Raw genomic sequence first — 118,118 nt, forward strand, 5'->3', positions numbered from 1 at the left:
CAAATATATATAACCATATATACCCAGCGTTCACTTTTTGTTTTCTAAGAAACATATAGAATGGATCGAATCAAACGGAGGAGATTGACGGCAATGGGGATGAACCGAAGGGTTTCGACGGCGACGAGGATGCAGAATGACGGAGATGAATCGAACGAAATCGGAGATTGATCGACGGCGACGAGGATGTGAAACAAAGGTGAACAACTATGACGAGAATTTGACGACGATGGAGAAACAAAGCCGAACAACTGCGACGAGCGCGACGGCGTCCGATCGAAACGAAGGGCAATAACGGCGACTATTGGTGAACGAGATCGACTGTTGGTGGACGACGGAGATCGTTTGAAGACGACGACAAAGAACGCCGACGACAACAGACGATGAACGGAAGAGCAAATCGTCTCCATTTTTTTCCTCTCAGCCTGGTTTGTTTTGGAAACGGGGGGGAGGGGGGGAAAGGGGGGAAGGGGGAGGGGTTTTATAATGGGGACTGAATTTTTTGGATAGAATTTTTTTGAAATGGCTAAAAAAATGGGGCAAAATATTTTTGAAAAGCAGGGGTATATTAGACTAATTGGGGTTATTATATCTTTACTAATAGGCTAGTGGACTTAGGAGGTTATAGAATTTAGAAATGGACTTATGGGGTTTGGAAAGTGGTATAGTGGACTTATGAAAAATTCTCCCTTGATCCAATTGTCTAAATTTCAATAAAATTCATTCAAAATTCAGGATCCTAAATTTTGAATGAAAGATTTGATCTAGTATATAGAGTTTTCTAATTGAACTAATTTTTTACAAAACAACTACAAAAATATTTTACAGTTAATGAACGACTCAAATCATTTTTATAAAACTCCAAAGTGGGTCTTATACACCCATCTATGCGAATTGATTTATTGCAAAAATATTTTACTTTACTTGTGTCCCATTAGATGAGAGACATATCAACTATACTATGAAGAAAGATGAGATATGGAGTGTGTCGTTAACCACAATATTAATATATGACTGTATTAGTATATCAAATGTGATGTGATCTCAATAGTTAGAACGATATACTAATTTGATACGACCTCAATTGTTAAAGTGATATACTAATATCGTGGTTTTTTTTTTTTTTTTTGATCATTTTTTTTTTTTTTTGATCAGAATACTAATATCGTGGTTAACGTAACACTTCATACCTTATCTCTCTTCATCAATCTCCTTTTTATTTAAATTAAAAGTCAATAAATTGTTACTCCAAGTCTCCAATGAGATGATTAGATAGGCCCACATGAAAGAGATGGGTAGAGAGAGAGAGGGAGGGAGGGAGAAAGCGCATGAGTTACCAACCCAGCTTGATATGACCGTTTCCTATCGGCCAATCTCGTTCTACATGGTGTGTATCTTTAACATTGTACTTACGCTGACCAATTGAATTCAATGGGGTCTGTTTGGTTGTACTAGGAAACCACACATTCAATGTGTGTGTGGTACTCATTTTTATTGCAGAAAGTGTAAGGATCCCGACCGAATTCCTGACGTCTCGCCGAGCTCATTTTGGCCACTGGACAGCTGATCGGAGCAGACCAAAAATTCTATAAAAAAAATCGAGTGTGGGCGCGCGGCCCCGGAAATTTCTAATTTGTGAAAATCGGGTGCGGCGCTTTTTGTTAGAAAAAGCGCGGCGAAACGCCTCGATTCGGAGTCGCCACTCGGGTTTTAGCGGTAAGAACACCCAAGGAACCGAACTTGAAAACGTTTGCCACGTTTGTTTGAGTTTGAAAAAGGCATAGACAGGTCCGTCGTCACCTTTGATATCTGAGGTTCGGGAGCCAGGTTACGAGAGGAGAAGGGTTTTATAGCACCCCTCTCGCCCAATCCGGAGATCGGTCTCTACTTGGGCATTTTGTAAAAGCGCTTGCATTTTTCTCTCATTTGATCATTTTTTAGCCAGTTAGGGCGGGGGAACAGTTAATGGGGATTAAAACTTTAACAAGTAGTGATTTATGTGACAAAAATGCTTATGGATGGCTTGATTGCAATGCTAAAATATAGATTGAGAACAAGCACTGAGCAAACTGGACAAATTGCAGTACGCTGCCCCGCAAGGGCGTGAGCAAGTTCTACCAGCATGCACTGGACGAGCCACTGCATGTTGATACGACCTGCGCACGCCACAGGGAGACTGGCGTACTCCACTCATCTGGTTTCACAGTCCTTGTTTGCAACCCTCTGGGCTCTGGAAAAGGACCAGCGCACTCCCAGGACAAACCATGCAGTTAAATAAGCAGGATATATACATTTACAGACAGATGAGATGACTTGAAGCCATAAAAACAGACAAGAAACCCCCTAAATAATGTGGGGACAGAAAGGAGGCCAAGACTGAACTAAGATGCAAAGGCCAGCCACTGGATCCTAGCTTTAACTGCCGTACGCCAGTCATGGACTGTCGTACGCACGTTAAACCCTGTTCCAGTACTTGGCTTTTGCATCATCTGGGCTCTGGAGCATGACCAGAAGGATCCCAGGGGCCTTTTAAGCAGATAAGAAGCGAGTATTAACTACTACATCTAAACAGTTCTAAATATACAGAAAGCGGTAAACTGGTTATTTAGCATGCAAGGGTGACTGACAGAAAGATAAAACGACAGAAATGGTAGTCCATGATCCCCACGCCAGTAGTGCTCGTTCTACCATGACTGGCGTACGGCATATGCTTACTGGCGTGCGCCATGTATCACCTCATACGTTTGTCGTATTTTGCCAGCTTGAGGCCAGGACTAGTATTACTTACTAGCCTGGGCCTCACTAGTTCCCCTCAGGGGTCGAAAACAGAAAAGAACGTAAAGGTGGTATACCTCTTGGTATTGAGGTTTGGTGGTTGTGTTGAGCTTTAGAGATTGAAGATGGAGGCTGTATGGTGACTGAACATCAGTGGGTGTATGGAAGTGGACTTCCTTCCTTTCTCTTTCAATAGAAGAAGAAAAGCAAGAAGAGAGGAGAAGGGAGCTCTATGCTTCTTAAAGAGACTAACCCCTTGCAAATGAATGCAAGGGGGGTATTTATAGAGGGGGAGTGACTGAGATCAGTCTGGTGCTAAGGCCTGTTTGGCTGGTTAAGGCAAGGTTGGAGCCTCCCATGCATTAAATGCATGGGACTTGCCTTGATGGGGGGTGTAGGAGAGAGAGGGAACGTCTCTGCCGAAAATAATCATCAGGGACGCTGTAGCCGACGTCAGGGTGGCACAAAAGTCCCGCCCAAGTTGCTGCATAAAGTTGATTTGACTGGGTTTGACTGGCGTGCGCCATTATTAACTGGCGTGCGCCAGTAAAAGATGGGCCACTGGTCGATGACTGACACGTGGCAGATGACTGGCGTACGCCTTCAGGACGCTGGCGTATGCCAATTGGGTTTTGCTGGGGCTGTTTGGCTCTGGTTTGAAGGGTTTGAAAGGGGTTTTGAGAGAGGTTCTGGACGCTCAAAGCTCAACCACACCTTTGTCCTTAAACTGTTTTCGACTAAGATCATCATTGGGGAAATAAAAGATCGACAAATAACGTTATCTGGACAGTCCAGAATGGGGTGTCTACATCGAGTGGGTCTTCGCGATAATCAACGGCATCCGATGTGTGTAGGTGGTCGATCCAAACACTCCATTTTTTTGTAAATAGTGTTTGGATCGACCACCTACACACATCGGATGCCGTTGATTCCCACGCAAACCCACTCGATTTTTTTATTTTAGAATTTTTGGTCGGCTCCAATCAGCCGTCCGGTGGCCGGAGTGGACCCGACGAGACATCGAGAATTCGGTCGGGAACTGTAGCACCATTGTTTTTATTGTAAGTGTGGGTGTGTGATTAAATGTGTATTTTTGAGAGGAGTTAGAATTTCCGATTGTTTATTTCGTTTGTTAATTTTGTGGATGAATGCAGATGCAAAATAAACAAATAAAAATTCAGAGATAAAATAAGTCAATAAGTAAGTTCTATCAAAGGGGATCTTGAAGGCGTATAAAACAAAAATACAAAGGATCAATTTTATCGGTCCGAAAATACATGAAAATAATAAACAAAATACCACAAACAAAATAAAAAATAAAAGTCGTCTAGAGCCAAGACGCTGGAGTCAAACCCGCCAATCACATTTGTGAGGGGGGGTTAGAGTGGAGCAGCCAAGTGTGGAGCGACCATGTATGAACATAGAGCTGAAGCCGCTGCAGATGTCGTCACCATCACCGCTAAACTGGTTTCAAGAAACTAGATCTGGCTCCTGAGTCCAAAAATGATGGGGAGAGTGGGAGGTCTCAGCTCCCTAAGGAGAGAGTCTCAACCACAGGTCTGAAGAGAAAACAGGAGGAGATGAGAAGTCTGGAGATGGAAAATTGAGAGGAATAAGTCTCAATCACCTCACAATCATCTCTCTAGACTGTTTTCTTTCCACCCTCTTTAGTATTAAAATTGGAGTACTGCTATGAGTACCGACTGCCCCCGTAGGAAAATCGTACCGACGGCCGCGCCGGGCCGTTTCCGACCACCGAACGGCTGATCCGAGCCGTCCAAAAATTCTTAAAAAAAAAAATTGAGGGGCCCTTGCAGGAATCAACGACATCCGATGTGTGTAGGGTGTTTAGATCAAGCACTCAACACACATTGGATGTCGTTGATTCTCGCGAGAACCCCTCAGTTTTTTTTTGGATGGCTCGGATCAGCCGTCCGGTGGCCGGAGACGGCCCGGCACAGCCGTCGATACGATTTTCCTACTGGGCGATTGGTACCTAGCTATATCATTTTCGATTAAAACTGCCAAGTTCCCTCACTTTTTTCATACTTTTTGATCCAATTCCGAATCAGAAGAATAATTATTTTGCTCCGACACAAACACTATTCATGTACATCAAATGAAGTCCAAAATCAGTTTGATCGGACTCCATTTTATGTATGAACCAACCGCATATGTGCTCGAAAAAATAAAGCATAATATGGTTTGAAACTTATAAAGTCTATTTTTTATCTCACACAAACACAATTCATTCATACATCAAACGAAAGTTAGATCAAACTCATTTTTGACGTGCATATTCTTTTCGATGAGTTCTACAAAATGAAAATGTACCCAAAATAATTAAAAAATGGAGAGGACTAGACATTTTAATATCAGAGGGGAACTTGGTTTGTGTTTATTATTTTGCCAAACGGTATACATCAGTGGGGTTTATGGGAAAGTTAGTAAGTTAACAATTAAAGGAAATTTGAAGTGTCTCCATAGATTTGAACCCCAAACCCCCCTCTTGAGAGCCAAGAAATATAATCAAATGTGGCTCTGGACCTTTGGTACGTGTTATTGATGCTGTTGCAAGTTTGGTAACTTGCCTTGGCGGTCGACCCCCTTTTCACTAAATTTTGTGCAATACAATTTATTGGCTTTTGTAAAGTTGTTTATACTAAACTCAAACTTTTTGTTAAAAGATGAGTTGTTTTCACTAAATAAAAATATCTAGCACATTTTCTCTCACAAACGCCCTATATATTTTCTACAATTTTTCATTTAGTGGAAACAATTTAACTACTAATAGCTTACCGAAAATGCCTCGGGTGCTGTATGCAGTAGTATTGGCTATAAAAATACTAGGTATGCCTGAAATATGGAAGTTCAATTTTGTTCACCCTTATGAAATATTGAAGGGAGCTGAAACTCTGACAAAATGGGATCCACTAATTTTGTTTCATTTTCACTTTTTTTCATCGGTTGTTTTATTTTAAATTTGGGGCCGCTTCATAGAATCAAGATTTAATTTATCACACGGTTCTCTCTCATGTGGTTCCTTAAAAAGTTGGCCTCGCCATGGTTTCAAGTAACAACAATCCGTTCTTTTGTAGGTCTCAATATGCATTTCATCTAGGCAAATAAATCAGGTTGATCGGGCATCTATAAAAGCTTGGTCGAATTGCATTATATGAAGAGACCAACAAAACTGGTGCATATCATCAAATAAAATCATAGTGAATAACCCCAAGGGTTTGGCTTAATATTCTATTCCATTTTACCAAAATTCTGAAAAGAACGATGGATCCCTCTAAAATATTCACCCATGAAGTACAAAAGGTTGAAGAAAATAGAGAGTAAATTATAAAATCCCTCCTAAATATGAAGATTTGGTCTCCAAAATAGAGATATAAAGCTTAATATAAGATGCTTTGAGGAGTCTCCATATTTGGAGACCCAAGCAAAAATCTCCATTTTCGAGAAATTAATAAGTGTGATTGGATTTTTTTATTTTTTATTTTAACTTTGAGACTTTGATCTCCAAATAGAGATTAGGAAGACGGTTGGAGATTAAACAGAAACTCTAACAGCAGGGGACCCACTTCATGGAGAATCAAGATTTTACTATGACTTTGTGATCTCTCATGTGGTTTCTTTCTGTGATATAAAATTTAAAATTTGGACTCGCCACGGTTTCAATTGATGATGAGCCGTTCATTTTGTAAGTCTCGATTTTTTTTTTCATTTGAGCAAAAAAATCAAGTCGGTTAGACATCAACTAAAACTTGGTTGGATTGCTTGCATTATATAAAGAGACTAGCAAAAACAGTTCAGATCATCACATAAAGTTACTGTGAAAAACCCCAAGGGTTTGGCTTAGTACTGAATGCTTATAGGACTTAGAAGTTTGCTTACTCTTTAGTCTTTAAGGTCTCGGCACCTATTGTCAACACTACCTCACCCGTGCTTAAGCGTGTCAAAACGATCATGAAAGGGACTGTATCGATTAATTCAATACTAATGCTATGGGTGCCGACCAATTGTGCACAGACAATGCACAGTTTGGTGTGGGGGGCTAGCTTCGGGTCTCACACAAATGATTTGAATCGTTCATTAATTTCAAAATAAATTTTTGAATGGCCCTGTTAAAAATTAGTTCAAATAAATACTTACTTGTAAGTGTTTGATCCAATCTTTCAAATTTTCATTCAAAATTTAAGATCCTGGAATCTGAATCAATTTTGAATCAAAATTAAATAATTGGATCAAGCATTTACAAATATTCCATTGAGTTGATGATTTGCTAGGTCACTCAAAATATTATTTTGAAGTTAATGAACGGATCAAATTATTTGTGGACCTACACACTAATCTATGCACTATATATGTACGAACGATATTCATAGTTGAATTTTTAATTCGAAGTGCGTGAAAACTGCCCTCCAAGCACATTTATTATCCAAAAAATACTCCATTAAAAACATTATAAATAATCACACCTCACCTGAATTTTTAATTCGAAGTGCGTAAAAACTGCCCTCCAAGCACATTTATTATCCAAATACTCCATTAAAAACATTATAAAGAATCACATCTCACCTCACCTCAGACGGAACAAACCACATCAAGATTTGTCACATGGGATGGTCCTTTTCTCCTTTCTATATTGTACATTGACTTCCATTTAATTTGTTTATGAAATCTTTTAATGATTTCCAGCTCACTCCATGTACCATTAGAGTTTTATACAACAATTTTGATGTACTATATTATACTGTAAACATAATTATATGTATCTTCCCACAACGAGTCTTATTATATTAGCCAATGTGCATCAGATGGAAACTAGATGTATAGAGATCTGAACAACACAACAGTGTCATACTAGGCTGGCTGTTTCCAGTATTAACTTCTCACTTTTTCTTATAATCCAGGGTGTTCGGGCAACTGACGCGCTCTTCGTGTAATTCACGAGGATCAACTCCATGTATTAGCCTCGTAATTAAGAATTAGCATTTAGGAAGTTTCGAATTTAAAATTTTAGAAAGAGCAGACCACTATAATTTTGAATAAGCAATGCTATATATGGACACAATTGTTTTCAGAGCCATTGAATACACATGGATCTACATACATTAAATGGCTCCGAAATGTCGGGAGTTATGTTACTAAACTTTTTGAACTCTCAATTCACCATCAAGTCAAGCCCTCACGTTGACTAACTTCTCACTTTAATGTTCAAGATGCTAATAAAATATAGTCATTCATATCATGTGATACAAGAAGGCAATTTGGCAACTCTCAGTTCACAAGGAATGAAAATAACTTAAAACGATATTAAGGATGTGTTCCACTAACTAAAATTTAAAGATTATATATTGTGAGAGAATGACTTGTCTCATAAAGCAGAAAATAAGTACTTAAAAATAAAAATCTTAGCAGAACGGAACCTAACTTATGACTACAAAATTGCTATATCAATCAAAGACTTAAATACTATAATAGTGGGCCACGCAACGGCCATAAGAAAAGAAAAAAGAAGAAGAAGAAGAAGCTTTTGGAGTACTTAAATGGGTTGTAGCGGTCAAGTATCGACTATAGCGGTTGTAACACAAAAAAAAAATCTAATATGAAACAATAGACATGCGTGTGATTTTTTAGTCTCACTGTTATATCAAAAACTGTAACGACCCTGATTTTCTGTAAATAAAAATTTCGTTAAATATTTGAATTTCATTTTAATTACTTGGATTGCTTTTGAAATTCCTTTTTAATTTCTAATAATCCGTCATAATTAGATTTGAGACTTATAAAATTATATCTTTTCGCACCAAACAATCTAGTCATTTTCTAAAGACAAGTATGCTTATAGAAGCATTTGTATATTTTCTTAATGAGTAAAATAAAATCTTTAAATTATATTTCTTGGCTAGAAATCCTACTTGGCAAGTAGAATTAGCTTCCAACCGATTAGTTAGAGAAACTGAACTACCAATTCATTTAGTTACAATTTCCTAACCGTAGATGGACCTTTTTAACCATCTTTAAGCCTTATGAACCATTAGGCCATTAGAGGTAATCATTATACTAATGACTAGTCATTTCAAGGCCATACCTATCATCATTACCTCATTACCCATTGGTTAATAATTGTTAGGTAAATTTTTATCCCTTGGACAATGAACATTAGATTGCCAATGAATAGGTGATTTGACTAGACAAATCATGGACCATAGGAAGCCATCATTTTGCTTCCAAAAGAAGCAAACTTAGCATTGTCATGCATGCCAACCTAAGACTAATAGCCCTAAACCTATTAACTACCCTCCAAGGCTTACTTTCCTAGATTTTCTATAGGTATATATATACATACCTACATACATAGTACAAAAGGGAGAGAGAGAGAGAGGGAGGTTGAGAGAGGGAAAAAGAGGAGTGAGGTGTGTGCTTGTGTAATGTGCACTCCAAGCTACCCCTTTAGCCTTAAGCTTATTTATGACTTGACAACCCATTTCTAGTCACTTTCAAGCACACCACCTAGCCTTTAATTATCCTAGAAATTGACTACAACCCAGCCTAGGATTAACTAAACATGGGAAGACTACGCATTAGCCTAGCCATTATTTTCTTCTTACTTACAAGGCTTGCCAACCCAGGGTATAATTACCTAGAATCTTCTTTAAAGGCCTAAAAACCATTCATAATAACCTAGGATATGACCTAGAATGAATTTGACAAGTGAGGGGAAGATTTAGCATACTTAAAAGTGTGATGGGACAAAACAATGAGAGGAAGAGAGAGAGAGGGGTGGCCGACCATATATATATATATATATATATATATATATATATATATATATATATATATATATATATATATAGAGAGAGAGAGAGAGAGAGAGAGAGAGAGAGAGAGAGAGGAGCCCAACATTTTGCTATAAATAGCACCTCATTCTCACCATTCAACTCACACCTTCCATCTTTCAACTTCTCTATCTAGAAATCCTTGTGTTCTTACTTTGTTCTTCTTTGTTCTTAGTGTTCTTGAATTCTTCTTGTGTTCTTCAAGAAACTCATCTAAGACCGCCACTAGACTGTCACTCGACCACCCTCTTGATCCAAAAAAGTTTAGTAGTATAGTCAAGAACTAGTTTCGAGAGAAACCTTTCTCTTTCGAAGCTACCGGAAGCTTTCCGTAAAAAGTTGCTCCGTCCAACGTACTTACTTTTTTCGTAGCCGCCCTACCGCCAAAAAGAACGGTAGAATATCTCTACTTACTATCTCTAGTATAAATAGAAGTTAGATTATTGCTTATAATGTTTGGAATGCATGATAGTTAGTAAACTTATTTTGCTAATGGTGGTATGAACATATTGAATAATTGACTTTTACTCTAATAAACATATGTTGTTTTGAACTTCCCACAAAGGAAGAAAGAACAGCTTTCGAAAAATAAGACTTTATCGTTTGATAGAAGTATTCGTGTTTTAATCTTAGGATAGTTATGAGCATGTATACATGAATTGCATGTATTACTTGTCTTGTTGTAAAGCATAAGTGATTTTCAATCTAAAGGCGTCCGTACATGTAGCGTTATGTTTTAAGTGGTAATTTGAGCATGATTAGTAATATAAAGTTGGATGATCTTGCTAGTTTAGTTTCCAGATTACAATGAATGATTTATGATTACGTATGGGAAAAGTCCTACCGCAGAGTCGCTGCATGAAAACGAGACACAGAAATCGAGAAAGTAGAAACATAACACCTATGGTGTGGTTAATGGTATGATGTGATTTGCAAAAGAGAAATGCTTTGAAAATTGCAATGTGGCCGGACTTGGTAGCCTATGGTGAGTCATGCGTGTGTAAAGTATTTTTAAAAAACCAATGGAAATTCGAAGCGGCAGAACCATTGTGGTATACTCGGGAACCCGGAGCGATGGAACCGAGGGATGAATTGTGATTTGGTTATCCGCGGAGAGGAGCCAACACAATTGGTTTAATGATTTTCAAAAATCCACATGGGAACCTGAAGCGGCGGAACTATTGTGAGGATACTCGGGAACCCAGAGGGGTGAAACCGAGGGTTTTGAATTGTGGATTGGTTATCCGTGGAGAGAAGCTAATGCCAAATTCAATGTTTTTGTGTGCCAATAGGTACCCGGTGCGACGGAACCATTATGAGGATACTCGAGAAACTGGAATGGCAGAACCGAGATTGGGTGTGTAAAAATAATTTTTGAAATGATGATTTGATATATGAAAGGTGGAAAATGGTGACACAGTCTACGACAAATCAAGTTGGAGAAACTCAAAAAATTATGGACACCAATGTTAGTTTGAATAGTGAATGTGGATGTGTCATTGTTAAATTATTTGGTACTATGAGGAATCGTTAACCTTATGATCTAATGTTTGTAAGTTTAAGGGTTAGTGGGTATGAATTATTCTATTGAGCTCATGTAGCTCACGGTGTTACTTTTGGTGACCCTGACATAATATACTGGTGGCGACGCTGGTATAATGTGTCAGATTTTGTAGATGATCAAGGTGAGCTGTACATCTTGGAGGCCTTTGGAGATGAAGAAATGGCTAAGATAGAGGAGCAGGCGAAGTTGTAGTTAGAAACCCTAGTCTTCCTCCATTTTGTAATGAAAATACTCTTAGGAGGTTGTGATGTAATAATGAGCTAGACTCTATTTTGAAGTTTCAATAAAATTGTCTATTTAACGTACCCAAAATTAGGGCCGTTACAGAAACCATGACGGAGCCCGGTGGCCACCCTGCTCAAATTTTATTTTTTCTTATAATTATAACTTAGTGGTCTTTTAGAATCTGTATAATTCTATAAGCCTGTTCACCCGTTTCTTTCTTAAAATATAAATTCCGTCCGTCTAAGATTATTAAAAAATTTAGTACTGGCCCTCCTAATAATTCTCTGCAAAATAATTCACATGATCATATTTTTTGGAAATAGTTTTTTTTTTTTCGCGTGATACACTCGATCTCACTGCATTTAATAATTTATTTCCTCTTACAATTTTTAAGTAACCCCATGTTTCTCGTACTTTATAGTATTCTATTTGTGTGATCCAGGTCAACAGAGGAACGTAATTGATGCAGTATTTTTTTTAATTTTTTGCATTGTACTTAGGGGTGAGCACCGTGTCGTGTCGTGTTCATGTCAGAATTCTGTCAACCCTAATCTGATCTGTTTATCTTTTCGTGTTATTATGTCATGTCATGTCATATTTGTGTTTCGTGTCGAAAATAGCCGATCCTAATTCGCTAACTTCGTGTTGGATTCGTATTGTGTCGGAAATTCCCACCCCTATATGTTGCACTAGCTACGTGTGTGTTTTTGCTCCCACCGTCCCACGTTGTTCCCTTCTGCTCCTTACAAGACGAACTGACGGGGCTAATATTTTACATGAATGGGTGCCAAAAAATAAATTTCGCGTATTGATACAGCTATTGAATTTCCAAAATTTTCTTGCAAATATTTTGAATTCAGGCATAAAAATTTAAATTAAAACCCCCTGTAAAACATCCTCCTCGCGGAAGCAGAAACACTTTGTGTAGAAAAAATAATTATGTTAGGGAGAATACGAAATTCACTTCCTTTAAACTTTTCTCACATTTATTTAATCTCTTAGTCTCTCGTATGGAGAGTGTAAAATACTGAAATAAATTATTTTTTATCGTACAAAGTTTATACTTTAATTATGATAGTTATTTCATTTTTTAGGTTTGGGGGCACCGATGTAATGCATTACTACTCCACTATTTTGATGTACTATGTTTTACATAAAATACACTAATTTTTTATACTACATAGTTAGTTAGTTACATTACATTTTATGTGAGGTCTACTCTAGATGAGACAAAAATTTAGAAAAAAATCTATAAATTTTAAAATATTATTTTATGGAGCCCTGTAAAAAATCAGTTCTAACAAATATCTGGAACTATTATTTTGTGACTAGTATGCATGGATCATGTGCTATGTTCCCATTTCTATTGACATAAGCGGAAGCAAACCAAAGTCGAGATCGACAAAGAAGAAAATTTACACCACTACAAATAAATGACAATGAAAAAAAATCTCGAAAGAGTCGAAAGGCACACAAGAGTTTACATGCATGGTTCAGCCTGCATCCACAGGAGAAGAAATCAGGGCCGGCTCATAGGGTAGGTGAAAGAAGTGACCACTTTCAGCCCCCGAATTTTGGTCCAAAATTGAGGCTCCACTGTAATGTAACTTATATATTAATATTAGAATGTTTCCAAATAAAAATACAATTGTATCTTGTTTTCCTCAAAAACTATTGCAATCATATCCTTTTTGTTTGATTTTTTTTGTTATTTTATCATCTTTTTAAGAAATTCATGAATATGTAAAGGGCTAAATAAAGGAAATCACTTCGAGTATCCAAAATATATGAGTCAGCACTGGAAGAAATGTGCGAGCTAAATTACATAACCCCCATTCCTAGTACACCTACTCTCACCACCCAAAGAACGATTTACAATAGGAGAACAAAGGAGGCGGATTCTCTGCGGTTGGACTGCAAAGAGTCCATGCAGTCCAATCTCAATCATTCATCTTTGCATCTAATGGTCCAAACTTTATAAAAAATTTCAGAAAAAAAGTTTAACTTTTCCCTAGAAATTTTTTTTTAGAATCTCAACCGTTAAAAATATCATCCGACGGTTCATAACCTTCCAACCTCACATCTGCAGAGACAAGCGTAATTCCAGAAGAAACACCCTATTTTGAATAGGAGAGAAGAAACATCCTCTCATTTTCTCTGACCAGGCCATAAGCATACAAAACTTATAGTAATTAAAGTCAAGGATTTCAATATCCAATCCAAACTTGTAATTAAAGTCAAGGATTTCAATAATATCCAATCAAAGATTATATTGATATCTTCCAACTTGCAACTCTATCCTTCAATGACTAACATGAGCCAAAATTCAACAGAAAAGTGATGCAGTCTTTCATATATACAACTATGGTTTGCTTGTGTCTAAAGGCACGAAACAACTCGTTTTGAACACAATTCAAATGAATTTGTATCATTGACTACTATTGACCACCCCACCAACCAAGCCGACTTCTCCTAGAAGTAGTGTTCTCAAATAAGCTTTAAACAAAGTTCATCTAATCAACTAGAAAACTACATTAAATAGTTTACGGCACACATCAATTCATTGCATCTTAAAGAAATGTCTAAAAATAGCACATTTGCTGCAATTCCTTAGAAATACTGAAAGAGATGTGTAAGGAGAATAATTTCATATTGAAGGCTTAACATGAAGTGAGAGACTATCTTCTCATAAATTAATCGTCTTCAAACATGTTCTTCCCAATCTTTTATCTGTCACTTTTGATGTTGAATGTCTTTGACGTTTCTCATATATATCATCACTTTTCAAAATCTCCATGTAACAAGTTGAATAAAATATCTCCATCTTGAAGCATGCAAGACAAATCTAGTGATTAATTATATCAGTACGAATGTTTTATCTGGGCACTTTTGGCCTCAGGTGTATTTCCAACTTTCGGTTGGAACTGATCCCCTCTTCTTTAATAAAATGTTATTTTTGCCGTTCAAAAAAAAAAAAATTTAATACGAAATATTGGAGCACACAAACGGTACATGTGCAACTAAAGTTACATCATTTCCGATGCCATTGAAGGCTTGAAGCAATCTATTCGTGTTAATCCTCCACAACTCCATTGCATTTTCAAACCAATTCGGACGCAAGAGAGAGGGAGAGAGAAAATCGGACGGCGGTTGTCTATGCATAGAAATTGAAGGTTCTAATTTACTGCTAGGCACGTAAAAATAGTTAGAGCCATTCGTCTGTACTAGTAATAGGGTCAAAAAATCAATAGGTTTGCTATCGACTAATAACGCCGAACAATCGCTAAATTTGCATGACTACAAAGAGTAGCAGAATCACAGGCGGGACAGACCAGAATAGTAATGCTGAGAGAGAAAAGAGTAAGAGAAATGAGATGTTAGAAGTGAAGTGACGAAGAAGAATATATTCTAACATATAAAAGGATAGCACCCCTTTAGTGTTTCCCTTCTGTCATGTTTTTTTTTTTTCAAAATGCCCCCTAAAAGAAACCAACACAATACAAAATAGTTAACTATGAGGATGTAATAGACATTTTAACACAAAAAAAACTTCCAAAAACAGTAACAACCCACCACATATCTCCCTACTTCACAAACTACACACATTTCTCTGAAACTCCTTCATTACCCCACCACATATCCCCCTACTTCACAAACTACACGCATTTCTCTGAAACTCCTTCATCACTGATTCACGAAAACAATACCCAGTGTTCTTTTTTATGCTCGGTAAGAGTAGTAGTCATTAAATGTTCATTGAATTGCACTTTTTTAGTCTTTGTTTTCAACTGTTATCTATTCTAATATATAAATGAGGAGCACAAGTTTGGTGTCTCCTCTAAAGAGAGAAAACACACAAAATAAAATAGCTAATTGTGGGAATATATTGGACATTTTAACACATAAAAAAAAAACCTCCCAAAAACAGTTAACACACAAAAAAAAAAAACTCTCAAAAATAGTTACCACCCTACTACATGTCCAGATGTCCTCAAAACACCCCTTTTTCCTTCAATTGCTCCGTCCATTTAACAGTTCAACTTTACCGGTTAGTTTCATAGAAAAAAAGTACCAAATAACGCCTCACATGAGAAAGAGAGAGCCAGAGGGACCATTTTTGTGAAGAAGTTTGCCAAATGTCAAGAACTTTGAATAGGTTTGTACCTTCATCTACAACCCATAGCTCTTTACTGTACTCATTCATTTACCTACTTTTGGATTTATTGTTTTCTATTTTTCTTCGTTCATTTTTTTGGCATGATCATGTAACCTGAAGATGTAGTTTTGTGGGCCATTTTTGAAGATGTAGTTTTGTTGCCATTTGATAATTGGCCGGATGGATACATGCACGAATATATCTATTGTCACGTCTGTTCGATGCACGGGATTACAAAAACAAAAAAAAATGTTTCGTACTCTTTTATATCCTCATCTACATATGCTTATATATGCACAATTTGACTCATCAATCACTCTCTTCTCATGCCTCGACTGTGAGTGGCGAACCAAATTTGACAGAACAAATTGGTCTCCTTTAAAGCCCTATTAGAGGTCGGGGCACACACGATGCATGTGCAAGTTGAATTTTCACAACATTTGTGAAAATATTGTGAAAATGTCGACTTCCACATGCATCGCATGTGTCACGGCCTCTAGTATTAACCTATTGTGATCGATAAATAATAATGTAGGTTGAGGGTTCTGCTGGAATCGCTTACGTGTGAGTATTCGTGAGCTGGAGAGGTGTGATTGGTTGACAATTACCGAAAAGAATAGGGAGGAAAACTTGTGGGGTGAGGGAAGGAGCGGGAGGTACAGACGGAATAGAGGCAGCGTGTCCCTTTTGTTCTCCGCGGGGTATTCGACCTTTTCCGGAATTAAGCAAGTGAGGTCACTCATTTTCTCTGAGAAAGAATGTTCTCCTTCCTCAAATTCAGCGCTCACGTGCTCTCTCCTCGAAAAAAGATCCTCCTTCATCATTGGGAATGTCAGGGGTATTTATAGGGCACCTAGGCCTAGGTCAGGCCCTGGATGGCGCTCCTATTAAATCTTGACACGTGTCCCCTCTGTACCTCCTGGCCTTGGGGAAACTTGCCATTTCTGTGGACATTTGTCCGCGGGGCGGCTCATAGCCCTGTGGCGATACCTCAATCCCAAGCCACCAAGCCACAAGGAATTCCCCTATTCCCGCTGGAGCGTGGTCGTGACCCGCGGCGATCGTACTTTCTCCGCAGGGTCCCTCCCAGACCCTGCCTCTGGGTTAGGACGGGACCCCGAGAACTCTTTAATATCATTTTTTATAGTTACATGGTCCCCCCTTTGATAGGATTATTTCAGGATGCGTCTCATAATTCCGTGGTAACATCGGGGCTCCGCGGTAGCTTCCCCCGGATGACTTCCGCGGGAACTTATATCCTTGTCGCGCGTTCGCGTGCCTTCTTCTCATTGGGTGGTCAACTATCCTTTGTTGGGTAAAGATCTGACCGAGGCTACGTTTCTCCGTGAGTCCCGCTACCACGTGTCTGTAAGCAATTGGAAGGTCAAATAGTCCTGCAACCACGCTACCACGGACGGTGGGTGCGTGTCGTCCGCGTGCACACCTTTTTCTTGATGTAAGCTTCCGCGATCGTCATCAAGAGGTCTCACGGAGTGACGGTTACCTTAGTGTCTTCTCACGATCCGTCGTGACCCTTTGTGTACTGGCGTGACCATTGGTGTATGGCTGCCATAAGGGCTTCATTAACCGACTTACTATATAAGCCCTTCATTCGTCATTTCCTTTTCACCTACCATTCAAACTCTAGTCAAAGCTCTGTCGTTTTTTTTTTTGTCCCATTTGACGAGCAATCTCTTTCTTTTCTACTTTTCGAAATTTCCCTCTCTTTTTTCACATAATGGACTCTGGATGGCTGCATGGGGCATAATCATCGAGGAACCCGTCCCCACAGCGGACCAGTGGAGAAGAGCTGCGTATCTTCAATCCGTGAGGGACCCCTTCTGGACCCTGGCAGAAGTCTACACCGCCAAGGGGCCCTCCACTTCCAATCCCATTTCTTTCACGACTCCTGCTAACCTAGAGGACGTGGAGTTGGTCAATCCGTCTTCTGTTTTGCATCTTTGTATAGAGCGCGGGGACTTCCCCTATTTGACTGCCGCTTTGGAGCCCAGGCTTCGCTACTTTTCGACTGGGCTGAATGGGTCGATGAGGTAGTCAGCAACGCTTCTTTCGAGCAGATCCTTATGACCAACGGTACTTATGACGCCGTGATGCTATCGCGGAGCCTGAACATTCCGCGGCAGGGAGCGGCCATCAGGAACCTGAATCATGCGTGCTCGCGCTGGAGCATTGATACGCACTCTTTTGCATGGGCATGGGGTGAAAGTGGCTTCTCACTAAAGGATGTGGTAATTCTCACCCGTCTTCCTCTTCGTGGGACCATGCTCCTTGACCCCAACAATCTTTCCACCGCGGACCAACAAGACGTCTTGGAACTGCGGAGGCTCGGTAAGCAAGCTCAGTACGGCCCCATATTTACTGCTCAGGGTGTTCATAAAACCAGCGCAGCGAACGCAAAGAAAACTTCTTTCGTGAGTTTGATTCGGTTCTTCTTCAAGGATTTCGAGCCCGTGAGAACGGTGGTTCCGGGTGTCCCGCGGGACTTTGTTACCGACCCACATCATGAGGGGAGACTCCACATGGCTAGTTTCTTTGCCTTCTTCCTTTCTTATTTCGTCTTTCCAGACTACCCTGCGGACAGCTCTTCTCCCGCGGTTTTTCCACTTGCTGTTCTCCTGGCCCGCGGGAGTGCGTTGCATTGGCCCCCTTATTCTTGGGGTCATTTCATTGCCAATTGGATCTGGTTCACGCTGACCTCGCGAGGTCCCTTGGCAGGTGTGACCATCTTTCTGTGGTACACATCAACTTCCTTCTTACTTACTTCTTCGAGCATTTTCCCATCATCGCTCCAGCCCCGCATGAGTTTCTAGTGTCTGTCAGCCGGTCGCAATCAAAGCGATGGTTTGGCACTAGCAGTGACGCCCTTTGGTATGAGGTGTGTGACATCGAGGAAAATTTTGTTCCACACCCGTACGAAACCACCACCCCAGGGGTAGTTGGCCTTGGTCAATGCCTTCTGCCTACCCGCTCTTCTCTCTCCGCTGCAAGCGGCAACAATTCCATGGCCCGGGAGGTTATTAACTCCGTTCTCATCGCCTTCCCGGGGTGGCTCCCTTTTCTCAACAACAAGGCCCACGGGGTGTCGGTCTACCGCCCGGACCGGTTTGTGAGGCAGTTGAGTTTTGACCAAGGGGTCCCCGGGCCTGCTCCGCAGGTATGCAACTTTGCCGACTCCCAGCTTCGTTTTACCCGACCGTACACTTCCGATGTCTTGGCGCGGCTCGGAGATCTGCCAATTCCAAGTCGGGACGACGTCGGAGGCTACACACCAGAGTTTCGTCAGTTCTAAAGGAGGAACTTGGATTCTTTTCTTCTTTTCGTCCGTGGGGAGGCGGAGGCCCCAGAGGTGTCTGAGATTTGTACGTGGGACACCTCACTCTGGGCCATTGCTGAAGTCCGGGGGGCCGACTAGCGCGGCCCCCATAGCATGTGGGTGGTAGCGGACGTCGCCCCTTTGAATGTGGCCTTTCCACTGGGCCTTTCTCCTTCGGCTCCAGCGATCGCAGGGCGTGCCCGTACACGAGGTGCTCGAGGAAGGGCGCTGCACCCGGCTCCGGCGGAGTCGTTGCACCCATCGTCTTCAGGAGCGCCCGCGGCAGGAGATGGTCATGGTCGTAAGTGGCTTCGCACGGTATGCTTCTCTTCGGCTATCATTTTCAAAATTCTGATCTCCTTTTCTGTCGTTTTCCATTCACTAAGAGCATCGTTGTCCTCTTTCAGCGGTGGGACTTAGACCTAAGCACTTTCGTCCCGTTTGAGCCAGAGGCAGCCGCCGCGGCTGTGGTGGCCGAACAGGCCACATTGGAGGATATTGCGGAAGATGAATCGGGTTCCCCTATCAAACAGCGACGTTTCACAGGTAAATTTCAATTTCAATTATTTGTCCATCCTTGGTCGAACTAGTTTCTTATTACTATCATTTTCCATTCATCATTATCATCTCATTTTCTTTTTTTTTTGGGAAATTTTTGAAAATGGTCCCTTTAGTTTGCACGAGTTCTCATTTTCGTCCCTCTACTATTAATTGTATCAATTTTAACCCTATAGTTTTCATTCCATCTCAATTTCGTCCTTCTCCCTGACGACGTCCATGAAACAAACGGAATTGAAGGGCAAAATTGTCATTTTCTCTCACAGAGGGACCAAATTGAAATTTTATGCAAACCAGAGGGATTATTTTTAAAATTTTACATTTTACTTTCGTTTTTTGCAAATAAAATAAAAAAGACCATAAGTAATGTATTTGACAACTAAATTATTTTTTATTGGGTAATCAAACTATATTGAAAAATTTATATTTCATTACACATTACAAAAATATTAGAAAATGCACAAATCAACCCCTTAGCTAATGTCTTTGTATCATGTTTTTATAATCTTCTTATTTTTTCACCCAATAAAAAAAATGTTTAAAATCCGTGTTTATTTGATATATGAGTGATCTTATGAGCAAGTCCCAAAATAAATACACTTATACCCATATTTTAATGTATTTGATCTCTTAATATTTAATAGTGTTTCATTGCTTAATTAAACACAATTACAAGATTTCTAAATACTACTGACCAACTTTTTCTTTTTAATCATGTGACAAAAAAAATAACGATAGTGAAAATTCAATTGAAAAAAAAAATAAAAGACCAAGACAATTAACATAAGGGTTGTTTTTCAAATTTTCTCATATTTTTTGTGATGTATATAATAAAAACTTTACAAAATTTCAACATATTTTTTATTATTCAATATAAAATGAGATGAGAAATATATTATATATGATGTATTTTAAATTTATTTACAAAAACAAAAGTAAAAAAACAAAATTATAGAAATAGTCCCTCTAGTTTACATGAAATCTCAATTTAGTCCCTCTGTGAGGAGAAATGACAATTTTGTCCTCCAATTCCGTTTGTTTCATTAACGCCGTAAGCAAGAGGGACGAAATTGAGACAGAATGCAAATTATAGGACTAAAAGTAACACAATTGATACTAGAGGGACGAAAATGAAAATTCATGCAAACTAGAGGGACCATTTATAAAAATTTCCCTTTTTTTTTTGGAACAATCGCGGAAGATTCTGAAGAGGAGGATCAGTACATGGGCGTAGGCAGTGGCAGTGATGATAATAACGATGATGATGACGATGATGTTGATCACGTTTCACTGAGCCACCGCTTGCAAGACCCGGTAACCCAAACCTTTGTGTCTGCAGAAAGGCTCATTGCGGAGGACGTCAACGTGGTGGAGATTTCTACTTCTCCAGAGGAGGTAGGAGAAGTGTCGCTGGTCCAACCCCGTACCGGGCTAGTTCCCTATCCGCATGTGGAACCCGGTGCTTCCATGGTGGAAGGAGGTACATTACCTGACGAGCCTTCGATCATGGACCTTGGTGGAGACCCAAACACGGTTTCTACTGAGTCGTCTTCTCCTTCCGAAGAGTCTGATCATATCATTGTTTATTCTACTGATTGAGACCCCTCCCCATCCCGTGCAGCAACTTCAGAGCTCCGCGAGCCTCCTCCGCAGATGGGATCTCGAGAATCTGTTGGTCAGGCAGATATCGCCGTGGAGCCTGTGAGACCCAACTCTCTCTTTTAAAAAAAAAAAAAAAACGTAAAGAAGAGTTTTTTTTGTATTTTCTTTGTCCTATTATTTGTGTGTGGGTTTATAAATTGATTTTCCTAAACTACAAGGATGCAATTGTAAAAAAAGAGTTTATTGTGCTGGTGTGCACGTGAAGTCCTCAATGAGGAGTTAGTGTTTTTGGTGATATACATGGGTGAGGAGAGAGAACTAATCAAAACAAAACAAAAAACAAACAAACAAGGGAGATTAGAAACAGAAACGCAGAAGAAGAAGAGGCAACGGAAAAGAGGGGAAAGATAAGAATAGGAAAGAAAAAAAAAAAGAATTAGGTTTGTGGTAAGTGTTCTCTTCTTTTTAATTTGGGTGTGTTATGATTTGTTTACATCTTTCTCTAATTAACTCCAGGGTTTGTGTGAGATTTGAATAAAGAAAAAAAAACATGTATTCTTTTAAGAACTCAAACACAGATTTTTGGTGCTGGGAATAGATTTCTTAGATGTTCTGAACCTGTGGTTTTATAGTTGAAAGGTGTATATTAAGTAAAAGAATTACTTGTTATGTGCTGAAATTTGATTCTATATGCTGCCAATGTTAACCTAGCTGCAGAAATTGGGTACTTTTGGTGTTAAAATTGTGTATAGCTGCTACAAATGGAAATTTGGGTGCTAAAACTGTGAGAATTGGGTGCTGGAATTTTGTATTAGTTGCTGGAAATTCATGTCCTGTGCTGAAAAATGAATTTCAGATTGCTGAAACTGTGTTAGAATGCTGAAAACGGCTATTTAGGAGCAGGAATTGTGTGCTTGACGCTGGAAATTACCTTTATAACTGCTGTAGATAATTGATACTTGCTGAATTTCCTGTTAAACTGTCAAGCTTTGAGACGTGTTACCCAAATTATGCAACCTAGAGGGGGGGTGAATAGGATTGCTAGTAATAATTACCAATAAAAATTTATCTCTAACAATATATGCAAACAATAAGTATGCAATCAAAATAGAGAGATAGAGAGATAGAACCCGTTTATAGTGGTTCGGTCCGGATTTGTCCACGGTCCGGCTCTACTCCACTTCTCCTCAAGCAATTACTTGAAGGTTAGACTAATCTTTAAAAGATTACAACTTGTAAGTCTTGCGGGTGCTTACAAGAACCGAATGCCTCTAGCTTTCCCGAGGAGCTAGCACAACCGCAAGAATTTTCTCCGAAAACTTCTCAAAAACAATAACACCCAAATTCCAACCCGAATTTGGTCTTCTAAGCTTTCAAGTGTTTGACTCAAACACTCACTTAGGAAATACAAGTATGTGAAGAAGGTATGAAAATTATCGCTCACGACTTGTACAAATTTTCTCTCAAGAATAATATGAAAGTGGAAGAACAATGAGAATTTTTGGCTTTGATCTTTTGAGAATTTGCTCTTGCAATAATATGGAATGTTGTAGCTTGTGTATGTACTCATTAATGAGTTCTTGATGCCTTATATAGCCATCCATATGCTTCCTAGCCGTTGGAAACTAGCCGTTTGAAACTAGCCGTTTGAAACTAGCCGTTGGAAACTAGCCGTTGGAAACTAGCCGTTTGAAACTAGCCGTTGGAAACTAGCTGTTGGAAACTAGCCGTTGGAAACTAGCCGTTTGAAACTAGCCGTTGGAAACTAGCCGTTTGATAGAGTGGTCATCCGGGTGGTCGTCCGGTTGTCACAGCTTTCTGTTCAGACAGCCGGCTTGTCAGCCGGTTCGTCAACCTGTGGCTCACAATTTCCTCTAAATAAACCGTTAAAGCATGTATTGAGCTCAATAAAGTCTTTGTAAATATAAATCATGAATCCAAGAGACTTTATGCTATATTTCAAGGTCACGAAAATATTTAATTCGGGAATCGACTTTTCGATAATTTTGTATTTGCCGAATAAAAATATCATTGAATTAATCATCAAAATAATTAATAGAGATGCATATAAATTTTCACAAATTATAATGCATACATTTTTCAACAATCTCCCCCTTTTTGATGATGACACAAAATGATAGTTTTTATTCAAATAGGAGTTATGCCAATCTCCCCCTTAATACATGCACCAAAGCAGTTATCTATGATCAACGAGTAATAGCAATAATCATCAGATCATAGCAAGCAATTTTTTAAATTTGCCCAAAATGGCAAGATAGATCAATTAAAACTTGGCTTTTTCTCCCCCTGTGACATCATAAAAAAAAACTAAAAAGAGAAAAACAATAGGGCCATGGTTCCAGCACCATGCCGCTCTTGCCCTGTAGCACTCTATCTTCGTTCATTGAGAGCTTGGCGTCCTTGATTTTCGTATTCTCGAATAATGGCTGCTACAACGGCAGCTATAATGCCAATCCAATACCACAGAGTATCCACATTTACATTCCATCCGAACCATGGTGGTATTCTCATGGTAAGTAACGCACACAGCAGAATGAAGATAAAGAGTTGCATCCAAATGGTTTGGATAAACAACCTGAACTCTGCTCGTTCGGCATCTCTTTCGTAAAACTCAAACGGTAACCTTTGCGGTATGTTTGCCATTGCTTGATGAGAGATTTAGGCCGAGAGAGAAGGAAAGATAGATAGATGAAGAGATAGAGAGAGTGTTGTTGAATTTATAGAGTATGAGAGAAGTGTTTGAGGATAAGGGATAGAGATGCGGCGCCGAATTGTTTGAAATGGTGCGCCGAATTGTTTGAAATGGTGCGCCGAATTGATTGAATTGCTGCGCCGAAAGAGAGATAATAGGGGATGCGGCACCGAATAGAGATAGGATAGGGGATGCGGCGCCGAATAGGATAGGATAGGGGTGGCGCCGAATAGAGATAGGATAGGGGTGGCGCCGAAAAGAACAAGAATAGGGGAAGAAAATTGTGTTCGGGTGTTTATTGTTGTGTCCCCTTAATACATGCTCCCCCTAAAAGAGAGTTTTTTAAAGAATGCGAGGGGTATTACCGAGAATGATTATCCCTGCAAGCTTAGAGACAAGAAATTCATATCGGCGAAGTATATAAGAGACAATTTAAGCACTAAGCCATGAAGTTCATACAAACTAAGTGTAAGAGACTTAATAAATCAGAGTTAGCAACGCAAAAGCTTGAATAAGTCTCAACCTCACGGTTGTCCGGTTGGACATCCGCTTGGACATCCGACTGACTGTCACGACCCTGACCCGCCCCTTGAGGTCTTAATCATGACAAATGCCAGTGATTTCTAGCAGAGGGCTCCCAAAAGACAGATTTCCAAAACCCACGAAATTATCAGCATATAACAGATTTGTTCAAGACTCAAAATAAATGATCAAACTCGATTCTTGTACATCTAACCAACACTTAAACATGTAAAGAAGGTAGGAGATCCCTACCTCGAGGGTTAGAAGCATGCCCGAACATGGAGGAAACCTCAAAGTGCTCCGATCATGATTCTTCTTCGATCAATAGGAAGATCTCGTCGCGTAGAACAACTTTAGTACTTGGGATTTTTCCGAAATCTCATTCTAAGGCGATGAAATCGAAGAGAGAAGTTTGGAGGAGAGGTGAGAAAGAGAGAGAGTCGGTCGAGGGAGTAGAGAGAGAGAAACGTGTGTGTGTCTGCCCGGAAAAGAAAAGAAATATATGTGGGGGAGAATTATCCCCTACACACACCTTCACTTATACACCCATGCATATTACACTTGCATCCCGAACTTCTAAATTCTAGCACATTCGACATCCGAACTCATTCTCCATTTTATATCACAACTCATGCCTTAATAAAACATAAAGAATTATGGAAATAAAATACGGGTTTCTACACTGACAAATGCAGGTTAAGTCCAGAAAACGTTTAAGAGGAGTAGCATTAAAGACCATAAAACTGTTTTTTTGCATACCAAACACAGGAAAATGAATCATATGATAAAATGTTTGGAGGGTGATTTCTTTATCAAGATCATTTGTACTCTCCATCAAGTATGATATTTACGAATTCAATCAACTCAACATTGAATCCAAAAAAAAACTTTTGACATCAAGAACACAAAACTTTTTCATAAATGATTAGACATGCCGAGTTCTCGTCGAATGAAACAAAATTGTTCTTCACCAAGGGGTTTTGTGAAAATGTCCGCCAATTGCTTGTCGGTACTAATAAAGTTAAGTTCAATATCCCCTTTTTGAACATGATCTCTTATAAAATGATGTCTAATCTCAATATGTTTTGTTCGAGAATGTTGAATTGGATTCTTGGTTAAGCTAATTGCACTAGTATTATCACATTTAATAGGAATATGATCATATTGCAAATTGAAATCCTCCATTTGTTGTTTGATCCACAATATTTGGGCACAACAACTTCCGGCCGCTACATATTCCGCCTCGGCGGTAGATAGAGCTACGGAATTTTGTTTCTTGCTATGCCAAGACACTAGAGAGTGCCCTAGAAATTGGCAAGTCCCACTTGTACTTTTACGATCAACTTTGAAACCTCCAAAATCCGCATCCGAATAACCAATTAAATCAAATGCAACTCCACGTGGATAAAACAATCCTAAGTCATGAGAACCGCCAACATATTTAAAGATACGTTTAATAGCTTTTAAATGCGATTCTTTAGGACATGATTGAAATCTAGCACACATGCAAACACTAAACATTATATCCGGTCTACTTGCAGTGAGATAAAGTAATGAGCCGATCATACCTCGATACATCTTTTCATTGACGGCCTTACCATTCTCATCTTTGTCTAGCTTAGTTGATGTGCTCATTGGTGTGCTCGTTGGCTTTGATCCTTCCATGCCAAACTTCTTAATAAGTTCTTTCGCATACTTGGCTTGGTTGATTAGGATCCCCTCATTAGTTTGCTTGATTTGAAGTCCGAGGAAGAAGTTAAGCTCCCCCATCATACTCATTTCAAACTCACCTTGCATACACTTAGCAAACTCTTTGCACATATTATCATTAGTGGCACCAAAGACAATATCATCAACATATATTTGAATAATGAGCATATCTTTACCTTTGGCTTTAATGAAAAGAGTAGTATCAATTTTTCCACGAGTAAAGCCATTGTCAAGCAAGAATGAGCTAAGTCTATCATACCATGCACGTGGTGCTTGCTTCAAACCATATAGAGCTTTTGAGAGTTTAAAAACATGATCGGGGTATACATGATCTTCAAAGCCGGGAGGTTGTTTGACATAAACTTCCTCATTTATGAACCCATTCAAAAATGCACTTTTCACATCCATTTGATAAAGCTTGAAATTTTTGAAAGATGCAAAGGCAAGTAATATGCGAATAGCCTCTAATCTAGCTACCGGTGCAAAAGTTTCTTCAAAATCAATACCTTCTTCTTGATTATAACCTTGAGCAACAAGTCTAGCTTTATTCCTAACAATATTTCCGGATTCATCTAGCTTGTTACGAAAAACCCATTTAGTACCTATAATAGTGTGATCAAGAGGCTTAGGTACTAATGCCCAAACTTTATTCCTTTCAAATTGATTTAACTCATCTTGCATGGCCAAAATCCAATTTTCATCATCTTGAGCTTCCGGAAAGTTTTTAGGCTCAATTTGAGAAACAAAAGCTTGATTTTCACAAAAATTTCTATGAGACGAGCGAGTGGTTACCCCTTTCGAAACTTCTCCAAGAATCAAGTCCTTTGGATGGTTTTGCACGAATCTCCAATCCTTGGAAAGATCTTGGTTGTCTCCCATGGCATCTTGAGGTTGATTAATAACTTCATCTTCTTTGATTTGAGAGCTTTCTACTTGAGTATCACCATCAACTTTTTCTTGAATTGTCAAGTCATGAATCTTATGTGTAATCTCTAAGTCATCATTATTAACAACATCCTTAGTAGCACAAGGATTAGATTCATCAAAGGAAACGTGAATAGATTCTTCAACAAGATTAGTGCGCTTATTATAAATTCTATATGCTTTGCTAGTAAGAGAGTAACCAATAAAGATGCCTTCATCCGATTTTGAATCAAATTTACCCAAGTTATCTTTTCCATTGTTTAATACATAACATTTACAACCGAAGGCATGAAAGTAATTAATGTTGGGTATTCTACCATTCCAAAGCTCATAAGGAGTTTTCTTGAGGATAGGCCTAATTAAAACTCGATTCAAAATATAGCATGAGGTATTAACGGCTTCCGCCCAAAAATATTTTGGCAAAGAGTTTTCACAAAGCATAGTGCGGGCCATTTCTTCCAGAGTACGATTTTTTCTCTCTACTACTCCATTTTGTTGAGGAGTACGAGGTACGGAAAAGTTATGACCAATACCATGTTCATCACAAAACTTTTCATATAAAGAATTGTCAAGTTCTTTTCCATGATCCGTACGAATGTTAGAAATAACAAAGCCTTTTTCATTTTGAACTCTTCTACAAAGTTTAGTGAAATTAGGATAAGCCTCATTCTTATGAGCTAGGAACATCACCCATGTATATCTAGAGAAATCATCAACAACAACAAGACAATAATAGTTTCCACAAAGACTTGGAGAGCGAGTTGGTCCAAACAAATCCATATGAAGTAATTGCAAAGGTCTAGTAGTTGAAACAACATTTTTGGACTTAAAAGAAACCTTGGTTTGTTTTCCTTGTTGGCAAGGACCACAAAGTCTATCTTTTTCAAATTTGATTTTAGGAAGACCTTTTACCAAATTTTTTCTAGAGAGTTTTGAAATAGCATCCATACTTGCATGTCCTAGGCGCCTATGCCAAAGCCAACTATTTTCACTCAAAGCGGAAAAACATTTTATATCACAATTACTTAAATCATTGAGATTAAAAACATATACATTTTCAAGTCTTTGTCCAACGAAGAGTGTCTTGTTGCTTTTAACATTTTCAATGATACATTTGAATTTTTCAAAGATAACACGATTTCCTCTATCACATAATTGACTTATGCTAAGAAGATTGTGTTTTAAACCATTAACAAGTAAAACATCTTCAATAATAGGAGAATTACCTATATTGCCGATTCCTATGATTTTACCTTTGTTGTTGTCTCCAAATGTGACATGTCCACCATCTTTAGACGAAAGAGAATTGAAAGCCCTCTTGTCACCGGTCATGTGTCTTGAACATCCACTATCAAGGTACCAACTTCCTTCCTTGAGAGAACTTTTGAAGCATACCTACAATAGCACATCAATTCTTGACTTTTGGTACCCAAATCATCTTGGGTCCTTGAAGATTAGCATTGATACGGTTCTTAGGAACCCAAACCTTTTTTGCATTAGAAGATGAGTATCCTTTCATAGGACATGTAGGAGAAATATGACCAATTTTACCACAATAATGACATGTCAATTTAGAATGGCTAGAAGGAGGAACATCTTTTTCAAAAAGATTTTTGTGTTGAGTGGGATTATAACCAATTCCGGCCTTGTGAAAAGAAACCATTTGTTTTCCAAGAAGAATGTCTAAACTTTCTTTTCCATTAGTGAGTTTTGAAAGAGAATTAGTTAAATCATCAATTTGTTTTTCTAAAGATTCGTTTTTGGAAGTATCCTTCAAATACTCTTTTTCTTTTTCCAAAGAGGTTCTTAAACTTTCATTTTCTTCCTCCAAAATATCTTTCTCTTCAATTAAATCATCTATTTCTAGTGAAAGATCTTTAGCAACCTTTTTAAGAAATTTGTTTTTAGAAACAATCTTTTCAAATTCTACTTTCAACTCTTTATAGGCAATAAATAATTCATCAAAGGAATAGGATGAGTCGAGATCTACCTCGTTTTCTTCGATGGCCATGAAACACAAGTTAGCGACCTCTTGTTGCTCATCGTCCTCATCGGAGCTACTATCGTCACTATTGTCCCATGCGGCCATCATAGCTCTCTTTTTGTCCTTCTTTGAATATTTTTTTGCATATGGACATTCACTTTTGATGTGGCCGGGCTTCTTGCACTCGTAGCAAATGATTGGATCCTTTTTACTATTTTCTTCTTTGCCTCCATCTTTTCTTGAAAATCCTCTGCCTTTGTGAGATGCTCTATTTTTGAGGAGTTTCTTGAACGTTTTTGTGATGAGCGCCATTTCATCATCCTCACTTTCGTTGCTTGAATCCTCCTTGCTTTTTGATTTGCTTGTTGTACTTTTGAAGGCAAGATCCTTAACTTTCTTCTCTTTTTCACCCTTGAGGTTGTGATGCATTTCCTCCGTCATGAGAGATCCCATGAGCTTGTCCATCGTGTATGTTGAGAAATCTTTGGATTGTAGGATGATGGAGGTGGTAGTGTCCCAATTGGTTGGCATGGAACGGAGCACCTTCCTTGTCATTTCGGATTGACTGTAAATCTTTCCAAGAGCTTTTAAACCGTTAGTAATACTAGCAAATCTAGCAAACATTTGAGATATAGATTCATCCGGTTTCATTTTGAAGAGCTCATAGCTATGCACAAGAATATCAATTTTGGACTCCTTAACTTGACTATCTCCTTCATGTGACATTTCTAACTTATCCCATATTTCTTTAGCCGATTCACATGCGGAAACACAATCATATTCATTGGGAGTAATAGCACAAAAAAGAAGGTTCATAGCTCTATAGTTCTTTTCTATTGAAGCCTTTTCCAAATGACTCCACTCATAATCTGGTTTAGGCATAGTCTCTTCTCCAACTTTCTTAGTAGGAATAATGGGACCATTTTTGATAATTTTCCATAGATCATAATCCGTGGATTGAATAAAGATCATCATTCTATTTTTCCAATGAGAGTAATTTTCTCCGGTGAACAAGGGAGGTCTATTGGACGATTGACCTTCGATACAAGAAACATTACTAGTGGTTGCCATGGATCTTAACTCTTAGATGGTTAAATCTACAAACAAGAGCCGAGGCTCTGATACCAATTGTTACCCAAATTATGCAACCTAGAGGGGGGGTGAATAGGATTGCTAGTAATAATTACCAATAAAAATTTATCTCTAACAATATATGCAAACAATAAGTATGCAATCAAAATAGAGAGATAGAGAGATAGAACCCGTTTATAGTGGTTCGGTCCGGATTTGTCCACGGTCCGGCCCTACTCCACTTCTCCTCAAGCAATTACTTGAAGGTTAGACTAATCTTTAAAAGATTACAACTTGTAAGTCTTGCGGGTGCTTACAAGAACCGAATGCCTCTAGCTTTCCCGAGGAGCTAGCACAACCGCAAGAATTTTCTCCGAAAACTTCTCAAAAACAATAACACCCAAATTCCAACCCGAATTTGGTCTTCTAAGCTTTCAAGTGTTTGACTCAAACACTCACTTAGGAAATACAAGTATGTGAAGAAGGTATGAAAATTATCGCTCACGACTTGTACAAATTTTCTCTCAAGAATAATATGAAAGTGGAAGAACAATGAGAATTTTTGGCTTTGATCTTTTGAGAATTTGCTCTTGCAATAATATGGAATGTTGTAGCTTGTGTATGTACTCATTAATGAGTTCTTGATGCCTTATATAGCCATCCATATGCTTCCTAGCCGTTGGAAACTAGCCGTTTGAAACTAGCCGTTTGAAACTAGCCGTTGGAAACTAGCCGTTGGAAACTAGCCGTTTGAAACTAGCCGTTGGAAACTAGCCGTTTGAAACTAGCCGTTGGAAACTAGCCGTTTGATAGAGTGGTCATCCGGGTGGTCGTCCGGTTGTCACAGCTTTCTGTTCAGACAGCCGGCTTGTCAGCCGGTTCGTCAACCTGTGGCTCACAATTTCCTCTAAATAAACCGTTAAAGCATGTATTGAGCTCAATAAAGTCTTTGTAAATATAAATCATGAATCCAAGAGACTTTATGCTATATTTCAAGGTCACGAAAATATTTAATTCGGGAATCGACTTTTCGATAATTTTGTATTTGCCGAATAAAAATATCATTGAATTAATCATCAAAATAATTAATAGAGATGCATATAAATTTTCACAAATTATAATGCATACATTTTTCAACAAGACGGAATGCTAAAATTAAATGTAAAAGTGCTGAAACAGCTTATAAGTGTTGAAATATTCATTTATGGTTGTTATAGCTGAAAACGACACTTGACTGTGGGAAGGAGTATTTGAGTTATTGTTTGTTATTTCCTTTTGATTTGAACTCCATATTCACATGTGTGGATTTGTGTGTTCCACGCCAGGTTCGGAAGCGGCAACGAGCACCGCGACTCCACGTAGGGAGTGAGCTCGTGGTGGTACCTTTTTGGCTGGACTCGAGGTGGGTGTTCTTATTTTTAATAGCAGAAGATGAGACATGGTGTAAAGTTGTTTTTCGTATTGAAATGGTTAATATTTGGCTTGAGTTCCTAAGCGAGAATATGATCGTAGCCTTAGTGGCGTTATAATATGGCCTTAGTGGCGTTATTGAATATTGCCTTAGTGGCGTGGATAAATATTGCCTTAGTGGCGTGACGACTCTTGCCTTAGTGGCGTAAAGAGAATTGCCTTAGTGGCGTAGATATGGAAATTGCCTTAGTGGCGTTATGAGTAATACGTAATGGAACGTTATTGTCGAGTTGAATATTCTTGCTTAAATTGTTGGATAGCCCTTGTCTTTATTGCTTCTCTTATTATGGATAAGTACATTCACTGAGCAAGTTGATAGCTCACACCCCCACAGTATTTTCTTTTCAGGTGCGTGACGGCACGCGGGTCCACTGCAGAGTCTAGACAGGAGTTGTGTATATAGAAGTCTAGCTTTTTGACTCTTTTGATTATGTGCCTATTTTTGGTGGTTGTATATGTTGTAAATATATGTGGGCACGTCTTGTATGACAATTATTTCCGTATATATGCAAGTTAAGTTTTTTTTTATGAGCTGGACACCTAGCTGGTGCTTTTATTTACTGTTTGAGCAGGGCCAAGGCGTGGGTTCATCCCATTCGGAAAATAAATTTAGTGTGGTATTTTCCATGATGGGGTGTGACAGAGCCGCTCTCCATGACAGCAGCGTAGCTTCTGGGGGGGGCGGAAGAAGATGACTTCGAGCCTCTTTATGCCGCGAGGGGCTCTTCTGCGGGCCATCATGGGGTTGCGTCCTCTTCTACTCTGTCGGGTTCTCGCCAACAGTCTTCCAGCCGCTGGCTTCGCTCCACCAAAAGCTTTCTGGACAGGGTCGCGGTGGGTTCCCCGGGCGTCTCCAATGCCTCTTTCCTTCAAATTAGCCAGCCAGCCGCGGGGAGGGACACATCTCCTGATGTCACCAGCCCTCATTCCCCAGCGTGCTCAACCTCTCAGATTCACTCTCCCCACCTGTCCTCGAGGCCTACAACGACTCCTCCAGCTCAAATTGTCATAAATGTCGAAGACCGACAGTTGGAGGTAAATGAAGAGTTCCTTGGGGGGCCCACCTCCATTACTGACTCAGATCTGAATTCTCTATTTAAAGACATGTCCTTCTTCCCAACTGACGATGTTTTGGGAGGACAGAGAAGCCAAGCCCCTTGGAGACTTTGCTGCTGATCTGGACGTAGGGATGGGCGAACAACAGAGGGAAGAGGTGGAGTCTAAGGAGCGGTTTCCCCCTAGGCGGAGCCCCGCCGTGGACCCTGGGAAGAGGCCCATGGTCACTAAAACAGAGGTGCCCATGCGCCTTTTCCCCGCGGGCTATCTTGTGGACGAGGCCTACCATCCACTCCTTAATGCGATAGCCCGGTCACACCCGGAGACGTTTGCCCATTTTAATCTGCGGTCGGCCCGCCTTGGGGCGCTGTTCCTCAGAGATCTCCATGAAGTGTTTACTCCTTGGGCACAGCTGCGCTTCGGCGACTTCAATGCTACCACGGAAGCTGCCCTACAGGAGGTCGCAGAGGACATGGCGACCATAGGGTTCGACCTTGGCTGGCTAAGCGCGAGGAGCTCCATGCTCAAGGCTGCTAGAGAAAGGGCGACTTTAAGGCCAGAACTTCAGAGTCTTGCCCCGCAGCTGGAGTCCGCTCAACAGCACTTGGCGAGCCTGGAGGCAAGGCTTGCCCAGATTTCGCAGTACGACGCGGAGCTGGCAGCGGCGGCGTTGAACCTTGAGAACCCTGACCCTGAGGAGCTCGTCTTCGCGGAATGGCTGGCTTAGGACTCCCTTTTTTTTTTCTTTTTGCTTTTTTGAATTATTGTAACACAAGTACTACTATTCCTTCTTCTTTTTTGAATAAAAGGGATCTTTGAATAAAAGTGCCATTACTTACTACCCTCCGCGGACCGTATCTTGGCCATTCTTGGCCATTACTGACTTTCAATCCGCGTGTCGTGTTCGATCGTCTCTTAACATAATCTTTATTTAATGGTTGCCGAGATCACAGCGCGCGGGTCATGTTATGATCCTTCGCGTCTTAATATTACCTCCGTTTGATAGCGCTTTAAAATTAAAGTACGCGGGTCATGTTCTGACCCCTCGTGACTTAGTATTATCTTTGTCTGACAATCATTAAATTCTGAAATGCGCAAGTCATGTTCTGACCCCTTGCGACTTAATATTATCTTTGTCTGATAATCATTAAGTTCTGAAATGCGCGGGTCATGTTCTGACCCCTCGCGACTTAATATTATCTTTGTCTGATAATCATTAAGTTCTGAAATACGCGGGTCATGTTCTGACCACTCGCGACTTAATATTATCTCTGTTTGATAATCATTAAGTTTTGAAACACGCGGGTCATGTTCTGACCACTCGCGACTTAATATTATCTCTGTTTGATAATCGTTAAGTTTTGAAACACATGGGTCATGTTCTGACCACTCGTAGCTTAATGATCGTCCGTCGAGCCTGAAATGATAATTATGAGGTCGGAAGACCGCAGAGATATCCCCGCCATGTGACCAGGTCTTTTGTTGCAATACACGAATTAAGCAGTTAGCATAGGAGAGGAATAATCTTTGAATTTCATTGAACAAACTGATTGAAAGGACTACCAATCCGAACATACAAAGTATTCCTGAGTGGCTCGCGGGACGATCCCACTTCCTCATTTGAACTCCGCCGTATCTTACACGAAAAGAAATACAAGAAAGGAAAACTCCTCAAGATAAAGCAAAAATCCCGTGATCTTTATGGGTAAAATCTCTTGATGTAATGTTTCCAAATAAAAACACAATTGTATCTTATTTTCTTCAAAAACTCTTGCAATCATATCCTTTTAGTTTGATTTTTCTTGTCCTTTTATCATTTTTTTAAGAAATTCATGAATATGTAAAAGGCTTAATAAAGGGAATCACTTCGAGTATCCAAAATATATGAGCCGGAACTGGAAGAAATGTGCGGGCTAAATTACATAACCCCCATTCCTAGTACACCTACTCTCACCACCCAAAGAACGATTTACAATAGGAGAACAAAGGAGGTGGATTCTCTGCGGTTGGACTACAAAGAGTCCATGCAGTCCAATCTCAACCGTTCATCTTCATATCTAATGGTCTAAACCTAATAAAACTTTTTCTTGAAAAAGTTTAACTTTTTTCAGGAAATTTTTTTTTAAAATTTTAACCGTTAAAAACACACCATCCGACGGTTTATAACCTTCCAACCGCACATCTACAGTCCACGTATGGACTGCAGACAAGCCTAATACCAGAAGAAACAACCTCTCTTTTTTTCTGACCAGGCCACAAGCATACAAAACTTATTGCAATTAAAGTCAAGGATTTCAATATCCAATCAAAACTTGTAATTAAAGTCAAGGATTTCAATAATATCCAATCAAAGATTGATATCTTCCAACTTGCAACTTTACCCTTCAATGACTAACATGAGCCAAAATTCAACAAAAAAGTGATGCAGTCTTTCATATATACAATTATTGTTTGCTTGTGTCTAAAGGCACGAAGCAACTCGTTCTGAATACAATTCAAATGACTTTGTATCATTGGTTACTATTGACCACCCCACCAACCAAGCCGACTTCTCCTAGAAGTAGTGTTCTCAAATAAGCTTTAAATAGAGTTCATCTAATCAACTAGACAACTACATTAAATAGTTTACGGCACGCATCAATTCATTGCATCTTAAAGAAATGTCTAAAAATAGCACATTTGCTGCAATACCTTAGAAATACTGAAAGAGATGTGTAAGGAGAACAATTTCATATTGAAGTCTTAACATGAAATGAGAGACTATCTTCTCATAAATTAATCGTCTTCAAAAATGTTCTTCCCAATCTTTTATCTGTCACTTTTGATGTTGAATGTCTTTGAACTTTCTCATATATATGATCATCACGAATGTTTTATCAGTACGAATGTTTTATCAGTACGAATGTTGAAGCACGCAAGACAAATCTAGTGATTAATTATATCAGTACGAATGTTTTATCTGGGCACTTTAGGCCTCAGGTGTATTTCCAACTTTCGGTTGGAACTGATTCCCTCTCCCTTAATAAATGTTATTTTTGCCGTTCAAAAAAAATTATTTTAGTATGAAATATTGGAGCACACAAACGGTACATGTGCAACTTAAGTTACATCATTTCCAATGCCATCGAAGGCTTGAAGCAATCTGTTTGTGTTAATCCTCCTCAACTCCATTGCATTTTCAGACCAATTCGGACACAAGAGAGAAGGAGAGAGAGGTAGCAACCACGCAAGAAAACAAAACTTAAAATCGGACTACGGTTGCCCGTGCATAAAACTTGAAGGCTTATCTAATTTACTGCTAGGCACTTAAAAATAGTTAGAACCATTCGTCTGTACCGGTAATAGGCATGGCTGGCCTTGAGCATAAGCCATCCAGGCAACCGCCTAGGGTCAAATAATTGGGCCCCAAAATAGTGCAAAGAGTATTAAATATTAGGTAAGTGAAATATTTTTCAACCAGGCTAACATAGCATAATGGTTAAGCGCCCTTGTATAGAGCGTGGAAACGTGAGTTCGAATCTTGGCAGCTTTTGTTTTTATCCCAAAATTTTGTAACATTTGTACAAAAAAAGGTTTTGAAAGGAAGTTTGATTAAGTGCCCGTGTATAGAGCATAGAAACGCGAGTTCGATTCTTGACGGCTTTCGTTTTTATCCCAAAATTTTGGAACATTTGTACAAAAAAAGGACCTAAGATTCTAAAAGGCGTTACAAATACTTTGCCACCGAGCTACAACCATTGCTTATCTGTTATCTCGAACAACCTATAAATATAATAAAAAATGAGATGCCCCATTTTCAAATTTTGCATAGGACCTCGGAAATCTCATAATAGGGTAAAAAAATCAATAGGTTTGCTATCAACTAATTATACACTCCGAACAGTCGGTAAAATTGCACGACCACATGGAGTTGCAGAATCGCTGGCGGGACAGACTAGAATAGTAATTAATGCTGGGAGAGAAAGAGTGAGAGAAATGAGATGTTGGAAGTGATGAAGTGACGAAGAAGAAAAAATATTACAGTAAGAGTGATTTTCAAGCAAAACACAAGACACTTGAAGGACCAAATTCCCGAGATCTTATTCAAAATAGTTACTCCCTCCGTCCCAAAATATTTTTTCTATCCGCAAAATGAGAATTCAAAAATAATACGTTTTTTTTAAGAAAAAATTCAAATTCTTTCATAAATTTAAATAACTCATCGATATCTAGTAAATTATTAAAAAAAATTTTGGAGTTTTTCCTGCAAAAATTGTAATTTTTATGTTCTCATTTTGCGGATCAGATAAATATTATAGGACGGAGAGAATATTAAAAGGAGGGATAAAGGATTCATTGGGCAAAACGAAACCTGTTTAGCAACAATTATTATTATTATTATTATTATTATTATTATTTTTGAAGAGTGATTCATTGTATTGAATGATCCAAAACAGATCAAATTACAGAGATCGATTGGGAGATCATCAGGGCCAGTTCATAAGTTTTGGAGGTTGGAAGCAAACCTCTTGAATGAGGCCTCTCTATATTTTTCATACAAAAGTTAGTCTACAAAGAATTTCATAAATAAATAAAAACTATTACAAAAGATTTACCATTAAGAAGTATAAGCATATAGTCATCCCAAAAAAATGCAACCATTACAATATCTCAAAATTTATCCTTTGAAAATTAGTCTTCTTAATTCCATTCGATTGAACCAAACGTATCCTAATGGATTGTGGCCTATGGGAGTTGATAATCAATATATTTCACCGTTGGGCCTATTTTGTATAAAGCAAACTTAGTGTAAAAATATTTTTGGGACATATATAATACATAAGAAAATGACGCCGGTCCTATATTTCAAGTGGAAAATTCTAAAATCAACCCAATAGGCTGACAATAGCAGGTGTGTGAATGTGTATTAAAAGGTGTAAAAAATAAATAAAAATATATATTTTCCTTACCTTCAAGTGTGCTTATCGTCAGCCCACTGGACTGACAATAGCAAGAACGTTTTCAAGTTTATAGTCCACTATCCTGGAAGTAGGGTAATTTTTCATCTTTACCCGGATTAAAGTACTACTACACGCGCGCATGTGACTTCTGTGCACTTTCGCCTCCTCGTCTCCCCTAATGATATACAGTACGTGCAAAGAATCTTCATTTGTATCCAAGAGCTTTAAATGCTTTTTTAGAAAGGCAAATGCTAACGATCGCAATATGGCACCGGTTTGTGTAGCTCACGCGCTAGCTTTGCAGCTTTTTTGCTGTGAAAGTCAAATTCAATGTCAGAGTGTGCAACATCACTTTTACCGTGTGCACTGAAATGACATTTGTACCCTTCTTGTTGTTCCCAATTCTCACCTCATGTACTCGCTCCCACCTCATTACTTTTACAAGTACTACTTTACTCTCTCTCTCTCTCTCTCTCTCTCTCTCTCTCTCCTCTCCTCTCCTCTCCTCTCCGTTTCTCTCTCTTCATCACTTTTCTGTATCTCATTTTTTATTTTCGTTCTAAAAATGTTTATAACTATTACTCCACTATTATACATATTCATTTTTTACACAAATTATATACTCAACTCTACTCGTATAAATGTACTAAATGAGATCTATATTAAATATAAAATTATTTAAAACTAAAATTTTAATTTTTCAATGTGAATTTTATATTATTGTGGCAAAATCATTTCCCATAGTATATCCTTCTGAAACAACCCAAAACAGCCCTTTTAGGAAAAAAATCAAATATAATTTTTTTTTACCTTAACTTCTAACCCCTTAAGGAAAAAAAAGCAAAAAGAAAAGAAAAAGAAAATAAAGAAGTAAGTAACACTTACAGTTGTCAGTTACATAGGAAGAACCGTAAAAACAAGTTCTGCTAGTCGTACCGACCCATTCCATACCGAAACTGTTCCGACGGTCTTGCCGGGAAGTCTCCGGCCACTGGTCGGCCGATCCGAGACGTAAAAAAATTCAAAAAAAAAAAACCAAGGGGTCAGGCAAGAATCAATAGCATCCGATGTGTATGGAGTGCTTGGATCGAGTACCCTATTTTTCGTGTATACGTATATACACGAAAAATAGGGTACTCAATCTAACCACCCTACACAAATCGGATGTCATTAATTCCCGTTTGGGGCCCCCTCGGCTTTTTTTTTTTTTTGAATTTTTTGACGGCTCGAATTGGCCGTCCGGTGGCCATAGAAGGCCCGACACAGCCGTCGATACGGTTTCGGTATGAAATGGGTCGGTACGGCTAGAATTTCTGCATAAAAACTATTTGCCGAGCAAAATTTAGTTTAAAAAGAATCTAGGGGTAGTATTGTCTTTTCATATGTGTTTGCTATACACTCATTTTGGACTGACACTTGCCTTGGTACACACAAAGAAAGAACGTGCCAGCAAAACCAATGGACCCACATAAGAACTAAAATACTACTCTGATTCCGAGGTTAAGGGGTGCAATATAGCACCCATTAGACGGACCGTTTTAGAAAACACAGGAGCATTGAATTCATCAGTTACATTTCCGCATAAAAACGAAAAAAACCTAAATTAATGGGTTCAGTGCCAGAATTTAAGGTGAAACACTCAAAATTTAAAAATATTTATAACTTTATTTTATATATCCATTTTTGAAAAAAATTACGTATTGGAAATCTACTCAATGAGACCTATCCAACAAACTCCAATTGAATATGAAATTTTGGAGAAAAAATAATAATTTTTTGGGTGTAAGTTACTCTTTTCAAATTTAAAATGGTCATAACTTTTGTTTTATGTATCCACTTTAGAAAAAAAATATATATATATATTTGAAATTTACTCAACGAGACCATCCAACAAATCCCATATTGAATATGAAATTTTGTATAAAAAAGAATGATTTTTCTAAGGTATACCTTTTAATTGTTAATTAGAAGTATTTTCAATTTCCAAAATCATAAAATCTTTATTTTAACTGTTAATTAGTGGTAATGTTAATTTTTAGTTGTCTTTTAATTGTTAATTAGCAGTATTTTCAATTCCCAAAATCATAAAATGCTTTTAACCGTTAATTAGCAATAATATTAATTTTTAATTGCCTTATAATTATTAATTAGTAGTGTTTTCAATCCCAAAATCATAAAATTATTATTTTAATTGTTAATTAGCAGTAATGTTAATTTTTAATCATTAATTAACAGTATTTTCAATTCTCAAACCCTAACCTTGGAGTAGATGTGTTCTAACATTGTTAATTATGAATTTAGACAATTAATTATTATTTTTTAAAAAATAAAACAAATAATTCACTTACATAGGACCAACTCGAAAGAACCCAAAAAAGAAGAAGAAAAGAAATGAATATGCACTCCAAATAAAAGTTTCAAATATTTTATTGTACAAACAACGAAAAGAGCCAATGGGGGTTTTAGTGTACTTTTGGTGCACGGGGAAGAACGGGAGACAATGACTACTCGGACTGATGAAAGAGTCCAGACAAGCAAGCAACATATACATACAATGTCATCCATATTTACACACCTTTATATAGTGAGAAAGAGAGAGAGAGAGAGAGCACAAGCGTGTGGTTTGCATTAATGAATAATGACAGAAGAGAGAGGAGAGAGAGAGAGAGGACTGCATTAATGCGCGCGAGAGAGGGGTATTTTTGGACGAAATTGTTGCACGGGACTTGGCGGGCTATGGGCTCCGCGTAAAATTGTTGGACAGGACCTATTGGGACTTAGTGCAGACACATAGGACCGGCCCAGAAGAAGCCCATATATACATACATATATCTATATATATATATATATATATATATATATATATATAGGGGTTCTAAAATTTTTAGGACTCTCATTTCTAGCTTTTTTTGGAGCTCGAAACGCATGCGTCTCTCATCTATCCTCTAAGTCGGCCCTAGAGATCACGCGGGGGGGGGGGGGGGATACAGCCGGTGATTGACTTGAAGAAACCAGTGAACACATCTATCAGCAATTCGGTTAGACCAGGAAAAATGAAAGATCGAGGTAATTGCTTTAGGGGACACTTTCTTGGCGCGTTAATTTCTTCTCAAACAAGAAAAATCCAAAGGCGGTGGACCGGGCAGTTAGTTGCTTATGCAGCTAGCTAGCCAAGGCAGAACCCGCTTTGATTTTTTTTTTTCCGAGAAAAGGTCACATCCTTCAATATCATGATTGGATCGACCAAACCAGATCATGAGTGAATAGAAAATCGAAAATGTACATAGCTGTTCCAGCCGAAGTACTTGGAATAATTCTACCACTTCTACTGGGAGTAGCATTTTTTTTTTATTTTTTTTATTTTTTTTTGATCCGCATTTTTTTTATTTTGTTTGATCACTGAAATTGCCCAAACGGCTACAAACACCCAAAATCTGGAACCCTAGGTTAGGAAAAACAATCCTCAACTTTCGAATTATCCATATGGATCAATGCCAGAGCCCTGAGGCAAAGAACCCAAAACGATTCATTGGCCTTGTTCTCATGGACCCAGGAACATTGGAGAAATGGACTTTGCTAAAATCTCGAACCTAGATGGGCCAGCTAGCTCAGCCCAATTTGATTTTTTTGTTTTGACTAAATCATGAATTTGTGACTAGTGTAGGAAAAGCAGGGGTACAGAAAGACTCAAAAGGGTAGTTAGGTAAACCAACATTTTGTTCTGTTTCTTTATTTTGGTTAATCTCTTCACAAATATGATTGGACTCCATTTTGCTGAATAAAGAAGGGAGGGGGGGTGGGGGAGGAATCAAAATACATGAACTAGCCAATATAAACCACTTCCTCATTTGCAGGACTAAATAAAATGATTGGAACTTTTAGTTGATCCGATTTTATAATTGTCTCATTTGTTAAAACTTATTATAAGTCATAAAATAATTTTTGCTAACTGGAACCAACAAATGGGAACCATTTTAGGAACACTAATTGCTTTGGTAATTACGCATGTCTGAGTACCATATTTTTTATACCATGTAATATGTCACCATTGTATTGAATAACAACTATCAAACCGGCCCTATATCGCCAAATTCAATGGATAACACCTATCAAACATGGTTTTATAGAAATAGTTGATAAACAAACCATGCAATTCATTGTTCAAGCTTGATTTATAAAATATTATTTGATTTAAAAATAAGTTCAAGCTAAGCTTATTTACATAAGAGAAGACAAGTCACTCTCAAATGGGTTTTAATCGACCGATCTCGAGTAGCTTGAATATTTTATACATCATAAGCCGATCGAGTGGAGTTATAGGTTGCCTGAGCGTAATCATTTAAAAGCTGAATGAGCTATATAAATTAAAATACTATACAAGTTTAGTTTTTTTTATGTAACAAGTTAAGCTATATAAATTAAAATACTATACAAGTTTAGTTTTTCCTATGTAACAAATCAATCATAAACGAGATTTTAACAAACAAACATTAACTCGAACTTGAACAATCTAGTTTTTTTTTCTTCCCCCATCCGTCCTAACCGGACCATGATTTCTTTGTAATTCATTTATAGGAACCATGATGATCATGTTGGTCCAAATAGCAACCCCAGGGGGGGGGGGGGGGGGGGGGGGGGGGGGGAATTGGGTATCTCAAATATAATGCGGAATTTAAAAAACTAATTGACTGATTATTCAAGATATTCTACCACAACTTGTTATTCAATAATATATCAATTTACTCATGCGATATAGATATGCAAAACTGAAAGTAAAGAGAGTAGGGAAGAGAAAATCGAACGCAAGGATTTATAGTGGTTCGGTCCGTAACTTCACGGCCTAATCCACTCCCCAAGTGTCCAACTCAGGATTTGCTGCACTATCTCAAATAGTTACAATCTTCTAGCTTCGCGGGTGCTAGACAACCTTTACAACGAGCAATCTATCCCCAATCACTCTGACTAATTTTGACTCCAGTGGTAGTCACACCTAACCCAACTAGTTTTGACTCCGGTGCTAGTAACACCTAACTCTCAAGTGATTTTCTCTCCAAAATCACTCACAAAAATATCAACTCTCACAAGAGTATGAATAAGGGTGTACAATCCCTTTTACAACAAGGTTCAAGAAACAACACTCAAGCTAGTGTAGATATTCAAGATGTAAGCGTAGAGTTTGATAGAGATTTGCAATTGAAAAGCTCACTGAATTATTTCTCCAGAGATCTCACTTATTGTCTTCATTCTTCTACTGTATTTATTCTTGGAGAATAAGACTTCAGACATGTGGAAGCTCCACTAGCCGTTGGAATATTGAACTCCAATCCTTTTCTTTTCCAAACGTTTGCATCTTCCATCTTGAGCAACATCAACTACAATCAAGCCTTCAATTTGCCGAAATAATATAAAGCTCCAAGTAGTATTCAATTGTCCTCCTTGATTAATATTTGCTTTCCATAGAAGTCCTCATAGCCAATCACAAATTAGGAGAAGATTTGTCCTTAATCTTCTTCCTTCTAATTTCAATCTTGACTATTAGAGATAGGAGTTTTGATGTAGAGTCTTTCCTTGTGTAACTCAATCAAGTCCTACAAAATAAATATTATTCAAATCAATAGCAAATAATATTAATTATATTTCTCTTCAATAAAATTTACTTTGTTATCATCAAAATCAATAAGGTTTTCATAGAAATCTTTGGGCTAACAATGATCAAAGGGAAAAGTCATAGAAGCAATTTCAATCACATGATGGAGCAAACCACCGAAAGTTGGAAAGTCTTTTTAGTGTTCTGATGGGGACAGTACTCGTTCAAACTTCATATACTACGGAGTACAATTTTTAAGATGAATGAGTGATCTGCTTTACAGTTCGACGACTGGTATTATATCAAGGTGGTAGCCACCTCTTTAATTAGGCTTAATGCGAGGGGACAGTGGAATTAAACCTTCGGAATTGATCGAGATGTGTGTAAGTTGGCCCGAATGAGTTATCAATCCAGGTGGGTAGCCACTTAGAGAGGTGGAGTTCCTATACACTGTGAGTCTTGTGACCCATTCTAAGTCTTCTCGAATATGATTTTATGATGAGAATCATTTTATTATTTTATTAATCTCGTCGAGTTACCCACAGCTGCACTTGTAATAAAAAAAATTAAATAACTCAAGAATCTATTTTTCTTGCACTTAGAACGGAGGTACCTTCCCGATCAAAGCCTCTAACTAATCATATTTTTTTGGAACACATTACTATTCCCCGTCTAATATTATTGGTCCGGCCGACATATCAAATCAACTACTTAAGTGGACATGAAATTGATGTAGGCATCCTCGCAAAGTCAAAATTAGATTTTTAATTATTACTTGTTACTTTTAAAAATAATTTCTACTTTTTATGAGGGTTAATATATGAAAATCTAAATAATTTCTTTGCCTTTTTGAAGATGAGAAAAGAATCCCATAATGTAGAATATTTTGTTCAAGAAAGTGAAGCTAGTGCAGGATCTACGTTATCAGTGCAGCTTTATTTTATGTTGATTTTCATCTTCTGTAAACTGCTTTTATGATCCCTTGAATTTCCTACTCTTCAAAGGAAAAAAAAAAAAAAACAGGCCAGGCATAGATATCTAAGATATGAATTACGAAAGGAGAGGATCTCGTCTAGTCTTTCGTTCCAACCATTCTAGTTCAGTTTTGAATCATTTTGTCAGCTCTTTTTGGGCCCAGAATAATAATCGAAATTGTTCACTTTTTAGAGTTCGTCAAAAACATTGATTACGCCTAAAAATCACGTTGATCGGATATCATTTGATATGCTATCGAAATGCATTGATATTCAGATGACTGTGTCAAATGGGTTGCAATTCAGTGTTGCACATTTTTTTTTTTTTTACAAACTTAATGCATTTCAAAATCATATCAAACGATATTCAATCAACGTGATTCACGGCATTGTCAATGTTCTCGACGAGCTCTGAAAAGTAAACGGTTCCGATTGTTTTTGTGAACCCAAAAATAACCCACAGATGATTCAAACCTGGACCGGACTGGTTGGAAAGAACCGGAAGGGATCCTCCCCCCAATTACGAAAGTGATCTGACAAACTAGCCAGGAACTCCAAATCCCAAATCCCATCATCTCAAAACCCTAATCGAGAGCCTCATCATTTTACACTCCACAGTCAATCAATAGCACTTTACTTTTACTTTTATTATTGTATACTAGTAGTATTGAGTCATGATTATGGAGTATACTTTTGTTGTGGAGAATATTTTACTAGTGCTTTGCACGACGAAAAAGGAAGGGGACACACCGATGCGTCTTTCCTCAGCAGATTCCAAGGGGAGTAACGCTTTGTAAAATGCCCACTTGTAATGAGTGCATTTTTTTAAAATATTGTTTAAAATTTTATGTTATCATTATACATATTTAAGTCTGCGGTCTCGCTTAGTTCTACCTACTAGGCGAAAGATAATATGCTAATAATTTTAAATAAATTCGGATATCAATGTATGTTTCACAGACGTTAATATATTTTTACAAATATTAATACATATTTCTCGAATATCAGTACATATTTTACCTAATATCCTACATCATTTGGGCAAAACTTAGAATAATCCTTAATTCTAAAGCACTCTACTTTCTTGAAATTGATTGATTTATCCATCGTGCAGCCGATTTGATTAGGTGATAATTTGAACCGTTATTTTTATTTTTCACCGTCAGAACTTGAAGACCGATAACCACTGTTTGTTTAGTGCAGTTCGTCAATCATTGTCTCCTCTTTTGTGAAGGTCTTGGGTTTGAGCCCCACAGGGGCAGGCTTTTTAGGGGCCCAGGGCTATGGATAGCTTCTGGTTTCCCTGTGCTAACTCTAACATCTCCCACTAACCCACGCTGATGTATATCGTTGTGACCAAAAAAAAAAAAAAGAACTTGAAGACCAAAATGGTTTAGGAAATTCGGTGGTGTTGTTACTTTTAAGAGGGTGTGTTGCGAGCTACTCCCTCCGTCTCAGTTTATTTATCCAATTTCGACATACGTGTCTTTCAAAAAATTATCTATATCTCATAATCTATAATGTTATACATAATTTTGAAAACATCATATTTTAGACCTAATTGAGATCTATCAAATAATATCCATATTTCATATAAAAAATATTATAAATTGAAACATATAGACAATTTTGTAGAAGGTCCTAAATAGTGAAAATAGAAAAACAAATCGAGACGGAGGGAGTATGAATTTGCATTTTGCATCGTGCGGACTTGCGTTTTGAGTATTGGGGAATAGTTTTTGAAATGGATTTTACAATAATGCATTATGAAAAATATAACTTGATACTAGAGCTGCAAACGACCTGAGCTACTCGCGAAGAGCTCAAGGCTTGGCTCGTTAGGGCTGCACTCGGCTAGGCTAGACTCGTTAAGTAATCGAGTCGAGCTCGAGTTTTGGGTTCATTTAGTAAATGAGTCGAGCTTAACACTCTAAAGCTTGGCTCGGCTCCAAAAAGCTTGGCTCATAAAGTAGACTCGACTAGTTTATAAAAACTTGTTTGATTAATGAATGAATCATACTCGTTTCGTTAAGAGCTTCGTTTATAGACAAGCCAAACTTGAGCATGAAGTTTTGGCTCGGTTATTAAACAAGTTGCGCTCTAAATACATCAATACTATGCTCAGCCCAGCTCATTTGCAGCCTTACTTGATACTACTCCTTCCGTCCCATTTTTATTGTTCATTTTCGTTTTTCGTGTCGTTTTTTCAACTCTTATATCTTTCAATATAATCTTCAAAAATATGCAATATAGATCTTGTTTGATAGTTATTAATTAAATTTATAATACAAAATTTTTAAAATTATGAAAAATATTGTAGATTGAGATATATAAACGTTGAACGACATGAAAAATGAAAATAGACATTATAAAAATGGGACTGAGTATCCATCTATATATACACCTGTACACACCTGTACGTAGTATCCAATCAGTGAAATCGTGCGGCCTTCATTTTAGGGCTTTAGAGAGAGAGAGAGAGAGAGAGTGTGTGTGTGTGTGCGCGTAAAGTAGTGAGAGGGTAGATGGCGGAGGAGAGCGGCGCCGCTACCGATTTCCCAGTGAAGAGGCAGAGGGAGGACGAAGAATTGAACAACCACCACAACCACAAACACAACGGTGTCGAAATGGAAGGAATCAACGACAATAATAGTATTAGCACCAACAAAGAGTCTGAATATATTTCATCTGTTATACCCGGTTGGTTTTCTGAGATCAGCCCAATGTGGCCAGGTGGGTTTCTGATCATTTACATTTATGTATCTTTTCTGGGTTCAGATTGTTTTTAAATTACTCTGATTTTGGCAAAAAAAGCAATAATTGAGCTTTAGATTTCGTATTAGTCTTTTCTTTCACTGTTGCATGTATTGGTATGGTGGTGGTGTTTTTTTGGGTTCGACGGTTAGGGTGTCCGAGCCAGCTTACGCCCGCCTAAACTAATCCTGGTCCGGTCAGAGACTCAGAGGCATGCAATCCATGTCAGGGAATTCACAAGAAATCACTTTCTTGGGGTTAGACCCCAAGAATCGAACCTGGTCAATTGTATCTTTTCTGGGTTCAGCTTGTTTTTAAATTTCTCTGATTTTGGAACAAAAAAACTGAGCTTTAGATTGTGTATCACCCTTTTCTTTTCTGTTGCAATCTGCATGTACTAGTATGGTGTTGTCTGCTAATCATACGTAGATGTATCTTTTGTGGGCTGGGATTGTTCTTTGATGTCTCTGATTTTGATGAAAACGAAAAAAACTGAGCTTTAAATGTTGTATTACCCTTTTCTTTTCTTTACTGTTACATGTACCGGTATGGTGTTGTTTGTGTGAGAAGAAATATGCTTATTGATTTGTAGTAACAACTTTATAGTCACCTTAGTGTTGTGGAATGAAGGTTCTAAGTATCACAGCTAGTTGGACAGGAATTCTCTAGTCGTATTGCAATTGGTTTTGCAGTAGATGAGAATCAAAGTTAAACTAAGGAGATTTTCACTTAGATTGTGTTCACAACTTCCAGGGCCGGCTCATAAGTTTTGGAGGCTAGAAGCAAACCTCTTGAATAGGCCTCTCTATATTTTTCATACAAAAGTTGGTCTACAAAGAGTTTCATAAAAAAAACCATGACAAAAGATTTACCATTACAAAGCATAAGCATATAGTTATCCCAAAAAAATGCAACCATTACAATATCTCAAAATTCATCCTTTGAAAATTAGTCTTCCCAATTCCATTCCATTCCATTGAACCAAACATATCGTAACGGGTTATGGCCTATGGGAGTTGATAATCAGTGTATTCCACCGTTGCGCCTATTTGTGGCTCCTAAATTTCAATTGGGCCTATTTTGTGTAAAGTAGACTTGGTGCAAAATTATTTTTGGGACATATATATATAGGGGTCCTAGAATTTTGGGGGCCCTCATTGTTAGCCTTTTTTGGGGCCCAAAGCACATGCTTCACTTGCCTATCCTCTAAGCCGGCCCTGACGTCTTCCCCTTTGAACAACCCTATTGGGGCATGTTCACCATTTGGTGTGTCAAATGACATTCCATGGTTCTCATACCTGGTCAGATACAATTGTCGCATCTAGTACTGGCCTGATCTTGCAATTTTTTGCTTGTTGCCATTGCCCTGACCAGTGAGTGATGTGTTTCTGGTAATTTTAGTTCATCCGCTAAATGCTAGTCAGGACTCAGGAGCTTAGTTATGGAAGCAGATGTGGCTATTATTCCTTAAACGTTGTTCTTGCGCACGTGGTTTGAAAAATGTAACTTGGACTTCCGTTGGCCATTCCATTTGTAGATTAGATATATGTTTTACATGCCCACTGTCATGATTCGTGTTAATACCGACTTGTTTTTTTCCATTTCATAAGCTGGGTAGCTTGTTGCTCTGACTAATGTACAACTTGCAGAGCCATGTATTTTATACGGAGTATGTTGCTAATATGCAAATTGTGAAATTAGTTCTTATCGAAAATAATATATGAACATCTTTTATTTTTTATGCCTTTTAAATTCTTGATGCATATGTTTGTGCTGAAGTATTATTTCTTTTGTCCTTGTCTAGAAAAAGTTATTGTTAATTCTGTCTTCTCTTTATAACTTACTATCTCATCCATAAAGTTAATTTTTGGTGAATTCAGGAGAAGCACATTCTTTGAAGGTGGAAAAGATCTTATTTCAAGGAAAATCTGAATACCAGAATGTTATGGTTTTCCAGGTACCTGATGTTCTGGAACCCAAAACATGTAGTTTGCCTCCGGTTTTTTCTTACTATGAGTGGTCTGTTTCTGATTTCTATGTTGCAGTCTTCAACCTATGGAAATGTTCTTGTTTTGGATGGTGTGATTCAACTCACAGAGAGGGATGAATGCGCATATCAAGAAATGATTGTACATCTCCCACTTTGCTCGATTCCCAATCCAAAGAAGGTCTGTTCAACGTATTAAAATTCATTGACGACCAGTATCATTTGGATGTAAAAATGTAGTTTTTGCACTGAATAGTTTCGATACTGGTACTTTTTTGGAGTTAAATGGCCCTTTTTTGTTTGGGTGTGTCTGGTGAATCTCGACTCTAGATTTAGGTTTTTATGGGGGTAAATCTAGGGTAATCGAGAAGTTGCACATAGAGAGAGAAAAAGATGAACCAAGGTGAATGTCTGAAAGGTATCTAAGCTTTGGTGTTTGTACGTAATGTAGTCCAGTCATTCCACTTGCCAGGACACGTGGCTACCCCCTAGACGGCCCCCCACGACAGGCGGCACGTGGACTGTTCTATCATATCTTCACAAACACTGTTCTCTGCCAGGGCCTCTTCAGCCGAAATATGCCTCGGTATCACAAGGTAGAATACTGCCCTCTGTACTCCTCCCCACAACCCGATAACCTCAAGCTTTGGCCTATGAGTAAGGTCCAAGCACCTGGAGGGAGGCTCGTTAAGTTAGGGCTAGTGTCCCCCTTGGGAAGAGTTCTCTCGCCTTAACATCCTCGGAGAGAGACCAAGACAGAAGATGCCAAGAACAGACATCAGTGCCCTTTTACCTGACACAATCACAATGCGGTGAACCGATCTGAGTCAGGTAGTGTAAACGCCTTAGCAACTCAGCGCGACACCTTCATATAGCCATGATCTGTGATCTCTCTAAGTATCAAAGATGCGCCAATGAACTATGAGTTCCAATACTTGTGCCATGGAACGGCCAGCAGCCGGCCATGAACAGACATCAGTGCCCTGTTACCTGTTACCTGACACGATCACAATGCGGTGAACCGATCTGAGTCGTGTAGTGTTAACGCCATAGCGACTCAGCGTGACACCTTCATACAGCCATGAACTGTGATCTCTCTAATCAAAGATGCACCAATGAACTATGAGTTCCAATACTTGTGCCATGGAACGGCCAGCAGCCGGCCATGAACAGACATCAGTGCCCTGTTACCTGTTACCTGACACGATCACAATGCGGTGAACCGATCTGAGTCGTGTAGTGTTAACGCCATAGCGACTCAGCGTGACACCTTCATACAGCCATGAACTGTGATCTCTCTAATCAAAGATGCACCAATGAACTATGAGTTCCAATACTTGTGCCATGGAACGGCCAGCAGCCGGCCATGAACAGACATCAGTGCCCTGTTACCTGTTACCTGACACGATCACAATGCGGTGAGCCGATCTGAGTCGTGTAGTGTTAACGCCATAGCGACTCAGCGTGACACCTTCATACAGCCATGAACTGTGATCTCTCTAATCAAAGATGCACCAATGAACTATGAGTTCCAATACTTGTGCCATGGAACGGCCAGCAGCCGGCCATGAACAGACATCAGTGCCCTGTTACCTGTTACCTGACACGATCACAATGCGGTGAACCAATCTGAGTCGTGTAGTGTTAACGCCATAGCGACTCAGCGTGACACCTTCATACAGCCATGAACTGTGATCTCTCTAATCAAAGATGCACCAATGAACTATGAGTTCCAATACTTGTGCCATGGAACGGCCAGCAGTGTGAGGATGCCACCTGTACTAAACAGAGTAGTCAACTAGCCATGCATATCCAAGGCTACAACCCCAATATTTTATTTTGTTTTTGATAAGTGCAAGGCTACAACCTAATGCAAGATTTAGAAAAGAATAAATTCCAAAACATCTGGTAAGTTCACCTAGCGCCTACCATCTGCCAGTTAGCTCTCACTACATGCATCTACAATGGTTGACAGTGAAAGTGATCAATGGATTCCAATGTGACTAGCCATTCAAACTCCTACTTATTGTGGTTTTTGGCTACTCTAAAACTAGTTGAGTTGTGCAAATTTAGTTGCCAGTTGAGAACAGCATGAATTGAGCAAGGAAACTGGTTTAAAAAGATGGGGAAAAAAATCAAGCCATATATGACAAGCTATTTTAGTTTTTTAATCTGTCTCTGAGAAAACTGCTAAACAAACAAAGTGAAATTAACATTAACTGTATATAGTTCTTCCCTTCTCTTCTATTTTGGTGCTCACAGATTGTTTCATATGTAGGTTTTGGTTATTGGAGGAGGGGATGGCGGTGTCTTACGTGAAGTGTCTCGCCATTCTTCTGTTGAGCAGATAGATATTTGTGAAATTGATAAAATGGTCGTTGATGTGAGTGATAATGATTTGGTTAAGTTTCTGTTTATGTTTTCTGTTGTGTTCAGCTAGCGGTACATTCTTTTCCTACCAGATATGCATTGGATGTTAATCTCTTGCACCAAAGTCTTTGTTTGTATATGTCTTCTTTGGAGTCAAAGAATCAAACACGGATTTGCCTTCCAAATGAGAGCAGATGGTTGCTTTCATAGGTCCTATGATTTGAGTTCTGTTGGTCAATTTGGAAGAGAGAGGAAATTGATAACCTCATTATGTGATTCTATTCAGGTTTCTGAACAATTTTTCCCTCACGTCTCTATCGGATATAAGGATCCCCGTGTAACTCTACATATTGGTGATGGTATAGTCAGCTCTTTTTATTCTCCACTTCTCAACCTCTTCATCCTTTCTGCTTTAAATTGATGCCTTCACTGGTTTTATATCTCTCTCTCTGCAGGCGTTGCTTTTTTGAAAGCTGTTCATGAAGGAACTTATGATGCAATTATAGTAGACTCTTCTGATCCAATAGGTGATTGCATTGTTGCAGTCAATTGCTTCATTTCTTATATTTCATCAGAAGCATGACCTATTGCTTTCTTAGGTATGTTCATCAGAAACCTCTTTCCGTTTTAAGACCTAAGTCCCTTGTTTTATCTTTGATCAGGTCCTGCACAGGAACTTTTTGAAAAGCCATTTTTTGAGTCAGTAGCAAAGGCTCTTCGTCCTGGAGGGGTTATTTGTACTCAAGCAGAAAGCATATGGCTTCACATGCACATAATCGAAGATATTGTTGCAAATTGCCGCCAGATATTCAAAGGCTCTGTCAACTATGCATGGACCTCAGTTCCTACATACCCAAGGTATGTCATATTAAGGACCCCCTTTTCTGATTGTGTTATTTCTACGTCTGCGTATTTGTTTTGTGGGAGCTTCCATCGTTTAAACTCGAGATGGTAGGGTGAAATTCTGTTGTTTTCTTTAATCGGTTTTGCTGAGCACAGCCATTGCAGATAGTACTGGTATAGTACCAAAGAAGTTAAGACTTTCAACAACTTTCATGGAGTCAATACACATTCACGGATTTTAGTACACTTTTTACAGATTCCAATGCACTTTTTACACATTATCCCCTGCCCTTAGGGAGGGTTGGTAGCATGTTCCTTCTTTCTGTTTATAGTTGACGCTTTGCTCTTGTTAATGGAGGAAATTTGTGTATCTCAATGCTATTGGCTTCTTTAATTCCAGTGGGGTGATTGGTTTCATGCTTTGCTCTACCGAGGGGCCGCCCGTGGATTTCAAGCATCCAATCAACCCAATAGAGGGTGATGATAGCCATTGCAAATCAAACGGGCCCTTGAAATTCTACAACAAAGAGGTGTGGTTCTGTCTTTTCTGGTGTATTTCTCCACGCTCAAACATTTTGCCCTCAACTTATGCAGGGTTTGTTCTGTTTCTTTAACAGATGCATGCAGCAGCTTTCTGTTTGCCGTCTTTTGCCAAAAAGGTGATCGAATCGAAAGCTATATGAGCAATTTCTTTTTGAGGCATTCAAGGAGCGAGATGTAGCTATCGGAGGGTTCCCTTCATCCTCAGTGAGGTTTCAAATTTGATGCCCTGAGTGTGCACCATTGTCTAATTGGATAGAGTTTTATGATATTTGCCAGCATAGGGATGAATGTGTTTTTCTTGAGAAGATTACTCTGGTTCTTAGCATCCATTTGCAGTTGACAATAATGACCAGAGTTCACGATTTCAGTAGATGGCACCTATGTGAGGTCACTGGAACAAGAAGATTTTTTTTCATCTTTTTTATCAGTACATGAACCCTAATGATATTGCATCATTGACAAAAATATCGAATTATAAAGTACAAATATGTTGAGTAAGACTTCCAAATGGGAGAAGGAGGCCTGCATGCAGCCAAGAGGCCTTTGGCCTAACTTTATCAGGTGTGCACTTAGTGTCAGAAAAAAGGAGGTTAGGGGTTTAGCACTTCTTTCAAGGCGCTAATCTAACTATTCTAAGCCAATATAAAATATATGAAAAAAAAAAGAGAGGCCTCCATGCAAGGAGAAGAAAGCAAACCATAAACCTCCACGTAAGGAGGACTGGCAGGACTTAAAGCCTCCTCCATGGAGGAGGTATTATTACAACACAAACCAAAAAAATCTCCACACATGAAGAAAAGAATGAAAAAAGGGGAAAGAATTGCTTCCTCTATCTCTGTGGCTTTTGAAGCTCCTCCAAGTCGTCTGGATCTTCAAAAAAGTTCTAGCCTCACTCATGGGTACTGAATGAAAAAAGGGGAAAGAATGTACATTCGTGGTCAATGGTGTTAGGCCACAGTCATGGCCAATACGTCGGGCTACAACCGTAAAGCATATTCGCATGTGGGCAACATGTACATTCGTGGTCAATGGCGTTAGGCTACAGTCATGGCCAATACGTCTGGCTACAACCATAAAGCAGATTTGCGTGCGGGCAACATGTACATTCGCGGTCAATGGCGTTAGGCCACAATCATGGCCAATACATTGGGCTACAACCGTAAAGCAGATTCGCGTGTCGGCAACAATTACATTCGCGGTCAATGGTGTTAGGCTACAGTCATGAGCAATACATCGGGCTACAACCGTAAAGCAGATTTGAGCCGAATCATTTGAGTCGAAATCTGAAAATATGAAAAAAATGGGGACGGAGGAAGGACAGAGGTTAGATGAAGGATCAAGAGGGGGTGGAAGAGAGGGGATGACAAGGGGAAATTTGATTGGAAAAAAAAGGGATGGAAACTACCCCTTCCCAATCAGAGAGATTCAGACTTGAGAGAGAGAGAGAGAGAGAGAGAGAGAGCAGGTAACCAATACTTATTACTATGTCTCATTGGATTTTTGTTTTCCACTTACACTATTGCAAGAGCCAAATACCATGGCTTCCATTTTTCTTTCCCTTCTTTGTGGAGATACTCTATAGTTCCGTTCATTTGTCAAGAATGTTACATGAGAAATAGATTTCAAGAAAAAGTAACGGAGTGAAGCAAAGAAAAGTGAAATTCATTTTCCTGTATGTGTTCTCTTCAAAAGAATCGTACAGAAAAACTAAAATTCCTTCCTCTTGGCAGAACTTAATTTACAAGAAAATGTTTTCCAATAGAAAATTTGAAGCTGCAGCTGCCACAATTTTCATGGTATGACACAAAGTAACAGAAAAGTTAATTTTTCCGTTGCCTATCCTTTTCGTGCAAGCAAATTGGGTAACAGTGCGGGTCCTACAATTGCTTGAGAAAGACTTTGACGTCATTGGTCGATATAGAAAAACAAAATTACGAACAGGAGAAAACAAGAGTAGAAAGAGCTACTACAATGCTTCAAATTATTATAGGGCAATAAGCAAAGCTTCAGGGAGCTGGCGTGCCAAAGCGGCGTCACTGGACATTCCTGATTGTCGTTCTTTTATTTTTCTGGGTTGATGCAATATCGTCGTACTCAAAAGGCGACCACCTAATCTAATTCTTCAAAAACTTCAAACTTCCAATCCTCATAACGGAGTGTCACAAGAAGGCCAGCTATAATATGCCGGGGATTAATCACCTCCAGCACCATCAATGATATACTTAATTTACCGAGTAAAGAACTCCATCAAGTTACATAACAAGTCCACCAACGCAAACAAAACCAAGCCTGCACTGCTACTACTTACCACAATCTTCATGGGTAACTTTCCAAATTTACCAAGGATCAAGCAAAAATGAGCTTTACTACTGAGAAACCAGAGTTATATGCCTGAATATGGGGGGGCCTTTCACAGGAGTTGTTACATGACAGTGACACTGACACCCTCGAATGGACACCTTATGAGCTGAATCCATAAAACTCATCCTCTGAAGGAAATGAGATGGGGGGAAAGGATAAAGAAAAGGAAAAGCACCAGAGCAACGAATATTTGTCCTTTCGAAAATATTTCAGGGTTTTCCAAAGATATTTTGGCAACCTAGTTCCCGGAAAGACAAAGTAGTAGATCAAACATCACAACAAAAAATAGAAAGCTATAAATAGGCACCGCATCTTCAACAGAACAAACTCGGAGCACCATGATTCATGCATAAATTCTTCACATCAAGAATTGTGGTCCACAAGTAAACAAGGTTCCATTGATTACATGGTAAAAATCAAACAAGCACAAGAGAAAGGCCTGTTCAATGATGACCACTGAATCTTTAGTCGCGTTGGAGATGCCACTGGCATGATTTCAAAGCCGACGCGCGGTGGTGTAGCAAACCAGTATCATTTAGTAGAGATTGTGTAATTTACTTTGGGGAAGTACCACAAACAGTTGGCATAGTATGATAATGCCTGTTCAATGATGACCATTGAAGCTATACTCGCATTGGAGATGCCACTGGCATGATTTCAAAGCAGAGGCACGGTGGTGTAGCAAATCGGTATCATTTAGTTGAGGAGCTATTGTGTCATTTTCTTTTGGGAAGTACCACAAACAGTGCGCATAGTATGACTTAACACCGCAGATGAACAGCATCATCTTCGTCAACCAACGTAGATAATAGCAAAGATCTTAAGTAGGAATATCAGAAGCTTTGTTGCAGAAGAATGCAGTTAGAGAAGTATGCAGGCAACCAAGTTTCTGGACATTAGCAGTTTCAATTGCAATTCAAAGCGAGTATGCACAAGGAGCAACAACGAGAAGATGATGTGGTGCAGAGGGGCAGAGGTCGTAAACGATGTGCACAAAGCAGGAGGCAAAATTTGCTGATTTCGCCTAAAATCGAACTCAAAACAAACGACACAGTATTTAGTTCACGGACATCCACGTGAATGCATCGATTCGGTCAAGAAAGTCAACGCAAAAAATATAAGCAGTGATAGTAGACAGTTTAAAGTATAAAAGAAACCTCCAGTACGCTGAGCGGCTGAGGAGAGCAGGGCGACACAAACAGTCCAAAGCACCCCTTTCGGCGGCAAAAACAACTGTAGAAACCATCCAAAGCCAAGTTCAAAACACACCAATTGTCTCGACAAGAATTCATAAAACTCTACTCTCTCTTCTTAACCAATACTATCAGGACTACAGTGTAGCAGAGATCTCATCCTTTCCTTTCCACCTGCATGTTGATTCAAGTCTTCCCCCAGCTTATAGTCTCTGCCAAAATACAACCTGATGTAGTGAAGAACATAGAGGAAAAACGATGTGTAAAGATAATACTCATATAGAGCAAATGCCAGAAAACATATGGTATGGACCGAATGGTATCTTACCAAGTGATTCTATGAAGAAAATAAAGGGCCAGTCTAAGATACCACGACAAAACACTTCAATGACCTAGGACCCCTTGCTTTCCACAATTTCCCACCATTTATTTTTACTTAAAATTCCAGTTTTTCACTTTCTTTTTTAGTAGGCTGCCAGTGCCTGAAAGTTTTCTAGTTCCCTCGTTTCTATCTTTTCCAGTCACATGGTTGTTTTTAATCCAGGTGGGTTCAATTTTAAGAGCTATGGCTTCTGTATTTACTTGTTAGCAGTTGGCAGTTGGCGTAGGATTGGTAGGATATACCAATCACCATGACAACCACCATTCAATATAGGACCAAGTGTTCACGTAATACAAGAATGGTGACCACTATATGCAACTGAATAAACTGAGCAAATCAAAAGAGAACTTACCCAGAAGTGAAAATTAATCACGGTAAGAGCGGCGATAAGGAGGTGACCTGCTGTAGCTAGGTCGGCGTGGGGACCTTCTCCCCACCGGGCTATAACTCCTGCCACAAGAGGGAATTCACAATAAAGAATAAAAAAGGAGCCAATACAATTTCTTCCAATAAGAAAAGGCAAGATGGTTTGAAGAATACGTATAAAAAAAGTGGAATTATTGACCTACGACCAAACAGAACACGACAAACATGAAACACACCTTCGCCCATAAATTGGACTACCGCGGCGTCGAGGACTGGGGCTACGATAACGTCCACCCCCCAAACCCCGTGAACCAAGGCGCGAACGGCATTCTCGTGCAAAATGACCTGGTTCACCACACTCATAACACTTCAAGTCCCCACCCCCTCCACCTCCTCCACGCCTGCCATTGCCTTCTTTAGAATTGTGCGAAAGCTCCACACGCCAGCCATTCTTCCCTGTTAAATGAAACCACATTTTCATAAACAAAGGTTTACAAAACAAAGTAAAGCAAAACAAAAAGAAAGCATCAGTCTTCTGATTTGGAAAAGATGCGATCAAAATGAGAGGATATTAAACAACTTGACACAGCAGTCGTGAAAAAACTTCCGAGGCCACTGAAACGGGTTTAACAATATAATGAAAAAAAGAAAAGAAGATTTGATAATGCAGAGAAGGGTTGATTACCGATCAAGCAGGGAAGATTACAAGATTGTCAAGAAAATTATATATAAATGAAAGAGAAGGTATTGGCTGGAGAAGGTAATTGAATCCTATGCAACTATGTTTATATACCACGCATCTGAAACGGCAGATAGGATTCTTGCTATCTTGCATATTAAGTATTCTAGAGTACTACATCAAAAGGGTATCCGTAGTTAGATGAGATCAAAAAGAAGAGATTGCTAGGCGCTAGCACAAGTAAGAAGTAGCATACAAACTACAGGAAGTTTGTTCAAAACTTTCAACCTTTTTGTACAAGAAAAAATGAAACGAGTCAGATACAACAACTTGCTCAACTGATCTCACCCAGCATTCTTAAGAAATTTTAAGGAACCAGACTAGAAGACTACCTGGAGCCAAAAATAGAAGAAGGAAGCAGCATATTTGGCGAATGAGAGACAAGACGACAAGACAAAAGAAGATCATCTTCGTCTTGACTTAGAGTAGGAAGTGGGAAATACACGTAACAGTCAACTCTTTGACTATGCAAGAACAGATTGGATTAGATCTGGTCGCTAGGGACATACAATCAACTCTTAAGTTTTTCTCTTTCATGGGTGCTCCCGAAGTTTCCAAACCAATTAACTCAATAAGGGGACCCTTCTGAAGTTTCATAATCGTACCTTGATCAAGTGTCAGGAAAATTTATTCCGTTAGAAAAGATAACTGACAAACAGATAGGAGGATTGTTCCCGCATTGTTTTATACAAATCGCATGCAAAAAGACATGACCTACTTCCCACAATATTTATGCCTGTATAATATGCGTCTTGTGCTTGAAATGGTAGGTGAAACAGCAGGAGAGAGGGGTGAGAGAAGCAAAATTTCTACAGAATCCCTGTACTGTTGATTACTTGCGTGCTTCGAGACTACTACTTTATTTGCTCGATTTCTTGACAAGCTTCCCTTTTTGCAACGGACAGATTTCATGTTCAGTCATAGGCTGTGTAGACATGTCTATGGAAGAAGATTGAGAAGAACAATCCAACACTTTAGTAGTCCTTATGAAGGTCATCAAGTTAGATTATTGTATTTTGACAGAGACAATACCTTGATAAACCCATCCTCTATACTTGTGAAACAAAGGATGTGGAAAACTCACCCAACGCACAGTAGAAGTTCCACACAATATTATTACAGTAGGAAACATCAATATGTAGCTCGAAACAGTTACTCTAATGCAAACAATGGGAAAATATACTTGAATAGAAACATTATAAGAAAAGCAACCACGTCTTAATATATTTACCATCAAGATCACGAATTGCATCAAGAGCATCCCTCTTATCATCAAACTCAATAAAGGCATACCCAGGTGGTCTCCGTGCAACCCAAACACTGCATAATTTCATTTACAACAATGAGGGTTAGTAGCAATCAGGAACAATTCCACATATGCCTTCAATTAGGTCATTTCAATCTAGACCTTCAAGCCACACACAGCCATATTGTCAGGCACGGAGCTACTGTGGGACCTGCAGGAGCCCGGCGCACACAAAAAAATTGCGTGCAATCTATATAATTTAGTTACATGTTCATTCAAAAAAAAACCTATAATATCGGCCATTATTCAAAGCTATGAGCAATCTTCACTTCAAGCACACTAAACCATATTGAAGGATATAGTTGGGACGATCATCATCATCATGCTAATTGGATTACTAAGTGTAAATGGATAATCTAATAACAGCAATATCTCGAGACTAATGTTTCAATTTAGAAAGTCATCATGGAAAATTCATCTCACAGTTCACCCCCCTTGGATTCAATTTCTCGGGCCGCCCCTGCATAATGAATAACCTCCCCCGAAATTTTGATAAACTATTATATCATCAGTCTTAGGCATTACGTAATTTTGTTACATATTCCTTGAAGGAACTAAAATTTCAACCATAATTCAAAGGTATGAACAATCATCCCTTTGTGCACACTAAGTTATAGTGAAGGACTGATGTAGGACAATAAGGGATCTTAGGGTTTCCATGGGTAACAGAGAGGTAGGGTGTTGGGGCTGTGATTAGAGAACGCTAATTTAGGTTGTTTAGGGCTGTGAATAGTGATTCGTGAACAGTAACAAGGCTGAAAGTAAACAGAAAACAAGAATAAAAGAGAAGAATACAAGAAGATAGGTCTAGGAATCACTCCTAGAATTGGGCATCAAACCTAGATTCCCAAAGACATCGCACCTAGGGTCACGCCCGCGCAGTATGCGAATTAGGCGTAGACCTACGGCGAAATCTCCATAAACTATAAAATCCTCGGTCTTCAGGCATCAAACACAATTTCAAATCACGCAATCGACTCACATCACCAGGCGTATAAATTCCAGTTCTATAAGATGAGATTTACCTCCTGAGAACGCCGTAGGTGCGGAATTCGTCTTCGAGTTCCCTTTCCGAAACCCGCGGGTCCAAGTTCCCAACGTAAACTCGAGACATTCTCAGTTACCTAAATCATAACACAACAAAAACATCAAAAAAGAAATCACCTTCTTTTCCTCAAAAAACACGAATTCTGTAAAAACAAATCGAAGGAAGGAAGGGAGCGATTAACAAAACCTAGACTTTGGATATGAGAGAGAGAGAGAGAGAGAGAGAGAGAGAGAGAGAATAATGAGTTGGTTGATTTATACCTTAGAGAGAGAGAGAGAGAGAGAGAGAGAGAGAGAGAGAATAATGAGTTGGTTGATTTACCTTTGAGAGATTTCTAGGGTTTTGAGGTTGAGTCGTGACTCGGAGCAAAGGCAGTGGAAGTAACGTACGATTTGGAGACTTTCCCGAGCTTTCAACTCGAGAAGTGGAGGGTGAGTTAATTGGGAATAAGTCCTTGGGTGAAAGTAATACTCAATTGCGAACCTTCTAGTTTTTACCATTTCAGTTCAGTACCACGAATTTAAATGTTTCTTCATAGCTAATCCATTTTCTGAGTATTTGTTCATCCACTTTTTTTATTACTGGTTTTCTTTTCTTCTCAATTTCTCAAACTTCAAAATAAAAGGAATAAAAACCTGCTCTAGAGATAAAATGGAAAGTCATGCTCTGGGACTAGTTTTTTTTTTTTTTTTTTTGGGGTAAGTCTTTTGGGACTTGTTTTCTTGGTCAAATATTTTGTTCAACCATCTTTGGGCTTGTTTAATTAGTTCGCTTGCTTATTTTTTTAATTATTAATATGGTTTACGTTCATGTGACATATTTGGTTCGTTTAATTGCGTATACTAATTGAAACATAGAATAAATTAATGAGCAATAGATAGGCAAAAGAATCTGTTTATTTTTCATCTTTGTAATTGATTATTTCAAATAAATATCTAAGCAATACAGCCCTTCGACCAGGCTGTTTGTATAGTTTAGGCCCGAAAATATGGGTTGCTCATGGGACCAGAGGGCTTCGCTTGGTTTCGTTTGCTACATGAAACTTGATTTTTCCATCAGTTCACGTTCTCTTTCCGTGAAATTGAACAAGGCCTTATTAAAAAGTCTTCAATCCTCTACTTTCCAAAGCACCGGGAAAAAAACATACTAATGAAGAAGTTGTCTTAATAAGGCCGGTCTTCTACATCGGGGAGGTACCGGCGAGGCGGTTGGGTGGTGGCGTCTGCTAGGTGCTGAGGGCTTACGGTGTTTTGTGCGGTGGCAGTTTTGGGGTGGGTTAGGGTTTTGTGGGGTATGGGTTGGCCTGGCGGGTCTTTTATTGGCCTGTTTGTGTTGTTTGGGCTTTATTGTTTTTTTGGATTTCTGGTGGGCTTTGTTGTATTATTTTTGGACTCTTGTTTAGACCTTTGGGCTGGGCTTTGGCCATTGTGTTGTACTATCTAACTTTCTGTTGGATTTTCCATTTCCCTCTCTCCATTTTTAATAAAATTTTGCTATCAAAAAAAAAAAGTCGCCTTAATAATACTATGGCCAGAAATCCAATGGGGAAATGGACTAAAAAGTGTAAGAGGCTACCAACTGGGCCTGCACTCTTTCTGTCATCGAACAATATGCCTTTGGGCTGGATTGCTTCTGAACAATCCAATTAGTTCATACGAGGCTAGACTTACTCCCTAGGGATCTTAAGGGCCCGATTGGATGCAGCCATAGCGAATCCCGGCGGGTGAGGAGCTTATTTGAGAGCTCTGGCTTCCTTTGGCAACCATTTCTTCCCCCTCCATAGCTCATCCCCTCGATTAGTTCTCTCCTCTTATCCGGTTAAGGAGGCATAAATGATGGATGGGTTTTGAGGTGGGAAAAATTAATCCGTGACAATCAACCTCGTTTTGTGACGATTTTGCCCCTCCTCATCCGCCATGAGCTACGCAAGGACAGAAAGGATTAGTGTGTTTCTGGGTTTGTGGATCTGGTGCTATTTCCGATTTGGTTCAGTGTATGGAAGAACCGTTAGTGCTTCCTATTTTTGAACATGCATTCAAACTTTCAACTAATTGGGTGTAAGAGTTAATTTATGTCGTTCCTCGATTATTTTCACTAACAATTGGAGTCAAACTCGCAAATTTGTAACACAAAACTTTTTATTCACTATTATGCTCGCATTCGACCAACACCCTACCCTCGAGGCATACGATTTGAATGGAAGAAGGGTATATTTGACCCCTTTTGTTTTATTTAAGTGTTTTTAATTAAAAGGTTCGGAATAAAAATTCAAATCCAGGAAACTTTGTAGTACATGAAAAGTCAACATATTCGGCTCTAGGCTTTCACACCACTGGAAATCCTACGGTCCACAACTACACTAGTGGAAAGTGCCGGTAATAAATTCGGAATATAATGAACGGTAATAAAACCTATGAAAGTGATAAGGTCAAAATGTTTATAAAAAAAAAAAGAAAGATAAAGAAAAAGAGATAAAGAAAGGGATAAGGTCAAACATTCCGCCATCTGTTCTCGAGTCGACAGACTCGACACCTATAATATGCGTTACGAATTCTTTAGGTTCCGTTGCGTTGAGTTTTTTATTTTTTTAAGTATTTAATTCTTGATTACAAGACAAGTCATTCTCTCACAATATATTATATTTAATTTGAAAAATAAGTGTTTAATTCAAAGATAAGTACTTATTTTAATTATGTTAGAGAAATGGATAATCAAAAGTGCTACACGCACAATGATTGTGCAAAACTCTTTGCACAACCGATCTCTACCCATCCATTATTGTAATGGACGGTTCAGATTTGCTGAGGAAATAAACAAACTATTTGCGAAATTAATTTACTTAAAATCTGAAACGTCAAGTTTGCATACAGGCACAGACAAAAGGGGTGCTGGGAGGGGTAAGGACTGCGCAACTCCAAATATTTTTGTACTAATTTTTCAGGTTAATTTTAAAAAGTTCTATAAAATTGGCCCCCGTAAGTCTCTCGATGAAAATTCTCTTTTAAAATAAATGTATATGCGTGGAAAAACTCCTCATCATGCTAAGTTGTCAACATTTTTTAGCCGTGCGTGTAAAAAATAAAATGGTGGGTACGTATACATACACAAACTTAGCTCTACCAAATAACAATATATAAACGTGAGTCGTAGTTTTTTTATTATCTAAGAAAATACATGGTTTTGGATGCCCACTATGTACAAACTTTTGCGTCCTGGTTGTATAAAAGGGGCGTTTCCACCGAGCTAAATGGACTAAAATTCATGCTTTCAAAGACTTCAAGACAGATCACTCTTCTCGTGTACGTTAACTAAAATTCCATTTAACGGAAACTTGACTATTGTCGTTTGTCTGAAGACAAAAAAAAACTTAGGGTATGTTTGGTTGGATGGAATCAAGGTTGAAATGGAATAGTCATTCCAATGACTTAACTTATTCCAATATTTGGTTCACTATTCATCTTAGTAAAGGAATTGTCATTCCATCCACAAAACTAAGGAATTGTTATTCCATTTCTTTGTCACACCAAAATTACTAGTGTCACTCCAACATTCACTATTGTCACACCAAAAATTACTATTGCCACTCCAAAAAATACTATTGCCACCTCAAAAATTACTATTGTCACTTTAAAAATTGCTATTGCCACACTATTCTATTGAAGACGAGAATAACTATTCCTAAGCGCAACCAAACATGAGAATGATTATTCTATTCTCAATTTCTCAAATTCTATTTCATTCTTAATTTCATTCATATTCACATTCCATTCCATCCAACCAAACGCACCTTTAGTGGAAACGCAGCCAAAGTCACTTTAATGAAAGTCATTTTGCCCCAGCAGAGGTTGGCAAAGCTGTCCCTAATATTAGCTGGATGACCAATTGGGCTCTTTTATTTGGTAGTACAAGTTACCAAAAAGTAGATCTACCCCTACCAACCATATTATTTCTCCTCCATCAACATTGATTTTGTGTGGCAAAAGACTTGGCCAGATTTCAGCCACACTCTTGGGCAATTTTGAGAAAAATAATAACTACTCCGTAATTATATGGGTTGATAACCAAATCCATAAAGTGGTCTATCTTATCTGATTTTGAAATTAATAGAACCAATAAATGTTATTGCATAGGCCTGCATGCATTAATTAGCTGGCCTTTGTATTATAACTATAAAATCTCACATCAATCTCTGCATGCATTTTTTCCATGTGCGTTTTGGGCACCAATCCACGTCCCCCCCTTAATTGTGTGGTTGATTTTTTGGCATCTATTCCCTGTCTTCGTCGGAGTCTGGCCAGTTTACTCGTACATCGACTAATCTAGAGAGATCAATCTCATCGTCCACTTGCGTTCCAATTAAAGCAGAGCTTTGAATGGGCCCAAAAGAATTGATAACTTTTGAGATGTTTCGAACCTGAGACCTTAATAGGAAGCAAACTCCTAAGTTGCAAATCTTAACCATTAAGCCAACTCCTTAAGGTTGATCTTAGATCGAAAATGGGTGTTTGAAACTATCACATTTTTTCACCTAATATTTTGAGTTCAAGTAGGGGGAAAAATCAGCAATGGTTTATTCTTTCCGGATTTTCTTTGGAAGTATATACACAATATTTGAAGAAATCGACTAAAGATAGTAAAAAAAAATTGCCTTTAACGTATTTGCTATAAGAAGTTCTTAGCAAATACCCGGAGTAGAAATTAGCTTTATAGATAATTTTCCTTGGAATGTCAGCTCCTGAGTCTAAGGTTCTGTTTGGAACTTAGGGGAAAAAAATGAAAATAAGAGGAAATTTCAAATTCAAATATAACGAAAATGAAAAATATTTTTTTTTGCACCGTTTTAAAAGATCTTAATGAGATCTATCAAACAAGATCCATATTAGTAGAAAAATTATTTACGTCAACATTTTTGACATTGAAATTGCCTTCTTTTTCCCAAAACCTACTTTTTCTAAAAGTGGAACACCACCTAATTAAGACGGAAATGAGAGGGAAAATTAAAGAGAAATTGGGAAAAAAGTTGAATTGGAAAGGTTTGATTCCCGGACTTCAGGTTTGTGCTGTGCAGTGCAGTGAGGGACACAGCACCGTGCTGCGTACACCACTACATAGCACCATCCCCCAATTCTTAATTCCCACAGGCTCTCATCTAGTCATCTCCCTCCCCAAGTTCCCTAAGATTAGAGTAAATTAGGATTAATGAATGAAAAAAAAAATCCAACAGAAGCTTGTAACGAAATAGGAAGAACGAAAAATTGGCTTCAATGAAATTACAGGGGACAAAAACTGTCTTCAAACCATCCAGACAAAAGTCGGATATTATTTGTTGTACGTGTGTGCTTGGTATTTAGCATCCAACCAAGTCCTAAGCTGTCATGAAGAGGGAGTTTACAATTGAAACTGAAAGCCGAAAATTTTCTTATTTTTGTTAAAAAAAAAAAATCTTATTAGAGTAATTTAATTTAAGACTGCATTATTCTCTGGAGGAAGGTCGGTAATACTAATATGAAAGAAGAAATACTCCAAAAACCAATCTAAAGGGTAGGCCTGGTCGTAAAGACTCAAGACTTAGGGATTGAATTGATTCCATATATTCTAAAGTTTTAGATTCAAAACTGCTATTGTTCTATCAACTTTTGGGAGGGATTAAAAGAAGTTAATCACTTGTATGAAGTTTTGCCAGTTCATATGAGGTTATGCTTCGGCTTCAAATGGGTCTTCCAGTAGTGAACGATGAAATTAATTTTTCAGCAATTAGTCGAAATGCGCATTAGGTAATCTGGAGGATACTCTAAGATATCAAAAAAAGAAGAAAAATACTATGGAGTGTGAACACAATTATGGACCGTGTTCAGATGAGTCCAGATGATGCATTTGAACTCACGTACATTGAACACCTGTTAATTGTTTCTACACACAGTCGTGTTATTAGACTTCTCCAAATCTAAATATGCACATATATATGACCAATTTGAATACTAGAACAACTTAAACCAGATAACACCACCACGGTTGCGATTCTTCTCCTACTACATTTTCTCTTCTGATTTTTAGAGCGTTGTAGTGGATCTTGGCCATCTAGTTGCATGATGTTGTTCTCGACCTGGGGTGCTCGAGTCACTTGATTTGTATCGGTCTATAAGGAATTTTCTTCAATAGTGGAACTACGATGATGACAACTGCTCATTGATATCCTGCGTGCAGTTCTCTGACATCTGACTGCCGAATCAATGAAAGCATATTCTGATTTTAGAATTGGAAACAAGCACCAACATTGTATTCAATGCGAAAAATACGCATTAGCGAGTGGGATTTGCTTCCTATTAAATTAAGATTGTTAAGTTGTCAATTAGTCGACTTCCTTTTTTATTGTCACAATTATTTTAGAGTAATTTATTTCATACTAGTTACCCAAAATAGTATTTGAGATTACTTGTGACGCAAGACTCGTTAACCACTTCATATTATAGGGTTGTCCACTATTAGGATCGGATTACTATAAATTCAATCCTAATTCGCGAGTCATGGTTTTTAGTAAATGCAATCTGTGTCCAGACCAAAAATCTTATGGTCCGGTTTCAATCTAATCCGTGAATCACGATTCGATCCCGGTTTTATCCTACGTTATATAAACACTAGACCCTATTCATTTTAGGATTTTGGATTTGGATTTGTAAGTAATGACTGTAGAGAGAAATAGAGTAATGATTGAAAATAGAGATAATGATTGTAAAGATTTATAGAGAGAAAAATATAATAATTGGCGAGAATATAATGAGTAGGGAAAAAAATAAAATAATAATTAAAAATTCAAAACCAAAACTCTTAAACGAACGGACTCTAAATGGCAAATAAAGTTCATAAAGGAATGTGTTCTTCTTTCTTTATGTCATCTCAATATTTTCTTCGGGGTGTTGGGGAGCTGGTTATTAGTTTTCAGATTTGGATTCTACTTTGTAGGTTATAGTATTATAACTAGAATCTAGGTTTAAGTAGTGATTCCTTAATTCTTTTTTATTTTTCTTGTCGAAACAATCGAACAATTCACAAAGCTTGACGTACAACTAACAAACGCGAAAAAAAAATTATATAAAGACAAAACAAACCGTCAAGTTGGTTTTTTTAGGAAAATTCAGCCTCATTGTTAGTTTGAAGTGGGCAGTGAGATTGGTCCCCCAGAATCAATCGAGGCACGTGAAAACTAGCCCGGATACTTGAATTATAAAAAAGAAGAAGTATAAATCGAGATGTGTGAAAACTAACTCGAACACCTGAATTATATAAAAAAAAAGAGTATCCGTGGCGGAACTGTGTGTAAACTGTAACAGTGGTGGTGCCATACTGCCATGGCATCCCGAGCTTCCCTTTGCAACCCATATTTCCCCGCGGAAACTTGGTCTTCCACTAAAAGCTTTTTGGACTTTTTTGGTTTTTTTTTATTCAAAATCTTTTTGCGTTTGTATAAGTTTTGTGCCTCATTTTTTTGATTTTCCGATTCGTCTCGATGAAACAAGACGAATCGGCAAAGTAAAAAATTATGACTTTTGTCCACATATTTTAGAAAATAAGCACTTTTCAACAAAAAAGAAAAGAAAAGTAAAAAACGTTGGCTTTTTTGGCTTGAAATTGGATATTTTCGAGTAAACGTAAGAAAATATCTGACTCCTCTCGTCTAAAAGAATTAATAATTCACAAAAATTTGACGCAAAATTAACGAACGCGATTTTTTTGAAAATAAAGACAAAACCTCCATAAAATTTGTTTTAAATTTAGATCATTAATTGTTGAAACGAATGGACAAGATCAAGCACTTGCAACGCGCTATAGGGCGCTGCACCTGCTGGGTCCCAAGGTCCACTTTCATTTGCCTGGATTAATGTACGGTTGGGTCCTCGAAATCTTTGTGCCTAGATTTTGTGGTCACCAATTTACATCCAAAACCATATATGGATATTGATGTTTACAAAAAAAATTAAGGCTATTGTCTAACGTCAATGGGACCCACTCACTAAATACGTGAGCCTGACCTATATCCTATAGTTTATACTCACTTTTATCACCAATTTTGTGCGTCAAATGTACTCCATTCCAATCCATAAGTACGATTCCTTATCGCTGTGATGCAAAACGAGATTTACTACGATTTGAATGGATGACCCTTCAAATCATTCATTTCATTAAAGTTTTGACGTGCTTGTCATTTATGCAAAAGACAAAATTGATTGGACATTATTACGCATCTGAATGAAGTATATTCGTTACAAGAAAAATAGACGGTCTCACCATTCACTTTTCTTTTAGTATGATATGATTCGATCACAAGATTTGTGACCTTTATCACCATTTTGTGTGTGTAGTTCCGACCCATAAGTACAATTTACAATTCTTTATCACTGTGACGCAAAACTAGATTTTCTATGGGTTGAGCGGATGATTCAAACTAATCATACAAAGTCTTGATGTGCATATCATGAATGCCAAAGACAAAGATGATTTGCCATGGTTGGGCATCTGAATAAGAATATTTGTCACGAGAGAAACAAGAGAAATAGAATGTCAAACTTTGATCATTCATTTTTCTTCTAATACGATTTGATCAAGCCAGTCTTTATCGATGTTCGATTGATCACTTGATTTTTTGAATGTATGATAAACGCATCAAGACTCGCAAGTCGCAAAGCGAACATGCCGAATAATCGTCAAATGAAATCATGCATGGTGAGTCCGGTTTTGCGTCACATAAAGGAACACATGAAAATTTATCACACGAGAGAATCTTGATTCGTCTGCAATCATAGTATTTTTGTCGGGCTTGCGAAGCCTGATTTGATTTGGTTAATTTATATATGCTTCGCTTACTATTTAGGACCTAGGGGTATTACTGATTTGATTTTATAAATATGAGGTTATAAATATTTGCCATACGCATCTTATGTAAGTTGTATTCCATTTGTCATTTGACATATAATGAAAACTCGTGTGAGCCGTGGCTATATTGGATTTTGTAGTTGGGAAACCACGCAAAAATCTTTGCGTCTTGTATAATTAATTTTTCTTGATTATTCTTCGCACGTTTTTGTGATAGTTTGGCTGATTTAGTTATTTAGTTGTAGACATCAACATCATCCTGTATTGTACGGATTGTCCTGGGTGAAGCATATAAGGCCGGCCAAAATCCAACTTTTCCAAAATTAACATTTTTAAGTGAGTCTACGAGATATGTGTGTGTCAAATTTAACCGACGGGGTTTTTGTCTAAATAAGTTACTTAATTTTTTCTTGTCTTTATTTAAAAAATTTTCGGTGGATTTTTGTCTTTATTCAAAAAATTTAAGTTTGGATCCCTATATTTTTTTTTTCCTAATTCCTCTCGTCGAGAAGAACCAATAATCTACACAAATTTGACGTGAAACTAACAAATGCGAATTTTATTTGAATAAAGGCAAAAAAATAAGTTCAATGACTTATTTAGCCAAAAATTATTCGATTGTCCTAAACCCACTCCGAAAAGACAGAAGTCGTCCCATGAATATCTAAATAAAAATAATTTCGCCCCTTCAGAAAATACCAAGATATCTTTTCGTCTTTTTTTTTTTTAATCTTATGTGATAGAAAAATAACCTAGGAAGATTGTGTAGAGTCATTTTAGTAATCAAAGATGTGTCGGAAATTTTCTGTAAATGAAGTTGGACATTAATTTGGAGGGTCTCTCGAAGCGGAGTTGGGGGAGCTGGTGTCTCTTAAAGGGACAGTAGCCTACTGTCTTTGCCAACGGGGCCGTGCTCCGGTCTCGCTCCAATGATCGAAAATATTCACTTCGTAGAGCTCGTTGAGTTGAACAAGTATGTAAAAAATCAGCTTGATCGGATATTATAAAGTGCCTAATCGAAACTTTTTTGTTTTGAAAAGAATGGATCCGAAACACTGGATCAAATCTACTAGAATCCATTATTGGCAAGTTATATGTGTTTCGATCAGATACTTAATGATATCCGATCAAACTAATTTTTGGTATACTTGTTTAACTCGACGAGCTCTACGTAGTGAACGTTTTCGATCATCAGAGTAAGATCAGGACGGAGTCCCCTTGGCCGGGACAACACGCTGCTGTCCCTTCAAGAGACAGCAGCTCCCCCCCAGTCCGATCGAAGCAACCGAAAGATCCCTTCTTGGTTCATCGAATTTGGACGATGTAATAATTAACGTGAAGTGAATAATATGCCCATGAATGATCAAAAAAATTAATATGCCCATGACGTGAGGTTTACGTATGAATTGATTCCAGCGGGATTGAAGTCTCATGCAGCTTAAAAGTCCCTCTTGTGTATTGATGTGTAAAAGTTGGTAATCCCTGTTTCTCTATATGTTCTACAAACAAATTTGCATTACGTATAGCATTCTTCTGATATTCTCATTTCGTCCCAATTTGTTTGTCCTTTTTTATTATTTGAAACTTTTTACAAAATTATTTATATGTTTCACTTTATAATTTTTTTATATGCAATATGAATCTTGTTTGATAGATATCAATTAGGTCTAAAATATAATGCTTTCGAATGTAAAACATTAACAAATAAACTGGGATGAAAGGAGTACGTTCGGTGGGGCCCATAACAGGTGGCGGAAAACCACGGGATTTCCACCTCAGGCGAGAAGGATTTGAAATTGTCACGACTATTATAGCTTTTACAAGTGGTACCACCTATTAAACTTTTTACGAAAATTTCTTTCTAATTTTCGACACACCTATCTTTATCGTGGTGAGATTCCTTTCAGTTTTCACATGGATTGGCTCCACCGTCCAAATTCAAAAGAGGTACGAGCTATGAAATGACAAAAACAAAAAAAAACGTGAAGATAGACATCTATCCCAAAAATAGAAAACAATTCTAGTACCTTCTTCTGGAACTTAGCTAGGTCCATGTGCATAGCACGTGGCATTCCCCTATGTAAATGTGTTTTTGCTATTTACAGACCAACAATTAAATTAAACAATAAGTCTACGTACATTACCTCCAACCACTACATCATTCACTACATTTTTTGTAGGGCCTACCTCGGGTTTCAAAAAAATATAAAAAAATATTCATAAATTTTTAAATAATATATTATGGGGCCCTGTAAAAAATCGGCTCCAGCAAATATCGGTAAGTATTATTTTTTGATTCGTAGAAGCAAAACTGTACAGTTGAGCAATTTCGCCCCTACAAATCAAGAAATAATACTTACCGATATTCGTTGGAACTGATTTTTTACAGGGCTCCATAAAATATTATTCTAAAATTTATGGACATTTTTCTGTATTTTTTTGGGACCCGGAATGAACCCTACAAAAGATGTAGTGGATGGATGGTGTGTATGTAGCATCTCAAATGCATGCATGCCATCAGAGTCCATATATATCCAATGCTTTGGAACTATAGATAATAGCTTTTTGGATGGAGTATTAAAGGCAAAAAATACAAGGGGATCACGTTGCCATCCATCTCCCATCTCCTCAAACTGACCGAACACGAGAAACAAATGGACTGAGAACATAGAAGAAATTACTACTATGGTACTTTATCCCTACAGCCTCTCCTATAGCCGTTTCACACGTTTACGCCGTTACGCATGGGGTGAGATGGCCAAGAGTTGTTGGCAAGGGAAATCGAACTTAAAACCTTGAGATGGAGGAGCAGTTTGGCACTCTCTTTTTATTTACTTGAACTCTTTTGGTTTTTGTTATTGTAAATTACTACTAGCATGAAGGATAAACTCATCGTTATAGATGAAAAAAGTTACCATGAAAGAAGAGTGCAATTGAATTCCCCGAATTTTGAATTGTCGATTATAGTTCTTAGATTACAACAAAAATCTGTAAAACTGTTTAGATAAAAATTGTTGAATAGTATAAATTTTGCAAAAGGTTGGTGGGTGAATTTGTATTGAATATCTAAATAGATGTCATTTTTTAATCTGCCTTATCCAATTCATTAGCGATTTTAGATAAATCCATCAAGAAAACCCAAAAGGTGATTAAAAATGCAAAATGGAATAAGGGGAGACCAACCCCTCCCTAAAAAGGTTCGATAAAAAAAGAAACACACCCTTAAAATTAGTTCAGAACAAAAATGTATCAAGGTTTGATTAAGTGGGCATAATAAAACAACTACTTGCATGTCATCTATGATTTCGCCTGTTTGAATGACGGGAAAAAGAAAATTGGAGCTACTAGCACATACCATCAACTTCAAGGTTTTAAAAATACTTTAATCGGGATGCGAGAAAACTCATCCGAACATCGGCCTATAAAACAAGAAAAACAAAATGTACCACGGAAAAAAAACTTGGAGCTACTAGAGGGTGTTTTCCGAGCATTAATTTTAGGGTCGCAGATTTCATTAAAATGCATATAAACTCGCCCGGACATCCGCCCACGAAAAAGAAAAACCAAAAATGTACCACGAAATACGAACATTCCGTAAGTGGGGTCCGCAAGCTCCTTGCCCATTCAATTCCAACCGCATTCATCACTCCACACGCCAACTATTTTTCGAGAAGACAGAAGGTGCCGTGAAACGCGGCGAATGGATAAACTCGGGCCCACCCCCGAGCACTAATCCTTAAAAATCGAGATTTGGGACGTCTCACGTGATCGGCACGTGGAAGACCAGAACCTTCAAAGAGTTTTATCCGCGCCGCACTAGGTTGGGGATGACGTGTCAGGTTTCGATTGGGCTGGTTCGGGGAGTGCGGCCCGTTTAAAGCTTCGGTCGTCGCAGGAGATATTATTACACGTGGAACTGTTCCCGTACGGATGAGTGGGTAGACGAGGAAAATTGTAGAGAGAGAGAGAAGGGAAAGGTCAATCAATATCCTTGTCGCCCAGCGATAGTAATCCGCATTGAACGACACGCTGGTTACTTTAAGCCCCGGGTTTTCCTTGGAATTTCGTATATGCCATTGCTTTTTCTTTTCCACTCCGAATTTTGCCGCTTTTATCCGGTCGGTGAAAATGGGGAAATATTATTCGGGAGGAAGGGGGGCTGAGGGACGGCAGGCTGCTGTGCCGGCCAAAACAACATTGTCCCGAGCCCAAAAACTTGATACGAAATGTTCACTTGAAAAATTTCATTGTGTACTATGGCCTTGCAAAAAATCAAGTCAATTGAAAATTGACAACCTAGTTAAAAAATCATCTGTTTACAGTATTATTATCAATGTCCAAAATATTAAGCCAAAAATAAAGTAAAAAGAGTGATTGGTTCACTAGGTTATCGATGCTCGATCGACTCGATTTTTCGCAAGGCCATAGTAAGCAATGAGATCTTTCAAATGAACGTTTCGGATAAAGTGTGCGGATTTCACCTTAATGTATTACGAGTATGAGATACAGGGCACCGCATAGTGGAACCATAGGGACATCGGATAATCTCTCGTGACAATTAGAGGCAATACTGACATTCATCGTCATGTAATGGGTAGGGCTCCTCTCTCTTGCCTAAGCGAGTGTGTAATTATTTATGCAAAAGTAATTTTGCGAGGTGGTTAGAGCACGCGCACTTACACTCACTTATAAAAGACCAATCAATCAACACACAATGCACTTTGTGTGGTGTACATTCCAATTTAGGTTAAATGGACTTATGTTATGGCATCGTAAAGCTGGCTTCTCACAAAATGTGACACTCCGCTTTTCGGTGACCGGCAGTACTGTAGGATAGCAGGCTCCATCCGGACGGAAGGAAGTAAGTCATGGTTTATAAGAAAAAAATGAGAAAATGACGGCCTAGAACGTATTTTGATAATTAATACCCGTCAAGGACAAGCTAAGAACATTTGTTAATGCTGAAAATGTCCTTGGTGGATATTAATAATCAAAATACGTCATTGGCCGTCATTTTCCCGAAAATCCCTCATATTTGTACGAGGCCTTTTAAAGCCGTGAGGGCGAGCCAAAGCGCATAGAAATTTTACAGTTAAGCGTGCTCAGCCTGGAGCAGTCTAGGAATGAGTGACCTACTGAGAAGTTTATGGGCTTTGGGAGTCTAAAACGGACAATATTGTACAAATATGGAGTGGGTCGTTACACAAAATATTTGAGCTTGTTGACTTATAAATGAGCTGAGTTCGAAAACTGTTTAATTGACTTAATTAGTTTGCACCTTACTTACATTAGATCCCGTTCGTTTAAAGATTTTGGATTTTGTATTCTAATTATTACCCTATTTTTCTCAAATTATTACTCTCATTTTTCTCTCTATCTCTCTTTATTTATTATCTCTACTTTCAATAATTACTCTATTTCTTTCTACACTCATTACCTATAAATTCAAAACTCCAAAACGAACGGAGCCTAAGGGATCATCTCTCTCTCTTAATAGATTGGACCGCGTTTTCAATGTTATTTGTGAGTCCTTGTCAACTCATTTTGATAATTCGTCCACATTCTAGACTATTATTCTACACTACTTGTAATCTTTTGCGAAGTTTTTCCCGTATGTTCTAAAACCTTTTAGAATCCTCTCAAATTTTTTGAGCACTTCTAAAAATTGCCAATCATTATGGGAATTCTATAACTATAGAGAGTCAGATCCACTATTTTAAATCTTCAAATGAGGTTCGTGATACTTGGCCATAATACAATAAATAAAAACACAAAAGAAACAAAAGCTCATGTCGTATGTCATTAAATATTTTTTTAACCAACGTCACAAAGTCGATCACAATATATTTTTTTTAATAATGAAATGATTTTACCTAAAATAACCAAAACAAAACATCAACAACTAGCTATGAAACGAAGTCTCAATATAAATTATAACCTGAAAGATTAGAATTAAAACAATATGTATAACGTCATGTCTTGTGTCATTAAATTATAAACTGAAAGATTAGTATTAGAATAGTAGGTGTAACATCATGTTGTGTGTGATTCAGGTTTGTTAATTTTGTGTCAAACTTTTATATATTATTGGTTCATCTTGACGAAAGGAATCAGAAAAATAAATATTATGACTTTTATACAAGTATTTATTTGTAATATCCAAAAAAACCCAAATTTTGGATATTTCTTTTGGAAATTGGGTAAAAGTCATATTTTTTTATTTTTTCAATTTCTTTCGTCGAGACGAATTAATAATACATAAAAGTATATCACAAAACTAAAAAACTCAAAAAAAAAATTGATTATGGACAAAACAAAAAAGTTGTAGCCTATAACTTTTAGTTTAGTGAAAATAAAGTCTTAATTTTCTTGTTGTGTGGTTATCTTATTTTTATGTGTCAAAAAGCAATCGATTCAAAATCTCTAACTTTGTGGTCGGTTTGAATCATGTAACTAGTTGTGTCTAAATTTCCATCCCCAACGTGTGGCAAACCAGTTTGCCATTTATTTATTATAGAGAGAAACTAGTTTGCAATTTGGGATAGTTTTGAAATAATTCTCCTCGTCCCCCAAAGAAAGTTTGCTACGAAAATAGGGGCAATTTTTTAATAAAACAATTATTTTTGTGCTGAATTTTTTGAATTTCTTGACGCTAAATTAAAAATCTAAATATGAGCGAAAGTGTTTTTTTTTACCAAAAATTAAGGGAATTGATATTCACTCTCCCTGTTTTGTTATCCACACTCATTTTGTTTTTTTTTAGCAAAAAAATACATACACTTTTAACACTAAGGCTCCGTTCAGTTGCCAGAAAAGTACAAGAAATGATGGAAAAATCAACTTTCCCATGATTTTTGTAGTGTTCAGTTGGCAGGAAAGTAGTGGGAAACATGTTTTTAAGTTTTCCTGCAGGAATTACTTTCCTGCAAAAGTGATCCTGCAAAAAACACAGGATTTTGCGTCGCGGGAAAAGGAAAATGAGTGAACACTCACAAAATTTTCCCGAAAGTTTCTTTTTCCTGACAAATGAACAACTAAACCTTAATTATTCTTGCAAAATTCTTTTGTCAAATGAACACTCACAAGAAAATAAATTTTTTTTTCTTTTACTTCACTTTACTTGACTTTTTTTGAGAATAACTTTCCCGTACAATATTCCCGGCAACTGAACGGAGCCTAAAAGACAAGAAAAGAAAAGGATGTGGATAGCAAAAAAAAGGGTGTGAATATCAATTTCCAAAATTAATCTACTTAAAATAGGTAGGGCTGGGCATACCCGTAAATAGTTGGAACTCGAGGGGCATTCATTTTTCCGAAGAGTGGGGGTATTTATACCGGAAACTCGAAACGTAATCCGAGTCCTTGGTTAAATTTTAACTCCGGTAAGCTTCTTGTACTCTCTCTCTCTAAGCTAGGACATATCCGATCTCTCTCTCTCTCTCTCTCTCTCTCTCACACACACACTATTTTGCGCATCCGTTTGAAAATCAAAACAAACGCTTCCCGTGCTTCTCCAGAGCATTCCCACCACCGTCAGCCGTTGAAACTCAACTTATTCCCCGTTACGACACCGTTTTCCGCCCGCCGTGTACTCCTCCCAGTAAGTTTGCACCCACAATCTCTCTCTCTCTCTCTCGATCATAGCTTCATTTTTCGGATTAGCGCTGTTGTATACTCTGATGGTCTGTTTGGTTGCTGAGATGACGCTGCAAAATAAGAGAAATGGATGACACTTGAGATTTTTTCTGCCGTTATCGTTTCTTAGGCTCCGTTTGGTAACTCTAGTTGTGTTTTCAGAGTTAATTTCGAGTATTAGAAATATTTATTGTTTTGCAGATTTGATTTTTTTTGAGCCAATTTTTTTGGAAGCATCCAAACAATGAGTTCTTTTCTGAATTTTTCTCATGAAACAAAATTTGACAGCTGTAAAGGCAGTGTGTTTGAAGAATCCCGACTATGGTACCGACCTGCGGGGGCCCAGCCCGAGACCCACATAGATAAAATTCAACACGTTCATTTTGTTCAGAATAAGTTTTAATGTGGTGGTAGGAATTCAGTTCATTTGAATACCGACAAGGGCTTATCTTTTCATTCAATGTTTGATTCAGAATTTGTAGTCTAAGAATCCTGAACAAAAAATTAAACGAATTTATCGAGCTCTTATCAGTACCCGGATGAACCCAATTTTTGATAGACATGTTAAAAAATTATTCTGAACAAAATGAACAGCTTGAATTTATCTATTATGTGGGACCCATGTGGGCCCCCACACAGGAGGTTGGTATCCAATCAGTCCCAACCCATCGGTATCTGTAGCATTTTGGATGTGTTTTGGTAACTGGTTCAGATAATTTTGAGGGTGAGTGGTAAGTTACCTTTGGGGTAGGTTGTGTTTGGTTATTTCATATTTTTTAGGTGAAAGCATTTGATGTTTTCTGGCGAGTTGGTTTTCTGATAGGTTGTTACTGGTTTGAGTTCTTTTTCAGTTTTGATGTACTTATTGGTTATTTTTCTACTAGACACTGCAGTACTGTACACTCTGGTTTAGCTGTTGAGATCTAAGACCTTTCCTTGGGTGTGTATTTCAGTCGATGTTTTATTTAGTGGTAATTGTTTTGAATTCGTCAGCTGCTGGTCCATATATTTAATGAGTTCTTATCTGAAAGATCCTTCATAACAGAACTTGAGTCACTTGACAACTGGCAACCAAACGAGTTTCTTACAACTGTTTTTGAAAACTATTTCAAGACTTTTTATAGTAGAACTGTTAACCTGTTTTTTATTTTGTTTTACCGCAGTATGTTTGATGTGAAAGCATTTGATCTTTTCCGGTGAGTTATTATGCTCTCTTTGGAACTTATGGAAAGCGAGGGAAGGGAAAATGATTAAGGAGGAAAATGTGAGAAAAGAAAGGGGAAAATTCTACTATGTTTAGAACCCTATTTTGCCATTTTCACTTCTCTTGTCTCAAAAACAAAGCAAGTGAAGGGATATTTTTTAAACTTTCCCTTCTTTTCTCTTCCTTTCCCCATGTTCCACTGGAGCTTAGTTTTCTCATAGGTTAATATTTACTGTACTTTTTCAGTTGGGATGTACTTTAAAAAAGAAGAAGAAGATTTCTATCACACTCTGTTCTCTGGTTTAACTTTGGAATCTAGGAAATTGGGTGTGTATTGCAGTCGATGTTTTATTTAATTTGTTTGAACTTTTCAGAGACTTGTCCATCCATATATTTGAGTGTTTGTCAGCAATTTTGTATCTTGCTTGGTTCCAGTATTCCAAACCACACCCCCCCCCCCCCCTCTTTGAAATCTGTAATACTGATGGTGATGGAAACAGTGGTTATGTAAACACAAAAGTAGCAGCTTATGGGGGTTTATAGAAAAAATTTAAAATGTGATTAGAGGTAAAATTACTTGTTAGAAAAAAGAGCTAGAGGTGAAAATCAAGATTCTTTAGGTAGAAGTTCTGAGGTAATGTTAGGGTTTGGAATTTCTCTATGAATAAAATAAATTTGGAACGCCGTGCAAAAATCACACATTTATGGATTGATTTATGGTAAAGAAGGAACAAGGGAATGAAAGTATAAGAAGATGACAGGTGAAAATACTGAATTTATGTTTGGTTTTCCTAGTATTTCTTGTTTTCTTGTTAAATTCCATAAAAATTCCAGGATCCAAACACAGGTTTAAGCAAATGGATAAGTGGGGATAGGGATGAGAAAAAGGTTGATGAGATTCTAGTGTATGGTTTGTGCGGTTACACCGCTGAATGCGACAACAATGCGCTGTAAATTACTGCTGATTTAATGCCCATGAGCTTACCTTGTCTTCATCTGGCTAAGGATCAGTTTATCTGTCATATGGTTTGCGCGGTTACACCGATGAATGCGACAACAATGTGCTGTAAATTACTGCTGATTTAATGCCCACGAGCTTACCTTGTTGTCATCTGGCTATCAGTTTATCTGTCATATTGGGCTGCTTTTTACCATTTTTTCCTCTGTTCAATTTTGGTCCTTATCATTTAATTACGAAATATTTATTTCATTACTTGCTCTACAATAGCACAGGTGGCATCTGACCACATTGCAATCTGGAAGAGGTTTAAATTTATGTCCAGCACTTGACAGCTCGCAAAAGTTTAATTGCCTTTCATGCTTATAATTATGATTTGGTTTGTACACGAAAGTCTCATTTAAATCTCAAACTTTCTCCTTTTACGTTGTCGTGTTTGCTTTTTCCCAATTCTAAACTTCTTCCCTCGTTCTATATATCATTTCGTGTATTACATGCAGAATGCAGCAGAACTTCTCCTTTTAATCTACATTTCACCTTCTCTCCTCTTCCCAAAATATTCGAGCTAGGTTCTTCTATTATTTCTGATGCTAATGTGGGTGCCTAGGCCCCCGTATTGCTCAAGGCTGGTTAAGGCTTGGATAACGTGGCTTATTTTACCCTTTTGTTGGTTTCATGGGTGAGCTCAATCTTCTGTTTGAACAATTTGGATATATTTAGAACTTTTATCCATATTCTTGTGTACGGTTAACAGTGCCTTCCGGCGAGCTATTCTCATTTGCATCTCTATTGAGCAAAGATGCCTCATTTTTTGTCAGGCAAGGTCCCTTGGTTATGGCATTTTCAAGTCTTCAGTCATGTGCCTTTCAGTATGGTCCAGGCTCAAGAAAGGCACACTCTTTCTTGAAATTCAATCTTCATTACTTCTATCTTCATCATTTTAGGTTATGATGTTTTAGTAAGGACAGATAAGGCTTAAGTCATTATTGTTGATAGATTTGGTTTGCTTATTCTAGTTTCATGGGCTGATGCTTGACTATTGAAACGTGATACTGGCTTGATTCTTGCTGTTTATGTAAAGTAATGACTAGCTTTCTATTGTTGCAGTGGACTGATATTCGACTAAGGTGATACATAACGACAATTATAGGTACATATGACAATTATAGATGGAAATGCTGGGGGTAGGGGAATATCTAACTAACATGGGATGCTGTGGTAAAAAGGATATTAATTTGTGGAATCTATGTGGCATTTAACTCTCGACAGAGCATAATCAGAAAAATGGATTCATGTGGCCCAACCCAATTGATTGGGACACAGGCTTGGTTTGGTTTAGTTTAGACATAGTTTCCTCTTCAGATTAGTTAGACAGTTTCCTCTTTGGTTCATATGTTCAAAAGTTCAAATTCCCGAATCTGCATTAATATTGCTTTAAGCTGCATATTAATCACCATATATGCCCATCATACACACGACTTACTTCTCTTAAGTCGATCTTGATGATGTTTCTTTTATTTAAGTTGAGGATCCCTTGGTACTTTAATGTGCCTTGAGTGGACTGGAGAAATTGGGTATGTGCATTACATAGTTAAACTTTCACAATCAAAAGCGGGAAACTACTTGCATTGTTCTTTGAATTGCCTTCTCAAACAAAGAGCCCAACTTTTGTGCCTTTCCTGAGACTCAAAACCTTTCTGCTCTGGCTCACTTATTTGCTGGTCATGAAAGTTCCGCTTTGTGGGGAAACTTGTACTCCACAATAGGAAAGGATTTCACTACTCCTAATGAAAAATTCCTGTGGTGATGTAATCTGCCCTGTAATCTATTAACTCTTCCCCAGGTGGGTGGTGCACGAACTTGCACTGGTATTAATGTGCACGCTATCGTAGGAGCATATTATGAGGATAGACATTAAATTTTGTGCAACTCACTGGGATTTTAACTTGTGTACATTTAATGTTGCCCCTATCTCGTTTGTACCGATATTGATACAGACAGTTTGGAACAGAAATATCGTAATATTTATGTAGCTTCCTTGGAATAGGATTCTCATTCCTTAGAATGTTGTGTGGATAATGGGTCAAAGTGAAAAACATGAAAAACATCTATCGATAAACTGCCAGAGCTGTTTGTTCAGTAGTGATGGTCATTTTGACTTCGTGGCCCATCCATTTGGCAGGATTAGCAAGAAGATGGATCTTGTCCGACTATCCTTGACCTTTTAATGAACGTGATCATTGCTTCTTCTCATTCTTTCGTGGTCTGTCTCCTGTCGTCGATCTTTTTGACAAGTATACATAATCAAAATTAAATGTTTTTGAGCCATTGGAACTGTTGCAGCTACAATTTTTTCTTTTCAAATGGATATGTGGAACTTTGCTTGAATGCAGGATTATGCAGTGCATAGTGAAATACTTATGTGGAGTTATTGTTTTGTACGTTCTTTGAATATTTGTTCAGGATACAGGACACCTGTATGCTGCAAACTGTTTCTAGCAGTGATGGAATCTAGATCAGGTGCAAACTTTTTTGAATTGGCTTCTGGGGACCTACTTGATATCCCTCAAACTCCAAGAGCTCTTCCCAGGGTGATGACTGCACCTGGAATTATATCCGACTTGGATGGGGATTTGGATGTGACCTCACCAGTTTGTCGTGAGAGGCAAATTATAGTCGCAAATATGCTACCTTTGCATGCTCAAAGGGACGTTGAAACTGCCAAATGGTGCTTCAGCTGGGATGAGGATTCACTTCTATTGCAACTGAAGGATGGATTGTCACTTGAGACTGAGGTGGTATATGTGGGTTCTCTCAAGGTTGAAGTGGATGTCAGTGAACAAGAAGAAATTGCCCAGAAACTTCTTGAGAATTTCAATTGTGTCCCCACCTTCGTTCCACATGAACTTCATGAAAAATTCTATCATGGTTTTTGCAAACAGCAACTATGGCCTCTTTTCCATTACATGCTACCTATGTGCTCTGACCACGGTGACCGTTTTGACCGTCTACTTTGGCAGGCTTACGTATCCGTAAACAAAATATTTGCGGATAAAGTTATGGAAGTAATTAATCCGGAAGAAGATTATGTTTGGGTTAATGATTATCACTTCATGGTTCTCCCTACATTCTTGAGGAAGCGCTACTATCGAGTCAAGCTAGGATTCTTTCTCCACAGTCCTTTCCCTTCATCTGAAATATATCGAACTCTTCCAGTTAGAGATGAAATTCTTAGAGGGTTGCTGAACTGTGATCTGATTGGGTTTCACACGTTTGATTATGCGCGCCACTTTCTGTCATGCTGCAGTAGAATGTTGGGTCTGAACTATGAATCAAAGCGTGGATACATTGGGCTTGATTATTTTGGTCGAACTGTGTACATTAAAATTCTGCCCGTGGGTATTCATATGGGTCGACTTCAATCTGTGTTGAATCTTTCCTCTACGGCTGTCCGAGTCAGAGAGATTCAGGAACAGTTTAAGGGGAAAAAGGTGATTCTTGGCATTGATGACATGGACATATTTAAAGGGATCAGTCTGAAACTCCTAGCTTTTGAACAACTCTTGCAACGGTATCCGGATTTGCAGGGTGAATTAGTCTTAATCCAAATAGTAAACCCTGCTAGGAGCTCAGGAAAGGATGTACAAGAAGCGAAGAGAGAGACATATTTGACTTCCGGGAGGATTAACAATATGTATGGCTCCCCTGGATATCAACCAGTCATTCTGATTGATCGTCCTGTTGCCCGTTACGAAAAGACAGCATACTATGGTTTGGCTGAATGTTGTATCGTGAGCGCAGTGAGGGATGGGATGAACTTGGTTCCTTACAAGTATATTGTTTGCCGACAGGGTTCTCCAAGTATGGACAAAGCCATGGGTATCAAAACAGATTCCCCTCGCACAAGCATGCTTGTTGTGTCCGAGTTCATAGGGTGCTCGCCTTCCTTAAGTGGAGCAATAAGGGTTAACCCATGGGATATTGATTCCGTGGCTGAGGCTATGAATCTGGCAATCACAATGCCCGATTCTGAGAAACGCTTGCGGCATGAGAAACATTATCGATATGTTAGTTCTCACGATGTAGCGTATTGGGCTCGCAGTTTTGTGCAAGATTTGGAGAGAGCATGCAAAGATCACTACAGTAAGCGCTGCTGGGGAATTGGTTTAGGTCTGGGGTTTAGAGTTGTTTCGCTCTCTCCAAATTTCAGAAAGTTGTCAATTGATCACATTGTCTCAACGTATAAAAGGACCAATAGAAGGGCTATTTTTCTGGACTATGATGGTACGATTGTCCCCCAGAGTTCTATTGTTAAAAGCCTGAGCCCTGACGTTGTGGCTGTTCTGAATGTTCTGTGCAATGATCCAAAGAACACTGTCTTTATTGTTAGTGGGAGGGGAAGAAGTTCGCTGATTGAGTGGCTTGCTCCCTGTGAGAGGCTGGGAATTGCTGCTGAACATGGGTTCTTCATAAAGTATGTCAGTGAACTGATTTCCTTTTCATTACCGAAATTTTGTGGCTTATAGTAAAAAAAGAGAGGGTTTTCCAGTTTGTCTCGCTTAAAGGAATATTGAAAGTAGATTAGTATGGAAAAAATTTGAAAAAAGTCCACCAAAAAAAACAAAAGAGGGCAAAAAAAAATGCTGGGAAATTTGTGTTTTGATGTTTTTGTCTGAAATTTTCTCGAATTTGGTCTTCATGTTTTTACTTTTCCTATTTCTCTCGTTTAATCACTCGTATGTTCCTGTTTCCTTTTACAGATGGAGTAAGAACACAGACTGGGAATCCAGTCCCTTGACTGCACACCTCGAGTGGAAGCAAATTGTGGAACCGGTTATGAAATCATACAGAGAGGCAACTGATGGCTCTAACATAGAAATTAAAGAGAGCGCTCTAGTATGGCACCATCAGGATGCTGATCCTGACTTCGGATCCTGCCAAGCTAAGGAATTGTTGGATCATTTGGAAAGTGTGCTTTCTAATGAACCTGCAGTTGTCAACAGGGGTCACCATATTGTTGAAGTCAAGCCACAAGTATGACCTCTCTCTCTCTCACACACACACACACACACACCCATGTGCTATGTTACACAACTCTATGTATGGTACCTGTGTTCAGACACTGAAGCTTGGGTAAGGGTCTGGACACTGAAGCTTGGGTAAGGGTCTGGCCGGCACCAATTTAGAAATTTGGATTCTCTATTTCTTTTAGTCGTATATATTTGAAAAATATGTTCATATGTTTCTATAATCCTATTCGTTTTGCAGTACACTACAAAACTATTCTTAATGTATTTTGTGAGAATATTATCCAACCTCATGCAACAGAAAAGTGTTCAGCATGTTTCACCATACTCATATTTAACTTTTGGGTGCATAGTCCAGTATCCTGGGATTTTACTTTGGAAAGGTTCTCTTTAAAAAAAAAAAAAAAACTTTGGAAAGGTCTGACGCTTGGCACTCACCTGCACTTGATACCCGTTCCCAAGTCCATGTTGCGCATTTGGTACCTCAAGCAAATTCATCACCAATTTCTTACAATGTGCAGGGAGTAAGCAAAGGGTTGGTTGCAGAGAAGGTTATCTCAACAATGGTTAAAAATGGGGAACCACCGGATTTTTTGATGTGCATTGGGGACGATAGGTCAGATGAAGACATGTTTGAGAGCATATCAAGCACAGTCTCTTGTCCTTCCTTTCCGGTAGCTCCCGAGATATTTGCTTGCACTGTTGGGAAAAAGCCAAGCAAGGCCAAGTATTATCTTGACGATTCAGCTGATGTAGTTAGACTACTTTGTGGCCTCGCTAATGCTTCTTGTCCGAAACCCACGCGTGTTGCTCATTTCCAAGTTTCAATGGAGAATCCGTTTTGAGATGAATGGAGTGATGGTATCTAGTCGTGTTTGGTTTTGGAGATCTATTTCTCCCGATTGGTAAGTTGGTTTGGCCTTTTCGATCTGAATTCAACTGATGAACCTTTCGGACACAAGAAGGGTAGAAGGGCAAGGTTTTGTGACACCAGAATCGCCGGTGTTTGGAGGCTTATGGGCAAAAATCCCATTTCCCGGAGTACAGTTTTGCGGATGCTTACAATCGCTGCCCTTGATGATTTGAAGGTAGCATTATCTGTATAGGTACAATGATTTTACTTCTCTTACATGACATGTCAGTTTGATTAAAACTTTCTATCGGTCCATGTGAACTTTGCTAATTATATCAGAGTATTATTCCATTCTTCAAACGGATGAAGACCGGCTGTCATCTGTTTATCCGAACGCCTTTGTGTATATTGATTTCCTCCCATTCTTATGCAATGGGTTAAATTCTGGAGAGATGTTTCCTTTTCTCGTGCTTGTTTCTCATTAACCAAACAGCCATAAATGGGAGAGTTTTAGCAAGCACTGTGCTGATAAATGGTCGTGAAAAGAACACCATTTCTCTCTTCATATGCATCTTCTTTTCTCAGAGATTTTCTACCCTTTAATAAAGGGGAGCAGATCACGTCCACTTCACTATGGTCCAGTTCGGTTTGGTTTTGGGCCATTTGTGGGTCCTTTCTAGGCTCACAACAATGCTCGAAACTTTTCACTTTTTAGAGCTCGACCATTGTTCGAGTAAAGTATACGGGCTTTCAAACATAGATATGAACGTACACTTCACAAGCGGGAAAATAAATAAATAAAAAGCATCGGGGGTGGAAAGGTGAGATTAGTTTTAAGCTATTTTCGAGTTTTGGGTTTTTCCCTTGGGTTGGGTAATAATTTTGGCACTCCACTTTCTTATAAATGGACTTCAAATATTGTCTTTTAGTACTTAAAATTACACACAACACAAGTACTAAAAGACAAATTATGGAGTGCATTTATAAGAAAGTGGAGTGCCAAAATCATTTTTCTTTGATAATGAGAAAGTGGAGTGCCAAAATCATTTTTCTTTGATAATGACTGTGGGATCTACGTATCTTATGTGTTGTCAAAACAAACCATGTGGCCGTGCTGTTATTTACGTATTAATTTTTCCAAAATCCCTACGCAAAGTAGAGGCTGGACAAAATTGAAACAATATTCCCTCCCTTTCATTTAGTCAGTTTTTTTTTAAAAATTTGTTATTTTTTTGGATAAAAATTAATTTTAAGATTTTTTTTACTTTTTCATCAATTTAACATAAATTAGTTCTTTAAATTGGTATAAAACATTTTGAAGACAATGCACAACAGTAATTTGTATTTTCTAATCAACAAAACACAATTGTTTAGAAAAACACAAATAACAAGATTCAATTTGTGTAAGGTAATTGATTTTGACACTCCACTTTTGATAATCAAACTCTAAAAATTGTTTTAGTGTTCAAAATACACATGACAAGACCACTAAAAGACAAATATTGAAGTGTGATTATCAAAAAATAGAGTGTCAAAATCATTGCCCTTTGTACAATTGAATATGTAAACATTAAAGTCAATCAACTTCACTTGATTGGCTCTTTTTATCACCCTTGTTACTACATTGAGTTTTTTCTTTTTCTATGAGGAACCAAAATCCAAAGCTACTAAAAGTACCAAATTCATATAGCAAAGATCTCATTTCAAAAAACAAATAGTAATAATAACAAAGATCTAAAAGTGCAAACCTTTTAAAAAAAAAAAAATCTAGTAAAAACTCAACTACGTTTTAATTTCTTATGCACAAAGCTCTCTCATTTGCACAAAGCAGTCGTGGAGGGGGGCCCCGACCATGACAGAGGTCTTAAATTTGAGTTGATGGAGCAACATTGGTGTTGTAACTTCTAGTGATTTCTTATGCACAAAGCTCTTGCATTTGCATGAAGCAATTGTGGAGGGGGGCCTGCCCATGGCAGAGGTCTCAAGTTCGAGTTGATGGAGCAACTTCGGCGTGGTAACGTACGAACCACTAACGCTACGACCGTAACGAAAATATATAAATTCTTGCATGGAAATTGATTTTCGCGCTCCACTTCTTACCGATGGCGCTCCGATTTTAACGTGAAGTTACTAGTAACTTCAGTAACTTCATGAACAAAGTGAAGTGCCATCAGTAAAAAGTGAAATGCGAATATCAATTTCCTTCTTTCATTTGCAATCAAAATATTTTAGAAGGACCACAGAGAATCTCTCATCAAAGTTAAGGGTACAGAAACAAATTTCCCCCACTCATTTTTTTTTTTTTTTGTACGAAAACAAAACCCACAGGCGCATTCCATTTCCACTCCACCGAAGTAGATGGACAATTGAAATTTACAGATTCATTCAGACAACCACCATAAATATATACAGACATCTCTCTCTATCTCTCTCTCCTCAGATCCAAATCCCTGTATACCACCCGGATCCTCCAATCCAACTCTTCAGATCTCGTCTCCCAACTTCTTCTCTCACGTACTTTCGCTCTCTTCATTTGTTCGTACCCCTGATAAAAACAATTGGGTCCACCTGTGATCGATCGAGTTCCATTTCCTCCTCGAATCTGGACTGATCGATCACCTTCACAAAACAACGATCATGAATCCGTTCTCCTCGGGCACGCGTCTAAGGTGAGTGTTAAAACCTCTGATCTTTTTTTTCTCCTTCATTGCATCTATCAATCTTCGAGTGTTCCACTCTATTGCATAATTAGGTCAAATTTGAGTTGTTTAGTTTTAATTTAATGGTATTGGCAGTTTGTGGAATCGAGTTGTCGGAGATTTGGAATTGAAGAAGATAAACGTGGTAGCTTCTGCGATTAGATTTAGTTGTTAAACTTAAGGCATTGGGAAGCTTGAAACGATATCTATCCGAGAGCAAGGTGCCACTGTATTGCTTAATTTGGTCAAACTTTGACTAGACTAGTTTGAAACTAATAGTATTGGCAGTTTGTGGAATCAAATTATTGGAAATGAAGAAGAAAAGTGTGATTATCGTTAATGTGAGAGAGAACTTCTATGATTAGATTTCGTTGTTAAACTTAAAGCCATTTGGGAAGCATGAAACCTGAGATCAAAGTGCCACTATTTTAATAATTAGGTAAACTTTTGACTAGCCTAGTGTGAGATTAATGGTATTGAGGGTTGGTGGATAGAATTCTTGAAATTGAAGAAGAAAACGGGAGAAAAATGTGAGATACTTCTGTGAGTAGATTCATTTGTTAAACCATTGGGGAAACATGAAATGACGTTTATTTGAGGTCAAAGTTCCACTCTATCAGGGTAATATATATTGGTGGCTGGCCCTAAGTCACATAATCGCAAGCTCATGCTTGAGCGGGAGTGGGAGAGCGTCTCTGAAACACATCCCAATGTAGTAAAATCCGAGAGAGCGAGGACTGAGAGCGTAAGTGCAGTGCGATGATTGAGAGTGGGAGCGTGGGGTACTTTGAAGGATTATGTGACTAAGGCCTGGCCTAGATTGAAATTAGGTTTGTGTGATCGAATTGTGGGAATTGAATAAAAACATGGGAGATCGTGCTGGAATGAAAGCTTTGCATTAGGTGTAATGAGAATAATGTGAGTGTTAGAGCTTGTCTCATACTGGTTTATTATCACATGCAAATCTAGCAAGTCTTCTTGGGCAGCTTCTCCATTCGTTGCCAAAGGGTTTTGAGTTTAATGTATTAACAATGTGTTGTTTTTTTAGTGAGGCCAATTAATCAACGGTGCTACAATTGGATTAAGTTGAAGTGAGCCATTGGGATAGCATGAACTCATTGTGTGTACTTGATGTTTTTTATTTTTCAAAATTCCCTCAGCTCAAGGTTTAAGTTGCCAAATGGGTTGCCTAATTGAGTGCACGCTTTTCTGTTTTGTATTAATCTTATTTTTGAAATTGGACAAAGAATATTAGTCATAAAAGGGGGTAGCCTGAGTAATTGATAGCATGAAAGTAATTAACTAACAATCTATGTTCCTAGGGCTGATACGAGGTTGGGGTCGGGTTCGTGTCTGCGTCCATCTAGTTTTCAAGTCAAGGACATCGGGGCAGGTCACAATGTGTACATAATTTTGTGGGATATGGTTCTAAGTGGGCGTACATCATTTCATGCATATGCATATTGTTTCCATAGAAGTAAATAATTTCATAAACCAAGGCATTGAGGGCATGCTACCCGTTGCATAAATAGAGACCAAAGCAAAAATGCTCTATACACTTGTGTATAAAAGGAACTAGTAATCCGTCGAGGGTAGGGTTAGAATAGCCCTCATCCTAGCCATACAAGCTAACAACAAAGCAATTCTTCAACTCAAACAAAGGCATCTCTAGTCCATCAAAATGGTGGCGATTCTTCTAACACCAACTGTGCCACATCTACTAGAGGGAGATCATTTCCCCAAGTTTCTTCTCTTCTTTACCACCTTTTTGCCTCCCCCGGGTGTGAAGAAGCTCCTGCATTCCCCTTGGGAAGCCCCAAGTCACAAACGAGCAAGATAAGACTGAGGTCCATACTAAAATGTTGGCACATATCTGATCCAGTAACCCAAATATTCACATACCCAATTATTTGACAGTCCTCTCTGCATCTCACTGCCCTAAACTTTAAGCATCCTCTTTTCAATGCCTCAAACAACTTTCCCCACAACAGTTGTGGACTCCAGGAGATAGATTGAATCTGTTCTCATTCTACTTCTTGATGAATATCTATCACGATAGCCTATGTTACATGGACTCTTCACAATGTATTAAGTACCCTTGTCTGACACTTGACACTCAAATAAGAGGATGAGATCTGTGTCCGATGTGGTAAGTTGGACATTCACATTGCAACCATATCTTGTAGTTGAAATTTACTCTGAGTATGCGTGGAACACCTATGTTGTGCATGCAAAGCTCCAAGGCATCTTGTAAACACCATTTATCCTTGAAAAATGAAGAAATATGCTGGAGAATTTGAGTATTTAGTCGTGTCTCCACTGATACAGAAATTAGATGAATTAAAGACTTGAAACACGTTCCCACACCAACACCAAAACCCGGGTCAGTGTAACATACACCAGCATTGTTTAACTTGACGGGATCCTTGAAACTTGCTGCTTATTCACCTTGCTGATGAAAGCACTGTTGGACAACAGCAGTCCTGATTTGACAGGATCCTTGAAACTTGCTGCCCTTCACCTTGCTGAAGAAATCACTTCCACACGATGGCATATTATTTAACTTGACATGATCTTTTACTTTTTCTTGATTCCACATTTTGAAGGGATTGGTTTTGATCTGCAATTTTCGTAAACAAGAATATCTATTAGATTTGCCTGACCATTGCTACGCTCATTTAGCAGAAGATTCATCGTATCTAGTAAGCCAGGCCTTATATAATTGCACTATCTGATTAAAAGCCCTTCTAAGCATAGGGGAGAAAGTTAGCATCTGAAATTAGTTGGAGAAGCTTCTTATTCTTGTTTTTTTGGGGGTTATTTTGTCACACAAAATGGTAACCTTTTACAATTTTGGATATATATATCCTGCTAAATGAGGTTATTCCTCCAGTTCTTGCACCTTTATGATTTCAGGCTTATTAAAGTATGGTTTATTGTGTCCCTCTACGCAACCACGGCACGCACATGTTTATTTGCCTAAACATGTTCGGAATGCTTTATCACATTTTTGTGACGTGTTTTGTTTTGCACTTTCTTTCACTAGTGATACTAGTGGTATACTTGTTGTTCAAATGCAGGGACATGATTCGGGCTATACGTGCTTGCAAAACTGCAGCTGAGGAGCGGGCTGTGGTAAGAAAAGAGAGTGCCGCAATTCGTGCAGCAGTTGGTGAAAGTGATAATGAGTACAGGCATCGTAATCTGGCAAAGCTCATGTTCATTCACATGCTTGGTTATCCCACACATTTTGGTCAAATGGAATGCCTGAAGTTAATTGCAGCTTCTGGATTTCCAGAGAAAAGGATAGGCTATCTTGGCCTCATGTTACTTCTTGATGAAAGACAGGAAGTGCTAATGTTGGTCACGAACTCATTAAAACAGTATCCAATCAATGAGAGTTCCTTTTTTCATAAACTGAATTTAGTTATTTGGTTGCTTTTTAGTCTCTGCTAAAGATAATACTTTATCATTGATATTAAACCGTTATTGTTTATGAGTATGTGGCATGCGTTTGAAATACCTTGACTTATCACCAGAGATCTTAACCACTCCAACCAGTACATTGTTGGACTTGCTCTTTGTGCTTTGGGTAATATATGTTCCGCAGAAATGGCTCGTGATCTTGCTCCAGAAGTCGAAAGATTATTGCAATTTCGAGATCCAAATGTTCGGAAGAAAGTAAGCCTTTCTAATATATCCGTTGTTCTTTTTATTGATAATAAGAAAGTCAATTTTATGGAAAGGCACCAAAGGAGTGCAACCTATGAACTAGAGCATCAATTTGCCAATAATTTCATAGATCTAGAAGTGTCGTAGCTCTTACATGTTTGGATTTTATTTCCTTGGTGTTCGGCAGAGATAACTAAAATTTTCAAATAATAAGACGTCGTTACAGTTATATTGACTGTCTTTTTATGGGATAAGTCCCAAAGACATGAAGGAAAAGCACATAAATTACAGTTACATAAATTAGGCAATGCATCTGACAAGACTAGCTTGGTAGAAAATTGCAACTTCGTCGAGAAGCTTGAAGGCAAAAGCTTTCTCCTTGACATTACTTGTTACAATTTCAGAAACCCTTTGTAACACCTTTCCTTGGTAATTATAGCGTCAGGAAATTATCTACTTGTTCTCCATCAGATTTTTTCCTTCTCTTCTATTTGGTCTCCTGAACTATCTTTTATTATGTATCCTGTAGCTGCTCTTAATCAATTGTGTGTGTAATGCAGGCAGCACTGTGCTCCATAAGGATTATAAAAAAAGTCCCAGACCTGGCTGAAAATTTTATGAACCCTGCTGCCTCCTTACTTAAGGAAAAGCACCATGGAGTTCTACTTACCGGTCTCCAGCTCTGCACAGATCTATGTAAAGTCAGTGAAGAGGCTCTTGAATATTTCAGAAAGGTAACTTGGCTATGACCTGCAAATTATGTTGTGTAGACTATAGATGCTTTGAAGAAAGCGTTCATGGCAAGGTTGTCAAATTGTGAATCGAAATGGTCCTTCTTCGAATCGTGAATTGCTCCGATTCAGTCATGATTTCTAAAATACATATTATTATTGAATTGGGTGACATAAATTTATGCTGTAAAATCAATTAAAAACTTGTTTTAAATGATGATTTGATAGTAATGAGGAGTAATAGGTAAGCTGATTGCAACTTGCGAAACACGAGGATTCGTGAATCTTACTTATGGTCCTTTTTGTGAAAAGAGTTTAAAAGTACAACTTCAAGATGTTGTATGTTATTTTTTCTGTCTTTTTTGATTCGCTCTCAAAATGAACCTTCCATTTTCTTGTTCCTATATTACTCAATGGTACATAAATATATTGTGGAGACTAATAAGGAGAAACATAGACAAAAGATGGCATATAGCAATATTAAAGTCCTTGAAAAGGTAGTTTGAACCCTTTTTCCAACAACAAAAAGACAAAAAAAGTTGAAACAGAATTCAGTGAATTGAAAGATTCACCCATTCACCTACAATTCACAGCTATTTCTGATTCATGCAACCTATTCTTATCGTTGATGCATTTAATCGTACGATATGAATTGTGAATCATGCGATGGTTCATAGATGTGGAAGTTGAGCTTTACAAGAGCAGTAGTTGTATATGTGTCAATTTCTACATCAAAGGTAGATTATCCAGTTCTGGCAAATGTAGTATGAACTATTGCTTACTGCCACCTTTGTCCTTCATTTCCCCCCTTGTTTTTGGATGGTTGACTGGGTTGGAGCCCATACATGCTGTAGGCGGGGCTGCCACAAGTCTAGCAATACCATCATACTAGTACTTTAAATTTTGTCTCTTTGTACCTCCTCTAGACAAATAACTAAGTGATACTTGCAATACCACTATACCTGTGTCGTGAATAACATGATTGCTGGAAGTTTCAGATTCATGTTTTGCATAATTTGGTACTCCTTATAACAACTACCTTTTTACTGGAGATAATGGAAATGCATAGCTGAGAAATAGATTGCGGAGAAAAGTAGGCAACATATGCCTATTTTCTGCCTATTGAAAGGGACAGAATTCAATTTGGTCTCGTCTATTAGTTGGCCACTATGGTTGGAACTCCTAATTTTTTACTATTTTCACTGATTGACATGTTGATAGACTGATAGCTCCGATTCTAGTGCTTATAGTTTGCGTCTTGTATCATCCATCATAACTGTTCAAGCATGCAACTCCAAACCAATTGGCAAAGAGTGGAGAGGCCGCCTAGGCTTATATACTAGTTTTGGAGGAGATAATTAACCGATGTGGGACAAATCCCAACAATAACTTAAGCAGATATTGAGTGTGAGCGTGAGGTTTTGCGCACATCATATATCCACACAATTGCCAGCTCGTTGTCGCTTAGGTACCCATATTGCTTGTCTTTAAGCCAGTCTTTGAGCCTTGGCATGCCCTGGTGCTCATCTATTTAGCCATGCTGGTGCTTATTGTTTAGGGCAATCACTTCCCAGTTCCTATAGGTTTTGGCCTCTGGTCTTGAGAAACTGATTGAGATCTTGACCTCCATAGATCCCAGGTTTTCTGACTGTTTGGAGTTTTTGGGAGCATCATCAAAGATTTTCACTGATATGGAAAACATGAGTGCAGAAGGAAGTTGCAGCCTTCCTGTCCATATAGAATATCAGAGTTGGAACCCAACAAGTGTAGGCAAGGCTTCGAATTATTCTGGAGAAAAAAACTATTTTGTTCCTGTTTTTTTTGATAAAAATGATGGGCAGAGTCTTCTGAGGTGGATTCTTGTGCTTATTTTAGTGTGTTTAGTCTTTGAGTTTTGAGCTGGGGTGGCAAAAAGAAATCGGTCATTAATTGCTGTGTTTCGAGGTATGAAATTGTGGGGAAATATGTGATTCTTGGTATAGCTGGTTCACAAATCCCTTTACTTGGAAGGCAATGCTTTTTTTCTTTTTTCTTCATTCCATTGGATTTTAATTTCTATAGCTTCACTGGCACTCTAGCAAAGTTCACTAATTCCCTCTAGTAACTAAAACAACAACAACAACAGAACCCATGTAGTCTCCAATCATTGGGGGTATGGGCGGGGAAGGATTGGAGACAAACCTAACCTTTGGCAATATGCACAAAGTGGCTGCTCTCAAAAAACCATTGAAACAGTGGCCCCCCTATACTTGTTTTGCTGCGGAACCATGCCCCCAAATCAAAACCGAATGGCATCAGAGAGGGCAGGCCTAAAGACCCAATTCAATTTATTTATGTGCACATTACCATCATTGATAGTCCAGAGCATCGATATGCACAATACTCTAGTAACCAAAACAAAAGAAAGAAATACGGGGTTCCCAAGTTTTGATTTCTCTGTCATATTTTTGATGATATAGATTTTTCCTTTTATGTTGTTATAGAAATGCACAGAGAGTGTGGTCAAAGCTTTGAAGGATGTTGCGAACAGTCCATATGCACCAGAGTATGACATCTCTGGAATTACAGATCCTTTTCTCCATATTAGATTACTCAGGTTTTTGCGCATATTGGGTCATGGAGATGCAGATGCTAGTGACTGTATGAATGACATCCTTGCACAGGTCAGCTGCTATTTTCTACTTTTCCTGCTATTATTCGTACTTTATAAGGTGAAATAATTTATTAAATGGCTGGCTACCTTTTCTTCTATGTTGTCACTACATAAATATATTTACCTTGTTTGGATGATGTTTTGAAAATTTTTGAGTTTGATTTTTGGGTAATGAGTGGAGAGAGAAAATAGGGTAATGATTGAAGATAGAGGTAATGAGTAGAGAGAGAAATGAGAATAATGATTGGAGAGAGGAGAAAGAAATGAGAATAATGATTGGAGCGAGTAGAGAGAAATGAGATTAATGATTGGGAGCAGGGGTAATGAATGTTTTTTGAGTTGGATTTTTTTTTCCTTCAAAATGTCATCCAAACAAGGCAATTACTGTTTTGTGCTTTTTTAACGTGCTATCTATGTCCCACTAAAGTGACAAGTTGCTGCAATGTCATTCTCGGTGAATGGAATCTCAACTTACTATCTGACTCGGTAACTATCCAAATGATTGCTTGCATCGGTAACTATCCAAATGATTGCTCGCATTGAGGTCTTGTTTTCTCAATGGCTACTGCCTAGCACCTTCACCTGCAATTACGTATTTGAGTGTACTCAAAGAGATAAATTAATCTAAAACCCAACCTTATATGTCTTGTGCTCTGGCATGATGTTTCTTCAACGCTTTGTTGATTGATGACAGTTCTTTATTTAATCCGGCAATGCAAGCTTTGTGTCTCGCATACTCGATTAGACAAATTACCTTGTTTCTCAATCTCCTAAAATACTATGTGATCTTGTCTTTATATGTTTTTATGCTCTATGTGATTGATGAATACTCCCCATTTTGATTTGTAACACCATCTATAATTACTGTTATGTAGTTTTTAATTATTCTTTGAGCAGTGTCAAAGTGGATAATCTTGCATTATTATCTACCTTTATCTTTCGTAGATATTGGATTCTTAGCCGCAGAGTTGTAAGCATATAAAGTCTAACGATACTTCAACATGCTGGATTACTTCTCTCCAGGTTGCAACAAAGACTGAGTCAAACAAAAATGCCGGAAACGCCATCCTCTATGAATGTGTTGAAACTATTATGAGCATTGAAGATAATAGTGGCTTGCGGGTGCTTGCTATCAATATCTTGGGAAGATTTTTGTCAAACCGTGACAACAATATCAGGTTATGCATTATTTATTATGCTGTAATCTAAAAATCTAGGGCATGCCTGTAGGGTTGCATCTCTTTTTTGAGAACCACAAAGATGTACTTGAGTTGTAGATATTTCGCTTAAATGCCAAATGGCACCCTTCCAAAATTTTGTGGAACAATTTTATGGCCAAGTCATTTTAGTTTAAGTGGCTATTCCTTGGTTGAATGAAAGGTAAGGGCTTGAGTCTAATCACATGAAAATGCAGATTCACGTTTAGCCATTTTGTTTCTTACAAAATCTGGAGGTTAGGTGGTACTTAGTCTACGTATCCAGCATCCAATAGTGCTAGGAACGTAATTCTGCATGATTGATAAAACTTAACGTTTTGGCTTACATAATTTGTTAAGAGAAGGGAAAAAAACTGTAATAGTCCTTGTAGTTAAGTGTTCGTGTCAATTTGGTCCCTGTAGTTATAATTGGCTCGATTTACACTCTGTACTTTCCATTTTGTTTCAATTCGGTCCAATTACTAACTTCCGTTAGTCCGCCGTTAGTCCTTTAAATCGCAAAATCATATGGCCCCCTTTTTTGGGGTTAAAACAGACCCGTTCGGTTAAATAAGTCAACTTCCTTATTTTTTTGTCCTTATTCAATTTTTTTTTGTATTTGTTAATTTTTCGTCAATTTTTTTGGGGGTTATTGCATCGTCATGACGAGAAGAATCTAAAAAGTAAAAAATTATTATCGAAATTTAATTTTTTTTAATAAAGACAAAAAAATTGGCTTAGGTTTATTTTTCAACATTCCTAGTCAGGAATCAGTGTATGGGCCAAGTGTCGGAAAATGAATGGAATGACAGGGCATTATTTTTTGTAACCACTTGGGCTGTTAAGTTAGAATTATTGTAACCTAGTTGAGTGGTTTGTTATGTCTATGTATTAGGTTATGACATGATAAATTTGGAACTGAGTTTATATAATATTCTGACTTTTGGACATGGATATTTATCATGTTGTGACTTTTGGATCTATATCATGTTGTGACTTTTGGATCTATATCATGTTGTGACTTTTGGACATGGTTCTATGTGCATTTTCAGTACTATGCAGAAAGATAAGGCATCTCAGTATTTGTCCATAAGTTGAACATGTAGACAATATCAGTGGTTATGATGCCTCATGGTTGATCATGAAAATGCTGAATTCGATGGCAACTTTTTGTAGAAAATTATAACCAAATTTCTTCCCAAGTGCCTCCTTATCAATGGAGAATGGAAGAATGAGCTATGTTTTGGTTCAGATGTATATTAGGGCAAGAGGGGAATGAGTAACCCTATTCAGCTAAATAAGCCAACTGGCTTATTTTTTTGTCTTTATTCAAATTTTTTTTCGTATTTTTTAGTTTTTCGTCATTTTTGGGAAATTATTGCATCGTCATAACGAGAGGAATCTAAAAAGTAAAAAATTACAATCGAAACCTATTTTTTTTGAATAAAGACAAAAATAAGTCAATAAGCCAATTTTTTGGTCTTTATTAAAAAAAAATTGGATTTTGATCATAATTTTTTATTTTTTAAATTTCTCTCGTCATGACGATGCAATAACCCCAAAAAATTGACGAAAAACTAACAAATACGAAAAAAATTTCAATAAGGATAAAAAATAGGCCAATTGACTTATTTAGCCAAACGAGTCTATTTTAACCCCAAAAAAGGGGGCCATATGATTTTGTTGTTTAAAGGACTAACGGCGGACTAACGGAAGTTAGTAATTGGACCAAATTGAAACAAAATGAAAAGTACAAAGTGTAAATCGAGCCAATTACAACTACAGGGACCAAATTGACACAAATACTTAACTACAGGGACTATTTCAGTTTTTTTCCCTTAAGAGAATTAGTGCATTTGGGTAAGTTTGGCTATGTTAGTGCATTTGTGTAAGTTTATTAAACGTGATTTGTTTTTTGTAAGTTTTTGTTGTTAATTGTTTCCTGGCATCTTTTGGTAATTAAGTGATGTCTTGGTCCATTATACATTTGACCCCTGTCATGGTTTGAATCTTTGTATTCCTTAACTTTTGTTTCTTAATCAGGGTGCATCCTTATTTTCATTCTTTCTGACATAGTCGAACCTCACCTTTTCTGTCAGATATGTTGCTTTGAACATGCTGATGAGAGCGATCACTGTAGATGCACAAGCAGTGCAGAGGCATCGGGCAACTATCTTGGAATGTGTCAAGGTATCACACGCGGACCAGTTTATAGCTCTATTAATACTTGTAATATCTCTGTGTTGTTGTCATTATTTCTAGACCTTCTGTCCTAGCGACACTAGGTCGAAAAGAACAGAGGAATGGGGTACCATGTCTCTCCTGATTTTGAAAATGCCCCTTTAGAGTTGTTGATGACCGAACTCGCCAAACCCTGATTGTGGACAGGCTGCTACGAACTGTCTAGTTAAAGTGCAAAACCAAACGCCCTTTCCAACACTATTTGGTTTTAGATGAGATGGCGTCATGGCGGAAACTAGGACCAGTGGTATTGGAGCCTGTTCAAGGCAGCAAAGGTGGTTTTTTTTTTTTGGCGAGGGTGGGTTCTGTGTTTGTGTATTGCTAGGGTATTTGGCCAACCCACCGTAGTGAGCTCTGCACGGACCAACTGCGGACAGCGAATAGACTGATACAACCATGTTAAGTGCGAAAGGCAAAACACTCGGTAGTACGAGCTGGTTGCAGGCGAGATAGCAAAACCTTGGACCAACGATGTAATAGCGCATCAAGTTAAAACTTGGCTTGTCGGTTATGCCTGTTTTGGATATGGGTTCCTAGGTTTGTTTTGGTCTGTGTGTGAGGTAACTTGGTTTCTTAAGTTAGGTCCTAAAACTTGACTGCATCATTGTGGTGGGAAAGGAACAGGGGATCCTTTGAGAATGAGGGATGTGCGTTGTTCCAAGTTGAATGGTTTGTAGGAGAGTGACTTGTGTTTTTCTTTTGTTTGTGTTGGAGCATCCTGTATTCTTTGCATGTGCTTGGATTGCGAGCACCCTGGACTCCTTTTTTCCTATTGAGTACCTTAAATGGTCATTATAGATATGGGTTTACTCAGTGGAACTTGCAATCAGAAGTCTCGTGTTGTTTAATAAGCAACTGAACAGTCCACTTTTGAGTTTGTCTGATGTCAATCCTTTTGACACTGATGCTTGCAATGTGGAGTGATTCCTACACCAGGGACATCAACTCTGTGCTTCCTCTCAATTTGAGTTTTTTCTACATCTATGCTTCTCCCAAAGAGTTAGTTCCTCTCTTTCTCCATTCTAGACTGGAAGTATCCCATCAGCTTATAAACTGCTCTTCCCTGGATGTTTTTCTTGTTCTCTGTATCTCGTCGGACGGAAGATTAAATTTTAGTTGCTTCTCCTGCACTTGCTTAGTTGATTAGGTGCACAAACTTGTTTCTATGCTCTTGCTACCGCAGATGAGAACTGTTGCTCAAGCCACCCTTTTAGTTTTCATGTCTTTTACAAAGATTCTTCTGGTAATATTCTTCCAAAAGGTGTTTGTTCTATAATCCTGTAGCCTTGTTGCTTCCATGTTAGGAGATTTCTGAAATTTTGATATATGATGTTTTGTTATTCATGGAAATGATTAATTTGATGGTTTCCAATGATATCCCTTCTGGAGGTCTAGCCTTCAGTTGATTCATTAGCCATTTTCTTCTGCTAGTGTATTCTTCTTGAGTGGAAGCATGTCTTCTGAAAGATAAATTAATTATCTCATGACTTTGCTTCTTCATTTTCCAGGATTCAGATGCATCTATTCGTAAAAGGGCCCTTGAACTTTTATATCTTCTTGTGAACGAAAGTAACGTAAAGTCTTTAACAAAAGAGCTTATTGAACATCTGGAAGTAAGTGAGCAAGAGTTCAAAGGTGATCTTACAGCCAAAATTTGCTCCATTATCGAAAAGTAAGTGGTATAAGCATATAATTTCTGAATTTGTACTCATCTTCCTTGTGAGAACTTCCAGAGTGGTCATGAATTTCTACTCCTGTACTCTTGTTATGGTAGTTCTGCTCTGGTGAGCACACAGCCCATGCAAGCAGGAAATTTACGACTTGTAGGAATTTAGTTGTTCAGGAATTTAAGCCTTTTCTATGTTTTCATTCTCATGGATGATAACCTCTCCTCTTTGGCTCTTTCTTTAATCCTTCGGATCTGGATTCTCTTTATTTGTAACATGTTACACAGTTTTGGTTACCTTTGGTACTTGCTTTTTGGAAACAATGACAATTGCAAACCAACGTATAACTCACATGGTCCTTAAAGCATGTCAACTTTTTTTTTTTCCTCTCTGTTATCTTATTTTGTGAAATGTCATTTTTCTGCTCTAGGTTTTCCACTGAAAAAATTTGGTACATCGATCAGATGCTCAAGGTTCTCTCTGAGGTATGCATTATTGTGCTGGTGTCCTACTTATTGGTTTTTTAGGATATATGTTTCAGATTACCTCTTCTTTTCTGTCCACATATGCCTCTTTGTTTGAAAAGTCAAAGCACAAAGGTTGTATGCTTCCAAAACCGTCCCTTATAAGTAGTCATGAACTAGATCAGACATTGCGCCTTCGATTCAAGTTATATAAGTTTTATAAGAAATGGAGTTCCACAATCTATTAGTGGGTTAATTCCTTGACAATAATATGCCTAGAAATCGCCAAAGTATCCTCATTGTATTGTTGCACAAGGTCTAAAGACTCTAAGTAGCACCATATGAGCTGCACATAAACTATCACCTAAGTGTATTTTAATTCTAGACAACATCCATTTATTTTCAGATGGTTATGCAATGTTTAGTTCCAGTGAAAGTTGTTCAAGTGACTGGAAGACCCAACACCATATAACAGGGAATACACTTATCAAAGATCAGGTTTAGTGAAATAATTATCGTCTTGTCTTCTGGATCCCAGAAACCAAACCAAACCAAACCAAATTGAGCCTTAAGTTTCAATCAATTGGGGTCAGCCACATGAATCCGTTTTCTTCATTGAGCTCGTAAAGGCCATCGTGTTCTGTGACATCCAACCAATCTAGATCCTCGAACTACAGCCTCTAAAGTGAATTTTGGTCTACCTCTCCCCTAAATGCTACCCTCCGCCGTAACCATATCACTCCTAACTACCGCATCTACTTTTCTGTGATAGGCATGTCCAAACCACCATAATCTACTCTCTCTCATCTTATCTTCTATTGGTGTTACCCCTACCATCCCACGACGGTTTTCGTTTCTAATTTTATGTCGCAAAGTCATACCACACATCGCTCTTAGCATTCTTATTACCTCTTGTATGTTGTTTGCGGATGATAGTCTCAGAAGATGAAACCACAAGAGGTGTTAATATACTTTGTCAACTTTGTCTTCTGATCCCAGCATTCTTTAGCATCTTTGTGATTCTGCATCAAACCTGCAGAGTTGTAGCTTGATTTTATATTGCTTCAATATACTCTATTGGTGTAATATCGATCCTGCTGGTTTGTAGCTTGTTTTTATACATCACTTGCTTACACAATGCTACAAGTCACCGGTTCTGCTCAATTTTCTCTTCTCGGAAAATGCCATGTTGTCTGGATTGTTTCACATGTGACATTTTTTCTTCCAAATTTTCCCCTTTTGAATTATTTGATGTAAGTAATTGCACATTTGGCCAAACGTGCTGATCCTTATGCTATGCTTAGTAGGCAGGGAATTTCGTTAAGGATGAAGTGTGGCATGCCCTAATCGTTGTGATAAGCAATGCTTCTAACCTCCATGGCTATACCGTGCGGTGTCTGTACAAAGCAGTCCAAACATCAGGTGAACAGGTACTTAACATTCTTCTGGTTAGGTTAAGAGTTTGGCACGGAAGTCACATCATCTTGAGGGATTAAGTGAATATTGTTTTGATATGTTCATTAGGAAAGCCTTGTCCGAGTAGCAGTTTGGTGCATTGGAGAATATGGTGAGATGTTGGTCAATAGTACTGGAATGCTTGACATAGAAGAACCAATAACTGTAAGATTGCTTCTAATTTTCGATATTTAGATTTTGTTGTTGATTTTCCATCGATATGGTGGTAGCATATACCATAAGGAGGCTGTAGCATATATGCATGGGATAACTGAAGGTTTCACGCTGAGCAGGAAAAAAAAGAAAAGAACTTAAGGTTTTACTTGTTAATTGTTTGTATGTGATGTATTCTTTAAAGAAAGGTTCATTTAACCACTGTCCATTAAACCGTCTTTTCCTAATCTTTTAAAATTTTTCAATTATTGTTTGATTCTCTTAATGATTGACTCATCTTATTGAAGACTGCATTTACTGTAACAAGATGTTGTCATCTCAACTATTTTTTCTTTCCTTTGGTTATTTTTGGTTCGCAGCGGGTTTATTGTTGTCAATCTAAAGGACATGACATCCATATTTTCATAGATAGGCTGTTTTTTTTTATCGGCTTCATAGATAGGCTGTTAACTTCTCGTTCATCTTTCTACCTACCATTTCTGTTCTTTCGCTCCTTAACATTATTACGGTCCTGTGACTTCGAAAATGCATCTTGCGCCTGGCTTTGGTCTCAATTTTGTTGTATGGGTTCTGGATGGAAGTTTGTTGACAATCTTCTTGAAAACCCAATTCCTTTAGTGCCATCTCCTTTCTGTGGGCTTCCTTAACAATGCTGTGATAGTTGGCATAAGTGTGTTGTTTCAAATGGAAATTAGTTTAATAATCTGTAACATGATAATGATATTGATTTGTAGCTGAAGCTGGATGCTTGGACCATTTATGTAGTAGTACTTTTCTTATTTTTCACATTTTGATATTATTATCTGCCTGATTGATTTTATCAACCTGGTTGTTCTATGTAGGTGACTGAGTCTGATGCAGTGGATGTCATTGAGATTTCTTTGAAAAACCATACCTCGGATCTTACCACTCGGGCAATGTGTTTGATTGCTTTGTTAAAGCTGTCTTCTCGTTTTCCTGCTTGTTCACAGTACGTTTGTTATTCTCTGATTTTCTCATTAAATGTCAGTATATATATTTCCCGTGGTCTTTTATATGCAATGAAATTTTTCGAAGTCTTAGAAATTACAAGAATGGTTCTAGTTCAATGCATATGATATAAATAAAACTCAAGTCAGATCGAGATTACAATTGGTAGATAACGTTGTGCTGTTATTCCTTAATGGTCATATAGTTCCACTTGGTTATTTGATTCCTGTAAAAAAAATAAAATTATCCTTTCCATTTTCACCTTTATGTCTTGGTTCTTCAATATTGGCTGCCGTGCAGCTATAAATTAAAAGGTTTTATATTTCTGTATTGTTTTGTAGGTTAAAAATATATTGATAGAAGGCATCAAGGAGATGCCAGCCATATACAATAGGAAGGCCACAAACAAAAAGGCCCTATATGCCACTATGAACATCAATAAGATGGATCAAATCAAGGAATTGGTCGAGAGTTGGATTACATACTCTTGACTCCCAACTAAACAAACTACTGACAAAAAGACTTTGGGTCTTTATATCATCAAAATGCCTCCTCTTCCGCTCTCTTCATGTAGGTTTTATTGTGCTTTTGTCGATGAAAAGCTTTGACTTTTTTCTGGCAGCATCCCCCTGAATATGGTGAGTCCAGTCTGCCGTTGGTGTATAAATCTTGTTTACTGGACCTACTCCATTCGAATTTCATTAAAAACCTGGCACATGTTTATCTTGCTTTAGAGACTGAAATATTTCTTAAACATTTTCATGTCGATGTAAACATAACTGGACTCTTGAAGATCAAATGGCTTGTCTCTTGTTAAAAGTGCATTCTTAATGTGGAAAACAGATCCATTTCTTTTTGTTTCGAGGCCATCTAACCATTATTAGTGTTTGTGCTTGTTTGGTCTTTTGCTGGATAAAATTCATTGAGACCAAAACAAGGCTTACAAGCTCATGGGGGAATAACAAAACCCCGCTAACCGACAACACTGTTTGCTCTAGTTGCTGGAAAGGTTAATAATGTAATCTGCATTCTATTGAGTGAAGGATATCTTTTATTTTTCTCTGGCAAGATTGGTACGACAAAAGTTGCCCAGATTTATGATCTCTTTCATTTTTAATAGTAGTATTTTCTCCATTTCTCTTGCTTCTATTTGCTTCCATACTCTAGATAAATTGTTACGAGCTACTGTCCTGATTTTGTATTTCAATGTTTCTGCTTGTATCTGTTATATTTCTAATCATCAGGACGTTCATTGTCATAATGTCTTACGTTCTAGTTTGCCTTAAAAGTTCTGAGTTCTGCATCAAACATTTTGACTGCTATTTTTTGTTGTGTTGATTTCCTATGTTTTAAGATATTCTGTTAAATATCTCTTATGTTTTATTATCTTTGACCACTTCTATGTACCATACTCATAACTTCTAGGTATTCTCCCACATCACAAGCATTTCTTTCCTACCTAAATACAGTAGAAAAATCTTTTCTAGCCCTTTTATAAGTCAAGATGTGATTGCAGTTGAATATTTTATGTAGGAGGATTAAAGATATAGTTGTCCAAAATAAGGGAAGCCTTGTGCTTGAACTGCAGCAGAGATCGATTGAATTTAATTCTATAATCGAGAAGCATCAGAATATCAGGTATGCACCTTATTTACATTACTAAAAAATGTCGCTGAAAAAAATAGCTGTTTTAAATTCTTCCCTTGCGCCCTCTTCCTTTTTTATACATTTGGTTCCTTTATATATACCTTATAAAGCGGCTGAATGAGTGTGTGTGCAGGTCTTTGCTTGTAGAAAGGATGCCAGTTCTAGATGAGGCAACTTACAGTGGGAGGAGGGCTGGTTCTTTGTCAGCAACCATTCCCACTTCGAATGGGGCTGCAATTAATCTTCCAAATGGAGTTGCAAAACCCACTGCTGCTCCTCTTGTTGATTTACTAGATCTAAGTTCGGATGATGCCCCGGCACCTAGCTCTTCTGGCAGCGATTTTCTTCATGATCTTCTTGGTGTTGATTTATCACCAGCTCCATCACAATCAGGTTGGTTAAAGGATGTACTTGCGCATAATTATGGTGTGCATTCCTGTGAAACTTTTATTACGTACCACTTTGTTTCCTTCAGCATTAATAACTTGTTTGCTATGTTCGAACTGCTTATTCAAATACCGAGACTTCCGGAAAAATCATGGCGTTTATGATAATTTTTGAGTTTTCTGAAGATCAGATTCTGATAATTCTAATTTCCTTCTTTTGTGTGTGTCTCTTGGGTGATGATGGAATCTGAGCTTTTTTGCCTGGAGTAGTCTGTGGGTAGATGCAGGCTTACAGGCTTGCCGCCCCTGTCCCCAGTTTGTTTTGACGTGTTCACTATGAGAGGACCATTCAGCTGACATATCATAGGCTATGAGAGGAAGCGAAACTCATTTATCATTCCTTCACAATGAAAAACTGAGACATCTATCTATGACACTTTATTTTGCCATTTCTACAAGCTGTTGACACTTTTAGATTCTATTTTGTCATTTTGGATATTCGTAAAAGTAGGTGCTATTATTTTTGGGTTTGGTGCCGGTTGATTGGGTCCAAGCCCTTAATAAGACTTGTTTACAGGAAGCAGTTCCCTTGTAACTTCTTATTTGTGATTGTCTATCCCCCTTTGATCTCCATCTCTAGATTCTGTACCATTATCTCACATGATGTGAAAAGTTGACTGGATATTGTTTCATCAACCAATACTAAGAACATGTGGCAACTTATTTTGAACTCTCAATTTAATTGCTTTGAATGAATACTATTTTGTCAAAAGTTTGTCTGTCCTACTCTTTGACTAGTTATATGGTACTTCTACAGTTCTACATACTTCTAGCTGAAGCTTGTTTCATCTTTGTTTCAATTTGACTTCTTTTGCCCTTCTCATTCTGGATTATGTGATTTTCATCATGGCACCTTAAGTCCATTCTACCTGGAATTCTAGGTACCAGTCAGGCTCAAAAAAGTGGCACAGATGTCCTATTGGATCTTTTATCAATTGGGACACCTCCAGCTCAAAGCAGCTCGTTTTCATCTGACATCTTATCCACCAGTCAAGATAACACAACTTCAAGTGATAATTTACAGAGATTGTCCTCGCCATCTACGCCTTCCGCACAGATCTCCTCCGCTGCTGGTGGTTCACCTATTATGGATTTGTTGGATGGTTTTGCTCCCAATCCGGCTACCTCTGGTATAAACGTCACTCATACATAGTCTGCATTGCCCACTAGCTTAGTATAGTTTGTGTTTATAATAGTTTTTAAACCTTTTTTCCTCAATGATCAGATGCCAATGGTCCTGTGTATCCATCCGTAGTTGCATTCGAAAGCAGCTCCTTGAAGATATTGTTCAACTTCTCAAAGCCACCTGGAAACCCTCAAACAACAACTATCCAAGCTACGTTTACCAATAAGTCACCTAACACCTTTACAGATTTTATTTTCCAGGCAGCTGTTCCGAAGGTAAGCTCGAATGACAGCCATTTTCTAACCTTCCTTTCTCTCATGTTATCTCCCTCAAATTTAATCTACGATTGTTTCTATCAGTGTATGTTCATTTCATCTTCTTTTTTTTTGTGGTCAAGATCTTGTATTTGAGGCATTTTAGAAGCATTTTCATAATCTTATGCAGCTGTTTACATCTGTGGAATCCTTTCATTTTGCAACTCCAAGCTTCATTTCCCTTTAACAATATTTTCATGCAATTTACATTAGACAAAAACTTTTGTTTCTCACCAGCGTGGATGGCCTTCAGATTCTCTGAAAATGACTCGAACAAAACCAATGTGATCTTGTTCTGTATTCAATGCATCATAGTAATAACTTCGAGCTTGTTCAGTTGATAGTTTGGACTGCCTAATTGCATAAACTACTTCTCTATACTTTCTTGAGCTTGCTGTTCTGATATTTTTTGTTGCTTTCTATTCACAGTTTCTTCAACTGCACTTAGATCCTGCTAGCAGTAATACTCTCCCTGAAAGTGGTAATGGGTCAATCACACAAGATATGCGAGTTACAAACAGCCAACACGGCAAGGTATATTTGACATGATACCCACTGTTCTTTGTTCTATTTTGTTCATTTATTTTAATAACCTCATAGTGAAGCATCTCTGCACTCAAGGTTTAAGCACTTGCGTGGAAACTCTCTTCACTGGTTGACAAGGATAGACTGAGGCATAAAAAGCCTACTTAAGTGTTTTTTCAATCCTAAATAAATTACGATCTCAAGATTTGTTTGTTTCTCTGGGATGATGCATAATATTTATCTTATTTTCAGAAATCCCTTGTCATGCGCATACGGATAAGTTACAAGGTGGATAGCAAAGACATTTTGGAGGAAGGACAAATCAACAATTTCCCTCGTGGGTTGTGATACTGAACGGTTGATCCTGAAATTTGATAAAGTTGATGCACAAGCTCTTATTTTTCCCCCCCCGGATGAAGTGTTTCTCCCTGTCTGTAGTGTTAGTGCAATTTCCGTTTTCAGTTCTATAATGTCGGGGGTTGCAGCAGTCGGGACTTTGAGCCATTGGAGTTCGGAATTTCCCGGATGCTTCATTTTGCAACTTTATTTTCTTCAGTTTGAAGGTCCTTTTTGTACATTATGACGCGATATTCATTTACGGAAATCAGAATATTAGAGAGTAGCTTGTGTGTCATATTGGAAATTTGAGGCGCTCTTAGTTGTGAAAGTCTGCGGTTTTTGAGTCCAACTGGATTTGTCTTGAAGATTTTGTTAGATTCACTTTGTATTGGAAAAAAATGTAATGTATTTATTCACATTTGAGTTTTTATACTCGAGTTTACTTGTTCTCTTAAAAGTACCATAGATGAATGCAGAAAATGGCAGTCAGTCATGTGCTCTTGGGTGATTGAAAAGATCATCTGTAAACTACCATGGCCATTGATGCTTTTAACAATTCGAGCCGTTCATTTTATATGCCTCCAATTGGTCATCATTCTTGTGAAGGATCACTTGGATCGGACGTCTGAATTCATCTGAACCAATTATATCTATTCGCAAGAGAGAGAAATAAACGAGTCTTACTGTTCATTTCGCATCGAACACATATATATTTGACTAAGTGAATTTGATTGATCTTTTTTGTTTTGTTTTGCGTGGATGATAACCATAACGAGACTTACAAAATGAATGTCTTGAATTGACGTGAGAGCATGACTGGTCTATTTTCCATCACGTGAGGTACCACACGAGCCATTATCATATAAGAGAGTGTTAATTGAAGATTGATGTGAAACCGGCTCATGCTACAAATAAGTGTATGACTGCTAGGGTGATCTAAGAACAATAAGGATACCCACCCTCCAAAAGAAAACACGAATAAATACCCTTGGTGGCGGAGGGAGTATATTAGCAGTGGGGGCGCAAGGGCTCGTGCCTCCATTGCAATTTTCAATAATATCAGTTTTGCCTAAAAGTTATAAAGGTTATGACAATTTGTATTCAAAAAGTATACACATTTTTTCTCTTATAACATTTACATCCGGTATTATCTTTGTCAAGTTCCCAGCAAAATTTCTTTTACGCACTTGTTTTTCATAAAGACAAGTTATCTATCGTTATAATGTAGCAAATTTTACGTTCTAAGTTCATTTCTTTTATATTACAATCGTTGACTATGAAAGATAGAAGATTCTGAGACCATGTTAATTAATGGTGCTCCCACCGAGCTAAATTTCTGGCTCCGCCACTGACCCTTGCATTTGAAAGTTGTACCCTAAAGTCTAACGTTTATTAACCTTAATCTTTGCTGATGTAACTATGCACATTCGTGAATCTTTCCTCTTTTACCCTTCCTATTAATTGATTCCAACGGAGAGAATTAAAGAAAGAAGGATCCGGATTCTTCCTTACATAATTATAGAGAATAAATTTTTTACACCGCCGGTATAAACATTTATTTTCTTCAAATCAATTGCATTGCGCCACGTTGCTATGTTTTATTAATTGGGACCACTGTTTTGACACGTGTCGCGATGCAATTAATTTGGAGGAAACAAATATTTACACCGGTGGTGTAAAGAATTTATTCTCATAATTATATACTCCTAAGACATGTATTGTGAGAGATCTCTTCCTCAAAACCTAACCGCCACAAATATCACAAATATGTTTCTTCTCCATTTCCCTTCCCTCTAGGGTTTCACACCTTTGTACTGTGGTGGGAGGGGAATGCCATATCGTATAGTTTTGTCTTTGTCTTTGTTTTCTTCTTGTCTCTTTAGATCACCAAACACAACAAATCAGACTTTTTTCAACGGTAGTGAGGACTCATTTCAGAGGAGACTCCAAGATTTTCATCGAACAGTGACACACACACACACACACATATATATATTGTGTTAATGGCAGAAAAGTTCCATGCAAAAAATAAACTTTAACTTGGCGAGGTTTTTTTTATCGGCAAACTTGGTGAGATATATTATATACAAACGAAAAATGTACATACATATAAATGCTATTGTATCGTACAATATCCCATGCAGAGTCTTCAATGTTAAAAGCGATGAATTATACTATCAACTACCCAAATTTTATTGGATTTGCACTAACGATTGTTCCAATCCCGACATTAATACTCAAGAATATTTAATTTATATGGAAAAAATAAACTTTTTTGCGGTGCTTTTTTTTGAACCCAGGGGTTCCCTCAAAACCATGGTAAAGCCGCCAATGCCTTGTTTGATGTCGTTTATAGTTTGTAGGAGGTAAGTACTAACGAGGAAGGACATTCGGGATTGGGATTAGTAAAGAGAAAGCATTAATAGTGAAGGTTTTCTTATACTACCCTCTTGTTTGATTTACGACAGGCTGGAGCCTATAAGTAATGGCACCTTAATTAATTAGTCGACCTAATTATATCCAGACCAACTTAAGTGGAAAAATAGCTCAAAGAGGTGTAGGATAAAATTTATGTAATTTTGTGGGATTAATAATATTAAAGTCCCATTAGCCCTAACATACTTGTAATATGGCCATGAAATAATCTGAATATATATTGCTATGATTGCTTGCTTTCCACTTCAAACATGAAAGATATTGTTGATCCCAGTTTGGAATAATTAAATATCAAACTTTATGCTAATTAGGGCAAAACATGAGCTTCAAGAGGGCACAAAATAAAGTACTCCAATTGATGTTCAACGGGTGCGCAGAATAGTAGAGAGAGAGAGAGAGAGAGAGAGAGAGAGAGAGAGAGAGAGCATGTCACTCAAGGATAATTAATAACCTTCCCATTTGGCCAAATCTCACTAAGAGATAAATGATCTCTTCTATCGATTGAAAAAAAAACCTCTTCCCATTTGAGTACAGAGAAAGCACCTCGAATCAAATTGCAGAACTCATGAGTTGGGCACTGCATGTAAAACCCTAGCTACGTTCAAGATTTAACTACAAGCAAAAAAGAACAGAAAGAGTACCCAAGAATCAACAGTTAAATTACCTAGTTAATTACAATTATATATAAACAAAGAAGAAAAAACAGCCCAGAGATCGACTCGGAAGTTGGAAAATACTAATTCAGAAAGATAGATATATTAGTACAAGCCTTAGCAACCAAATGGTGCTGAGTAAAAGCATATATACTTGTTTCATAAAACCAATGAATTAATGCTCATATACATACTTCATGATTCTTACAAACCATATATATGGTGAAAAGAAGAATACAGGTTTTGATCCATACAATATCCATGGATCATAATTAATTGAATGGTATGAAAGAAAAAATGAAAAAAAACTACGGCTTCTAAAACAATGCATACTCCGATTAAAAATCTATCCTAGAATTTGGATTGCAGCCTCGCAGGTTGCACAAGGACTCCGTGGATAGAAGATATCAAAGGTAGTATTTGGTTGGGAGTTTAGTTTAGTTTAGTTTTGGTAGTGGGTAGAGAGAGAAATAGAGTAATAATTGAAGATATGGGTAATGATTGGAGAGAGATAAAGAAAGATGTGAAAGTAATAATTGGAGAAATAGGGTAATGATTGGAGAAAGAAGTAGAATAATGATTGAAAACAAAACTAAAACTAAAACTAAGTTGAGAACCAAACAAAGCCGTAACTCTGTTGAATCAACAAAAATTCTGATTGAAATAGTTCGAAGTATATTTTCAGCACAAGAACTCGTATATAAGGAGAGAAAAAAAAAACCCCAGTTGTTCCGAACTTTCTATTTTTGGTGGTTTTATTCATAAACCAATCACAACACATTCCATAAATTATGATGAGATTAAATTCTTTACACCGCCAGTGTAAATATTTATTTTCTCTAAATCAATTATATTGCGCAACGTCGCCATGTTTTATTGATTTGAACCACTGTTTTGCAACGTGATTGATTTAGAGGAAACAAATATTTACACCGGCAGTATAAAAAATTTATTCTTAATTATGATATCAATACTGAACATATGTGTAATACTTAGTAGTACTACATAATAAGAACATTACAATATATATACATACAATATATATATATATAGGAGTAGTAGTCGTGTCGTGATCAGTACTGCTTCTCGTATTTAAATCTGAGAAACAGCTTGCAACATATGAAGTTGGAACCTCAAATGCAAAATGTAATCGGCTGTTCGAAGGAAAAGGCGGTCGGGGCTCAATCTTCTCCCTCCTGGTATCAGTTTCTGCAGCTTCTTCACCTTCCTTTGCACCGACGATTTCCTAATAATTGCCACTTTCCTTCTTCTAGTAGTAATTCTTTGCATTTTCGACGTACCCATACCCTTGCAACCACTGCTTTCCATTAATACCAACTAGTAGTACTTCTTCCAAACAAATAAACCAATAGTTTGGACTAGAGAGGGAGACCAAACAATGATATATAAGAGTTTAGCTTCCTCAGAGAGAAAAAGGGAAGCCAAAAAGGATTGATGAGTTTAACTTGAGAGAGAGAGAGAGAGAGAGAGAGAGAGAGAGAGAGAGAGATGTATGGAGGTTGTGAGGAGGTAGGCTGGTAGCTAGGAAATGGGAAGGGGTATAAAATGAGTTGACGGAACGGAGGAGGACGGGCCATGTGAGCCGAGCCGACAATCAATTGGGGGCTCACGCGCTCTGGTCCTTTGTCGTTTTCCTAGGGACCAAAAAGTGCTTCAGCTCTCAACGACCTACGCACGTGTCTGACAGCTCTCGCTCGCTTCCGCCACCCGCTCCTCATTAACGATGCTACGGAATTTAATTATACTAATTTTTTCATAATTTAGATAAGAAATTGATTTTTGCGTTTCACTTTTGTGCACATGTGTTTTATTTTGTACATAAATTTTTTTTTTATCGGCAAAAGATAAAATTTTTATTAAAATCGTGAAGAGGAAGGAGGGGATCCAACAAAAAGTTAGAATACACCGCTAACAGGCAAACGCCTAAACACCGAAGGGTCTACAAAGGATTACAACATAGAAACAATAGATCCCAACCCTAACACCCAAGTAAAACAATACAACCCAAACACCTAAATTCCGGCCCAACCCAAGATCGGCCCATCCAAGCCAACTCCTATAACCCTAACCACAACGGTAGCCACCAGACACCGGAGGACCTAGCCTTGTCGTTAAGTCAATCTGGCCGCTCCCAGATGTAGCAACCGACGGCTGGAATCCGGCCTACAAGAGAGACCACCGAGGCAGCCACGACATGGGTACCAAAACCAACCACCCAAAAACCCCCAAGCTTCACGATCAAACAAGCAGCAGTAACCAACCAGAGAAGACGACCTGCCGGTCCCTCGCCCGAACGAGATCTCAAAAAGGTCGTCGGCCGGAATTCAGCACGCAAAGACGACCAAGAGTAAACCATTCATGAGGACCGCAACCAAACTGTCGCCGCCGGTGAAAAACTGAACCAAATCTGACTGCCATCTTTGCCAATCAATTTTGAATGAAACATGCAAAAAAAAAACAGGAAAAAAAACCTCCACCATCACCCAAATCTACCACACCACCACCACCACCCACCACCCAAAACCACCACAACAGATCGGAGTCATCCAACGCCGCTAGGCATACCGGAGGAACCAAGGGACCATCGGTCGGAGACGAAAAGGCCGAGCCTCGAGCGTCACGCCCTCCCACACAAAGGAAGGCGTTGACCCAACTGGAACTGAGACAGGGTTTGGGGGGGGGGGGGGGGGGGGGGGGGGGGGGAGGGATGGAGCAAGGGAGGATAGAGGGAGAGAAGGAGGGAGGGAGGAGGGACGGCCGGGGGGAGGGGGAGAGAGGTGAGCCTCCCATCCACCCACGCGGCTCAGATCTGGTTTTGTTTTCGCTTGACTTTTCGCCTAGAAGAGAGAGAGGTGCAGCTGAGCTGAAAAGTCCCTCTTGTACATAAAGTTACTAGTAACTTTACGTTAAAAGTGGAGCGTCTGCGTACAAAAGTGGAATGCCAAAATTAGCATCCTTTAGATATTCGAGGCAATTTACCTGCACTTCGACTAACTTATGTAGTACAAATTAAGTTTAATGGCATTGGATTAATTATAACTTGATCATTTCAAAAAATTAATCAACTAAACAGTTACTAAAATGGATGGTAACTGTACAAATTTGATACTGTATTTGAATATGATAACTTTACCACATTGAAATGACATTTTCTCAGTCCAAACAAAATGATAAATTAAAGGTTGAAATCAAGGAAAAACTGACTAAAAAAGAGGTAGTCAACTAGTCAACTAGTCATGAGAGAGAGAGAGAGAGAGAGAGAGAGAGAGAGAGAGAATTAGTCCCCAAAATCTGTTTTCTAAATTACAAATTGCCCAAAATCTGTTTTCTGAATTACAAATTGATTGACGTTGTTAATTGTCTTGCTCAGATCAAAATATTTATAATTATAACTTTTATCTTATTGATATTATTCATGACCCCAATTGTAAATATCTTTTTTAATCTCTCGGTGTTCAAAGCACAATGTTTATACTCACTTCAACTAATCCTTAGGGTACCAATCTCTCCGTTCACCGGCCGAGACCAATTTAAAATTGAAGCAAAGTTTCGTATGTCCATATTCGACCTCACAAATACTGATAGGTAAGGGAAATATATTATTTGGTGTTCCCGGGTGATCAATCAAATTAAGATACGTACTAGTTTAACGCCCTTCACAATTAAATTAACCTCTATATATCCAGGTTGGGGCTTTAGATTTTTTTGTTGTTATAATCGGTCGCCCCTCCACCTTTTTTAATTTATTAACAAAAAATATGGTCAACTATATATTTACTATTTACCTTGTTATTTGTTCTATATGCAAGTAGTAAGCAAGGTAAAGTACCTGGAAAAGCCCAAAAGAGAAGATATAGCACGGTTTTTTTTTTTTTTTTTGAACGGTGAAAAAAATTTTCATTAATTGTAAATTAAAGATCAAAAAATGAAATACATACAGTAGAAAAAGAAATGCATTGAGAGAGCTTCATTTAGGACAGAGACTCTCCTACTATGGTTACCTCCAATGTGGGTGAAAACAATAGCCGAGCAAAAATAAATAAATGTGGGTGAAAACAATAACCGATGAAGGTTATTTTTTTCTGCCACGAGTATGGATCGTCTGGACCTCCCATGTCCCGATCGAATTTTAATGATCCGAGTTGCTCAATGTGATCAGAACGTGATTTTAAAAAAATGATCGAGAAGGACTTGATCGGAACAGTTTTTGGTTGAACAGTTTAACAAAAAATTGCTCGGATTAAGCCCTTACCGATCATTTTTTTTGCTGATTTCTCGTGGGTATCCTTAAAATCACGTTTTGAACACATTAAGTGGCTCAGATCATCACAAATCGATTGGGAAATGAGAAATTTGGACCATAAGAAAATTCGGGCGACTGAATTTGAAAAGAACTGATATATATATATATATATATATAGAGAGAGAGAGAGAGAGAGAGAGTTATTTTTTATCGAACGGTTCAAACAAAAACTGCTTGGATAAAGCCCTTTCCGGTCATTTTTTTTTTGCCGATTTTTCGCTGATACTCTTAAAATCACGTTCTGAACATATTGAACGGCTTGGATTATCAAAATTCGAACTAAAATAAGATCTCCTCATTTAAAAATGATTGTATGTATGTGTGTATATATATATACACACATATACATACATACATACATACTAACAATGGAGATCATAATCCTAGCACCTGTTCGGTGAGGATCGAACCCAAATACTTGACTGAAATAGACACGTTTAACCCATATGTAACAAATACTAATATCTCTAGCCTTGAAATTAGGGTTAGAGGAATACCTGAAGTGATATATGTGTCTTCTTTGAACTAAACAAATTTATAAAACGAGAATATTAGTTCGTAGTGGGAGTGTAGTCTTTTCCTTTCATATTCGAGGTTAATGCGAGTGAATCCGAAAAGAGAGAATAACATCAAGTCAGAGACTGGTCAAAAGCACGACACGTCGACACGACACGACGTAGCCCATCTCCTTATTGATGGGTTCCGAATTCAGGGGCTACATATAGCCAGCTGGGTTGGCAGTATGGGAAGCCTAGTATGATTGAATTAATGTGCATTGCATGTGTGGTGCTTTAAGCTTCCACCAGGTGCCCTTTTTTTTCTTTTCTTTTCTTCCCAATATTGTATACATTAGCGGGGTTAATTAGTTGAATGTTAGAGTTAGCACAAAAGAGTCCACATGCTATCTATAAGCCTAACCCCCAAAGCTCGCCCCCTCGTGGGGCTCGAACCGAGGCCACCACTGAGAAAAAAAAAAGGAGACAACCAACTCCACTAGCAGTGGTTTCTTTGATTGGGTGCCCTTTGCTAGGGGTTGTTTGTTTGTTTCTTATTAATTAGCTGTGGACCTAATGGTGGGAACGGAATGCACATGCTTGCACATGCCCAATCCAATTTATATGCTCACATATACCTTTCTTAACAAGTCACAAACCCCTACATACACAACTTGTTTTTCCAACTGGGGTGGTGTGCCCTACCTCCACCAATTTTGGAGGTCCCACAAGTTCTGTTGCTTCACTGTATTTCTCCTTAACAATATTTCATACTCGGATTGCCTTTTCTCACAAGCATATATATGGTCCTAGCGACGAGAGGAATCTCGGAGAGTGCCAATGCACTACGCAGCTGTAGGGCGCCTCGTTGCAGCTAATCAAAACTTTGTCATCGTGATTTGAATTGTTCAGTTTGCTTTTTCCCGATTGGGGTGGTGTGCCCTACTTTCAGCTATTTTGGAGGCCCCATTTGCTTGACTATATTTCTCCTTACACAGATTTCCTTTCCTCCCAGGCATATATTCCTAACGACGAGAGGAATTCCGGAGTGTGCCAATATACTACACAGCTGTAGGGTACCTCGTTGTGGTTAATCGAAACTTTGTCATCGTGATTTGAATTGTTAAGCAATTTGTACAAACTAAATGGTTGAGAACACAGTGATGAAATTTCGATTGGACACACCGAGGTGCCCTACACCCCCTAGGGCATTGGCGCACTACAGGTCCTTGGTCCCATCTTAAACAGTGGCGGACAAAAAAAATCATATATAATGGGGTTAATATAAAGTTATTGACAGATATGATTAATAATGATAAAAACACACTATAATTTTGAAAGAGTTTAGGTAAATTAACTTATCAAGACTTTGAAAGTGCCAAATTAAATCTTTATATAAATATACTGATTGATATAGGAAGATGAGAGGTGTCATGGGTCCCGTCCTTAATCGACAAAGTACTCTTTTGTAGGTTAATACTCCGACTAGACGAAATTTAATTGAGAAAAAGATTCCGAATATACGAAAACCCTACTAATTAATTGAGATATACCAAACGAAGCCTAGCTAAATGTAAAAAAGAAGTCATCTGCTTGGCCAGCCCTAACTCCTCCTGTTCCTCGGCACAATTATCACCAAGTGATTGGTTTAATGAGTAAGTATTGTACATTCATTCGCTCAAAAACACGCAAGACTTAAACTTTGGCCCCGACATTGCTACGATGAGTTCGCTACAGATGACTGTATTGTGCTGAGGATAATACTTCCCCACAAAAATGTTGAGTTGTCTATCTATATCTGCGGATCTATTTGCGAAAGAAAAAAACTGCTCCGATGCCGTAATCGATCCTCCGTGGTTTTAAGCCCATGGTAGAAATGCAATGCCATAACCCAATCCTTTAAAATCTCATTCTCCAGGTTGCGGCCCATTCAGGTCATAAGCCGGCCCATTAGATTCTATGGGAAATTGAAAACGTCGAACCAGACCTTTCTACTTCCAAGCTTGTGCTCGCTCATTAAAAACTCGTTTAATCAATCCGGGTAAAAAACCTCGCTTTGATCTCGTAAGTTTTCGAACAAAGCTTGAACGAATAACCGCTCGGCTCGTTCAAACGTATGATGTTAAGGAATCCAAGTTACTTTATATTGGTTCGTGATCGAGCTCGAGTAAAGTTCAATTTGTCTAAATAAACAAGTTAATTCGTCCTCTCATAAACAAGACAAGTTCGAGCATATTTTTAATGTTCGTTAAGTTTCCAAACCAAACTTAAAACCATAAAGCTCGTATGATTTGTTCCCTAAAATTTCTAGTAAGGGCCGAAGAATCAGAATCAGGCTTTAAGCCGAACGCCCAAGCCCATGCTTGCTCCTCACGCCGCCGCCAATCTCTTTGAAGAGCATTTCCATCCCACTTGAAACTGAGAAAAGACATAATTGTCCCCTTTAAAAATCCATGGTGACGTATAGTATTACACTTTAAAAAGTACAAGTTGCAAAAAATCCCGTTTATTTTAAAAAAAATCTTCTCCACTTCAAAAGATAAGAACATTTCTTTTTCAATTGAGGACAACTACGTACTGCGGGACATCCGAAAAATAGAAAGATGAACCAATATTATGCATATTGGCCCTTAACCCATATGATAGTACCACTTGGCTTTTATGAGGAGGTTTGAATAACCCGCTGTTACCTCTAACTCAAGGTTCTGAATACCGTTTCGGAAAAGATACCGATTTTTTTACTGGTACGATTCATACCGGTACCGATCAGATACCGTGTACCGTTTTGAATTTAACGCTACTATATTAATATATAGTTATAAATATATAATTTTCTGATACCATCCAATTTATCCTACGTACTTGAACAAAAACAAAAATTACACTTTCATAATATTATCTATAGTCCATTCAAAAAAACCAATATAGTGAATATACTGTACAATAATTACTACCAAATTCCAATTTCCAACACACAGTTTCAATCTTCTTCTCCCACCAACAGTTTCTGATCAGTTGGTAGAGTGTTGCCGGAGACGTGGAAGACACCGGCGGCGGTGATTTTTGAAGTTAGAGACAGAAAATATAGTCGGTGTATCATACCAGACGGAATTAACGGTACCTGCTTTTTAGACTGAAAAGGAATATGAGGTTCAAGTTATCGGATTCTGTCTAAAACAAAATGTACCAGCTGGTACGGAACAATATTGACAACCTTGCTCTAACTCCTACCGAAGTATATTACTCCTCTCGTCCCGAAAAGATTATCCGGTCCCCCAAACAATTGAGAAATAATGTATAATGTTCTTTTATCAAAATAATCCCTAACTTTTTTCCATTATAATTGAAAAGATCTTATTAATATCTAGTGACTTGAGAAAAAATTGTCGACGAAAACGCATTATTTATAATTTCTCGTTTTGCGGACTTAATAGTCTTTTGGG

General features: G+C 38.1%; 4 protein-coding genes and 1 non-coding gene across 9 annotated transcripts; 3 read left to right on the plus strand and 2 right to left on the minus strand.

Moving 5' to 3' along the window:
• Positions 1-46,378: 46,378 nt before the first annotated feature.
• Positions 46,379-52,975, plus strand: LOC131310288 (spermidine synthase 1). The gene is made up of 9 exons (XM_058337223.1): positions 46,379-46,746; positions 48,648-48,724; positions 48,813-48,935; positions 51,033-51,137; positions 51,411-51,483; positions 51,580-51,651; positions 51,787-51,982; positions 52,368-52,497; positions 52,585-52,975. Exons 1-9 carry the CDS (start codon positions 46,539-46,541, stop codon positions 52,648-52,650), a joined length of 1,050 nt encoding a protein of 349 aa, XP_058193206.1. The 5' UTR covers positions 46,379-46,538; the 3' UTR covers positions 52,651-52,975.
• Positions 52,976-55,871: 2,896 nt separating this feature from the next.
• LOC131310289 (serine/arginine-rich splicing factor RSZ21-like) lies at positions 55,872-60,347 on the minus strand. 2 transcript variants are annotated; one of them, XM_058337226.1, is made up of 6 exons: positions 60,227-60,347; positions 59,883-59,981; positions 58,783-58,871; positions 57,049-57,268; positions 56,799-56,896; positions 55,872-56,276 (listed from the first exon to the last, which is right to left on the minus strand). In XM_058337226.1, the coding sequence occupies exons 2-5, from the start codon at positions 59,969-59,971 to the stop codon at positions 56,812-56,814; spliced, it is 483 nt and encodes a 160-aa protein (XP_058193209.1). In that variant the 5' UTR covers positions 59,972-59,981; positions 60,227-60,347; the 3' UTR covers positions 55,872-56,276; positions 56,799-56,811. The 2 variants fall into 2 exon arrangements, with proteins under 2 accessions (XP_058193209.1, XP_058193208.1); XM_058337225.1 differs by having other exon boundaries at positions 55,872-56,291.
• Positions 60,348-76,129: 15,782 nt separating this feature from the next.
• On the plus strand, positions 76,130-84,914 carry LOC131310290 (probable alpha,alpha-trehalose-phosphate synthase [UDP-forming] 9). Of its 4 annotated transcripts, XM_058337229.1 has the most exons (5): positions 76,130-76,373; positions 79,071-79,249; positions 81,034-83,044; positions 83,331-83,604; positions 84,119-84,914. In XM_058337229.1, exons 2-5 carry the CDS (start codon positions 79,246-79,248, stop codon positions 84,440-84,442), a joined length of 2,613 nt encoding a protein of 870 aa, XP_058193212.1. In that variant the 5' UTR covers positions 76,130-76,373; positions 79,071-79,245; the 3' UTR covers positions 84,443-84,914. The 4 variants fall into 4 exon arrangements, with proteins under 4 accessions (XP_058193212.1, XP_058193213.1, XP_058193211.1 ...); XM_058337230.1 differs by lacking the exon at positions 79,071-79,249; XM_058337228.1 differs by lacking the exons at positions 76,130-76,373; positions 79,071-79,249 and adding an exon at positions 79,389-79,670 and having other exon boundaries at positions 79,721-83,044.
• A 1,823-nt stretch (positions 84,915-86,737) lies between these two features.
• Positions 86,738-107,198, plus strand: LOC131310291 (AP-1 complex subunit gamma-2-like). Its single transcript, XM_058337231.1, has 18 exons — positions 86,738-87,119; positions 90,230-90,532; positions 90,689-90,830; positions 91,382-91,555; positions 94,036-94,215; positions 95,229-95,383; positions 97,501-97,591; positions 99,151-99,314; positions 99,740-99,794; positions 101,081-101,203; positions 101,298-101,393; positions 102,245-102,372; positions 103,905-104,009; positions 104,152-104,411; positions 105,346-105,594; positions 105,690-105,865; positions 106,334-106,438; positions 106,682-107,198. Exons 1-18 carry the CDS (start codon positions 87,088-87,090, stop codon positions 106,775-106,777), a joined length of 2,634 nt encoding a protein of 877 aa, XP_058193214.1. The 5' UTR covers positions 86,738-87,087; the 3' UTR covers positions 106,778-107,198.
• Positions 93,803-93,906, minus strand: LOC131312185 (small nucleolar RNA snoR100). Its single transcript, XR_009195762.1, has one exon. It is a non-coding gene; the product is annotated as a small nucleolar RNA snoR100 (small nucleolar RNA).
• Positions 107,199-118,118: the final 10,920 nt, after the last annotated feature.

This window comes from Rhododendron vialii, chromosome 12a, assembly GCF_030253575.1.
Source record: "Rhododendron vialii isolate Sample 1 chromosome 12a, ASM3025357v1".
Taxonomy (NCBI): domain Eukaryota; kingdom Viridiplantae; phylum Streptophyta; class Magnoliopsida; order Ericales; family Ericaceae; genus Rhododendron; species Rhododendron vialii.

Excerpts from the sequence above, each read along its gene's own strand:
- LOC131310288 (XM_058337223.1), top strand. The coding sequence starts at position 46,539 with ATGGCGGAGGAGAGCGGCGCCGCTACCGATTTCCCAGTGAAGAGGCAG. Across the intron at positions 46,747-48,647 it reads GATCAGCCCAATGTGGCCAG|GAGAAGCACATTCTTTGAAG; the intron begins GTGGGTTTCTGA and ends TGGTGAATTCAG. Across the intron at positions 51,484-51,579 it reads AACTCTACATATTGGTGATG|GCGTTGCTTTTTTGAAAGCT; the intron begins GTATAGTCAGCT and ends CTCTCTCTGCAG.
- LOC131310289 (XM_058337226.1), bottom strand. The coding sequence starts at position 59,971 with ATGTCTCGAGTTTACGTTGGGAACTTGGACCCGCGGGTTTCGGAAAGG. Across the intron at positions 58,872-59,882 it reads ACCTACGGCGTTCTCAGGAG|TGTTTGGGTTGCACGGAGAC; the intron begins GTAAATCTCATC and ends GAAATTATGCAG. Across the intron at positions 57,269-58,782 it reads TGCAATTCGTGATCTTGATG|GGAAGAATGGCTGGCGTGTG; the intron begins GTAAATATATTA and ends TTCATTTAACAG.
- LOC131310290 (XM_058337227.1), top strand. The coding sequence starts at position 80,958 with ATGCAGGATTATGCAGTGCATAGTGAAATACTTATGTGGAGTTATTGT. Across the intron at positions 83,045-83,330 it reads GAACATGGGTTCTTCATAAA|ATGGAGTAAGAACACAGACT; the intron begins GTATGTCAGTGA and ends TTCCTTTTACAG. Across the intron at positions 83,605-84,118 it reads TTGTTGAAGTCAAGCCACAA|GGAGTAAGCAAAGGGTTGGT; the intron begins GTATGACCTCTC and ends TACAATGTGCAG.
- LOC131310291 (XM_058337231.1), top strand. The coding sequence starts at position 87,088 with ATGAATCCGTTCTCCTCGGGCACGCGTCTAAG. Across the intron at positions 90,831-91,381 it reads ATCCAAATGTTCGGAAGAAA|GCAGCACTGTGCTCCATAAG; the intron begins GTAAGCCTTTCT and ends TGTGTAATGCAG. Across the intron at positions 105,866-106,333 it reads TCCAGGCAGCTGTTCCGAAG|TTTCTTCAACTGCACTTAGA; the intron begins GTAAGCTCGAAT and ends TTCTATTCACAG.